The sequence below is a fragment of the Schistocerca gregaria genome, chromosome 9, assembly GCF_023897955.1.
Source record: "Schistocerca gregaria isolate iqSchGreg1 chromosome 9, iqSchGreg1.2, whole genome shotgun sequence".
Lineage (NCBI taxonomy): Eukaryota > Metazoa > Arthropoda > Insecta > Orthoptera > Acrididae > Schistocerca > Schistocerca gregaria.
In genome coordinates this window covers 142,383,726-142,527,904 of record NC_064928.1, presented here as the reverse complement: position 1 = coordinate 142,527,904, position 144,179 = coordinate 142,383,726, and the positions used below count along the sequence as shown (strand labels likewise).

Below are 144,179 nucleotides of genomic sequence, written 5' to 3'. Positions count from 1 at the left end.
TGTGTGTGTGTGTGTGTGTGAGAGAGAGAGAGAGAGAGAGAGAGAGAGAGAGAGAGAGAGAGAGAGAGAGAGAGAGAGAGAGAGAGAGAGAAGGAATGGGGGCAGAACAAACGTCACAATCATTATAAAGGGATGCTGACTCCATTTTTTCCAATCATTACGAAGGGATGCCAACTCAATATTCCAGGCAAGCAAATGGCAAATTGTGGAACTAAAAATGAAAGGCATATATTGTCATCAGGCTCCTGATGACAACATATCAGTGTGAAAGGTGTTGTTTCTTACACACTGAAACCGTCTGTGTCAAGCAGATATTTTCTCCTGCAAAGCTGCTGCAAATGCTGTGCCATCCTGTAGGTGCACTTCATCTTTGAGTATGACTCACCAAAGACAAATAAAAATAACAGTGGCTCACAATATCAGAGCTTTTACCTACTACACCTTATTTTACAGTTTTAATTTGAGAGTATATTTCATCAGTAAGAGGACCTAAGGAAACATGCCACTCATCTGGCACAGTATGCATCAGTATGTATCACCAACCACACACACTTTGCTTCAGTGAAGGAGCATAGCTGGAAGTTCCCTGGGACAAGAATTGTGACACATAAAACACCAAATTCAAAAGATCAGTTTGTAATAAGAAAGAAAAGTGACTGAATCAGTATATGAGTAATTGTTTGAGAAAGCAACCAATATTTTCCACTGAACCTAGCTGACGAGTAATTTATGTTGAGTTGATGTAGTCACTGAAAAGAACAACCAATTCAAATCATCAATGCTTATGTTCTACTTTCTGAATAAATTTGGATGAAACTGTTGTTAAAAAGAAGTACTGTGAGCAAATGATACTAACAAATATTGAGTTGCTACACTAATCTCACATTGACACAGTTTAATGCAAAGGTGTGCCACAGAGCTCTATCAGCACGAGGTGGGAGGGGGGGGGTGTAAGACATAGTTGTGCCACGTAAGTCACTATCAGTCAATGGAACACAGGTACTCTTTGTTATCAATAAAACAGGGTACTCTTTGTTATCAATAAAACAGAACATTCTGATGTTATTCAGACACCCAACAGGAGTGCAGGCAAGAGGTGGTGTTAGTGAACACAAGGCACTAACACTGATGCAAATGTGTCAAGTCACATGCTGTGCAAACTGTGTGTGAAAACTTCTATGTAACTGTATGGCACATCTGCAAAAGCATTATTCTGATGCAAGATAATAGCCAGTAGCATTTCACAGCCATTCATAACAAGAACTGAAGAGTGGGAATGGGAAAGGTCGTAAGAGCCACTAAAAAAAAAGTTTTTTCAGAACTGTTTTGTTCTCAGTACACTGTTGCTCGTCCTTAGACTTTATTCAGAAGCTTGAACATTCATTAGTAGATGGTGCATGATCTTTGTGACAAGTTGTGCTTCTTCTGGAGTTCCAAAATTTAGAAGACACGAGAAGTGGTTTTTGTTGACTACAGTTTGATTCGTTAAAAACCTAATGCTGTATTTCAACACAAATAAAATGCTGTTTTGTCAAAAACTGACATTTTTGAGACTGTTGCTGTGTATGAAATAGAAGTTGATTGTTGTAAATAAGAAAATAGCAACTAACCACTGCTAATAACAACAACAACAACAAGCAAAAAAGGACCGTTACCAGTTTTTTCAAATGTCTGTTAGCGTTTATATTAAATTTGATGTTGTTTACATTAGTTGTTGCATAAAAAAGCCAACAAAGAATGCAAACAATAACATATGTGAACAGCTGTCAGAAGATGAACCTTTCAACCCGAAGACTGTAATGGCACTATTTTTGGAAAAAAAAGGCATTATTAACAGTGGCTGGCTGCTGTTTTCTTCCCTGCAAGAATCAACTTTTATCAGCCTTCCTTAAAACCAGTCAATTTCCTGGCATGGCACTTAACACGTTCTTAATGAAGTATTAAATTTACTAATTTGTCTCACTATTTTTTGCAGTGATGCAGTGAGCAGCATAATTATGCAGTATCTGTTTACCTTCTTAATTTTTTGGATACTAATCATTTACACACAAATAGATATAACTTGTTTTTTCATTCTCCTGATAAATATCAGATTTTTTACACGGAACAGTTTTGTAACACTTTATTAAGTATCTGGGTGCCAGTAATATTCACCTTATTGTGACCATATTCAATTTTTCTCCAAACAGTGCATCCTTGTGCATGATGAAAAATGAATTACAAGATGGCCAGCATAACAGACTGTACAGTAAATTCCAACAGAATGGGTACAAAAAAAAGTGGTTTGATGCTCTAACACACATCTTCACGATTGATGCAATTATGTAAAACTGTCCAAAATGAAACTCTCCCCCCCCCCCCCAAACCCTCCCCCCGTGCACCATATTATTCCTCCCATCCAGTTAAGTACAAACAGCGTCTGTGGAAGAAAGGTAAATTAAAGTTAAGCATCACTCCGACATAAAGGCCATTTGAGATGTAAGAGTAACTCAGCGGTTAAGGTATAAGAATACTGGGGAAGAAACTATACTTAATGAAAGTTTGAAACCATAAATCAGGCCACGAAGTATGTCTGGGTAGATCAGTCAACAAGAGCATTACTCATGGAAAGCAAGGGTGTAAAAGTGATTCAGTCTAATTTCTTTTTAACCTGTCTGGAAAGTTAACGTAGGAAAGTATAGCAGGTGGACATATCACATACTGTGAAAACTCTCCCTCCCTCCCTTTCTTCCCACAGAGAGAAGCTGTAGGCAATGTGAGTAGTGAAAGGTATGTTCTGAATAATGACATGAAGTGTTCTATTAATGCGGATCTCTAATAAAACTGTCCTACAGCTAATATAAAACATTATAAATGTGTGAGGGGCATAGTCCACACCTCATAATTGCATAATGCGCAGGGAAATTTAGAATCAGCACACAACTGCATCATCTGCACCAAATTCCAAATGTATTACAATAACAATGTCACAAATGGCAAATATGGACTAGCATTCATGGTATACACCAGTTCCTGCTGCCGATTGACAATTATGGCCAATTTGTCCTTCCTGTGGACCATAAATATTCTCTAACCTTGCCAGCTAACAGTTTTGACTTCACTTTCAACGATCCATGCTACCCCTCCATTCTCTGCTTGCTTATTTTGATTCAAAGTGATGTAATGATGGACCCATGCTCCATCACAGGCGATAATGTGAGTAAGAAATGAGTCTCCCTCCTCCTGAAATCTAGCCAACAGTTGTTTCAACACCTGTAAATTGTTCAATTTCTAATGAGTTGCCAAAAGGTGAGGAACCCATCCAGCACCCATTTTCCTGAAGCCTAGCTCATCTATGATAATGGCAAATGTGCTGCCTTAACTTCTTCCAACCTTATCTGCAATCTCAGCAACCATCAAAATACCTCTCATCCTCAAGAAGCTCCTGAAACATGGTGAATGTGGCTGCTGTTGGTACTGCTGGTGGAGGAGTGTATGAATGCAGCCCTCATTCTCAATGTGCTCGTAAACCTCCACAAACTGCTCAGGCCAAGCAAATACTGAATATCCTCAAACTCTGTCTTCCTTGGTTGTTCAATCTCCTAAGGATTTCGCCTGCTTTTACACTTTCCAGAGCAAAAATCTTGACAATAATGTTTTTCACAAACAGAGACCGGTACTTCTTGCCCAAACATAGTTATGACGACTAATGACTTAAGCAAGTGGCCCTGCTCGACTGCTTCCCCCACTCTCCACGTCCCTCATTCAGCACAGAGTAGCGGGAACTCTCACATTTCAAAACTGTGCATGCTCCATTTACAATCTCTTTTACATTCGATTTTCACTCTTATTTTATTTCCATTTTGAGTTATAATAAATATGCATGCCCAGGAATTTTAAACAATCAGTTTCAAGTATTTCCTTTTCCTCACGCAGAATTGTTATTAACTACATCTTCCACTGTGCAGAATAGAATATGATGTAGTTTTCCTAGATTAAGTGACAGGCTATTTACCGAGAAGCAATCAGTGATGATTCTGAATACTTCATTTGTTGCTGATTCTGTGATTGTAGATTTTGTTTGGCTTCTTTATGATGTATATCACGATTTAGTGTTATAGGTTGTTATGTGAAACAAAGCAAGACTGGAGAGACTCAGATGTTAAAATTACCAAATTTACCCAGGATAGTGATTCAAGCTGGTACATTCACCATAATATACATAAATCACTTGGTAGACAACCTAGGTATACACATTCAAAATTGTTAACAGATCACAGTGCTCTGTACAGAAGGACTGTATCATTGGCATAGTGTTATTAAATGCAGATGTATCTGCAAATGGTCAGTACCTGGTGCCGTCTATCAATGGAACTGTAAGTTATGTGCGTTAAGAAGTTAAATATCTCAGTACTGTCTGATTACACCATAAGAGAGAAATTGATCAAACCAGTCACACAAATAAAACATTTATAAGTATTCATCTGCAGGTATTTATGGCACAGGTGACACATAGGTTACTGAAGCTTCTTAAAAAGGTTGTCAGATGTATTGCAAATCTGCCCCCAAGACAAATGTGCAGAAATAAATTCAGTGAACTTTTCATCATTACTTAACCACCCACGACATATTTCTGCAGCAAATTAACAACTGAAAAAATGCACTGTTCAGTTATATAGACACACGCAATACAAGAAACAAAGATGATTATTAGCCATGTAATAAATGCCTTGAATTAACTGAAAAGGATCCCTCAGTTGTTGAGAACATTTTAAACAATGAGCTAGCACACAGGATAAAATGTACAGAAAAGATCTTCACATTCAGAAATAAATTTATGATGTTACTTAATGTCACCTTCTATCTATAGCTCAACAGAATATCTCACAGAAGCTGGAAAGTAGAGACTATCTTCTTCATACAAGAAATTCTTAAGATGTTTGTCTATACATGAACCAGGAACCATACAAACTAAATTTACGTTCTTTTCCTTCATACAAGAATGGTCCTGTTGCCGCTTGCTCTGTTTTGTGTGTCCCAGGTAACTTGGACACACAGGACACTATAGAAGTTAAACTTTTTAATCAAAATGGATAATTCAATTAAGAAAACTAACAATTATGAGACAAGAGTTGCTATCCAGTATTTAGCTTTCAGAATTGAAACACGGTTTACTACCAACAGATACACATCAAAATAAAAGATCATATTGCTCTCTCCAACCTGAGGAAGATCGATGCACTAAGCCTACAATAACTTATCATAATGAAGGACTTTGCCGACGAGTGAACCTCCCCATCACACCCCCCTCAGATTTAGTTATAAGTTGGCACAGTGGATAGGCCTTGAAAAACTGAACACAGATCAATCGAGAAAACAAGAAGAAGTTGTGTGGAACTATGAAAAAATCCATGCGCAAGATAGGCAACAACAAGGGCAGTGTGAGCTCAGGAGCGCCGTGGTCCCGTGGTTAGTGTGAGCAGCTGCAGAACGAGAGGTCCTTGGTTCAAGTCCTCCATGGAGTGAAAAGTTTATTTTCGCAATTTTTTTAGCAGTCCGTTCGTTCATTGACGTCTCTGTTCACTGTGGTAAGTTTAGTGCCTGTGTTTTGCGACCGCACCGCAAAACTGTGCGATTAGTAAACGATTGGACGTTCCCCTCCAATGGGGACCGAAAACATTTGATCGCAAGGTCATAGGTCAACAGATTCCTCCACACGACAGGAATATGTTGTCGACCCACCTAACTTGTACACTTGGCGAATGGGTAAAAAGATTCTTCTACCTTGCCCGATTTAGGTTTTCGTGTGGATGTGATAATGACTCCCAAAGAAGTGTTTAGGTGTAGCGTCCCCATACTACGGAGCAGTTACCTCGCATCGGACGGACAGATAATAATTGTCTGAAAATAAAAAATTAAATTTTTTCACTCGAGGGAAGAACTGAACCAAGGACCTTTCGTTCCGCAGCTGCTAACGCTAACCACGGCACTCCTGAGCTCACACTGTCATGGTGTATCCTATCTTGCGGATGGACTACTCAGTAGTTATATTTTGCTTATTTTTTCATAGTCTCACACAACTTCTTCCTGTTTTCTCAATTTATCTGTGTTAAGTTTTTCAAGACCTATTCACTGTGCCAACTTATAACTAAATCTGAGGGGGGTACGATGGGGAGGTTCCCTTGTGAGAACCTAAGAAAATTCTGGTCCTACATAAAATCACTAATAAGATCGAAGGCTTCTATCCAGTCACTCATTGACCAGTCTGCTGTGGCTATAGAACACAGTAAAACAAAAGCCAGTCATAAACTGCATGTCTGAAAAATCATTCAAAGGAGGACTGAACAGACATGCTATAATCTGACCACCAGACAGACTCCAGTAAGGACGACAGAAACAGGCATCCCTGGTGTCAAGAAGCAACAGAAAGAGTTGAACATAAATAAGTTGCCAGGTCCAGACATAAGACCAATTTGTTTTCACAGATAGTTCTCTATGGCATTGGTCCCTGACTTAGCTAGCATTTACCACAAATCTGTAGCCCAGTGTAATGTCCAAGTGACTGCAAAAAAAGCACAGGTGACTCCTGCATACAAGAAAGGTAAAAGAATGGACCTGCAAAATTACAATCCAATAACCTTAACTTAGTATGCTGCAGAATTCTTGAAAACATCCTAAGTTCGAATATATTACATTTCCTTGTCACTGAAAAACTACTGCCCGCAAATCACCACGGATTTACAAAGCATTGTGTGCATGAAAATCAGATTGCTCTTTTCTCACACAATATCCTGCAAACCACGGATGAAGGGCAACAGGCAGATTCCTTATTCCTAGATTTCCAGAAAGTATTTGACACAGTGCCCCAGTACGGACAGTTAGCGAAAGTCCAAGTGTACGGACCCCAGACACGTGAGTGGATCAATGACTTTTCAAGTAACAGAGCTCAGTATGTTGCCGTTGATAGTGAGTGTTTATCAGAGACAATGGTGTAGTCAGGAGTGTCCCAGGGAATTGCTCCTGTTCTCTATAAACGATCTCATGGATAGGACACACAAAATCTGCAATTGTTTACTGATGACTCTGTAGTATAAGGGAAATTACTGCCACTGAGTGACTGTAGAAGGGTACAGGCTAACTTAGACAAAATTTGCTTTTGGGGTGATGAACTGCAGTTTGCTCCAAATGTACAAAAATGTAAGTCAATGCAGATGAATAGGAAAAACAATCCTGCAATGTTCAAATACAGTGTTAGAAGTGCACTGCTTGATAAGGTAATGTTGGTTAAATATACAGGTGTAGTGCTGCAATCAATATGAAATGGAACAAGCAGGTAAGGACGCTAGTAGGGAAGGCGAATGGTTAACTTAGGTCTATTGGGAGAGCTATACTTCGGAGCAATTCAAAAGCATGCATCTGGATTTGTTACCTGTACATTCGATCATCACATGAGTGTTGCGGAAATGCTTTGTGAACTCACATGGGAATCCCTGGAGGGAATACAATTGTTTTTGTTTTGTTTTGTTTTAGGGAGCAAAAACAACTGGGGTCTTATGCACCCATGTCAGAACCGTAGAACACGAAGACAAAAAAAGGAATTAAAAACAACTACACATTAAGTCCAATCGATGGAAGGAAGGACAGCTAAAAACAGATACTTGGAGACAGGTTCGTAAAATACGGCATAGAGAAACGGAGGTCATGAACTTAAGATTAAATGTCCTACACTATGATGGATAAAAAGTACAATGTGGTCAACAGCCTGCGTGTAATTCGCTAAAATAGTTGATAACTCAGACGGCGAACATAAATGAGAAAGTAAGTGGTTAAAAAAGGGCATTCCATAAGAAAACGGCGAACCGTCAAAGGTTGAGTGCAATGAGCACAAAGTGGTGGGGGAGCAGCACTTAACAAATGGTGATGGCTAAAAGACAATGCCCAATATGCAACCTAGCTAAAATGATCTCCTCAAGGCTAGAGAGCCGAGAGGATGTAGTCCAAGTTGGAAGGAGAGGCAGAGAGGTTAACAACACAAAGCTTGTTCCCATAAAGGGAGGACCAGTGGTGATGCCCAAGAACCACCACATGCTGACCAACGTCAACACAGAGGTCATTGGAAGGAATATAAGAACTGCAGCCTTGGCACCAATGTTAGGGCGGAGAGCTCTGCTGCATATACTGAGCAGTGTTACAGAAGCCGATAACGAAAATTGTTGGTGCGAATGGTGGAGGCACACATGACATCGCGATCATCAGTGTATACAAAAATAGTATTACGTAGTTCCGTATGAAAGTTGTGAAACTAACAATGATAGAGCAAGGCTTAGGAAGCGAATGAAGGCCAAGAAAAAACATGGACCACCGCATGAAGCAAAGGTGGTGAAGGGTTCATACCCATTGGGAAAGTGGTAGATAGCAAGATCCAAAAGCAAACTTCAGGAGGTAATATACTGGCAATCAAAGGAGTCACTGACGAAGGAGGCATGGGATGGGTAGCCATGCATGGTGGACAAATGGCTTGTGTACATGCTGAGGAGGAAATTGCAGTGGTATGACAGCAGTAGTCCAGCAGCCTCTGCAAAGAGACTCTCAACCGGGCTAGTGTAAAAGGTGCCACTGGCTAAATGGATGACAAGATGGTGGATAGTATTAGAACAGTGTATGAGGGACAGACTAGCAGATGCATAAACTAAACACCTATAGTCTAGTTTTGAATGGACAAAGGACCGGTTCAAATGGAGGATGGTCATCCGATCTGCTCCCCACGAAGTACTGCTGGCATGCAGGACACTGAGGAACACATACAGTGGGTGGCCAGGCAAGACATGTGGGAGAACAATGAAAGTTTCCTACCAAGCATGAGCCCAGGAATTTCGTAATTTCGACAAACAGAAGAGCAACAGAACCAAGATATAAAGACGGTGGAAGAAACCAATCGTGCTGTCACAAATTCATACAAACAGTGGAAAAGCGAAAGCCATTGTCGATGCTTCATGAGAAAAGATGGTTGAGGTATCACTGAGGATGCTGCTTGAGGAGACAAGTCCATGGAGAACTGCAAAAGATCCTAAAATTATCAATGAAAAGGAAGCCGGAGGTGCCCAGTGAGGGAGAGGCCATTATAGGGTTACCAGAGATAGCAAAGAGGACAATGCTCAGGATAGAACCCTAAGGAACACTGTTTTCTTGGATTAAGGTGTCCAACAAGGCAGAACCCACACATACCTTGAAAACTCGCTCTTTTAAAAATTCCTGAAGAAAACGAGGCTTGCAGCGACGGAAGCTCCACATGCAGAGTGTACGGAGGACATCAGCCTTCCAGCACGTGTCGTAGTCTTTCTCCAAATTGAAAAACATGGCCACAGTCTGGTATTTCCACAGAAAACCATTCATGACATGGGTTGACAAAGCAACAAGATGGTCAACTGCAGAACAGCGTGCTCAAAACCTGCACTGTGCAGTGGTCGGTAAATTGCAAGCCATAATATCAGCTGGGCTTGAAGCAAATATTCCATAACCTTGTTAACACAGCTGGTGAAAGAAATGGGGTGATAACTAGAAGGAAAGTGTTTGTCCTTACTGAACTTAGTAATGAGTATGACAGTTGCTTCACACCAGCATCTGGGAAATGTGCCCTCTTCCCAGATGTGTTTGTACGCATGAAGGAGGGAGTGCTTGCTCATGTGAGAAAGGTTCTGCAACATCTGAATGTGAACATTGTACGGCCCTGGGGCAGAGGATCAGAATGCAGTGAGAGCACAATCTAGCTCCCTCATAGTAAAGAGGGCATTGTAGCACTCACAATTCTGTAAGAGAAGGGTATTGTATGAGTTTCCTTCATACAATTTCGATGGAGGAAGGCAGGGCGATAGTGCGTGGAGCTCGAAATCTCTGGAAAATTGAGGCCCATGGTGTTGGAGATAGCAATAGGGTCCGCTATGACATTGTCCGCTACTGTCAGGATGGAAATTGTGAAATGGACCCAGAGAGCCATCAGAGATTGGCCCCCACAATGGAAGAGGGAGTGGAATTGTTAAAATAACTAGTAAAGGAAATCCAGCTAGCTTTTTTGCTATCCCGAATAACACGATGACACTGTGCATGCAACTGTTATAATAAATGCAGTTTGCCATAATAGAGGGAAGACGATGTTCTTTGTGTGAAACATTGCAGAGGAAATTTACAGAACAGGCAATTTCAGCTGACTGTACAATGATTCTGCTGATGAATGTACATTTTGCATAAGGACCACAATGACAAGATAAGAGAAATTAGGGCTCATACGAAGACACACATATAATCGTTTCTCCCTCACTCAATCTGCAAATAAAATAGGAAAGGAAATTACCAGTAGTGGTATAAGGTACTGTCTCCACTCCATTTGTGGATGTAATGGGGAAGAAAATTACTAGTAGTGGCGCAAGGTACCCTCCACCATACACCATATGTTGACCTGCAAAGTATGTAAGCAGATGTAGATAACCTCCAGTATTTGCGGGTATGTTATTCAATCTCTAGCTCTTAATTCAGTTTGCACTAATATCATAGAGAACATGGCCTATAACTGACAGATGTTGTTCAATGGAGGTAAGGTTTGTGGTGCCAACTGAAATATGAATAATTTGCAAAGCTAATGAACGCAGAATTCTATACTCAGCCACCATCACATGCAGTGAATACAAGATTTTATGATATGATTTACAGAGCTGGAACTGTGATGAGAAGAAATTATTGTTTTTCACTTTAGTAATCCTTCACTTGCTAACTCACAACATTGCACTCTTCCACTGGAAAACACCAAAAGTTTGAACCAAGACATTATCAATGTGGTGGACAGTGCCCTTTAATCCTTATGTAAGGTGATCATGATGTCGCACATTACAGATGTGAGCAGATTGAGGGGGGGAAAAATCAATTACACAAAATATAATCAAAATCTTTCAAACATGACAAGAAACCAACCAAACAGTCACGAGAATTAGGTTTTTTTTTTGGATGAGGTCAAATAAAATAAATGATGTTCATAATATAAATTACATTCCCCAACAAAAACGTCACAAAAATCGAGCAATCCAACATTATACAAAATCCACAGAATTGGTATCGCCAACTTCAAATAAACTAAATAGAGTAACTGAACTCTGCAATACCATGACACAAATAAATCTGCAAAATCCTGGAATCAGAAGTTTCACTCTACATATGCAGATGAAACAATGTCCACAGTACCACGAAACAACAACTCACTCTGTAACTGGTACTGGAAATTTCACTTGACCTATATAGATAGAAGTAGTCCATGAAACAACTCACTCCAAAAGCTAGTATTGAAAATTTCATTTGACCTATAAAGCCAGAATAAATTGCACAATATATGAAGGTTGATTGAAAAGTAATGCCTTAATTGGGTTTGGGTGGGGATATTTTAAAAAACCAAATGCACAAATAATCCGTAGAATGTGATCTTTAATGACCAATATTCACTTTTCCACATGATCACCAATCAATTGGATACACTTCTGCCACCAATGAACAAGTTTTCTGCAGCTGTCATGGAAGAAGGCAACACATTGTTTCCGCAACCCAAGTCTCACAGTTCTCTCGACGTCTTCGTCAGAAGCATAATGATGTTCCCAAATATCATCTTTCATTATCAGGAACAGATGGAAGTCAGATGATGCTAAATCTGGACTGTTTGGAGGATGCCTTATGGTGGTGAGATTCAGTCTCTGAAGTTCAGCTGTGGTGGCACGTGAAGTGTGTGGTCTGGCACTGTCATGTTGCAGGAAAACATTTCCCTTTTTCTTTCAGATCCTTGTTAGATGCCATTTCAGAGTTCACAGTGTTGTGATTTAACACACTGAATTTATTGTTGCGGCATGATCAAGGAAATCAACATGGATAACACCATCTGTGTCCCAGAACACCATGCCCATGTTTTTTTCCAGCTGAGGGCAGCGTCTATAATTTGTTTTTCTGGGGCGAGTCCGTGTGTCGATATTCCATAGACTAACGTTTCATCTCCAGATCATAATGGTGAACCCACATTTCGTCTCCTATCACAATTGAATGGAGAAGGCGTCACCTTCAGTCTCTTAACGTAAGAGGAGTTCCTGCCAAATTTCAAGTCAGTGTGCTTTCATTTCAGGAGTCAGCATCCAGTGTACCCATCATGCACAGATCTTCCGATAGCGAAGCAAAGTAATAATGTGACCCATACATTCTTGTGAAATGCCAATTGTGCTGAATCTATCTGTCAACATTTTGCTTATGAAACTTGGTGGTTGCTGCCACAGGCCGTCCAACTGTTTGTCACGCAGGTCAGATGTTCCCGCCTCTACACCTTTAAACTTACTCGCCCAACAACGTACAGTACTCACATCCAACTGCTTTCATTCTCCGATGAATCTCCTTTGGGGTGACACCTTCTGCTGTCAAGAATTCAATGACTGCGCATTGATTAAATCACACTGACCAACCGCCTGCACAGGGTTCCATACACTGTAACACCACAACCATTCAATGCTAAGGCTTTCTGCCAACTGGAGCTGTAGGGAAGAGGCTACGGAACAAGCCAGTACCTGTCACATACCAATACAGCCAACTGTTGAAGAGTTACAAAGATGGAGGCATTATTTTTCAGCCAGGTTTGCTAGATGATGCAAACACTGGTGAATGTCAAAACAGTTCGCTACAGTTACAGTTTGGAAATGTATCTGCTAATGTCCTAATGGCAGTTATTAAGATAATACCATGAGGAAAGCCTCTATCAGATGAAGAGCAAGCAAGTATGAAAGTGTACAAAGAAATGGATATGTCTAATCACCAGATTGCTAAGAAATTGTGGTGTTGCAGTTGTCTTATTGATAATTTTGTGAGACGGGCTGCACAATATGGTAAAAATGGCAAATATGACTGGACATAAAATTGTCAGCATCAGATATGCGTCTGGTTCTACATAAAGCTAAAGTCAATGCCTTGTGTTCCTCCCAACACATTGATGATTTGCAGTTCTCTACCAATTCCAGCTACATTAGGCAAATCCTAGCATTCAAGAAATGGCTCTATATCTTTAAAGAAAATGCATAACAAGGCAGAAGAATGTATGTCATGAATCCTAGAATGGAACAAAGCAATTTTCATTGATAAGAAGTTTGTTTTGGATGGGCCACATTGTTTCCAGTATTACTAGCATGACCTCCACAGTATTACTAGCATAACATCCACACGGAAAAACACATTTGGATGAGTAGAAATTTTAGCTGTGGCGGCATTATGATCTGGGCAGCATTTTGTGTCAAAGATACATCCAACATCATGACTACAACGCAAAATAAAGTCCGATGATTACATAGGAATGCTGAAAATTCAATTGATCCATATGAATGAGGAATCTGACAATGATAATTTACTATTCCCACACAATAATGCTGAAGTTCACAGGAGTGCCGAGACTAATTTGTGGTTCCAAGATAAAAAAAATTTCCACTCGAGCTGGCCATCGAGAACTCAGGATTTAAATCGCACAGAGAATACAATGGGAATCCTAGCACAACGTGTTTATCACAATGGACGACAGTCTGACACGGTGGCCAAACTGAAAACTGCAATTCGACTGGAGTGGACCTCAGTCTCGGAAGAAAAGATCACTGCCCTTATACAATCAATACCTAAATAGTATTTTCACAGTTACTAACAAGAACTCAGGTTCGATGAAATACCAGGTCATAGATGTGACCTATTTACTGTATGCATTATGTTATTCTGACAAGAACTCATAAGTGAACTAATATCAACTTCCACCCCTAAGGCTGTCTTCTTTCTTTAAATTGGCTAATGGTAAAATAATATTGTATTATGTTTTGCTTTGTTACTAACAATAATTAAGGTTTGATTAAATACTAGGTCACAGTAGTGATCAATTTACTGTATACATTACGGTATTCTGACAAGCATTCATAAGTGCCCCATGCACCCCTAAGATTGTCTTGTTTCTTTAAATTTGCTAATGGTATAATGAAAATGTATTTTGTTTCACTTTCTTTTAAACTGTATGGGAAAAATACAGCACTCTCAAATACATAAATAAACACACTTTTCCTACAAATAACTACCTGTCTTTTACAAATTTCCACGATTGTATGAAATAGTTTCTAGAAATAAGTTCTGTTTGAAACAGAACAACAAAATTTTCCATCCCAGAAATGAAAAAGGATGACAGTATTATATTCTTTATATTACTGGGTACAGTGTTATTATGAAAAGGGAAGTTGCGGCACATCATATAGTGGAGATGCTGAGTTGCATATAAGCACAACAAAATGACTGTTACAAATAAAGCTTTTGACCACTAGGGTGTTCGTCAAAACACACACACACACACACACACACACACACACACACACACGCACGCACGCACGACTGCAGTCTCAATCCACACACTCTGTATGTGTGTGTGTGTGTGTGTGTGTGTCATTTATTGTTCACAAAGCCCCTAATGGCCAAAAGCTGTATTTGGGACAGTCTTTTTGTTGTGCCTATATGTGACTCAGCATCTCCACTACACAGTGACTAGCAACTTTCCTTTCCATAATATTGTTACATTCCATCCTGGATTTTCCATTGTTTGATTGGGTACAGGGTTAAGAATATTTATGGCTGAACATCTCACTCGCCACACTATGGCTAACTGAAGGGCAGAGAAAATCATCTCATACTGTATTTATGACTGACTATTAACAACAAACTTCACGAGACAGTGAATGTACTGTGAAGTCACATCAGTATGTGAATCTACTCGAAGAGGTTCAAGTGTTGACACCACACGTTATCTGTATTACACATTCCTGTGGAATAAACAACTTGTTCCTCAATTATGATGCATCCCATTATAGGACACAAAACATGATGAATTGAAAACTGTTACATCTTAAAACACACTTACTTTAAACTTATTTTCCATTGCTGAACATATAACCTGCAACTGTTTTAATCACATTAAAAACAAAGGACAAATAAATGCTTAGTGGGCAGCTACCAATTAAAACGATTTCTATTTAAAAAGACATCTTTTATCAACCACTGATCACAAAGTGTCACTTCCCATAACAAGTTCACAGGCGAAAACAGTGTAGTGCGATTATTTAGTGTTTACAATGCCAAACACGGGATTTAACACATATATGCAACAAAGAATTTGGGTATTTTTTTTCCAATATGAAAATTATATCAAGTTGCTCAATAACATATCACGGGTGTGATACTGGACCTTCCAATCCCATCCCCCACCTTAAATCTTGGTCGTCGTGACAGATTGATCTGTAGTGTTGACCGCGGTTTAGTTTAGGTTCAAAGTTCATAATCTGGTTGCAAGTTACCAAAACCAACGAACGTGATTCCGAAATAAAGGCTGTCGTAACGGAGGGACATGCAGCTTCGCCTAATGCCCAAGTTCACATAATATCTAACCCACTTTTCATTTTAAAAAAAATCCACACATCACAGTAAATTCAGAAAACGGGTATCAGGTAATGGGAACGTCTCCCACAAGTATTTTGATGCATACCATGCACACACAATCGCATACAAATTACGAAAATTCAAGTAGTCCACCACGCAACTTATGCCAACAATATTTTTTTCACAATAAAAAACAAAATCTTCAAACAAATAAGGTGTTCTAAAGTCAGCTATAATCTAAACTTCACCAGGAATTACTGCATTCCGAAAATGTTTTCAGAATCATTCATAAACTACAGTTCGTAATGAATAACCGATGAAATAGATAGTAATAAAATTGAATAACAGTTTTAATACTTCTATAAAGTTAAACCGAGAAAAAGAAAGCCGACTGTCTGCTAAAGTATGGAGCGAATTATATGTTACACTGAACCAAGTAAACACAACGAATTTCAACATTGTACTTAACATGTAAAAATATCAATAAAATTGGGACATACATGGGGGAGTTAATGACAGCAGGAAACAAAAATGGTGAAAAACAATTTGAACATAGAATACATAAATACACATCAATATATGTAACCCACCATTCTCATTCAGTCGTACACAAATATTCTTACCTGTCAGTTTTTAAACTGCGGCGTTTACATATTTCCTTGCACCACCCTTGCTACGCTGTCACTCTAAAGCACTATTTATCTAACAGAAACCGCGGTCTTTAAGCAGTAAACAACTCTAATATGAAGAGCTCACTTCATATAAATATACAACAGACATATAATCCAAAAACAGGCAGCGGCATTTTGGATCACTTTAATCAAAGATCTTATGACAACAAGTACGCAAGTTTAGCGTGCACACAGATAATGATATACACTTCCGCATGCCAATTGTATGTTCAAAGTGTAGGGCTATCGCAAGTAGTATAAATACAACAATCAATTTTTTGCCAAATAAATATTCCATATTACATTTAACTGTAAAACACAGAGCAGGATCAGGTCAGGTGGTTACGACGGTGTCGTGTATAGAAGTTGTAGTCAATCGCACCGTAAGTCAAGATTATTTAGTATCAGTGAAATGCATATTACGCAATAAAATCGCGTCAAGAGACATCCGTATACGCTCAGCTATGTATGAATGATATCATCCTCATTGATTCGTTAAAACAAATCGACAAAATATCTCGTGTGAGTGTGGACGAGATGCAACAGTTGTTTTGCCACGACTGAAAGGTGAAATTGTTAAAAACCATTCAGAAGCGAAGATCGTATAAAATATATTTCTTATTCAAGGCATCCGGTTTCAATAGTCTTAGCTGTAATCTTCAGGTCTTAGACTTTTTTTTGTAAAAAATGTGTTCGTTTTACGCTGAGCCTCATTCCCAAGATGTCAAGTGGATAAAACTCTGACATTTAACATGAGGCTCAGTGTAAAATGAACATGTTTTAACACAAAAAATTTTAAGACCTGAAAACGACAGCTAAGACTGTTGAAATCTACTGTCCTGAATAGAAAAAATATTTTTTGTGCGATATTGGATTTGAATGGTTTTAACAAAACAGATCGCTTTTCAATACTCTCAGAATGAGGAAATTCAGACGAAACGCTCAATACCACCCATGAACTTAAAGTCCTGGAAGAATTTCAAGAAGACTTGAAAACATCAAAAGAATACGTCATGCTGCAGGGATGTATGGTAAAATACTTGTAAACCACTTCACCGAGATCGAACATCTAAACCTGCTTCAGAAGCACTCGAGGTTTCTTCATATAATAGAGCCCGAAATTTATTTTTAGTCGACGAATCTAAAGCTATAGAGACTTAAAAATCAAATAACACACACCAATCTGGATAACTAATAACAAAACGCTCAAAGCCCCAGCTAGGTCACAGTTAGTAGAACTCTACTTTCGAAAAGAAAGCTGTACAACAGTTTAACAACGACACTCAAACGAGAAAAAGAAACTTGGAAATGGATTGCAAAAATTCTCGAAACGACTGTAAAAACAAAAATCGTGAGTTAAAAATCAATGTCTCACTATTCTCAGAAGCGCAAATGATGTGTACAAAACGGAACTCAAAATTGTCACCACAGCTCTGAGAGATTATGTAAAATATATGGTCAAAAGGCGATTGCGATAGGTATACCACACAGGCATGACCTTATGGAATCTTCTGTTATAAACAAAGAGATCCAAAAGGCCAACATGACTTAAAGACGCTTCTGCCAGTCGATTCAAAATGCTTCTTTCGTCAGCATAGATGAACTGGAAAGAAAATACTTTATGGCACAGGGCATTATCTGAATAAAAGGGACAAATCACTACTCAGTCATAGAATTACCATGATTCTGGGAAGTCTTCATCATAGAAATGAGAACTGTGACACTGTTGCACTGTCATCAGAACAAAAGGCATGAAATAGCATGCACAACTAAGGCCATCATAGGCCTGCAAATTCCTTCTTTACCAGCTAGTCCAGCAGACGAGGATACTTTCACTGGATTCCCATCTGCACTCACAGCAACAACAAAGGCAAGAGAATACACTGAAACACCACCAACAGGAGAAGAGAATACAACTGTAAGTTTGTCTGCACTCATAGCAACAACAACAACAACAGCATTAGAAGATGTAGAAAAACCACATAAAGAAGAAGAGGAAACAACTGAAAATGAAATGTGTAGTATAACAAGAACCATAATAAGAAGAACTAAATTTTTAACAGTTTTTCATCAAATTATACAATCCATAAAGAATAAAGTTCAGCAACAAGAATTAGAACTGCAAATACTAGGTAGTACCATTGTATGTACTGTTGAAGATTGGTGTTAGGAAAATGAAATTGTATGTTTTGCATTCACATCACATGACCTGGCCTGTTCCTATAGGAGAATTTCCATGGAATGTGGGGATTCATGCATTAAAGGGGAAAAAGGTATTACATTTAAAATCAGAAAAAAACTTATAGCATTAAGTAAAGACAAATATTTTCAATTATCAGCGGTTGAAATAACAGAAAACAACACGTCGAAAAAATTAATTGTATTTTGTTTGTGAAGGACACCTAGCGGTAATCTGTACATTTCTTTCCTTAAAACTCAATCAGATCTTGGACAAAGTATCTAGTCCAAAAATGAACACTCTCATATGTGGGGATTTAAATACCGACACAATGAAATCAGATGAAGTTAGCAATACATACTTCAATATTATCTGTAGCTATGGTATGGTGTCACTCATAGACTGTCCAGCTAGAGTGGTCAAACAATCTTCCTCAATAATAGATAATGTGACAACAGACATAGAAATAAAGCACTGCAAGTTACTTGTTCAAAGTCTAGGCCTATCAGATCAACTCTGTCAGATATTAAAAGCAAGGAGTTATGTAGAAAAGTCTGCTATATTGAACACATACAGAAAGGTCTTCTCAAAAGCAAACGTATGTCAATTCTCATTCCAGCTATGACATGAAGAACATGCAGAATCAAATGCAAACAAAGTGTTTAATAGGTTTGTGAGAATATTTACACTAAAATTTGAGGAAGAATTTCTAAAATCATTGCATTTCATTGGTATACAACTGACCAGAATATCAAAAAATCCTCTGAAACTTTAAGGTCTATCACATTCATCAAAAATTGCCAGACTGATCCAGTTTTTTCAGAATTTTGTAAAATTTACAGAAGAACTTATAGAAAGGTATTACTAGCTGCAATGAAATAAAATAAAAAATAAGCTTTCAAACAGTAAAACATAACTGAATGCAGATAACAAAGGCAATGCAATCTACAACATAATCAAATAGGAGACAGCAAATGTTGGACAAAAACATCTGGAAACTGATATTAACAACAAAGATGTTCAACTCAAAGACACTAAAAAATTTAATGACTATATACATAAGTGGCATTGCTAAGAAACTGGAAGAAAAATTTCCAGAAACCTACATTCTATACCGCTAGAACCAGCACCCAACCGTGCTCTTTCCAACATTAGAGAAAGAGATGGGAGAGGTTATACACCGGTTAAACAATTAAAAAACCACAGGGTTATAAGGTATCCTAGTCAGCGTCCTTAAGAAATGTATAAACAACATAAAAACCTCATTAACAATAACGATTAATGAATCTTTCCTGAATATCCGAAACACCAATACTAAAAAATGGCGATGGAGAAAATGTATAAGACCACAGACCAATTTCTTTATTATCTGAATCTACATAGATACTCTGCAAGCCACCATACGAATGACGGAGTGTAGACTGTCAGTTGAAATCAACAGAACACAAAAATTTTGGCACAGAATATATCCTTAGTGTGTTATGCCTTGCAAATCCTTTCATGCCTCAAAGTAGCTTTCAATCTGCACTTATGGGATAATGTTTTGTGGAACATAGAGATAGTTTGAAGCCATAGAAAAGAGCTGTCTAAATAGTAACAAATAGTAGTGACATGGCACACTGTACAGAATTATTGAAAAAGCTAGAAATTCTGATAGTTCCTTGTGACTACGCCTATCACAACCTAATCTACATATATAAGAAAAAAATCCTCATATATACCTCATAAACATCACAATATATAACCATGGAACCACTATCGTGCGATTCCAAAACATTGTCATGAAAAATAGAGTAATGTAGTATCTAAATAAATACGACCTTACCTGATATGAACAATACTGTTTTAGGCCCACAAGAAGGACTCGGTCAGACATAGAACAGTTTCCTCAAGTTGTACTCACAGCCCTAGACAAGGGCAGGAATGCAACAGGCATTTTTTTGGATCTATCACAGGCATTCGACACTGTTGACCACAGAATTTTACTACACAGACTAGAAAATTAGGAATAAGAGGTATGGCACAGAATTGGTTTAAGTCAACATGGAAAACCAGATGCAAATTGCTGAAAGCTCCCATATTTCTAAAATACTAGTAGTAAAACACGTATCAGATCCGAAACATATAATATAGGCGTCCCCCAGGAAAGTATATTGAGCCTAATGGTGGTGGTGGTTAGTGTTTAACGTCCTGTCGACAACGAGGTCATTAGAGACGGAGCACAAGCTCGGGTTAGGGAAGGATTGGGAAGGAAATCGGCCGTGCCCTTTCAAAGGAACCATCCTGGCATTTTCCTGAAACGATTTAGGGAAATCACGGAAAACCTAAATCAGGATGGCCGGAGACGGGATTGAACCGTCGTCCTCCCGAATGCGAGTCCAGGAAGAAACTTCTGAGAATATACATTTGGAGTATGATACCGAACTATGGACGTGATGCTACAGAAATATATTGAAAATTAGCTGGACTATTAGAATAAGGAGGTACTCTGCCGACTAGGCAAGGAAAGGAACACATGGAAAAGATGGCAAGAAGATAGGACAGGATGACAGTACACGTGTTAAGACAGCAGGGAATCATTTTCATGGTATTAGAGGGAGCTGTTGAGTGTAATCATGAAGGGGAGGACAGAGATTGGAACAGAGAATGTAGGCTGCAGTGCTAATCTGAGATGAGACGTTTGACAGAGGAGAGGAATTCGTGGCTCATTGCAACGAACCAGTTAGAAGACTAAAAAAAAGTCAAGGAAACACATCTTCAGCGAACTGATGATTCAGGAAAGGAAGAAGATGAATGGAACATATTAAGCATAGTCCCTTAGGAAGACCACAATGACTGTACATGAAATTCTTCTTTTGTATTTTACCAGTTCTGGCGCACACAAGCGCACTTACAGTCATTTCCGGAATCTTAGAAAGTCATTATCAGATGATTTCAATATTCAGTTTATTTATTGCAGATCCGGCGTATTTTGTTAACGTGTGATTCACTTGGATACATAGAGCGTCCCTCATAAAAGATTTTTTCCGGTATTTCAACATATATTTGTAATTTTGTTTTTGCAATATTTAGCTGGAGTCAACTCAAACAAATGTTGTTCATTATAACTACCTGTGGCGCCTAATGACGACAGAAACGAACAAAATTATTTTTAAAGCGCAATATTCGATATCGTGCTCCTAAATTAGACTAGTGCCATATTTGTTTTATCGCTATGCATTTACAGGTACAGTAAGAGACAAAGAATAGCAAGTTCTCCAGCAGCGAGTGAACATCGCTGCTATATAGTAGTAGCAGTCACTAAGGGTCAGGGCACGCCGGTCGCTAGTGGAGTACTTGTTATTCCTTGTGTTTTAGCGCCCGTGTTAACACAAATTGAAAAACATATATCAACCAGACTAATTTGACATCTCTCTGTCTAATGGACATGTAAAATTCTTCTTTGAAAGTAATTTTGTTTGTTTTTCGTCGGTACTGGGAATGGCATAAAAATGCAGTGAGCACTATTTCTCTGAATTGCCTCAAGCTATGCATTGTTAAAAATAAATTCTAAATAATTGCCACAAAGCAAGAGAAAATCCGCCTGACGACTCTTAGGGGAGACACCTGGGAGAACAAGTCGAAAAATGTATTTTCCAAAGATTGCTTCAAACATTGTTATAAGGTGCATAGAATAAAAAAATATAAAATAAAGAGCTGTTCTGTCAACAACAGCACAGTAAAGAGGATAATTAACACTCTGAACGTAACATTGTGAATGCAACATGACCTAATAAGAAAATTAACAGATGGTTAAAGGAAAACAGAGAAAATAAAGAGCAAGCAGTAAGATTAAAAACTGAACTGATAGCTAATAACCCTAGACAATGTTATTTTAAATAGCTGTGTAGGTTGCTGTCAAAGTGGTTGACATCATGCTGTCCCCCCTTAAATTTCCACATCAGGAAACAAAGTTCATGAGCATTTTGTTTCTGTAGGTTCGACTAGATTAAAGATAAATTATTTCTGTTAGTTTAGGTATTCATCTAAAATATGTACAGGTTTTTTCTGTAAGGAACTAGTTTAAAAAACGGTTTAAATTTTGACAGTTTAATGACCACAGATTTAATTTGAAGAGACAAGCACTGAACACTTTATTACACTTCATTCTGCACAATTGTAAGGTTCTTTATTTTGAATTGTGGGCCCATCTTTGTTCTGGTCGTGTGACTGAAAATTAAATGATTGATTTGCACAGAGTGTAATTCTTGCAAATAAAGCACATTTGCTATGCACATGACACTAATTACTCCCTTTCGAATGGTGAAAATTTTGCTCACCAGAGGGTGGTTCATGCTACAATTGTTTGATCACATAGAAATGAATGAACTGTGTTTTTCCACATTTACAAAGAGCCATTTTAATCAAACATCTTTATAACTTCATCAGCTTCGGTATTTTCAGTTGCCTCTAAATTATTGTTGACTATTATGCTGACTACTATGGTTGTGCCATCAGCAGAAAGTAGAAAAATAGTCTCAAAACTAGTACACAGTGGCACATCGTTAGTGTAAATAAGGAACAAAACGGGACCAAGAACAGATTGCTGTAGGACTCCACACCATGAATGAAAGCGATGTTTCGTTTGTAATATTCAACAAAACCTCCAGCTTTCAGTCATTCAGATATGATTTAGTCCACATCCTTCCTGGCCCACTTAACTAGTTAATCTCCTCCTTTCTTAAAAGATCACAAAAAAGGAAAATATAGTAAAAAATAGTTTAAACTGAATAAGACATATATGCTATTGAAGGAATAACATGAAACACATTTTTGTAATATAGTTTATTTTCTGAAAAATGAAAGTATATCTCTATGTTGGTAAAATTACATTATATACATTATTATGTACTCCTTTCCTACTCCCAGCAGATTTATAGGAAAAGCAACCTTTATCAATGAGGAATATATTTTACAAAAAGCGTGCTTGTGTGGTTGCAATTTACATTACTAGAATGTCAGAGGAATATTTCAAGTGCTTCTAGTAAAAGACATTAATATCACAGAGAACATAAATATTTATGCTTTACATAATGTAGCTTTCATAATTTTGTGAGCTCAGAAAAGTCATATTTTCACAAGTATTAATTACAGTATTATAGAGCATTTTGTCCTGTATTTATACATTCCATATAGTTAAATATTTACAGACTTATTTTATGATTTGTATTTTTTTAAATGTAATTTGAATTCCATACTTTGTAAGCACATATCTAGATTTCCACAACAGAGAGAACGATAAATTTCCATACAGCTGCACTTCATTTCCATTTTATTTAATAACTTTTACCACAATGTTCTATGTAACTTAAGTACTGACCATGTCGTTGGAGTCTTTCAAGGTTGCAGATTTGAATACAATCTAACTGTAGTGTAGAAGAATAGACTTTCATTAGTTGGTCCAAGTTGCTATACTGTTTGTAAACAAACATGAGTATAAAGTATTTGAACTGTCATAGGAAATTTAGTTCTGAAACGTATTTTAACTGTTATGATAGATGACTTCATTTCAGAGGGGGGGGGGGTGTAAAGACATATAAAATTGAATAAGCGAGACTCTTCAATTGTATTATAGTGTCTGTGCATGAAACATAATAAGAACTGGACAGGAGGGAAAAATAGTGGCCTTTAAAGTGGAGCTAGAGGGTATTAGAAAGGAACTAGAAAGGTTCACTTGAGAGCAGGGTAAATAGAGGTCGGAAGTGACAGCAGGATAATTTTGTCAGCTGTCTATACCCTGCTACCTCACTCAGGAAATGTTTCCAGTAGATGTACATGTACCCAATAGGTTTCACTAGGAAGCCAACAGTTTTAAGAAAATAACAAAGAAAAGGAAATTCCTGCTGGTAGGTAGTAGACATTGAAGGTTAGTGGGTCAGTTGTTGTAGATGAAAAAAAAGGAACCCTCAGCTGTTAAAAATATCTTCAGCAATAAACAACACGAATTTTGAGCTTGTTCATGTTCTTAGGTGTTATGTTTGTCTATTGTTGAATAGCTATGTGAACTGAGTCAACACTGCATCACATATTAGGCGAATAATATTAATGACCTTCGGGTTTGTATAAATGAACTGCAGTCAACAATTTTCCAGCAAATCTCCAGCAGAGCTGATTGGAACTTCCATATGTGGTCTCCTTTGTAGATGAAACACACTTTGGCTGGCCGTGGTGGCTGAGTGGTTACAGGCACTTCAGTCCGGAACCGCGCGACTGCTACGGCCACAGGTTCGAATCCTGCCTTGGGCATGGATGTGTGTGATGTTCTTAGGTTAGTTAGGTTTAAGTAGTTCTAAGTTCTAGGGGACTGATGACCTCAGATGTTAAGTCCCATAGTGTTCAGAGCCTAGTATTATCCGAATAAACCTTTCCTACCATAATCCTCACATGCTCGTCCGTTTCAAATTGCTTTGCAACACTACGCCCATATATTTAATTAACATAACTGTGTCAAACAAGAAACGACTATTGCTGTAATCGTACATTATGGGTTTGTTTTTTCCTACTCATCTGCATTAACTTAAATTTTTCTACATTTAGCGCTAGCTGCAATTCATCAAACAAACTAGAACTTTTCTCTAAGCCATCTTGCATCCTCCTACAGTCACTCAACTTCGACACCTTACTCCACACTACAGCATTATCAGCAAACAACTGCATATTGCTGCCCACCCTGTCTGCCAAATCATTTATGTATACAGAGCATAATAATGGCCCTATCACTTCCCTTGTCTCTGATGAACAACTGCCGTCGAGGACCAAATACTGGGTCACTGGGTCCTATAACTTAAGAAGATTTCAAGCCACTCACATATCTGGGAACCTATTCCATATGCTCATATCTTTTTTCACCGTCTGAAGTGGAGCACCGTGTCAGATGCTTTCTGGAAATCTAGAAATATGGAATCTGCCTGTTGCCCTTATCTAGAGTTCGTAGTACATTATGTGAGAAAAGGAGACGCTGAGTTTCTCACGAGCAATGCTTTCTAAAACCATGCTGTTCCATGGACATAAGCTTCTTGGTCTCAAGCAAATTTAATATATTAGAACTGAGAATATGTTCAACAATTGCATAGCAAACCAATGATAGGGATATTGGTCTGTAATATTGTGGGTCCGTTCTTCTGCCCTTCTTATACACAGGGATCATCTGCACTTGTTTGCAGTCGCTTGGTATTTTGAGTTGGGCGTGAGATTCGCGACAAATGGAAGCTAAGTAAGAGATCAGTACCGTATAGTTCGAAAACCCGAATTCATATTACATCTGGACCTGATGTCATTTGGTTTCAACTCCTTCTACGTCAGGGATGCTTGTTATTATGTCGTCCATATGGCAGTCTCTTCGGTCGTATCCTACAACCTCTCTATATTCTAAAACATTCAAAGAGAATATATGGAATAATCATAAGGGAAATTTGTATAATCTATAAAATGTACACTATATTTAAATATGACTTAAAATCTTTAATATTTAAACATCAATTTCTAACTTAATTTATTTTTAATATACTTTATTTTATATAATATTTTTGAACCTATTTTATATTTTTGTATACTATATGCTGTAAATATGATCAAATGCACTTCTGCAAGAAATATTTAAATAATAAATAAATGAATGTACTTGTACAGCAAAAGGCTGAAAAGGGCAATGCAAGCCCTCAAGCAGCCCGTCCACCCCCCTCAGGGGTGGGAATCAAATGGAAAAAAAAGATGGTCAAACGACCATATGTTTCTACCATTCTCCTGCATGAAGATTTCTTGAACGTGAAATTTAAACGTCGGCTTTTGTTTTGCTATCTTCAACTGCCACACCAGACTAGTGAACACGTGGCTGGATGGAAGCCTTATCTCTGGTTCTATGCCAGACCTTTTGCTGAGGTATGGAGGTTGTAGTAAGTGTATGTTTTGCGCATAGATCTTTTTACAGTCGCATGGGTCTCTATTAACCTTTGCTTGTCGTCATTTCCGCGTTCTCTTTTGAGCCGAGTGTGCAATAGGCTCTGCTCCCTCAGTAGTTTTCGAATTCCGTAATTTACTGGGAAGATTCTAGGAAAAAGTGGTACATCTCTAAAAGAAACCGCATATAGGACGTTAGTGCGACCTATTCTTGCCCACTGTTCGGGTGTTTGGGAACCGTACCAGGTCGGATTAATGGGAGACACCGAAGAAAATCAGAGGTGGGGTGCTATGTTTGCTACTGACAGGTTCATACAACAAACAAGTGCTTCAGGAATTCAAGTAGGGAATCCATGGAGGGAAGGCGACATTCTTTTCGAGAAAAACTATCCAGAAAATTTAGAGAACCGGCATTTGAAGCTGACTGCAAAACGATTCCGTTGTCTCCAACATACATTGTGTGTACAGACCACGAAGAAAAGATATGATAAATAAATTCTCATTTGGAGGCATACAAATAATTGTTTTTGTCTCGTTTTGTATGCGAGTGAGACAAGAAAGGAATGACTATTAGTGGTATGGGGTAGCTTCCACCACATGCCATAAGGTTTAACTCACACCCCTGCGACCTGGGCTTTTTCCATTCCAGCATTTCTGTTACCAGTCACGTAGCCACACGACCCTGACTATAAAAAGACAGTCGTTCCTGCTTCTTAAGGTCTCTGCTGATGTCAAGTTACACTTCCAGACACACACACACACACACACACACACACACACACGGTGCAATGTTACATCCATTAATACCTCACAGAACTCATTCACGACAGCTGGACCAGTGATTTAGAAATATTGAATATGGGTGGATCTAACTTAGCATCCAGTTACGTTTAGAAGGGATAATATTGAGTTATCCAATGAACTACTTATTGTGTTCTACTCTACACTTCCATGGATACTTTAGAAGTCACTGCTTTATGCATATAGAAGACCAGTTTGTGCCAATGCTGCAGAATTTCTGGTCTAGACTATTTGAGCATTGAGCAAGGGAGAATGATTGGCTATGTGCCTTTGTACACATCTTTATGTTATTACTTTACTCCCATGATTTTTCACACAGGATGTATAACGAAGGTGGCATAATGGTCCCATACCCTTCTTCAGATACATGTTCTCTAAACACACACAACATATTTTGGGAGAACTGCTTTATCTTTCTTCCAAGGATTCCTATTTAAATTCTATGAACATTTCTGTTATTTTTATATGGTCTGCACTAGCAGCACATGTCTGCAGCACTTTCCAATAATTGCCCCAATCCTATGTCTGTTATTTGGTTTTTCTAAGGCTGATACTTCATCATCCTATCAACCATACAGTGTGTTCCAGATATTCACTACTCATCTTGTGTTGTAACTATCAGAGACTCTCCCTACGGTAACATTTACATGTTACCAGTTATCTCTGATTTGCCTGGAGGTAGGTCTCTGATCTTAGTACATGGAATTTCGGAGTGCCTGCAGATTCTTGTAATCTGCATAGTCCACCATATTGTAATAAGGCAAAAATGTTTCCATCCAGTCTATAAGAGATAAAGAATTCTTTACTTATTTATAGCTTTGACTTTTTTTTCAATATGTGATGTAATAGGCTGAGGTGTGTGCAGAACTGAAAAGTATTTCTTTTATCCATTCTCATGATATTTCGTCACAGCCATCTTTTAGTTACACAAAACTTCCAGAAAAGACTTTGTGAGACTTTGATCTGCACTCAATGTTTCTCTTCTTCAGAAATGCTTTTCTTACCATTGCCAGTCTACATATTATATATCCTCCCTACTTCGACCATCGTCAGTTATATTGCTGCCCAAATAGCAAAACTTATTTACTGCTTTAAGTATCTCATTTTTTAATCTAATCTAATCTGATTTGATATGTCTACATTCCCGTACCCTTGTTTTGCTTGTGTTGACATTCATTTTATATCCTCCTTTCAAAATACTGTCCATTTCATTTAACTGCTCTTGTAAGTCTGTTGCAGTCTCTGACAGAATTACAATGTCACTGACAAACCACGAAGTTTTTATTTCTTCTCCATGTGCTTTAATTTTATTCCTAATTTTTGCTGTGTTTCCTTTGCTGCTTGATCAGTATACAGATTGAATAATATCAGGGATAGGCTACAACTCTCTCCTTTCTCAACTAATGCTTCCTGTTCAGCTCATAGGCTCTTATAATTGGCATCTGGTTTCTGTACAAATTGCATCTAGCCCTTTGCTCCCTGTATTTTACCGCTGCCACGTTTAGAATATGAAACTAGTATTTCAGTCAACAGTGTCAAAAGTTTTCTCTAAGTCTGCAAATGTTATAAATGTAGGTTTCCGTGTCCTTAATCTATCCACTATGAAAATTCGTTGGCCCAGTATTGGCTTTCATGTTCCTACATTTCCCTGGAATCCAAACTCATCTTCCCTGAGGTCCGTTTCTACCTGTTTTTCCATCATTCTGTAAATAATTCATGTTAGTATTTACAAGTGTGATTTATTAAACTGATTGTTCGATAATTTTCACACATGTCAGCACCTGCTTTCTTTGAAACTGAAACTGTTAAATTCTTCTTGAAGTCTGTGGGTATTTCGCCTATCTGGTACATCTTGGTCACTAAATGGAAGTGTTCTGTCATGGCTGGCTCTCCCAAAGCTAGCAGTAGTTCTAACCTCCCATCTCACCTTCATCAATGTCCTCTTCCATTTCCATAATATTATTGTCAAGTACATCTCCATTGTAGAGGCCTTCTATACACTCTTTCCACTTTTCTACTTTCCCTTCTCTGCGTAGGACTCGTTTTCTATCAGAGCTCTTGATGTACTTACAGGTCTCTTTCATTTCCCTGTCTTTCTATTCATTACTGAGTGTACTGTTCCATTATTCCTATTTGATTTTGTTTTTATAACTCTGTATTCACGTGATCAAAAGTCCTGTTCCTCTTGCCACCAAACTTCACTAATTCCCACTATATCTAACTTTAACCTATCCATCTTTCTTTTTAAATTTTCAAACCTACGTGCTCGATTAAGGGATCTGACAGTCCATACTCTGATCTGTAGAACGTGAGTTTTGTTTTTCCTAATAACGACGTCCTACTGAGTAGTCCTCGCCCAGAGATCCAAATTGGGGGGGGGGGGGGGACTATTTTATCTCCGGAATATTTCACCCAGGAAAACGTCATCATTTAATCAGCAATGTATCCTTCTGCTATCAGGGGTATAGTTAATGTTCGACCTCGCACAGAGATTATCCTTGCTTGACAGGTCCTACACTCCTTCAAGCTACTCTCTGTAGTAATGGTTTAACAGATTCGTGTGGCCCAGCGAGTTACTGCTGGGGTATTAATAATTTCTAGCAGATGAGTTTAACCAATCGATAAAAATCTGAACACAATGGATAACACAATATTTTTAGAACCACTACAGAAGGCACCTATGAAGGGCTTAACAGGCAGCATTGAGCTTTTATTTACTTTCATGACCCAGCATTCGACTGTAGCAGTGACTTTCACCTATTCTTTATTATGAAGGGAGGAAATAGTCAGTTGACGGTATAGATTAATCGATATTTATTCTCTAGCGATGGCATTTCAATAACTAGCCATGTATCTGTTGGAATAAACATAATCACAACTTGTCTCCTAGTTAACATGATTTGTTTTCGCCACACAATTATGAAAAAGGAGAGGGGAATGCAGACATGGCTTCAATGGAATTTTATGCAATTATACCTAAACCCATGATTATTATATTTAATGGTTATAGGTCATGCAGAACAAGTTCAGCAAAAACATTACAAGTGACTTCGGTCAGGGTGGAAGAGTATCTGCCTAAATGTTTCAATTTTGATTAAAACATGAGCTGAAGAGGGGGTAGCAAGTGGTGCACTTGACTGTGACTGCAATGTTGCGTTGCGTTCAGAAACAGCGCCACATTACTGAGCTGTGGGAAAGAACATTTTCTATCAGATGGCGGGAAAATTTTGCAAGTTTTTATTCAATCATTGGGCATTAAAATATGATCTTTCCTAGATACAAGAGTTGAACCGTATATTTTATGTAATGTGCTACATTGTCAGGAAACCAAATAGATATGGGGGGAACACGAAACATTAACTAATTATCATATTAATGCTATTCCACGCATGTGGTCAAGTTGTGGTAGGCAACAGAAATGCAAAACATACTGACATACAAGATTATTCCTTCCCTATTTTACACTCATCCACCACTGTTGGTTTTTCATTCATCTACTACACATTTTCAGACCGAAACTGCACTTTAGCAATGTAGTGGTTGCTCCAACCTACCACGTGGTGGGAAATCAAGTACACAAAGAAAACATTCGAAAAATAAAAAAGGTCCTCCAAAATATTTCTGTTAAAGAAAGACCACATTAAAACACATTAAATGAGTTAACTTCCGTTAAGTACACAGCAATAACACGACTATGCGCTTAAGGCCCATGGTGCTTGGTCTGACCAAGACACAAACGCAAGAATACCAGGTCACAAGTTTTTTAAAACCTAGTGTTGGACTGGGGCAGGTTACAGAGGATTTAGGTTCACTATGTAGAGGCTTTACTAAGGAAGATACTGTGGTTATTGTGGGTGGGCCGGGCAACAGTATTGACAGAGATCTGGGGTACAGCATAGAGTGTGACCTGGCAAAGATTGCATCAACATTAAGTCATTCCAGTGATGGGTTGGTGTCGGTTCTGGAGCGCCACGACCGACCTCATTTGAGCTCTTCTGTCAGGAGAGTTAATTTGGAGCTGGAACGGCTACTTGGATCTGGTGTAGGGACACACATTGGTGTGGTTCCTGTTGATTCACTCTGTAGGTGGGACTATACTAGACAAGGCCTACACCTCAACAAGAAAGTGAAGGGTAAACCGGCTGGGCTGATAGCAGGATATTTAAAGTGGGAGGAACTACATCTCATGATGGAATCTCTCTTTCAGTGTAAGATCAGTGTCCAGTGGGAAACTCAGCCAGACAAGTACTAAAGAATCTCAAAAAAGTTCAGGATACTCATAAAAGTAAAGTGAAAAATAATGTTAGTGTATTTCATCAAAATATTGGGGGATTGAAGAATAAAATTGATGAGCTTCTGCTTTGTTTAGAAGATATAGAAACTGAGTATGTAATAGATGTACTATGCCTGTCTGAGCATCACATTGTCACTGATGTGCAAAAGGTTAGCACCAATGGCTACAAATTAGCTGCACATGTAAGTAGAGATAATATGATGAGAGGAGGAGTTGCCATATATGTCTAAAGCTTCCACAGTGTAAAAAATTTAGAAACTAAAAAAATTTTGTGTAGAGCAACACATGGAAGCCACTGAACTAAAACTAAATGATGGCACTTTCATAATTGTAACAGTGTATAGGTCCCCCTCAGGGAATTTCATGGTATTTCTAGAACACTTGGATGCTTTGTTGTGCTATCTGTCAGACAGGGGGAAGCAAATTATCATTTGTGGGGTTTCAATGTCGGTTCCCTGAAAGAGTGTAATAGGAAGAATAACCTTGTAGTATTACTCAGCTCTTTCAATTTGAGCTCCGTCATTGATTTTCCTACTCGGATAACAAAGAACAGCAGGACATTGATAGATAACTTTTTTATAGGCCAAGATAAGTTTAAGGACATAAATGCTTATCCTGTTGAGAATGGTCTTTCAGATCATGGTGGACAGCTAGTTACAGTACATGACATAGCTCCATGCAGTATATCAAATCAGAATTTCAAAGCAGTGCGTTCAATTAACAATATAAATATTGCAAACCTTAGGGAAAGTCTACAGCAACTAGACTGGGATGAAGTGTATAAAGAACCAGATGCAAACTTGAAATATAACTTATTTCACGATACATTTTTTAAGGGTATTTGAAAATTGTTTTTCCAAGAAAACATTATTCCAAGAAAACACATAGAAACCTTGGCTAACTAAAGGAATGAGAATATCTAGCAACCGTAAAAGAGAACTGAATCTAACAGCAAGAGGGAGTACTGACCCCGAAATTGTTCAATCTTATAAAAACTATTGTGCGGAACTAAGAAAAGTCATTAAAAAGTCCAGAAGCATATGTATCATGTCTGAGACCAGTAACTCTGATAATAAAATTAAAGCAATTTTGAATATTATTGAAAGAGAAACAGGGAAACCAAGAGCACAGGAAGACTTTAGTGCCATAAAACTGAATGACAAGTATACTAACAAACAATCAGAAATTGAAAATATTTTCAATAATCACTTTTTAAATGTTGTGGAGAAAATAGGATCTAGATCTTCACTAGAAGAGGCAAGGCTACTAATAGAAGAGGCCATACCTATGCAGTTTGAAACAACTGTATTTCCACCAATCTCTCCCTGTGGAATCAGTAAAATAATAAACTCACTGAAAAGTAATAGCTCTTACTGAATTGATGGCATTTCCATCAAGGTACTTAAAGCTTGTTCCCCAAAGATAAGTAGGCTTCTCAGCAAAGTATGTAATAGCTCTTTGGAGTTGGGTGTTTTCCCCAATAGACTGAAATATGCCATTGTAAAACCATTGCATAAAAAGGGGGATATGTCGGATGTCAACAACTACCGCCCAATCTTTCTTCTGACAGCTCTATCAAAAATTTTTGAGAAAGTAATGTATTCAAGAGTAGCCTAACATGTTTGTAAAAATAAAGTACTAACAAAATGTCAGTTTGGTTTTCAAAAAGGCTTTTAAATAGAAAATGCTATATACACTTTCACTGATCAAATATTAAATGCTCTGAATAACCGGACATCACCTATTGGTATTTTTGTGATCTCTCAAAGGCCTTTGATTGTGTAAATCATGGAATGTCTTTAGATAAGCTAAATCATTATAGTTTGAGGGGGGCAGTGCACAAACGGTTTAATTCATACTTAACTGGAAGAATGCAGAAAGTTGAAATATGTGATTCATGTAATGTTAAAACAAGAGCTGATTCCTCAAACTGGGGGGCTATCAGGTACGGGGTCCCACAGGGTTCGGTCTTATTTCCTTTACTGTTCTTGATATACATTAATGACTTACCATTCCACATTGATGAAGATGCAAAGTTAGTTCTTTTTGCTGATGATACAAGTATAGTAATAACATCCAAAAACCAAGAACTAAGTGATGTAATTGTAAATGATGTTTTTCACAAAATTATTAAGTGGTTCTCAGCAAACAGATGCTCTTTAAATTTTGATAAAACACAGTATATACAGTTCCGTACAGTAAATGGCACAACTCCAGTAATAAATATAGACTTCGAACAGAAGTCTGTAGCCACAGTAGAATTTTCAAAATTTTTAGGTGTGTCCATTGATGAGAGATTAAACTGGAAGCAACACATTGATGGTCTGCAGAAACGCCTGAGTTCAGCTACGTATGCTATTAGTGTTATTGCAAATTTTAGTGATAAGAATCTCAGTAAATTAGCTTGCTATGCCTATTTTCATTCACTGCTTTCGTGTGGCATCATATTCTGGGGTAATTCATCGTTGAGTAAAAAAGTATTCATTGCCCAAAAACGTGTAATCAGAATAATTACTGGTGCCCACCCACGGTCATCCTGCAGACACCTATTTAAGGATCTAGGGATCCTCACAGTATCCTCACAGTATATATATTCACTTATGAAATTTGTTGTTAATAATCCAACCCAGTTCAAAAGAGATAGCAGTGTGCATAGCTATAACACCAGGAGAAAGGATGATCAGGGTTAAATCAGACTTTGGCAAAGAAAGGGGTAAATTATGGTGCCACAAAAGTCTTTGGTCACCTACCAAACAGCATCCAAAGCCTGACAGATAGCAAACCAACATTTAAAAATAAATTAAAAGAATTTCTAGATGACAACTCCTTCTACTCATCTTGTACAGACAACTTTTATTAACCTGACACGTTCTACATCATTACGAAGTGTTGTATTAATGATCTATGGAACAAGTATTAGTCTAATCTAATCTAATCTAGTTCTTACCGAAATTTGACTAAATTACAAGAATAAACTGCCTTATGGAGGTTTAGTGATAATCTCACACCTGATTTCAACATCTGGACCTTATTAATGAGCAGATTTGTAACATTGTAATTCCTTTGTTAACATTGCCAAAATAGAGAGCTCCGTCTCCACGACTGTCCAGCACCGCTACCCGGGAACAAGTGGACCTGCAGCCACATCGCCTAACATTTGCTCGTTAAAAAGGTGATGGAGGGTGTGGTTTGCCAACCTAACAGAGCCAATACTCGTACCTTCACGACTTCTCTGACTTGACTTGCTCACCTTCTTTGCCGAACTTGTTCGCGTTTAGGGTGTTGGTACTATCCTACCACAGAACCACTCTACTCATGCAGTGCTACGACCTCTGACCAAAGCTTTCTGCTACTTCACAAAATTTCTCATTCATACCGTCCAGATCACATAAGGGGAAGGATGAAGGGGAACGTGGCACCCTCGAAATAAAATCAATCAGTAAATGAATAAACATCGTTTGGTCCATTCTCTCCTGCTCGTTAACCACTGATTTATTTCTGCAAATTTAAATTACTCTCCCTGTAATTCACCTGTTCAGGAATTTATTGAGCAAAATATGGAACAGAACAACAAGTTCAAACGATACAGTCAAACTGCATGCCCTCGGGAAAAATAACAGCTGTAATTTTCCCTTGCTTTCAGCCGTTTGCAGTACCAGCACAGCACAGCACAGCATTGCTGTTTTGGTTGATGTTACACGGCCAGTTTAGTCAATCATCCAGATTGTTGCCACTGCAACTACTGAGAAGGCTGCTGCTCCTCTTCAGGAACCACACATTTGTCTGGACTCTCAACAGGTAACCCTTTGTTGAGGTTGCACCTACTGTACACTGAGGCATGCAAGCCTCCCCATCAATGGCAAGGTCCATGGCTCATCTACTAGCTGATGTACCTGTATGTAATGATACCTTGTGTTTCGACTGTTCATAAAATCCTGCTCTGTTAATAAATTTTATGGCATTTAGGCTATCTATTTGCAAAATAGGAACTGAGGAGACATCAACAGCTGTAATTTCTTTCAGAAGTTGATCTAACCACAGAAGTGATTTACAATCTTCACTTGCAGTCACAACGAGGTCTGTTCAAAAAAATTCGGAATTCTGTCCACAAAATTGTTCTACCCTTACCTTATTTATTGTGCATGGTCTCCTTCGAAATACTCTCCTTCACAACAGAATCATCGTTGCCAACGCCGTTTCCACTTCTGGAAGCAGACTTGGTACGTCTCTTGCTAGATCGCGGGAAACGCCGTCTGAGGATTTTCTTTTATCTCGTCTATCGTTGCAAATCTTCGTCCTTTCAACGGGGTTTTCAACTTTGGAAATAAAAAAAAGTCAGCAAGAGCCAAGTCTGGGGAGTACGGAGGATGAGGTGCAGTGTTTTCATTTTTAGTGCAACAGTCACCCACCAATAGGTATGTATTTGCGGGTGCATTATCGTGGTGCAAGAGCTATGAATTATCTCGCCGTTTCGTTCTGACATTTTCCCGCAGGCCTCGTAACACGTCCCAATATTACCATACATTAACAGTTTGCCCTTGTGGCACAATTTGTTAATGAGTTAATGCTTCAAAGCCAAAGAAAAATTGATCATGGCTTTGAAATTTGACCCGACCTTTTTTTTGGTCTTGGAGAACCTTTCCCAATCCATTGTGAAGATTGAACATTAGTCTCAACATCACAATCATAGACCTACGTCTCATCATCAGTTATGATTCTCTTTAGGGACATCTTGTTCTCATTTTCGCAATCCAAAAGCTCTTCACAGATTGCGAGGCGAAGGTCTTTCTGGTCTTGAACCATGAGCTGTGGAACTAACCAGACTACTACAAGATGCATTCCAAGATGCAGTGTCAGGATTTCGTGTCATGATCCAACTGATTCCTCTGCAATTTCTTGGACAGTCAGTGTTCGATTGGCACGCATAATTTCGTTGACGTTCCTGACATGATCGTCGTCGCTAGACGCCTAATGGCGTCCTGAACGAGGGTCATCTTTAACTTCCATCTGGCCATTTTTAAACCTTGTAAACCAAACGTAAAACCGAGTATTACTTAAGCACTAATCGCCATAAGCCTCCTGCAGCATTTTGCGTATCTATGTAAAGGTTTTCGTGAGTCTCGCGCAAAATGTAATGTAGACGCCATGATCCTCTAAAGCTTCCATGTCGAAATTCGCTCACTGTGCGATACAACGTTTACTCAATCCACGAGTGAACAATAACTAACAGACATACAACAATGAAACTTCCGGAAGTTACACATTGAATACGGGCCTGTGTAGGCATCCGAACTGCATTTCGCTCCAACACACAATTGGCTCGAAGTTACGAATGTTTCGGAAATTTTGGAACAGGCCTTGTATTCTACCTCCTCAGAAGAAAGAGCAATACACTAACTTACCACACTTTTCCACAAAATTTGCGTCCATGCTACTTGAGTAGGGGCCACTTGTTGGTCGTCTTGTTCTGTCCTCACCATAATCAGTGTCACTATAAGCTTCAACATTACGATTTTCTTCTTCGCACCGTTAATGTCATCTGTAGTTGTTGGGTTTAACATACCTGAATGTTCTTTGAGCAATGAAAAGTGTGTCTGTGTTCGTTACGCTCAATCCTCAATTTAAACAACGTTTTTGTATTTTTTTCCATGTCTTTTGTTCAGAAGGTAAATCGTGGAATGTACTAGAGTTGAAGTTGTGGTGCTCGAAATTTTAAAGCCGTTACGATATACATAAAATTGCTCTTCAGTGTGGCATTTGTATATTAAGTAGTAATGAAACAAATATCTTAAACTGTAGCTGAATGCGGCATTTGCAAATTAAGTAAAATGATCGGGAATGCCAGTTGGGATATTGAATATTTATTTCTTGAAGCAACAGATTACATTTATATATAAGGAAAGAAAATAATAATTGGCCCGACATCAATCACGAAAACATCAGGGTCGTTACCTGTGTGTTAAAAATGTGGTTGCTATGCCACAAACAGAAGTGGCTGACAAACTTAGACGGCAGATGAAGTGCATTTTTACAAGGTGGTGATCTTGATAATACTGGCACAGACGAAGACGCACTGCACGCAGCTTGAGGAGGATTAGTTGTAGCATGTAGCTGGCAGGTGGGAAAAAAGTGATCGTCTGCAGAGCTGTGTACCCCATATTGGTGAAGTGATGGAATGCATTCAGCAACCTAGTATCATCTCTCGCTCAGCAACAGGAGGTCTTCCCCTTTCTCTTTGCACAACAAGTATCTCAAAGACGACCCCTTGGCGTCCTCCAGAGCTGTGTCCCTGGACATGTCCATACATTAACAGGTGGTTCATATTCTTCTTCACTCAATTAAATCATTGTTTATCATCTTTGTGAAATGTTTTGTACACCCACAGTTCGCATGGCTCAACGACTACATGCACACTCCACTGTGTGTGGAATTCTTGTACTGGGCAAGCTCCATGGGGCTACTTAAGAACAGGTATCTTGTGTCCTTTCCATTTGTCACCATCTCATCCTCCTTTGCTATAGTCTTACAATTTCGTACGTTTTTATCCATACATCTCTTAGCAGGAGAGAAGTTGCAGCTGCTAAAAGGCATTTCAAGCAAGCATTCTTTTCCTTAGCAAATTTTTCGGAAATAAATTAAAACCATAGAAAGAATATACACATACTCAGTTGAACATCAAGAATAAGTCCTATTTCCATGACCCTAATTCTACGTGAAGTTTACATCTGACTCAAAGTACGAGGGTATGTCAATTATTATCTGCAATTTAGTTATATTTTTGTTTATTTTGGTAGTACTGTCGTTGCCAACGGTCTTGCAGCAGTGGTAACACCGGTACCCGTCAGATTACCTAAGTTAAGCCTGTCGGGCTGGTCTAGCACTTGGATGGGTGACCATCCAGTCTGCACAGCGCTGTTGGCAGGTGGGGTGCACTCAGCCCTTGTGAGGCAAACTGAAGAGCTACTTGGTTGAGAAGTAGTGGCTCCGGTCTCAGAAACTGACATATGGCTGGGAGTGCAGTGCGCTGACCACATGCCCCTTCATATTTGCATCCAGTGACACCTGTGGGCTGAGGATGAAACGGAGGCCGGTCGGTACCTTTGGGCCTACATGGCCTGTTCTGGAGGAATTTAGTTTGTAGTACTGTCGTTTTATGTTGATGACGCATGCTTTGTTTATTTGTTGTTATATCTTCGCAATTTTCAAGCTGCTAGGATAGTTTCGTTATCAAGTGGCTCTGAGCACTATGGGACTTAAATACTGAGGTAATCAGTGCACTAGAACTTAGAACTACTTAAACCTAACTAACCTAAGGACATCACACACATCCATGTCCAAGGCAGGATTCGAACCTGCGACCATAGCGGTCGCGCGATTCCAGGCTGTAGCGCCTAGAACCTCTCGGCCACTCTTTGCGGCAGTCTCGTTATCGTTGCCATGCTATTAATCATGGCTGCTCCGCTGTCTATTTGCACCAAAGAAGAGCAACGTTCAGTGAGCTGTTTCTTGTGGTCGGAAGGCGTATCAGGGGCCGAAATTCATCGAACGCTTTCGGTACAGTATGGGAATAGGGTTTTGGCACAACGGAGTACCTATGAATGGATTGAAAGATTCCAAAATGATCGCACAAGTGTTACACATGATGAAGGAGCCGGACGACCGTTTACCGCCACAAATGAAGAAACCATTGAGCGTTCACGTGAAATGATTCTCTTAGACAGTCGATTAACAACTGACGAAGAGGCACATCATTAACTACTGGCGAAGTGGCACATCGTCTGCAAATTAGTCACGGTTCTGCCTACAAAATCATCCACAACAGGCTTAGGTTTCATCAAGTTTGAGCAAGATGGATCCCAAAACAACTCACACAGTTGCATAAATAAACGCCCAAGGGCATATGCAAAAAACGTTTGGATCGATATGGTAACGAAGGGGACAACTTATTAGACAGAATCATTACTGATGACGAAATATGGATTCATCATTACGAGCCAGAGAGTAAACGGCAGAGTATGGAATGTAAACATCCACATTCGCTGTGCAAGAAAAACTTCAAGACATAATCGTCCGCTGGAAAACTGATGCTTACGGTTTTTTGGGATGCACAAGGTCCAGTACTGGAACATTATGGGGAAAGGGGCACAACAACAAACAGTGTACATTACAGTGAGATGCTTACTGTCAGGCTAAAGCCTGCAATTCGAAGCAAACGCCGAGGATTGCTGTCAAAAAGTGTGTTACTGCACGACAATGACTGTCCGCATACTGCTGCCCACACTGCTGAAACGATCCAGAAACTCAAATTTGAAGTACTGGATGATCCTCCAATAGTCCCGATATTGCCCCTTCTGACTATCATTTGTTTGGTGCACTCAAACAGGCTTTAAGGGGCCGTCGATTTGCCTAGGACGAAACAGCGAAAGAAGCGGTGTACGAGGTTCGACAATAAACTAATGAGACTGGTGTGAAAAAAATGTTGCTTACCCTTTAGTCAAGTTCAGTGGTGTCTCCTTCAACGTAGTTCCCTTCTGACTGCACACACTTTTTCCAGCACTTCTGCCACTGATGGTAGCATTTCTGGAACTCATCTTCTGTAATATCCTCCAAGATCCTCGTCACAGCTTTTTGGACATGTTGTGTTGTTTGAAAATGGTGTCCCTTGACCGCCGTTTTGACTCTAGGAAACAGAGAAAAGTCGCATGGAGCGATATCTGGTGAATAAGGTGGCTGTGGTAGTACTGAAATTTGTTTTGAGGTTAAAAATTGCTGTACTAAGAGAGCAGTATGGGATGGCGCATTATCGTGATGCAGAATCCAATCATAAGCAATGTTGGCACGGACTTGAAGAACTCTTTTACGAAGTCTTTCTAAAATATATTTGTAGTAATATTGGCTAGTTGTTTGCCCAGGAGCCACCCAATCTCTATGACCAATTCCCTTGGAATCAAGAAGCACACAACCATGCATTTCACTTTTGGCTTTGACATGCGAGGTTTTTTGGTCTGGGTGATCCCTTTGAGCACCATTGCAAACTTTATCGTTTTGTCTCTGGATCGCACTGCAAAAAACCAACTTTAATCACCAGTGGTAACACGGCTCAACAATTCTCGATTGACTTCCGTTTGCTCTACCACATTTTTCTGTATTTCTCGCTGATGTGGTGTGAGATTTTTAGGGACCATTTTTGCACAAAGCTTTCTCATACAAAGATCTTCAGTTATTATTAGAAGAACCATTTTTCAATTGATATTCAATTCTTCTGCAATCATTTACACGGATAATCTTCCATCAGATCATATGAGTTCACGCACCCTGGCCACGTTGACATCCGTCTGTGAGGTTGATGATCGTCCATTGAGGTTTTCATCTTCAACATTCGTTCTGCCTTCACTAAACACTTTATGCCAACGAAAAACTTGAGCTCTTGGCATATCGTCCTCTCCTAAAGCCTTCTGAAGATTGCTGAAAGTTGTCTTTGCGTTTTCACCCAATTCAACGCAAAAAGAAACGGCATACCATTGCGCATTATTATGTGGTTCCATTTCCGTGACGAGAGACACAACTCACGACTGACAGTTGCATCGATGTGCTGCTTGGACTAGAAGCAGCTTATAGACCGAGGTCGAAGATATTGTGCCTACATGAGCCTGCAGAGTTGCCACATCTTGCAAAGAAAATCAATCTCATTACTTTATTGTTGCATCTCGTATGTGCTCGCAGCTCAATCGAGAACCTTCTTTTATGGGAGTGTCAGGAAACTTGCACAATGATGAACCAAGTGCATTGAAACGCATGGAGATGATGTTCTTGTAAGTTTCCTATTTGATTACAATAAAATTTTATAACTACTTATAATAATTGACTTACCCTTGTATTATGCATGTGTCCTTGCGAAATTTCATCTCAGGTACTTATATGTAGATAAGGAACCGAAACATATCCATACACACTGCAAATGAAGAAATTCATTCATGTAAAGACACGTTAAGGAAAATAAATATAATAATGCGCATGCCACGTTAGATGATGGATATTCTGCTACTGGGAAGCTTCTCTAACCAGCATCTGATACGAGGGAACATATTACAACTTTACCTAATTTTGCTCGCAGCTTAAGTAACTGGACTGTGCACAGCTCCAAAAAGAACAGCTCGGCACTTTCCAAGTGATGAGGCATGCACATCTGCTTTCATGCTTAAATGCTAACTCACTTAAAATAATAACGCGATGACCTTGCAGTGGCAAGAACAGCAAATTAATAAAATAAACAGAAATATTATATCAAAGATAAATGAATAATTCAGAAGGCTCTATTCCAACATCTGTAACTGATGTAGATTTGTTGCATAATGCTCATTCAAGAATGTAAATCTTGAACAATTAGTATGTGGTCCTGCAATAATCAGTTACTGTACAGACAGAAAGTTAACCCTATAAAATGCAATGAAATTGCGTTAAGTGCTTTATAAGAACGGTAGCAGAATCTAGAAACTAAATAGCCATTCAAATCACCTGAAAATCTAATTCCAATTCATGATCACAATACACGAATTATTCGCCAGCTCAAATAATTCACAGCTCAATATTACAATTAACTCAATAACTCAGGAAGATAAGGAGTAGAAATACATATTCTGTCTATTCTCACGTCTGGAATGCAAGCAGAAAAGTTCTTCACATTCAGATTTTGAAAAAGTCCAAATCCCTTTAAAAGTTAAAATATTGCAACAGGCATTCACTGTCCACAGTCAATCAACGGCATGACTGAATAATACATGTTACCACAGAGAGGTGTGTTTTCCACCATCTCCAACGTAGAAGTGCCCTGAATTGTTCCTTTGAGTGTGTAACTCAAAAAGTGTCTGTTTCCGCTTGATTCCAGTAGTGTTTAATCTCTTCTAACTTTCACTGGCAGAAGGGCATCCCGACCAAAGCATATTGTTCATATGTTCTACAGACATGATTTGACCACAATGTGACCACTTTATATACACTCCTGGAAATTGAAATAAGAACACCGTGAATTCATTGTCCCAGGAAGGGGAAACTTTATTGACACATTCCTGGGGTCAGATACATCACATGATCACACTGACAGAACCACAGGCACATAGACACAGGCAACAGAGCATGCACAATGTCGGCACTAGTACAGTGTATATCCACCTTTCGCAGCAATGCAGGCTGCTATTCTCCCATGGAGACGATCGTAGAGATGCTGGATGTAGTCCTGTGGAACGGCTTGCCATGCCATTTCCACCTGGCGCCTCAATGGGACCAGCGTTCGTGCTGGACGTGCAGACCGCGTGAGACGACGCTTCATCCAGTCCCAAACATGCTCAATGGGGGACAGATCCGGAGATCTTGCTGGCCAGGGTAGTTGACTTACACCTTCTAGAGCACGTTGGGTGGCACGGGATACATGCGGACGTACATTGTCCTGTTGGAACAGCAAGTTCCCTTGCCGGTCTAGGAATGGTAGAACGATGGGTTCGATGACGGTTTGGATGTACCGTGCACTATTCAGTGTCCCCTCGACGATCACCAGAGGTGTACGGCCAGTGTAGGAGATCGCTCCCCACACCATGATGCCGGGTGTTGGCCCTGTGTTCCTCGGTCGTATGCAGTCCTGATTGTGGCGCTCACCTGCACGGCGCCAAACACGCATACGACCATCATTGGCACCAAGGTAGAAGCGACTCTCATCGCTGAAGACGACACGTCTCCATTCGTCCCTCCATTCACGCCTGTCGCGACACCACTGGAGGCGGGCTGCACGATGTTGGGGCGTGAGCGGAAGACGGCCTAACGGTGTGCGGGACCGTAGCCCAGCTTCATGGAGACGGTTGCGAATGGTCCTCGCCGATACCCCAGGAGCAACAGTGTCCCTAATTTGCTGGGAAGTGGCGTTGCGGTCCCCTACGGCACTGCGTAGGATCCTACGGCCTTGGCGTGCATCCGTGCGTCGCTGCGGTCCGGTCCCAGGTCGACGGGCACGTGCACCTTCCGCCGACCACTGGCGACAACATCGATGTACTGTGGAGACCTCACGCCCCACGTGTTGAGCAATTCGGCGGTACGTCCACCCAGCCTCCCGCATGCCCACTATACGCCCTCGCTCAAAGTCCGTCAACTGCACATACGGTTCACGTCCACGCTGTCGCGGCATGCTACCAGTGTTAAAGACTGCGATGGAGCTCCGTATGCCACGGCAAACTGGCTGACACTGACGGCGGCGGTGCACAAATGGTGCGCAGCTAGCGCCATTCGACGGCCAACACCGAGGTTCCTGGTGTGTCCGCTGTGCCGTGCGTGTGATCATTGCTTGTACAGCCCTCTCGCAGTGTCCGGAGCAAGTATGGTGGGTCTGACACACCGGTGTCAATGTGTTCTTTTTTCCATTTCCAGGAGTGTGTTAAACAAATATATTACAACAATATTTAAATAAAGAATTGTTATAAACATTCAGTCACACTCAGATCATCCTCAATAAATATAAATAAAGGGTTGTTCATAAATAAATAAACTACCATTCTTTCGCCAGTGCACTCACATTAAAAGACAACAAAATGTTCTTAAATATTATTTAAACAATTCTTTATGTTTGCTTGGCAGAAGCAACACAGGGGATTGACCACTTCTTAAATTACCATCGTTTTTAGTATCGACTGTAATTATATTTAAATAAATTTATAGGTAAAAATAAAAACTTATTATTTAGTTACACGAGTATGAGAAGACATGAGGTATTCATGCTGCCTTCAGTTGCTGTGTTTCTGAGGAGGGTACGCTGTTCTGACAAACATATGCATAATGAAAAAGATACAAAATGTAATAAATCAATAAATAAATTAGATACAGATACATATCTTTCTAGGGATGATAGCTATAGTGGAATGCTGTTAACTGAGATATCATTTGCGGAAATTGCAGAAACATTTTAAAATTGTTAATTCCAAGATTCATTATGAAAATGTTTAATTACTGTAAAATATTAACTTCTGTACTTTTTGAGTTTTGAAATTATTGATTCATTGGATGTGCCTCATTTTGCTGAGCTCGCTGATGCATTCAGATTTGCTTTATTATTGAACTGTGATTTATTACAGAATTTCTAAGAATTGTAAGTAGTTATGTTTCAGGCTGTCTTACACTACGCCATTTCTATGCTTTGCCTGTCCTCCTCCTAAATGAACAGCTCTCATCCACATGTTCTGGGGTTTAACCATTTCTGACTATGACAACACCTTTGCACAGGGGATGGTAGTAGTAGTGTTTGCCTCAGCTGGTATGACCACAGTGCGCTCTTGATCAGCTGGTTAGCGTTCAGCCACACAGACAAATATTCCTTAAATCCTACGAATTCGAGGTGGCCAAATAACTCGTCTATATATTTCTGTCACTATACATAGAAATTCAGTCATTGTTAACACTTGTTGCTAAGCACAAGAATAGTCACCATGTATGTAAAAAAAGCTCCTTTTGCATTCAATGTCCTTTGCATTGTATTTTAACTTTTAATCTTTGTTGTTCATACTGTCTGTCACAATGACTTGGGCTTTATACTAATAGTAAATGTCCTGCACTCTCCTTTTATGCAGCAATCTTCGACCTATGAACCTCATTGTTCCACCACTTTCATACACCACTCATACAACACTCCTACCATGAACTTACAAATTATCATCAACTACATTGCTGCCTTATTACTACATGAAATTAAATTTCATTTCATAGATATGCTATCACATTTCTTCAGTTGCATATTAAAACTTCTCTCACTCCTTCTAACCATAGCTAAAAATCTTTGAGCTTATGAACCTTCTGCCTTGTACCATATACCTTCATTAAATATTGACAATGATGACGCCCTTTGAAAGCTATATTCCTCTTACATTGCTTATTTCACCAACACTCCACGAAAAAATTTATAACAATAGACCACTTCCATATTTACTGATAGATTATGTCAAATCTGGTACTATTTTTCCTTGTCTATCATTCCTACATTCTATCACATGTGTTCTAATGCTACACAACTCTTTCACATTTCTCTCATTTGGAAATAGACTATAGATATTATTATCTTAATAAATTATCATGCCATTTACTTATCACACACCAACACTAAAAGTCACCATACATAACTTAAATTAATTATAACAAACCCTGCTCGATCACATATATTTGCTGCTGTCCTGTCTGAATAAGTATTTGCTCTTAAATTTATTCCCGTCTTGTTGCTTGAATTGATCCTCAGTTTGAAGTCCAGTCAACAAATTCATGTCATAACTTTTTCTCTTGCATTTTTCACACTTCTCAAAACCTTCAGTGAGCGCAAAACTATTAAAAAACTCTACAACATCACACCCCCGTCTGACTCTGTTTTCCAGTTCATTCTTAACAAATTTCCCTATCCAGTGGTTAATGTCTTATTCATGCTCTCTCTATCTGACTTTATACTTGATGTCAAATCGCTCCTTCTTGTGTTCAGAAATTTTATCTGCTTTGACACAAGGCAATTTGAATCTAACGTTGTGTTTCCTGAGGTGAGTGCGTCCCTACCGTTAACATCTTTTCCCTGACCTCGTATTTCTCACATCCATTGCATCACTTAAAAATCCAAAATCTATGAGCAGTACTTCTCTGACCCTGCATCAAAATAATGCTTTTGGTAATTGTGTCGAAACCCTTTGACACTATGATCTCACCCTCTCCCAATCGAGGTGTCTGACTTCTAAAAATTCCTGGCAAGCCAACACTGATGCATACTGTAGCAGAGTTGCTTCTCTCTCTTTCTACAGCTTCTCACTGCTGCACAACTGCTTCCTGCAGTGACAGAGCAGTCTCCTGATGGAACGTAACATCAACATAATTACAGGCCTCTTCAAATACAGCTACACTATAAGTGATAACTTCACATATGTTGCTCATTATGTGCTCATCTGCATCTTATCTCAATACTATTCACATGTTTTCTCATTGTTGCTCATTCTTTGCATCACTAGTTACACATGAGGAACAGTGGTGCACATCATCTGTGACAGTATTTTCTTCCACAAATTTGCGATTAGATTCTTTCCACATTGGTCTGAAGTCATTAGACAAAGCTTTCCAAGCCTCTGTAAGTTCTGAATTTATGTGCTCTATTAGTTGTGCCTGTGTGCAGTGTACGTTGTCCTTTAACACTGAATACAACAGCATTAACATTTCGTTTGCTAATAGATTTTTCGACTCTCTTGTGTCCTCGCTATTACCTCCTTTCTCTCACTATGATCTATTTCAGTTGTGTCAGAACTCTCCATAGTACGATTAGTTTCCAATCTTGTTCCTCTGAACTCTTCTTTGTTTACCACTGCCTTCATAAAATCAACTAAATTCATTCATCACTTTCACTGCTTTGTCATATTAAATAACATACTTAACACTAATATCACCAAAAACAGGGCAACAATAAGATCAACACAATGTAGGTAGGAAATGCTGAGACAACATAAATGACACAGAGAATGGGACACAAAAACTCACAATTTAAATAGTACTTGAAATGATAACGACATTCACATAACATACAGCACACACTAATCACTAATGCGTACTGCTGGTATGTCTATTGCTAGCTGTTTGTGATGCCATTCTACAACTTTAAACGTAATACTAAACAAAGATTTCTTTAATTTAGAAAAGCAGTGCCTCAAAGCAGCAAGATATGGGAATTTGAACAAAATTATGAAAAAATGGGCAGTTAATGACAAAACTTTCCCCTTGTTGGAAGCCAATTTATGTAGTGGTCGAAGTTATAGTGCCATTACAATATACCAAAAATTACATTTTGCAACGTTATTTTTTCATTTTTTAGTGTAAATCTCCAACTATCATTGCATGATATAATTCCATTCTGTCATCATGCTACAACAAACAGTAAAAGCACATACAATAGAAGATACTGAGAGGTTTAAGAACAATGATTTTCTAACTTGTAAGAAAGAAAGTACATCCTTGACTTTTTGGTAAAAATGTTTCCTGTCTTTTTTGCTGTATCCTATTGATTCATTGGAAGTCCCAGATTAAACGTGAGCTGTATTTAACATTCTCTTAAATGAATTGTGTGGAATCCGCCAACATGATGACACGGCATATAAGCATTGTATGTGGCATTGCGGCTCAGTCACAACGGCGTCACAAGTGGGTGCCACACATGCACTCAGTATTTTGCTATGTTAGTTATGTTTCCCACATAGTGGTCTTCTCACGTGTGCATCAAAGGAACAAGGAACAACTTGATTGGTTGACAGTGGACGACGCTTGCTGACATAACAAGGCGTCGCTAGCTTTTGGCGGTATGTCTCTCAGTTTGAGTAGGATTTTTCATAATGTTCCTCAAGGGATTGCGTGCAGTGATTGGTACATTTGTAATTGTCACTAAGACTCACAACCGCCCATTGTTGGCAACTGTGTGTCTTTTTGGGGTTGGTGCATTCTAATGTTTTCGGAAACACAGAAAAACTGTTTTTTACAGAAACTCTATTGCGGACTGTCAGAGGGAGAAGACGTGAAGCAGAGACCGGAGACCACTAGGATTAAGAGTATTCACGGTCTTGCTGGCCAGCACAAAGTTTTTTGTAAATGCTAGTTGGGATTGCTGGTCAACTTAACTTGGGTTCAATATCATATCTTATCAGGATATTGCCCCCGGCAGTAATCAACATCTCTGACTGCAATCTGCAGCGCAGCTCATCGCTGACAGCTGACTCTGCATGAATCATCACGTTTGGTAAAATATTTAACAGCTGCAACAAAGTAGGGACTCAGTTAATTTGACACCCCTAGAGTCATGCCAGCCCCCACACTGCCCACAGCAGATTTGCATTTGAAATTTTACAGTTGAGTCGTGTTACTCGATCACTGTACCACAAGTTAGGGATGAATAACCTGTTAGGATAATCATCCAACTCAAAGTTGAGGAAAGGGAACTACAGTCATTTGTTGCCAACTAATTATAATGGAAATATGCAGTAGTTGTCATCTATTGGAATACTCATGTATTGTCATAATACTGAAGACTGGATTCATTTGTGTCTTAAATCATCTTATTGTGATGCTTATCTCATTGTCATTTCAGTAATTTATAAAACCACATTAGGATATCCTGTACTTTACCACATTTTGGGAGAGATTATACAATATAGCATATTGTAAATTAGTTAAAGGGGTCAACCCATGAATTGTTATTAAAGACAGGGCCAAACAGACTCTTATGCATTCTGCCATGCTTGAATATGATAGGAGGGGTGACAATTCCTGGGGGTGGTGTGTATATTCACAACACTGAGATACAGGTTTTATTCAAATCAGGGGAGTAGTTTCATTTTGCCATGAGCCAACCTTTCATAATGTGGTGACCATACCATTGATAACAACTTTTATAAAGACGCCAAGAAACAGTAGTAATTAATTGAAATATAATTTTTTCCCTTTTATTAATTCTGCAATGGAATAGCCTGCAAGCGCGAATTTCTTAATAGATGTGTTTCTTTCATTCTGATTTAACTAATTCTTTTATCTATTTATTAGTTTGTGTACTGTAGATGTAACTGTGTTGTGGTTTCTGCACCACATCCCATCTTGTGGCTGATGGCTGTGGTTGGGTTCATTTGTGCAGATATTGTGCTGTGTTAGTTTTGTTTGTGGTATGAAACGTAGTTTTCGGATTATTTCTTTGGTGTCATGTGCAAATTTTATGTGAATGCTAACCAGTAAGGCTAAATTAGCAAAAATCGAGAGTTGATTAATATACAATAAGACAGAGGAGAATGCACATGACAGGGACGAAAATTTATCTGGGTTTGAGATGACACACTAAGCCACAGAGCAGAAAGCAGCGAGTGCAAACGAGAGCAGGACTGTAGGAAATGTGCATGAGCCTTTGAAAGAAATTAACGACCTGACTGGGGAAGAACAAGTGGTTGCTTTAACAGACGAGTTGACGCTATCATCCATTTGCAGAATGAGAATCCCATGTTGTCGCCTGTAAGATCGACAAAGCGAAAGAATTGTAAAGGACGTGAGAACAAGGAGCGAAACAAGATTTAAAGAATTAGCACAGAACACGGTCAAGTTCCACGTTTGCGCAACAGAAGTAGGCAAGATTGACATAAAATCTAACCAGACTGCATGAAGGGTGAAGACGGAGATCGGATTTACCAGAATAGAAGCGACAGGAGCTAAGAAATTAGCTAACTAACAAATAATTGTGCCAGACTAGCTAGCCAAACTGCAAATGCTAACTATATGATGTTGTCATCACTTCCAATACGGGGTCTCAGTGCAGTTTCTAGATCCCAACAAAGGATCGAACAGCTGGAGAACCGCGTAGGCACACATTGATCAGCAATTGTGAAAAGGTACACGAAATCACGACTCTGGTGGCAACCTCGGCGCACGCGTCGCTAAAGGGGTGCAGCACACAGGCCACTTACCATGGAACGGAGAGTAAAGTTCCACACAATAGCATACCGATGAGGAGATGCAATGCGGAGTGCGATTACCGCGAAAGTGTAGGACAGATTCGTATTAATATAAGACACGTACTTTCTGAACATAGAGAGCAGCCTAGTGTCTGAGTCCAGAATAACTACAAGCACGAATGCGGAATCGGCATTCGATTACAATCAGTTTCTGTTGGTGCTGAAAATTCAAAATTACAGGGACAGTTCCAGCCCTCTCCGCCCAAAGATATGGCTGTCCCAATACAGTAATATGTTGCTCATGTCATAACCATTAGAGGCAAAATTAGTACTCATCTGCAGTCACTTAGAAGGGCCGGAAGCAGAGAAAATGCGCGGAATAGCGACCACTTGCCGTACATACCAAGAATTTAAGGACCCCTTTCTGGGAATCTATTGGTCCTGAGAAATTCGGGAGAGGATGACGCGAAAAATCATTTTGTGGCGGGTTTGGAGTCGTGTGGTTATAAGATTCCATCGAAAATGTTGTAGGGCTTGCTGAAGAAAACTCAACTCCTGTACACACCCTGCAGTAAGAGCGAAATAATTAAATTCTATTTTTCTAAAACGCCAGGGACTACTTGCAGGCTCTGGTGGGTGAATGAAAAGACAGCGTCTAAACATTTAAAAGCTTCTTATCCCAACTTCAGCTATTATTTGAATCAAAGAACGCGATAGGAAGAAGCAGGAGCCAGAATGCGAACTGCCAAAAGCAACACAGAAATAATGAGAGCAGGAACGAGTAGGAAGTACCGTACAGAAGGCTAGAGACTAGAAGACCCAACTCTGACCGGCAGGGAAATTGGAATCAATTCAGTGGCGGCTATAACGAACAGCAATAGGATCGCAACGAGCGCGAGAGCGACAGAAACTACCAAGGAGACGAGAGAGTGAAGGTTCATGGGCCAGATCTGACCCATGAACGATACATTCAAAGTCTTTCAAGGGATTGATACCAAGCACGCATGGGAAGGCCTCAGACGAATTTCGCAACAAATATTGGAGTGAGGAGCTTTCAAATGTTGGATCATGAGCATGTGTCACAAGTCTTAGCCAGACCTTGCAATCTGAGCAGTTCTCTTAGGTTGTTCGCAGATGATGCTGTAATTTACCGTCTAGTAAGGTCATCCGAAGACCAGTATCAGCTGCAAAGCGATTTAGAAAAGATTGCTGTATGGTGTGTCAGGTGGCAGTTGACGCTAAATAACGAAAAGTGTGAGATGATCCACATGAGTTCCAAAAGAACTCCGTTGGAATTCGATTACTCGATAAATAGTACAATTCTCAAGGCTGTCAATTCAACTAAGTACCTGGGTGTTAAAATTACAAACAACTTCAATTGGAAGGACCACATAGATAATATTGTCGGGAAGGCGAGCCAAAGGTTGCGTTTCATTGGCAGGACACTTAGAAGATGCAACAAGTCCACTAAAGAGACAGCTTACACTACACTCGTTCGTCCTCTGTTAGAATATTGCTGCGCGGTGTGGGATCCTTACCAGGTGGGATTGACGGAGGACATCGAGAGGGTGCAAAGAAGGGCAGCTCGTTTTGTATTATCGCGTTATAGGGGAGAGAGTGTGGCAGATATGATACACGAGTTGGGACGGAAGTCATTACAGCATAGACGTTTTTCGTCGCGGCGAGACCTTTTTACGAAATTTCAGTCACCAACTTTCTCTTCCGAATGCGAAAATATTTTGTTGAGCCCAACCTACATAGGTAGGAATGATCATCAAAATAAAATAAGAGAATTCAGAGCTCGAACAGAAAGGTTTAGGTGTTCGTTTTTCCCGCTCGCTGTTCGGGAGTGGAATAGTAGAGAGATAGTATGATTGTGGTTCGATGAACCCTCTGCCAAGCACTTAAATGTGAATTGCAGAGTAGTCATGTAGATGTAGATGTAGAAAAGACGGGAAAAGTCACAAAAAAGGATGCACCCCATGATCACTACCACTATAGGACGTGAGGCTGATAGCCATGTGACTTGAGACCATGAGACTTGAACTGAATTAACACGACGTGACGGACAGCATGAACTGGCGAATAGATCAATTTGCTGTGTTAACAGATGGGGACAACATCTCACTCAGCAACGACAATGGTAAAACCTGACCTTGCTGTCCCATTCTATTCTGTTCCATTCCATTTCATCGGTAGCTCGTGTGAATGCCAACATCTGAATATATTGTGGAAAGTTTTGATATTCCGTTTCGTTCTGCCGAATGTACTTTTATGTAATTTCCAGAAGACATTGCATATCGAAGCCGCGGCCTGCCTCTAACCAATGTACACCGAACGCCCAATTCTCTAGACAGCAAATATGGAAAACATTCCGCAATGCATTTCAAATGACGGCATCCATACTCGCCATCCACAATGTAACATCACGTCACAGCGCCCTCAAGCTTCCCAGGGAAGAAAATTTTTGTGGCTGACGTCATCGTCTGTTTTGACCACATGACCCCCAAGCTCACTTCCCCTTGATACACAGCGTGCGCTCATCCTCCATAGTTCATTTCTTATTCGTTATTTGTTATAAACAATTTCGTTTCGTTATTCTTTTGGTAACATGACGAAAGATTAATTGAAACTGTGAAGCAGCAGCCTGAACTGAACAACATAAGCGATAGGAAGTACTCAAACACTTGTCAGGAAAGAAGCATTGTGGAACAAATAAAGTGTATGAGAGGTCTTTTCCTTAACATCGTAAATCTTCATCAGGTTACCTTATATTAGAAAAGTGGGTGCTCTCAGCGAATGTGATATGCTTTATAAATTACAGATTGTAGCAATCAGTCGTCCTTCTTTTGCAGGTGTTATTTGGCAAATCCAGATTTTGGCTAGTGCCTAGCCATTATCAATGCACTATTTTGTAGTCTCGATGCATGTCATTTCCCTGTGTTGTGTGACATGCATCGAGACTAGAAAATAGTGCATTGATAATGGCTAGGCATTAGCCGAAATCTGGATTTGCCACATAATACCTGCAAAAGGAGGACGACTGATTGCTGTGCTCTATAACTTATAAATCTTAAACCTTCTCACAAATGTGTTGTAATTATCACTTGTGAATATGGATTTTCAAAAGTACTTTGAAGTTATTTGCTCTCAACTTTATTGACAAAGTGGTTTTTTGTACATATCAGTTTAAATATTTTAAAATGAATGTGGCTGCAGCCTGAAGTGAAAAGAGTGCTGTGGCTAGAATTAGATGGATTAGCAAGTGGAGTTTATTTGTATGTTGTCAGGCATTTGTAATGTTTGATAAAGAAATGGACTGAAAAGGTCAGATATTGCACGAGTCGCAAAATTCTCTTTCTGTGCATTATACATCACATAACACATTAGACTGGTTTGTTTGATTATGTATTTGTGGCAGGCTTATTTATGATATAGTAGCTCTGTGGACTGCATGTCAAACCGTTTTGCAGGCACCGGTTATCAGTATTTAAGTGATTTCAGTAGCTAACCACAGTACAAACAAGGACTTGGAACTATTAAAAGCCAGATGCAAAATATAAAGGAAACCAATAAATCTTGAAGGTAAATGTATTGAGGGAGAAGTGACTGTCGCACAAAAATATGCACTGGATTCAGAGCTGAACTTAACACTAAACAAATCAATAGTTCATGGGGTGTGCTGGTAACACTGTGATCCTTTTAGTAATTCTAAGAATTTGTTCTTTGACATTGCTAGATATTTATAAAACTCAGATTCCTCTTCCTCACACTGTTTTGTAGTGTGTGTGAAGTTCCGCTTCTGTACGATGTAGTGACATACTTTTTCATACCAACACTGCTTTTTGTGTTGTTTCGCAATTATGTCTTCCTTGTCTGCTACAGAAATATCCCTTTAAGCTGCAAACCACATGACAGTTGAGAATCATCTTGCAAAGAAAGTAACTCCCACAAGAAACCAGTTGAAGACAACTATGAGCTGCATTGGTCTGAAGTGATGGACAGTGTGAATACAGCATGGTGTGTTAGTGTCATAAAATGATGGTGCTGTGACAAGCTCTTTGAATTGGCCCTGTTTACTGAAGGTTCATTCAAGCAGCTGCCACAGCTCTACTTTCAAGTGCTAAAAAGCATGCATTACTGCAGGGTGTTGGGCCCAAAGGTAATTAATTGTGATTGATTGAGTATACAATGTTGTTGTTGTTGTTGTTGTCTTCAGTCCTGAGACTGGTTTGATCCAGCTCTCCATGATATGGAGCTGTGCAAGCTTCTTCATCTCCCAGTACCTACTGCAACCTACATCCTTCTGAATCTGCTTGGTGTATTCATCTCTTGGTCTCCCTCTACGATTTTTACTCTCCACACTACCCCTCCAATGCTAAATTTGTGATCCCTTGATGCCTCAGAACATGTCCTACTAACCGATCCCTTCTTCTAGTCAAGTTGTGCCACAAACTTCTCTTCTCCCCAATCCTATTCAATACCTCCTCATTAGTTACGTGATCTATCCACCTTCTTCAGCATTCTTCTGTAGCACCACATTTTGAAAGTTTCTATTCTCTACTTGTTCAAACTAGTTATCGTCCATGTTTCACTTCCATACATGGCTGCACTCCAAACAAATACTTTCAGAAACAACTTCCTGATACATAAATCTATATTCAATGTTAACAAATTTCTCTTCTCCAGAAACGCTTCCCTGGCCATTGCCAGTCTACATTTTATATCCTCTCTACTTCGACCATCATCAGTTATTTTACTTCCTAAATAGCAAAACTCCTTTACTACTTTAAGTGTCTCATTTCCTAACCTAATTCCCTCAGCATCACCCGATTTAATTTGACTACATTCCATTATCCTCGTTTTGCTTTTGTTGATGTTCATCTTATATCCTCCTTTCAAGACACTGTCCATTCCGTTCAACTGCTCTTCCAAGTCCTTTGCTGTCTCTGACAGAATTACAATGTCATCGGCGAACCTCAAAGTTTTTACTTCTTCTCCATGAATTTTAATACCTACTCCAAATTTTTCTTTTGTTTCCTTTACTGCTTGCTCAATATACAGATTGAATAACATCGGGGAGAGGCTACAACCCTGTCTCACTCCTTTCCCAACAACAGCTTCCCTTTCATGCCCCTCGACTCTTATAACTGCCATCTGGTTTCTGTACAAACTGTAAATAGCCTTTCGCTCCCTGTATTTTACCCCTGCCACTTTCAGAATTTGAAAGAGAGTATTCCAGTCAACATTGTAAAAAGCTTTCTCTAAGTCTACAAATGCTAGAAATGTAGGTTTGGCTTTTCTTAATTTTTCTTCTAAGATAAGTCGTAAGGTCAGTATTGCCTCACGTGTTCCAACATTTCTACGGAATCCAAACTGATTCTCCCCGAGGTCCGCATCTACCAGTTTTTCCATTGGTCTGTAAAGAATTCGCGTTAGTATTTTGCAGCTGTGACTTATTATACTGATAGTTCGGTAATTTTCACATCTGTCAGCACCTGCTTTCTTTGGGATTGGAATTACTATATTCTTCTTGAAGTCTGAGGGTATTTCGCCTGTCTCATACATCTTGCTTACCAGCTGGGAGAGTTTTGTCATGACTGGCTGTCCCAAGGCCATCAGTAGTTCTAATGGAATGTTGTCTACTCCGGGCGCCTTGTTTCGACTCAGGTCTTTCAGTGCTCTGTCAAACTCTTCACGCAGTATCTTATCTCCCATTTCGTCTTCATCTACATCCTCTTCCATTTCCATAATATTGTCCTCAAGTACATCGCCCTTGTATAAACGTTGTATATACTCCTTTCACCTTTTTGCCTTCCCTTCTTTGCTTAAAACTGGGTTTTCATCTGAGCTCTTGATATTCATTCATGTGGTTCTGTTTTCTCGAAAGGTCTTTTTAATTTTCCTGTAGGCAGTATCTATCTTACCCCTGGTGAGATAAGCCTGTAAATCCTTACATTTGCCCTCTAGCCATCCCTGCTTAGCCATTTTGCACTTCCTGTCGATCTCAGTTTTGAGACGTTTGTATTCCTTTTTGCCTGCTTCATTTACTGCATTTTTATATTTTCTCCTTTCATCAATTAAATTCAATATTTCTTCTCTTACTCAAGGATTTCTAGCAGCCCTCGTCTTTTTACCTACTTTATCCTCTGCTGCCTTCACTGCTTCATCCTTCAGAGCTACCCATTCTTCTTCTACTGTGTTTCTTTCCTCTATTCCTGTCAATTGTTCCTTTATACTCTCCTTGAAACTCAGTACAATCTCTGGTTCTTTCAGCTTATCCAGATCCCATGTCCTTAAATTCCCACCTTTTTGCAGTTTCTTCAGTTTTAACCTACAGGTCATAACCAATAGATTGTGGTCAGAATTCACATCTGCCCCTGGAAATGTCCTACAGTTTAAAACCTGATTCCTAAATCTCTGACTTACCATTGTATAATGTATCTGATACCTTTTAGTATCTCCAGGATTTTTCCATATAAACAACCTTCTTTTATGATTCTTGAACCAAGTGTTAGCTATGATTAAGTTATGCTCTGTGCAAAATTCTACGAGACGGCTTCCTCTTTCATTTCTTAGCCCCAATCCATAATCACCTACTATGTTTCCTTGTCTACCTTTTCCTACTAACGAATTCCAGTCACCCATGACTATTAAATTTTCGTCTCCCTTCACTACCTGAATAATTTCTTTTATCTCATCATACATTTCATCAATTTTTTCATCATCTGCAGAGCTAGTTGGCATATAAACTTGTACTACTGTAGTAGGCATGGGCTTTGTGTCTATCTTGGCCACAATAATGTGTACACTATGCTGTTTGTAGTAGCTTACCCGCACTCCTATTTTTTATTCATTATTAAACCTACTCCTGCATTACCCCTATTTGATTTTGTATTTATAACCCTGTACTCACCTGACGAAAAGTCTTGTTCCTCCTGCCACCGAACTTCACTAATTCCCACTATATCTAACTTTAACCTATCCATTTCCCTTTTTAAATTTTCTAACCTACCTGCCCGATTAAGGGATCTGACATTCCACTCTCCGATCCGTAGAACGCCAGTTTTCTTTCTCCTGATAACAACATCCTCCTGAGTAGTCCCTGCCCGGAGATCCGAATGGGGGACTATTTTACCTCCGGAATATTTTACCAAAGAGGACGCCATCATCATTTAATCATACAGTAAAGCTGCATGTCCTCGGGAAAAATTACGGCTGTAGTTTCCCCTTGCTTTCAGCCATTCGCAGTACCAGCACAGCAAGGCCGTTTTGGTTAATGTTGCAAGGCCAGATCAGTCAATCATCCAGACTGTTGCCCCTGCAACTACTGAAAAGGCTGCTGCCCCTATTCAGGAACCACACGTTTGTCTGGCCTCTCAACAGGTACCCCTCCGTTGTGGTTGCACCTACGGTACGGCCATCTGTATCACTGAGGCACGCAAGCCTCCCCACCAACGGCAAGGTCCATGGTTCATGGGGGGGAGTATACAATATGAGGTCAAATTTATTGATGAAATTACGCAATTGTGACCCCCAACCATGAATAGCATAATTAGTATAATGCAGTGACTCCTAGTTAATAGAAGAATGACTGACTGGATAAAGCTACTAAAAACTAAATAGCTGCAGCAAAATCTTATTAAAAACAGTTTCCAACCCATAACTTCCATAATATAGTTTTTGATAATGAAAGACTTAACAGGGTGTTATTAAGACAAGAAGCTGTAAAAACAAAAAATAGAAAATCCAAAATTGTTACTTTTAATGCGAACATTTTTAGGTTAGGCTTTACCGTGACTGTTATTGACATTAAATGAAACAATAAGTTTACTGTTACCAGTCACTGTTTATTTGTTTCCACGACGCGTTTCAAAGGTTTAAACCTCCATCATCAGTTGGATATACATCAGTTAATATGGCATTTGTGTGTTTGTGTTGTGTTACGATTTCTTTGGAGGAAGTTGTGACACTGTCTAGTGGAGAAAACAAAACAGTATTTCAGAACTTGGTCTGTTTTGACAAAAATTGAACTTGTATCTAGCAGTAAACATAAATTAAGTAAGATAAAGTACCTCCAGTGGTCACAGGATCCTTTCACAGTCGTAACACATCACATGAACACTATCATATTGTATAAACAAATATGGCGCCATATTTGTTTATACAATATGATAGTGTTCATGTGATGTGTTACGACTGTGAAAGGGTCCTGTGACCACTGGAGGTACTTTATCTTACTTAATTTATGTTTACTGCTAGATACAAGTTCAATTTTTGTCAAAACAGACCAAGTTCTGAAATACTGTTTTGTTTTCTCCACTAGACAGTGTCACAACTTCCTCCAAAGAAATCGTAACACAACACAAACACACAAATGCCATATTAACTGATGTATATCCACCTGATGATGGAGGTTTAAACCTTTGAAACGCGTTGTGGAAACAAATAAACAGTGACTGGTAACAGTAAACTTATTGTTTCATTTAATTGTTACTTTTCTAAAACCTTAACACAATTGTTTTGATTTCTCCTCTTTAGTGTGCAAACCATTCATCATGGGACATGCTGGTCTTTTGGTACAATTTGGAACTCAGTAGATGAACACCTTTCACAGCCTATTTACAGAAATCTATAATAAAAACAAAATAATGCTTCCCTTTTATTGCAGCATGCATCAACTGCTCCCACTATCCCATCCAATAATTCAGCATTATAGAACATATACATGGCATGTTTTCCTTTTATAGAAGCAACATTGCATGGAGTTCATTGGGCCTCATATACTTAGTATCTCATCACTGATTTGTATATGTTACACACTGTAAACAACAATGTTTCACCAACTTAACAAATAATATGCAAGCACATGTAACAATGTTGGTAGTGTTAGACTGCTACAGAAACAATTAGAGAAACCGCAGTCTGCTACTCTGGCGCCTTACAGGGATGCCTTTAGTGTTCCTTTTAAAATACCACTGACACATTCTGAACTATTGACCCCCATTAAATTCAGCACTTTGTCTCTGTGCCACAGATAGTACTCAGTATTTCATAAGATACAGACTGTAACAAACAGAGGTGAAGTGTTCGAAGAGGCTTCTTCAGTAAACTCTCAGCAGAGGCACAGTAGAATCATACCTTACTTCAAATGGTGGTTCTATACTGCTTACACCACCACAAATCCAGTTATCACATTTTCCAACCAAGAACTGATACTTTAGCAGTAACATTGCTTGCTCAGGGCACCTGGTACACCACTTGTTCCCAGCCATTTCTCTTGGCCCACCAGTCATGCCTCACCAGCCTTGCTTCCGGCTTGCCCCATTCCAGTTAATAAATATTTCACTTGTGGCTGACCACTGCAGCAGAGAACCTCCAGCGCTTCCCAGTCCAAAGAGAGGCCATTGCCTCTTGATGTGACTTTCGCTAATTGCTCCACATGGTGCACTGTGAATGTGCACCTATATAGGATGACATAGAAACCCGTGTTTGGTGTTTGCTCTGCTTAAACTCTTGGCAAAGTGTTGACGCCGGAATACACTCTCATCATGAACAGAACCTATGAAACTGACAATTAAGTCCAGAATCCGTTGGTTGTGACGACAACCTACTTATAATTGCATGGAAAAACAGTTTTTCGGATTAAGATATGACTGGGGATCTTTTGGAGAACAGTCTCTTCTAATAGAGTCCTGTGGATTGCCCCAATCACACCAGGCATACTATTTCCCCGGACATTGGTCTCAATTTGTGTCCTTTCCTTGGCAGAAGGCCATTTTATAGCGCCTGCTCCTCAACTTCTCTTTCTATGACATGGTGCAAATAGCCAATAAAGATGTTAAATGTGCTTATCACGTCTCAAAAACTTACCACTTCATGACTGGAAAACTTCAAAAATGAAGAGAATGTGCTGTATTGGAAGGAGGTTCTCGTTTCCTCCTGCCTGATGACGTCTAAAGTTACTGAATTTTTCACTAAACTCCTCTGTCATATGCCGCCACACCCGAAAATATGCCATTAATTCAGTGTCCCCTATACTGCAGCACCTCATTCTTGAAATAATATTCGGTTTTTTTTTGTCTTTTGGTACGATGTAACACTTCCAACTCCTAGTGATGTGACAGAAAATTCTATTCTGATTCGCTGGACATCTGGAATAAATGGTACTCATAAGTTTCAAGTTTCAACCAATTGCAGTTTTTTTGCACTTATACAAGTAAAATGCTTACCCAACAATTAACGATGATGTGTAGCTATGAAACAGTCAAACATGGGAACTGCAGCGGCATCCAAAACACTAAAGTACTCACCACAAACAAAACATGAATCAGATGGAGTCCACCCCCACTCTAGCTGAGACAACTCAGGGCAAGTGTGCATGTGCGGTCTGGCAGCTTCGGTGCGCCAAAAAATTTTTCCGCGTAGAGGATGGCTGCTTGATCTCACTGCGTATACAGCAAACAGCCATAATCCCAAGTACCCAGAAGCGGGAGAAGGCTCTGAGTATGTGTTATTTCAGCTCTGCACATGCACAAGAGCTCGCTGGCAGCTGCTTGAACGAAGACAAATGAAGAATATTGTGTAACAAAGTTATTTATAAAGGAAACTAGTAATTTCACGTACTGCACTTGTCAAGCAAACCTTAAGCGTGAACACTTTCATAAGTGGTGTAGGGAGATGGAAGCAACCCTCTTTCTCCACAGTGGGGATACACTCTTGATAATTATGTCTCTCAAAAATATTGGCAGAGTCTCACACGCAACAATTTTGCCAGAAATTGTAAAAGAGAGATACTGATGTGGGTAAATATATAGTTCCTCTCGGTCTCTTGCTCTGCCCTCACTCTTATGATTTCAAAGGTTTGCTCTGTCCCTCTTTATACTATGTGTGCATCGATGGAGTGTCAGAAGAGACAAATTCTTTTTTCAGAGTTTTCTAAGACTTCCAGCTGCCAGGTATATGTATGTATGTATTAAACTGGGGACCAGAAACGATGGAGAAGCTTCATTCCACCATAGCCCTCAGTGGTGCACAACCCCACAACAGATCACAGCAGTCTACCCAGCCCACCAGGGTTAGTGTGCGGTTCGGCCCCTTAGTGGACACCCCCCCCCCCCCCCCCTCCCATCCCTGGCGAAGTCTCATATCAGACGAATGTAACCCCAAATCTTCACATGGTAGAATAATTATGGTGTATGCATACATGGAAACAGTGTTTGTGCAGCAATTGCTGACACTATGTATCTGAGGCGGAATAAGGGGAACCAGCCCACATTTGCCGAGGTAGATGGAAAACCGCATTAAAAACCATCAACAGATCTGTCAGTACCCGGACCTCGACAAGAATCCCCTGGCAGATTCGTGCCGGGGACTGGCACGCCTTCCCACTTTGGGAGCAGTGTGTTTGAGTGCGTGGCTAGCCAGACAGGCTGTCAGGTATAACTTTGCTTCCTTGGAAAAATGAAGTGATTCATAAGGGTCTCTGAAGTTTTGCTACCCGTAGAGTGTACTCGAAGTGTAAAGCAACACCTAGATTCCCCTTCAGTACCTCCGAAACCCATACATGTCCTATTTCCTTTTTTTAAAAAAATACGTCCTCTCCTGTACTTTCCATTGGCAATATGTGCCTCATCAACTTCTACAACCTTGTTCTCACCACTGATAGGGATACTTTCATTCGTGACAATAGCGTAGCTCACCTCACGACAAAAACCATGGTAGTCTCCGACAGTATTCACTGACACTTCAGTTTCTGACGCAGTGGCTTGTAACGTGTTTTCTTTTATCTAGCATGGTACTGTAATAATACTCTTGTTGCTGGTCAGCTTCAAAATATCAAACGAAGTGTTTTCGTGATGGAAGTCCTTCATTTGCGTTTTGTGCAGTATATCTGAAAAAGGAAGTTTACATCGGTGGCCTTCTTAGAGAGTGTCACACACGTCTCCCCCACAACATTTGTCGCAAAACAAGTGTCAGCCCTACACAACCACTAAATTAACTCCACCAAGTGAGGCTATTCGAACTCGGCACTTCATCGGACTCAGTCATCTACTATAAAAAAAAAACTTTATATCACGTTCCGTTGTCAACGAACAAAACAATATCCAAATTTCCCGCCGCGAGTGTAACGCGTTTTAGAAACTCATGTACATACGGACTTCCAATAAATTGGCGCCGGTAATAAGTGAATGCGACATTGAAGTGTGGGTGTTACCAACGTTTGAGTAATTCGACACAACACGAAAGCACATTACCAACATTATGGACATCGTTTGATGTATTTAGAGTAGGCCATAGTAAAATTGTATTTTAGAGATTAATCTCACAACTAATAGAACCAACACAGGATTTCACACCTTACTACGAATATAATCGTGAGCAGTCAGCGCAGTGAAGCCGAAGGTGCACGTGTGTTGTTATCGGTTTTTGTTTGTGCACGTAAAAACTCGTGTTAATTGTTTGTATATAGTTGTGTGCGTGTTTTAAATAACTGGAAGGGTTCTGTTTTAACTGTTCATCTGCCCAACGGTGACACGTATCACGAGATTTTAAAGGTAAAGTAGATTGCACTTCTGGATTGGAAATTTTTGCCGGTCCGAATTGCATAGTACAACTGCTGGTACACGTACGTGGATTCACACAGTCAATATATACATGTGACAATAGTAAACAGCTGTTGTGTACAGTTGTCAGAGCACTCCGAAAGCAATTGATAGGGAAATGAAATACGAATAAAACTGTGTGCTATTGGAATCAGCAATATGCAGCCGAGACCAAAGACTCGTTTCTTTTCTCCCCACAGTCTGTCGTTAAGTAGGCACAAAACAGCAAGTGTCACGCGGTCATTGAGATGTAAATTTGTACTGGAAACTCTGTAGGCTTACCCTCAACACCCACTATTCTTACACGAGTTTTCATTGAAACATTTATGTAACGCTATAAATACTATAACCAATTTCCGAATTCTGTATTCATAACGCGTTCATTAATTTGTCTGCACGCCTGCACACATTTCCTACTCGGTGCCTCACTTTTATCTCCTGAGTTGGGAGAAACATTTATGTCCAGTTATTAATCTAAATCATGCCTTTTGTAGACGTTCAACATCCCCAGTTAATCCTATATTGTATGAGTGCCACACATATGAGCAATACTCTAGGATAGTTCACATGAGTGTTTTGCAAATAATATTGTTTTTGTACTGCATTTCACAATATCCTACCAATTAACTGGACGTAGCCACCTGTTGCGTTATGGCTAGCCTAAATATTATTGGTCTGATAATCCTAATTAAAAGAAGTCAAGGAACAAAATACTTAATCCTGCATGTATCTCATAAGATGACTATGAAAAACTTTTACCTAATACATTTGTTATTGGCAGCTTCATTCTTTTTGTGTACAACTTGGAAATTGAGGAAGTTAGATGTAGCACTACACAATGTTTTGCTGGTGGCTGTTGTGTAGAAGGCCTATTAAGTAATTCATTCATTGCAATCCATTTATTGATTTATTCATTCATTCATTCATTCACTCACATACTGTTTTCCATAAGTCTCATCATGAAGGAGAGCCTGCACGGATGTGGAACAAGTCAGTTTATACATTAAGAGGACTTCTGTAAAGCATTTTGAACAAAGGATGATTAATACAAAGTGTGGTAATTTCGTCTAGATTACTTCATATACATATACATATATATATATAGAAACTTCCACATGGGAAAAATATATTAAAAACAAAGATTCCAAGACTTACCAAGTGGGAATGCGCCGGCAGACAGGCACATGAACAAAACACACACACACACACACACACACACACACACAGAATTACTAGCTTTCGCAACCGATGGTTGCTTCTTCAGGAAGGAGAGGGAAAGACCCAATCCCGGGAGCGGAAAGACTTCCCTTAGGGGAAAAAAAGGACAGGTGTACACTCGCGCGCACACACACACACAGTGTCCTTTTTTTCCCCTAAGGGAAGTCTTTCCGCTCCCGGGATTGGAATGACTCCTTACCCTCTCGCTTAAAACCCACATCCTTTCGTCTTTCCCTCTCCTTCCTGAAGAAGCAACCATCGGTTGCGAAAGCTAGTAATTCTGTGTGTGTGTTTGCGAAAGCTAGTAATTCTGTGTGTGTGTTTGTGTGTTTTATATATATAATCAGGAGGAAAAAAAACTACTTTGAAGAAAGTATCTTACTCAGCTGCTATTTTTATGTAATGCCTCAAACAAAACATTTATGTACAGTTACACATACTGTTGTCATTTGTTTATATACTGGAAAAATTAGGGTCTGTCTAACAGAAATATCAGAGGATTTCTGAAAATGGCACTTACTTAGCAATAGATCACAAGCACAAACATTAAAGCATCAAGTATCTCCCTATTTCATTACCCCTATCATGAGACTGTACGGTCTTGATTCCTTTTGTGAGATGTCTGCCTACCACTTATTCCTTGGAGGTAATGTAGTGAACATCAGTATGTTCTTCATTGGAAAGTTGTTCTATGAAGTTGATTTAGTATCCACATGCTGATATACTGCTTCTGTTGTAGATGATGCAGCACATGGCAGCCTGTTTGTATCCCAAGAATTGTTTACTGGCCATTTTTTTTTGTTTTTTGTTTTTTGTTTTGGTGTAAGGAACCTGCCCATAAAGTTTGTTAGCGTTATTTGGGATACCATGTGTAATAAGGGATTGTTCAGTCAATTGTATTGCAAAGTCTTATCTGTTATGTCACATGTCTGTTATTGTATTGTAAACATCACCTCATTGTTTAAAGTTTTTATGTTGTTATTTTGCAGGTAACTGCCAAAATGGATGAAATACTACAAGACAGCCGATTTGCCCATATTGTGAAGGATCCTCGATTCAGGAGAATACCGAAACATGAGAGAAAAGTGAAAATTGACAAAAGATTTCAGTCCATGTTCAAAGACAAAAGGTTCAAAGTGAAGTACACAATTGATAAAAGAGGCCGCCCAACGAACACGTCATCAGCAGAAGATCTGAAACGTTACTATGATATCTCGTCCAGTGATGAAGTGTCTGACTCGGAAAGTGATGAGCAAATTGTTAAGTCTAAAGAAAAATTGAAGAAAACCAAACAGAAGAAAAAGAGGAGTGAAGGAACTGGTATTAAAGAAAAAGCTGCACTACGTAAATCTACGTACGATGAATCGGATAGCAGCCCAGAACTGCAAGGAGAAAATGAGGACGTTAGTAGTGTGGATGGGAATGACGAACTGAGTGCAGCTGTAAATCTTTCAGACAAGATTAAAGATAAACTCCACGATATGACCGTTGACTATGCTCGTGGTGAAGGTGTTCTGCTATCTGATAGCTCTTCAGATGATGATTCTGAAAGTGAAGGTATGAGTAAGGAACTTTCTTATTTTGTGGAAATGTTTTAAAAACTACAATAAAACTTTGATTTGTAAGTTTTAGGTCAAGTAAAAGAGAATATGAATTGAGAGATTGGGATCGTGCTACGTGTAGAACAAGAATATTTGATGTAACTGCCTCTTTTGTTACATGTTTTTCCTATTGGTTTTTCCTGTTAGATACCTTGCTTATAGAATTTTGTAATTTGGACCAGCCCAAATGAATCCAAATTCCTCTTTTTGGAATTACACTGCTTTTGTTGGTAAAGAAGGTCCATAGAAAGCATGCTTCATTTCCAAAAAAAAAGTGGAAAAAGTTGCTTACAGCCTAACAGGGAGCGAAGGTGGGCTGGAGGAAGGTGCTAAAGACTCTGTATGCTACCAGCAGTACTTTTTACAAGCAGTGTTTCTTACCATGCCTTGTAGTGTCACATGAATGACAGGAAGCTTGATTGCTGTGCTCGGTGAACTGGACTGCTGCGATAGGTGTGCAGCTGACATTTATGCCCACTGCTATGCTGTATTTTTGGATCTGATGAAACAGTCATAGTCTCATCCACTGATCTTCAGAGTCAGAGACCTTGCCGGAATGTCATTGTGTTCGACCAGTTTGATAAGTATTTAACGATGGAGTATTTCTTCTCAAAATTATTAATTTGTAGTGCTCATAATGACTCGGGCATTTCATCGTAATTTTCTGCTGTCAACTTGGTTGTCGGTGACAACAATGATGATCGTTGAAAATTTTGTGTTTTGAAATACCAATGTCTTTTTAACTTTCTTGTAACATAACTCTACTTGTCTAAAATTTATCGATATTCAGTGGCAATTTACTGTGGCTGTCACATTCATCAGAATGCAATGTTCCCTGTAGAAATGTATATGTTTGTTCAGATTGAAAGTTGTTGTTACCTTCATAACTTTTGACTGTGACACCTTTAATTAAAATTTCTTCATGAACTGTGTACTTTGCCTAACTCTGCAGTTAATCTTGTATTGAAATCTTTAAGTATTGAACTATTTCCAACTTTCTACATGCGCCACCCCGCTTGGTCATTGGCTTTGTAGACATTGGATAACAAATCACTTTACCAAATTGATATATTACACCACACTCTTTAAGACACTCAGGTGGGCGATGTGTCAGTTTCACGTAGCTGATGGGACGATAGTTTTAGGGTGAAATTATGCTGCAACCTTGCTTCCTGTGGCTTACTGGTGTGGCTTGGTGCTGATGCAGTAAGTCCACTGAGTTTTACTGCTACATATAACCTGCACCACCACTGCACACCCCACTGTACCCTGTGATTATTGCCAGGCAAGGACATTGAGCTGGTTTGGGTTTGGAGCTGCAAGCATCACTGCCCATCCTGGAACTTGTGCTATGATTGCCTGCATCGAGGTCACTAGCAGCAGCGTTGTTTAGCGAGCGGTTTTTTGTTTCTTCAGTTTTTATACATCTACATCTCCACCTACGTGCATGCTGTACAAACCACTGCCAAGTGCATGACAGAGGGTACTTCTCATTGTACCACATATTAAGATTTGTTCCTGTTCCACTTGTGTACAGAGTGCAGGCAAAATTACTGCTTTAATACCTCTCTGCAAGTTGTAATTAGTTTAATCTTGTCTTTGTGCTCCCTGCAAGAGCGGCATGTGGGGGGCTGTGGTATATTTCTCACTTCATATTGCTACTTGCTACAGGGTGACCTGAAAGTCTATTAACATTTTAAACTTGTTCTAATTCATGGAACATTGTAGGTGGATTGGTAAAGACTGACACACATGCCTAAAATGACATGGAAACCAAAAATGAGTGCAAAAACTGGCCAACAGATGGCACTAGATGACAACACGTCAACGACACTGCATGAGAACTGAGTATAAAATGATCTGTAGTGAGAGAGGGAGTCAGATCATCCCTAGCCCTGTTGATTAACACCTTCTGGAAGAAAAGACTTTTGTGCAGGATGGCGCTCCACACGGTATTGCTATATGTATGGAAGATCTCTCGCGCACATCATTTAGTGAAGATCGCATGCTAAACTGCTACTTCCGTCACGCTCATCCTTCCGGGTCCCTCTGCATGGTTATTGGTTGCGAGGTTACTCGAAGTCCAAATCTTTCCCAATTGTCGGACTCCATTAGGGGTGCAGAAAGACGACTACCGATGGGAATTTCTCACTGTATCGATTGATATGCTGTAATGCTATTCACAATATTGTCCCTCGAAGTGTTGAACATTTGTTATAAAGAACAGTGTCTTTGATAACAATCAGTTGTTTTCTAATTGTTGCTCTTGTATCATATGAAACAGTGGAAAATTTGTTGCAGCATTTTTAACTATCTGAAAAAGAACTCTTATAATTTTCAAGCTGTTGTTAGTGTATGTGAAAGAATCTGATGTATGACCAATTTACATTCAAATGGTGCATCCATACCTCCTCTTTTTTTCATTGTCAATAAGCACATTTTTGTCACATACGTACCATTACTAGTGTCTTCATACTATGCAAAGCATGTCGTTTTTGCTTTACACATCACAAGTAATCCACTCGACTAATGACGTGATCTAGAGCAGGGTAAAGGGTCCTGGCAAGCGACGAGATCCTTGTGTGGCTAGTGATGTGCCAGTTGTGAGGCTGCACCTGAACTGTAGCCTTAGGAAAGGTGATGACACAAAAGACATTGGGAGTAGTGCAGTAAAAACCCTTTTTCAGCTAATTTATTTTTTACCAAATCTCTTTGTGTGAATACCAGGATTTTTGTAAAATATGCTAGCAGATGTAAACCACATGCTGGACCCAGACTCTAACCTGGAACCTTTGCCTTCCTCAGGCAATGGTCTTACTGACTGAGATATCCATGCATGACTCGTGCCCCTCCCTCACAGCTTCAAATCTGCTAGTACCTCTTTCCTACTTTATGAACTTCACAGAAATACCTTGTGGGACCAGTACTTCTAGCAGAGAGAATATTGCAGAGAAATGGCCAAGCCATGGCCTAGGGGATTGTTTCTGGAATGAATTTTCAGACTGCAGCGGGATGTGCAGCAATTTGACACTTCATGTCAAATTAAAACTGTGTGCCAGACTGGGACATGAACCTCAGACTTTTCAAGTGCTCTACTGACTGAACTATCCAAATGTGACTCATGGTCCACCCTTACAGGTTTACTTCCAGCAGTATCTCATCTCCTACATTCTAAACTTCTCAGAAGTTCTCCTGCATCCCTAGTGGGATTAATACTCCTGGAAGAAAGAATACTGTGGATAGCTGGCAACACCTGTGATGGGCAAGGTTCTGGGTTTGAGTCCTGGGTGGATGCACCATTTTAATCTGCCAGAAAGTTTCACACACACACACACACACACACACACACACACACGCAACTGCATGGGGAAGATTCATTCTGAAAACAACTCTCTGTGCTGTGGTTCAGTTATTTTCGAGCCAAATCTTTTTACTCAGAAGTGGTGAAAGGTATGCAGAGGAAATTCTACAGATTTTGGAAACATTTATCGGTGGCAGCACAATTGTCGCACAGTCTTCTTTAATTATTGGTTTTCTGAATTCAGCCAATTGGGCTTAGCAAGATACACTTTGCCTTTCTTCCGAGGATCCCCATTTAAGTTCCCTGAACAGTTGTGTTACATTTTCATGTGGACTATGCCAACTTGTTATAATACTAGCAGTGTACTAGAATTTGTTGGATGTCTGTTGTCAGTATTCTTGATTAATACACTGGAACAAGAAACCAGAATTAGTCACGCTAACATCTTGTTGCAATTTCCTTTACAGATGCACTGGCCCTTTACAAGACCCTTCCAACAAATCTAAGGCTTCATTTCATATAACTGCTTAATCACTGTCATCAGTTTTCCACTCCAGTTGCCCAGATGTGGTTTACAAACACTCTCCACTTGTTTGTGTCCATGTAGCATTCTTCTGTCAGGACTGTATCCCATCTGACTGCTTTTGTTCCCACGTCCTCCTTCACTTTGTCCAGCCGTCTCTTCCTTGTCTTTTTGGTAGTCTTCTATCAATAACTTCTGTGCAGAGTCATTGTTCTGCTACCCTTCCCTTATCCATTTGTTTGATGCACCCAAACCATTTCTAGCAGACCCTTGTTACAATTTCTTTCAACAATGTGCACACTCCAGCTTTTTTCCTAATTTTTTCAATTTTTACCTCATGCTTCCAGGTTTTTTTGGTTATTATTTGCAGTACCTTATTTCTTTGGCTCATAGTCTGTTGTCAACCTATCTGATTGTTGTGCAATTTTCTAGGCTGTAAGTTGTTATGGGGATAAAGTATGACAGGAGTGTCTATTCTGATCTTAAGGGGACTTGTTAATTCCGGAGTAGTGTCTAAACTTGATGGTAGAAATGAGATAACTTTTCAGTTTGGTTGTTGATCTTGTGTTCTATCTATCTCATGCTGTATCCTGTTACTGCGTGAAATGTTGCACCTGAGATGTTTTTACTGATCTACAGTTTCCAGCTGTGTGTCTTCCGGCCTTATTTTCCCTTTCTCTTTCTGCATATTGACTGTCAGTGCAACCACTTTTTAGTGTTACCAGTAAATATTGTATAACATTGTGATCTGGTTGAGGCACTAGCAGGTGTGAAAATTGAGGGCAGATTACAGTTCTTGCCCAGCTAGCTCAGTCACTGGAGTGCTCCACTAAAAGAAACAAAGGTCGCACGTTTGATTCCTGGTCTAGCACATAGTTTTAACGTGCTGGGAAGTTTCCAAATAGAGAGCACACCCCACTACAGAGTAAAAGATTTGTTCTCTAGTCCATGATCTTATATTTGACATCAATGTCTACATCTACATACATACTCCACAATCCACCATATGGTGCGCGGTGGAGGGTACCTCACACCACTACTAGCATCTTCTCTCCCTGTTCCACTCCCAAACAGAACGAGGGAAAAATAACTGCCTATATGCCTCTGTACGAGCCTTAATCTCTTTTCTCTTATCTTTGTGGTCTTTCTGTGAAATATAAATTAGCGGCAGTAAAATTGTCCTGCAGTCAGCCTCAAATGCTGGTTCTCTAAATTTCCTCAGTAGCAATTCACGAAAAGAACGCCTCCTTTCCAGAGACTCCCACCTGAGTTCCTGAAGCATTTCCGTAACACTCGCGTGATGATCAAACCTACCAGTAACAAATCTAACAACCCACCTCTGAATTGCTTCTATGTCCTCCCTCAATCCAACCTGATAGGGAACCCAAAGGCTTGAGCAGTGCTCAAGAATAGGTCATATTAGTGTTTTATAAGTGGTCTCCTTTACAGATGAACCACATCTTCCAAAAATTCTACCACTGAACAGAAGACGACTATCTGCCTTCCCCACAACTGCCATTACATGCTTGTCCCACTTCATTTCGCTCGACAATGTTACGCCCAAATATTTAATCGATGTGACTGTGTCAACGGCTACACTACTAATGGAGTATTCAGACATTACAGGATTCTTTTTCCTATTCATCTGCATTAATTTACATTTATCTATATTAAGAGTTAGCTGCCATTCTTTACACCAATCACCAATCCTGTCCAAGTCATCTTGTATCCTCCTACAGTCACTCAACAACGACACCTTCCCGTACACCACAGCATCATCAGCAAACAGCCGCACATTGCTATCCACCCTATCCAAAAGATCATTTATGTAGATAGAAAACAACAGCGGACCTTCCACACTTCCCGGGGGCACTCCAGATGATACCCTCACCTCCGATGAACACTCACCATCAAGGACAACATACTGAGTTGTATTACTTAAGAAGTCTTTGAGCCACTCACATATTTGGGAACCAATCCCACATGCTCGTACCTTAGTTAGGAGTCTGCAGTGGGGCACCAAGTCAAACGCTTTCCGGAAGTCAAGCAATGTTGTTGCTGATTGCTACCCCCATCCATCTGCAGCTAAGCAACTCTCTGTGATTGATGAAATTAACGTTGACTAGATACTAAACACTAACCTTCTTTTCTTTGTCTTTTGTCAACGATAGTTTTAAGTATGGACTTTGTGAGCAGTTTGCAACATCTAAACAGTTCATAAAGTGAAGGGAAACTTAGCCCATTGCTGTCACGATTTATCCATAGACTTACAAAAGTAATGAGACAGCTCACTGGCACTATTGCAGCTCTCTCATACTGAACAGGGAAAGAGCTGCCATTTCTCAGGCAGCACTGTGTTTGCACTTTGTGAATTATGCCAAATGTCTGATAAAACATTGCATACACAATGTCTTAAGAGATGCATATTACGTTCTCTATATCCCTGTTAGAAATGAGTATGACAGTGGAATGCCTGGTTCAAGTTATATTTGAGATTTAAATTATTCAAATCCAAGCAGATTTGTGGAAAAATACTGTAAAGTTGTGGAAATGAAGGTAGATAAAATTGTGCCATACAAAAATAAGTTTTAAACTGAAAGTAAACCCACAAGACGGGCACAGGAGATCTGTAAGGAAATATTAAAGAGTCAAAAGTAAAAACTTAGCGATTGATAAAATAATCTCACTACTTGCCACTTCTCAAGTTTCATGTCATTACCTTGAATGGATAACATACCATATTTTTGTTCCTACTTGTCAGAAAGGAACGCTACATTATTGAATAGATATCTGAACATTCCCATTTTGTTGTGTAGATCTAATACAGCAAACTAGGAAGCTGTAATCATTGAGAACAAGTTTAAGACAGACTTGATTAGTCTTATAATAATAATAATAATAATAATTTTACTATCAAAGGAATCCAAATTGGCATTAGAAAAGATAATAAATTCACTGTTAATTGTTAAGCTTTTGAAGCCACTAACGCCATAGAGAAGTGACACGAAATTGCACAAAGAACTGGCCTGCAAATCTCGTATGAGAAAACCCAGTACATAGAAAGAGTGCCACAAGACAAATTGCCTATTGTGACAACCCATGGGAAAATTGTACAAGTACCACATTTTAAGTACCTGGGAGTAATCATCCAGCCATGAGGTATCAACCTAAAGGCCAATGAGGAAAGAATAAAAAAAAAACTACAGAAAGCATATAAACTCACGTGGAACTATTATAACAAAAAGTCCATATCCATTAATGCAAAATTGAGTCACAACAACACTGTCATACTTCCAGAGGCAGCGTATGCATCTGAAACAATGCAAATAGGTGCTCAAACTAAAATCAAAGAAATAGAGAAACAAGAAAGGAAAATTCTCAGGAAAATTTTTGGCCCAATACAAGAGCAAGGAATCTGGAAGAAGAGACCAACATCAGAATTATATAAATACACAGACAAGATTACAGATACAATAAGGAAAAGAAGAATGCAGTTCTACAGACATATCCACAGGACAAATGAAAACAGAATTTCAAAGCAAAGTCTTAAAGTCATCAACTCAGGCAGGCACAAAACAAAATGGATAAAAGAAGTTGAAGAGGACCTCAGACAAACACACACAACAGTAAACGATGCAGAAAATAGAGCTGAATTCAGGAACATCATCAAAAAACATAAATTTGACACCACAACACAGAAGAGACCAGGATGCAAATGGATAGCGGAGCGAAAGAAACAACACAGTAAACACATGATGAAAATTTGGGCTCAGAAAAAAACATAAACAATCATCATAAAGGAACTCAATTTCAAAACACTCTCTTTAAATGGTAATAATCGAAAATAATAATAATAATAATAATAATAACAATATAATAATTTTGCTATCAATAATCATTCTTCTATAATAATCTGAGATTTGAAACAGATTGTAATGTACGTTATCTTACAAAGCTTATCGTTCTACAGCTGTTAATCCCGGGGTGTGTGTGTGTGTGGGGGGGGGGGGGAGGGGGGGGTGCTAGGTAGAGAGACTAAGAGTGAAGAGCAGAACTACGTCTTTTCTTTTGGTCTTAGTTTTAAAGGCAATCGACGACACACTTACGTTTAAGTGTTAACATTTACTAACTTTGAATGTTGGGATAACTGTCCCATCTCTTATTTTATTTGGTAAACTATACATTCAAGCAGTAAAAACTTTAAAAAGCACCGAAATAATTTTTTTGTGAATGCTCAGATTTTGGGCATTTGAAAATGCTTTGGAAAAATTCCTGGACAAATGCCCATTTTTAAATGTCCTGTCCGCCGGGCATTTGCCTGGTCCACGTCACTAGGTGTGTCCATCCTTCACCTTTGGCAGTTTGAACTCTACTGGAGACTCTTTCAACAAGATGTTCTGTTCAGTTCAGATTGGCACTATGTGCAGACCAGTTCATTTGAGGAATGTTATTGTCCACGAACCATTGCCTCACAGATGCTGCTTTAAAGAGGGTGCAATGTCACACCAATACAGTCAATCACTGTCTACAAACTGTTCCTCTATTGTTCAAAGTATACAGTGCTGTAAAGTGTGTTTGTATCCTTCAGCATTTAGTGTTTTCAAGTGCACTAGGGAAACCACACTCTGTGAGCAACATTCGTATACGTTACACCACTTTCCCAGTTCTTCACTGTTGAGAATGCATGTGTTGGTGGGTAACTTTCTCCGGGCATTCACCAAACTCAAACCCCTCCGTCGGACTGCTGCAGGGTATAGTGTGATTCGTCACTCGCATCAGTTTCCAGTCATCCACTGTCCAGAGGCATCACTCTCTTCACCACTTCAAGTGTTGTTTTGTTTCAACTACCAAACTGTGTTGTTTATGAGGAGCTTTTCGACCTCTGTACTCCATTCTTTTTAACTTCCTACTCATAGTCATTATGCTAACTGGACTCCTGGTAGCACTTTGGAAGTCACAAGTGATTCCTTCTGTTGATTTACTGAGTTTTTGTACAAACACCCTGTGGAATGATAGACAGTCTCTGTCCGTCCATGCATGACGTCTGCCTCATCTCAGTTTAGCCGTGGCGATTGCTTTGCATTTTTACTTCAACTCGCATCACTAAAAGTTGTATGGGCAGCTTTAGAAGGGTTAAAATATCCCTGATGGATTTGTTACTCAGGTGACGTGTAATGACTAGTTTGTGTTCGAAATCGCTTAGCCACTTCTCTGCAGACAACAGTCTGCTCCCCACTTCCTTTTATACCAATAGATCCATTTCTTGTGACGTCTAGTGGTCCATTCCACATTTGGTCAGACAGTGTAATTTATTGATACTTGAGATCATAATTCTGTACTCATTGGTTTGTATCAAATTTTCCCTTGTTGTCTATGATCATTGCCAAACTCCTGAACCTAGCTTCGCTCTGACAGGTGCTTCCGATGACTCGGAAGATGTGGAACACGACTGGGGAGAGCTGGATAAGGATGCGGACACGACCCAAGAGGCGACTCGGAGGATAGCGATCTGCAACATGGACTGGGACAGGGTGCGTGCTCAGGACCTGCTGGTGCTGTTGTCATCGTTCCTCCCAAAAACTGGTGGCGCAGTCGAAAAAGTTACGGTGCGTACTCGTGTTTATTAGATGATGGAGCTACGGTGCAGTGCCACATTTTGGAGGTGTGCATCTAGTTTGCACATCAGTGGACTTGTGCACTACTTTAGGCCACTGCCAGATGTTTAGTTTTTTTCTGGTATGTTTTTATATTTTACGTGACATAGTCACATGTGCATTTCACAATATCTTAAACAGTTTCAACCACCTGTTGGTCGTCTTCAGAATGTAAAGAGCAGACAAGGAATCGTTACAGAATCAATAAAATCTGCCGAGTAAAAATATACATGAAGGTTTAAAAAAGTATATAATTTATTGTACTCTTCTTGAGCTTGCAGCAGGTCTTCAAGTCAAGTTGATTCAATATTTTGACAGTCCTTCTGTCTGTCATCTTCAGGAGGCTGCTACTGTTGCTGAGTGCTGAGTCTCATTGAACTGGTGCTATGCTGGAGCTAGAGGTTGGTCCTAATGGGCATAGAAATATTGTCAGTCAGGGAGAAAAAATTACAGGCACTTAAACTTGGTACTGGAAACAGAATTACAGACAGAAGTTTTATTAGCCAGGCTGAAGGCTGCCAAAGGTTGGTGGGAGGAATTCTCGATCAAAAGTGGCAGTCATTAAGCTAATCATTTTGCAGGATTCAAACCCTAGGGTGCAGTTCACCCAATTATTTTTCTTAGAACATTTGAGGATTCATTGGCTGTCTCATGGATTCATAAAATAGCATAAAGTTTGTAATATGAAACATAAAACATGAAGCAGCCAAATGGGGTATTACATGTGAAAGGTTTTCTGAGTTGAGAGGACTTTAACAGACAGTTTGTAGAGAATTACTGCTCAGCATGAGCAGCAAAAATTAATCCATGAACAGCTTGCCCTTACAGAATATCTGGAGTGGGCACATGAAATATTTTGAGAGCCACCTTACCTAATGGAAGTTTTAGATGAACCTATTAGTGCAGGATGTCTCATGATGGTAGTATTAGCCAAATGCTCTCATATGCCAGGGAGACAATGATCAGAAAAGAATGGAGTAAAGTAAATTATGTCTTAAACTACTTGGAGCAATTAGACGTACTAAACACTACAAAAGATGAACGTTCTAGATCTAACAGAGAAATTATAAAAACACAATTGGTGAAATAGGAAAGGAAGATCTAAGGAATAGTCATTACTAATGAGTAAAACATAAACATACTAACAATGACAAGAGCAGAAATAGTGAGAGACCGCGTAAAATACAGGGAAACCACTTTTCAGGAAACAATGGCTATCCTCTATGAATCATTGTAATTGAAAATGCACAGTGCTCCTGACTACAGGTCAACAGTCAGTATAACAAGAAAGTGTAAATGAACTTTTTCTGTACGTTTATAGTTCCCTTAATGACTGCTAATTTTAGGTAGGGAAGAGTTATTTTATATTTTTGTAAATCTTTTACTGGTTACCTGATTTGGGGATAAAGTCGTGACTAATTTTGCTTGTGGAGAGAGGGGTAATAAATGTATAGGATTGGAATAGATGTTTGAGTTAGGAGGAGTATCTTGGTAGGTCTCAAAGGACCAGAGAGTAGCTGTGGATGAAACATTTTGAGAAGATAGCACTTCAGAACTGCTGCTGCTCTTGTCCAACACTGTGTTACTTGTATAGTTCGACAATAAATCGTGGCAGTATATGATATTATCACAGTCACTGAAAAATATGATGAGGACCATTGTTGTTTGATAATGAAAAGATTGACGTCATGAGGGAAGGGGACATTTACTGTTTACAATAGATAGATTATTATAGTTCATGGATTGCTCTGAGTGAATGATTTAAGTAAAGTATATGTATTTTACTGTCAACCTGTAGTTGTGTAAATGGTATAAATAGTTAATGGGGTTACCGGGTATAAACACATATGCCGCACAGGTTGTAGTATGATTGTCCACTGCATCCACATGTACATCTTCATCTACACTGTGCAAACTGCTGTGGAGTGCAATCACAGAGGGTATATCTGATTGTACCAGTTATTAGGCTTTGATCTCATTAATGAATTACCACTGGAATTTAATTTGAGAGGAGCATTTATTTTATTCGCAAGAATAATTTGAAGAATTATATAATTAGAAAGTACATCAAAATATCTACAAGACAGTATAGAAAGAATAATATTATACAATATTAGGAAGCAATGATGATACGGGCATGTTCTTAGAATAGATAGAACAACAGTGACAAAGTCTGGTTTTAATTTGACAGTAAATGGTAGATAGCTAGTAGGTTGACGTAGGATATGGGAAGGGAGGTTGACATCCTGCACAAAAATCTCAAGATCTTTGGCCTGCACTTCATGTTCTGGGGATACTAAAAATCAGGAATAGCTCTTCTCATTTCTAGCAATGGCCCTTCTGCTTTTTCTACTCGGCCAGATAATTTCCCACTTTGTGTGTGTAGATCTTTGTCTTGCATCAATGCAGAATTAGCATGGTTAGGAATGGATTTGGCATAGTTACTGTAATGGGTGGCCAGATGCCCACCTGCCACCAACATGTTACTCTCGGGATAAATATGTGTAACCCAATTGTCTATGTGCATTGTTATTCATGCGAAGATGAGTGATAGTTTGCAAATCATGGAACTGATGCGGGACTTGAGTAGTAGCTTGTTAGTCACCTACTCGGATATGGGAAACTGCATAAAATCCACATTCAGACTGGACGGCACACTGGCCCTCGTCATTAATCTGCCAGTTGGATTCGATCCAAATTCGACACACATCCCCATAGTGGAAGCGGCGCTTCAACGTACACAGCTATCCGGTCTAGTCCAACTCCCTTTACTGCGTGTGGCAAAAAATCGTCAATGGTTTCTTTTTTTATTATTATTATTATTACTACTTTGTTATACAGCTCACCTTGCAGCTTAAGGGATTCAAGCACTTTTTCTTCTTACCTATTTCATGTTTTAGGGTGGAAAGGATTCCTTCTGTTTATAGTTTAAGTATGACCTCTCCTATAGATGCAGTGATTTCTCCTAGCTACATCTGTGTTAATGTAATTCTTGTCTTAGATTTTTACTTTTATCATAAATTTCTTCTGAAAGTTGGACTTTAAAATTAGATAAATCTTCTGTTATTTTTTCTCTCTCTTATAATTGGTCGTTTTCCTCTAGATACTCATGAATCTGATTTAGAAGTTGGACACTTTATCCTGGCGTTTGCTAAGATTCCATTTTTGTATAATAGTTGTAGTTACTTTTATATATTGATCAATATTATTATTAATTTTCTGTTCGTCTTATACTGGTCACTGCACTCAAAATTACAGTTCCCCTGTTTACTTCCACATTCTCTGATAATAAATATCACTATTAAAAAATTATTTTTCGGTGCTTTGTCGAAAAAGACCACTGGATTTTTCAACTCGATGTCGCCTCGATGTTGGTAGCAGTAGCAGATATGATCTCATTGCAGTTGCTCTAATGTTACTGTTATGAAGAACTTTCATTGTGTGCTGCTGGTGAAGGTTGTTGGAGATTTGAATTTGCCTGTTCTTCATTCAGTTTCTTCTATGGTTGCATGGAAGACCCTCTTCTGAGTAGGCAAACTCTGCACCTGTGCAGTACGAAGAACGGCCATGAATGTGAAAGGTTCTCAGCATCCACAGAGAAAAATAGCATAATTCAGTCTTACTCCATTAAGTTACTATATTTCTTCCTTATTCTTCTTCTGTTCTCATCTTTTTGGCGTCCTGCCATGTTTTGACACATTGCACTGTTCCAATACAAGATTTGACTAAGGTTCCTTTCATCACATTGTATTGGAGGCTCATACTTTATATCTTGTATGGCCATGGAGAAACACACAAAAATGACAGAAACTCTCATATTTCTCTCTTTTAAACAATTTAATTTGAGTTGTAGGATTTTGGTTTATTTTTATTTTGTTGCAGGTTCTACCACTGTTTTAGGTGAGAAGAGAGAAAATGTTAATAAATTAAATTCTTCTAGCTCGTGATTTTTCACATATATTCCGTTTCCTGTCAGTTCAGTGGAGAACCTCATCATTCCTTACTTTGTAAGTCCACTCAGTTTTCAACATTCTTCTGTAATACCACCTCTCATATGCTTTGATTCTCTTCTGTTCCAGTTTTCCCACAGTCTATGACTCACTACCACACAGTGCTGTGCTCCCAATATACATTGTCAGAAATTTCTTTTTCAAATTGTGGCCTGTGTTTGATACTAGCATACTTCTCTTGGCCAGGAATGCCACTTTTTGCCAGTGCTGGTCTGCTCCATCTGTCATGCATTATTTTGTTCTCTAGGTAGCAGAATTTCTTAACCTCATCTACTTCCTGAGCTCATATCATGATATGAAGTTTGTTGCTGTTGTCATTTCCACTACTTATCATTACTTTTGTTTTTCTTTGGTTTATTCTCAACCTGTTTTCTGTACTTATCAGACTGTTCATTCCATTTAGCAGATCCTGTAATCTTCTAAAGATAGAATAAAATAGTAGAAGCAAATCTTATCATCGATATACTTTGACTTCGAATATTAATCCCACCCTTGAACCTTTCTTTTATTTCCATTAGTGCCTTTTCGATATACAGATTGAACAATAGGGGCAAAAAGACTACATTCTTATCTTTCACCCTTTTTTAATCTGAGCATTTCATTCTTGGTCTTCCACAATCGCTTACCCGTATTTCTCTCACAATTTTCAAACATCTTGCACCATTTGACATTGTTAAACACCTTTTCCAGGTTGACAAATCATTTGAACGTGTCTTGATTTTTCTTTAGCCTTGCTTCCATTATCAACTGTGATATCTAAACAGCCCCTCTGCTGGCTATACCTTTCCTATAGCCAAACTGATGAGTATCTAACACTTTTTTTTTCTTTTCCATTGTTCTCGTACACTACTGTTTGGAAAAAGTGGAACACCAAGACTGAGATATATTATCACTGATATTTATTCCACAGATTAGGGACATGAAACTACACGAATGATTAACATACAGACTGGTACGTGCAATGTGACTGTGGAAATCCAGTATGGAGTAGTGCCACCACATGCTACAATCAGAGCTGCTAGATGTCGTGGCATGAAATGGCAGTAGCTGTTCAGATGCAGGAGACGAGATCGCATGCTTCATTGCTAGAGAGTTCTGGTAAATGAAAGCCGACACATTACCAGTCCAACTTGCAGAGGATGGCTTTGAATTGTTGACACAGATGTGTCCACATCTGTTGCAGTGCTCCAGTGTTGCGTCAGCCCTGTGACCGATGGTGTTCTGTCCATTATGCCCAAGTGGACAAAATGGCAGTTGTCTTGTGCTGTGGTCACATTGTGTTGTCCAGTACCCAGTCGGCACTGTGTACAGTCCTCTTCTCTCCATTGGTTCTGCATACACCTCACTTTTGAAGTAGTGTGTCCCGTACAAACCACAGTGTCACGAAACGGCAGAACACTAGAAGACCAATCACTCCGCCCCATTCAAATGCACTCACATGCCTATATTCCACCCTGTGATGTTGGTAAGGAATAGTTCTACTTGTTCACACACTTCTGCTTCATATGTCGGCTCCACACGCATTGAGCATTGCTGTCCCGTCAAACAAAAGAGGGTGCTGTTGGGTGTACCTGCATGCCACCTCTAAATCTCTTATTAGCGGCCTGCTCTTCTAATGTCCTGTTATTGTGGTGTGTTGCAGATCATTGCTTCTGAATGTTTTATTTTTCAGAATCAGTTGTGTACAATATAATTCTTCTTATATTTTCTGGAAGTTATTTTGATGCATTTTTTAATTATATAATTTTTCAAACATTGAATGATAATTGATCTTTTATCTTGACGTCATAAACCCTAAGATTGTTTTTATTGCAATAGATAATAGTAGTAGCAATGTGCAATGTCATGTCATGTCTGCTACCTGTAGTCTCTGCAAGAACATAATATTGTGGAATTCAAACATGTAATGATGTTTCATTACATATATTCTTGACATATTCCTTATATTAATGTGCAAGAAGGTTCTTGACGATTTAGTCAGAATCTTGCCGTGGGGTGTGGCCGCCGGCAAAGATGGAATGACCTGTACTGCTGTATCAACAGAAATGCAATGTCACATACTCGTACACCCAGCCTCTAACAGTAAACAACACAAAGTATTTTACTAGTTTCATATATTCATATGCATTTAATAAGATGTGTTAAAATAAAGTTGTAAATGCTCACCAGATGTTGCTCAGGAGGGAAGACATTGATGTTACAGGGAATATTCTGTTACGCTACCCTACCCCTGTTCTGTCCCTCCCCTCTACCCCCCCCCCCCCCCACTCCCCCCTACCCCTCCCCCCCCCACACACACACAGAGAGAGAGAGAGAGAGAGAGAGAGAGAGAGAACACAGCACATTTTCTCAGCCCTGGTATCTGGTACAGTACTCTGTGGTACTTACTGATGGTGTAATTGAATGATTTTGACACATTTCACTAATTTACCTACATTGCATTTCATTTTGTTAAGGACTGGCCACCAGTCTACACCAAGTGTTGATGGTCTGAAGATGTTTTGAACTGTGCAACAATTTTCTGCTGAAATGATTTCTACAGGATGCCCCAGGAGGAATGGTCAGTATTCAGAGATATCACAGGAACAATCATTCGAGTCAGAAAAATGTAGTGAACATGGGCTGTAAAACACATATGTTAAGAACTATGAGCACCTCTTTCTCAATTCAGTGAAGAAAAAAAAAAAAATCTCCTCTGCTATTTCCATTATTCTCGGAGGAGGTAGTATGGACCAATCAAGAACAAATTGTCTAGTTATTGTAAGAGCTTTGAGCAGTTCTTCTGTAGAAGAGATGTGTTTTTCACAGTGTTGTTGTTGTTGTCTTCAGTCCTGAGACTGGTTTGATGCAGCTCTCCATGCTACTCTATCCTGTGCAAGCTGCTTCATCTCCCAGTACCTACTGCAACGTACATCCTTCTGAATCTGCTTAGTGTACTCATCTCTCGGTCTCCCTCTACGATTTTTACCCTCCACGCTGCCCTCCAATGCTAAATTTGTGATCCCTTGATGCCTCAAAACATGTCCTACCAACCGATCCCTTCTTCTAGTCAAGTTGTGCCACAAACTTCTCTTCTCCCCAATCCTATTCAATACCTCCTCATTAGTTACGTGATCTATCCACCTTCTTCAGCATTCTTCTGTAGCACCACATTTCGAAAGCTTCTATTCTCTTCTTGTCCAAACTAGTTATCGTCCATGTTTCACTTCCATACATGGCTACACTCCAAACAAATACTTTCAGCAACGACTTCCTGATACATAAATCTATATTCGATGTTAACAAATTTCTCTTCTTCAGAAACGCTTTCCTTGCCATTGCCAGTCTACATTTTATATCCTCTCTACTTCGGCCATCATCAGTTATTTTACTTCCTAAATAGCAAAACTCCTTTACTACTTTAAGTGTCTCATTTCCTAATCTAATTCCCTCAGCATCACCCGATTTAATTTGACTACATTCCATTATCCTCGTTTTGCTTTTGTTAATGTTCATCTTATATCCTCCTTTCAAGACACTGTCCATTCCGTTCAACTGCTCTTCGAAGTCCTTTGCCGTCTCTGACAGAATTACAATGTCATCGGCGAACCTCAAAGTTTTTACTTCGTTTCCATGAATTTTAATACCTACTCCAAATTTTTCTTTTGTTTCCGTTACTGCTTGCTCAATATACAGGTTGAATAACATCGGGGAGAGGCTACAACCCTGTCTCACTCCTTTCCCAACCACTGCTTCCCTTTCATGCCACTCGACTCTTATGACTGCCATCTGGTTTCTGTACAAATTATAAATAGCCTTTCGCTCCCTGTATTTTACCCCTGCCACCTTTAGAATTTGAAAAAGAGTATTCCAGTCAACATTGTCAAAAGCTTTCTCTAAGTCTACAAATGCTAGAAACGTAGGTTTGCCTTTTCTTAATCTTTCTTCTAAGATAAGTCGTAAGGTCAGTATTGCCTCACGTGTTCCAACATTTCGACGGAATCCAAACTGATTCTCCCCGAGGTCTGCATCTACCAGTTTTTCCATTCGTCTGTAAAGAATTCGTGTTAGTATTTTGCAGCCGTGGCTTATTAAACTGATAGTTCGGTAAATTTCACATCTGTCAGCACCTGCTTTCTTTGGGATTGGAATTATTATATTCTTCTTGAAGTCTGAGGGTATTTCGCCTGTCTCATACATCTTGCTCACCAGCTGGTAGAGTTTTGTCAGGACTAGTTGTCCCAAGGCCGTCAGTAGTTCTAATGGAATGTTGTCTACTCCGGGGGCCTTGTTTCGACTCAGGTCTTTCAGTGCTCTGTCAAACTCTTCACGCAGTATCGTATCTCCCATTTTGTCTTCATCTACATCCTCTTCTATTTCCATAATATTGTCCTCAAGTACATCGCACTTGTATAAACCTTCTATATACTCCTTCCACCTTTCTGCCTTCCCTTCTTTGCTTAGAACTGGGCTGCCATCTGAGCTCTTGATATTCATACACGTGGTTCTCTTCTCTCCAAAGGTCTCTTTAATTTTCCTGTAGGCAGTATCTATCTTACCCCTAGTGAGATAAGCTTCTACATCCTTACATTTGTCCTCTAGCCATCCCTGTTTAGCCATTTTGCACTTCCTGTCGATCTCATTTTTGAGACGTTTGTATTCCTTTTTGCCTGCTTCATTTACTGCATTTTTATATTTTCTCCTTTCATCAATTAAATTCAATATTTCTTCTGTTACCCAAGGATTTCTAGCAGCCCTCGTCTTTGTACCTACTTTATCCTCTGCTGCCTTCACTACTACATCCCTCAGAGCTACCCATTCTTCTTCTACTGTATTTCTTTCCCCTATTCCTGTCAATTGTTCCCTTATGCTCTCTTTGAAACTCTGTACAACCTCTGGTTCTTTCAGTTTATCCAGGTCCCATCTCCTTAATTTCCCACATTTTTGCAGTTTCTTCAGTTTTAATCTACAGGTCATAACCAATAGATTGTGGTCAGAGTCCACATCTGCTCCTGGAAATGTCTTACAACTTAAAACCTGGTTCCTAAATCTCTGTCTTACCATTATATAATCTATCTGATACCTTTTAGTATCTCCAAGGTTCTTCCACGTATACAACCTTCTTTCATGATTCTTAAACCAAGTGTTAGCTATGATTACGTTGTGCTCTGTGCAAAATTCTACTAGGCGGCTTCCTCTTTCATTTCTTAGCCCCAATCCATATTCACCTATTATGTTTCCTTCTCTCCCTTTTCCTACACTCGAATTCCAGTCACCCATTACTATTAAATTTTCGTCTCCCTTCACTATCTGAATAATTTCTTTTATTTCATCGTACATTTCTTCAATTTCTTCATCATCTGCAGAGCTAGTTGGCATATAAACTTGTACTACTGTAGTAGGTGTGGGCTTCGTATCTATCTTGGCCATAATAATGCGTTCACTATGCTGTTTGTAGTAGCTTACCCGCATTCCTATTTTCCTATTCATTATTAAACCTACTCCTGCATTACCCCTTTTTGATTTTGTGTTTATAACCCTGTAGTCACCTGACCAGAAGTCTTGTTCCTCCTGCCACCGAACTTCACTAATTCCCACTATATCTAACTTTAACCTATCCATTTCCCTTTTTAAATTTTCTAACCTACCTGCCCGATTAAGGGATCTGACATTCCACGCTCCGATCCGTAGAACGCCAGTTTTCTTTCTCCTGATAACAACGTCCTCTTGAGTAGTCCCCGCCCGGAGATCCGAATGGGGGACTATTTTACCTCCGGAATATTTTACCCAAGAGAATGCCATCATCATTTAATCATACAGTAAAGCTGCATGTCCTCGGGAAAAATTACGGCTGTAGTTTCCCCTTGCTTTCAGCCGTTCGCAGTACCAGCACAGCAAGGCCGATGTGGTTAATGTTGCAAGGCCAGATCAGTCAATCATCCAGACTGTTGCCCCTGCAACTACTGAAAAGGCTACTGCCCCTCTTCAGGAACCACACGTTTGTCTGGCCTCTCAACAGATACCCCTCCGTTGTGGTTGCACCTACGGTACGGCCATCTGTATCGCTGAGGCACGCAAGCCTCCCCACCAATGGCAAGGTCCATGGTTCATGGGGGGAAGTTTTTTACAGTAGCAAAGACAAATAAGTGCTCATTACTCTTAAGGTATACACCTTAGAGTCCATGTTTATTAGGCTTTTTTTTTTCTTATTTTGGTCCTTACTGCCACCTCTCAGAATATGGAAAGTAAAGAGCTTGCAATAGGAGAGATTTGTCTCATATTATCAAAGATGAAGAAGTGATATGGCCGTCTAGGTATGCTTTTTAAGTCCATGTTTACTGGATTTTTTTGCTTCAAATGATTGTTCCTGTCATATCCCTAAACTTTGACCGTTCCTTCCTGAGACACCCATTGTATGTACCTCAATTGCATGCTTTAAAATTCTGAAGGTGACTTGCATAAACTACAGAAAGTGAAGGACTGTGTACAACTTGTGCAGAAACCATACTGCAGTTATAAAAGTCGAAGAATGTGAATGCCAAGCAGTAGCTGAGAAGGGAATGAGACATGCGTGTTGGCTATCCCTGACATTGTTCAGAGTGTTCACTGATCAAACAACAAAGGAAACCCAGGAGAAATCTGGGGAGGGAAAAGAAATAAAAACTTTATGAGTTGCCAGTGACCTTGTTATTCTCTCAGAGACAGTAGAGGAATTGGAAGATCAGTTGAATGGAATGGATTAGAAATAGCAGATGTATTTTACTATTTGGGCAGCAAAATAACTGATGATGGCTGAAGTAAAAAGGATATAAGGTACAGACTGGTAGCAGCATGAAATGCATTTTTGGATAGATCTTAGGAAATCTTTTCTGTTGTGTAGCCCTGTAAGGATGTGAAACCTGGAGGATAAACAGTACGGAAAAGAGGACAGTAGCAGCTTCTGAAATGTGATGCTACAGAAGAATGCTGAACATCAGACGGGTAGTCCAAATAACTGATAAAGAGGTACTGAGTCGAATTGAGGGTAACACAAATTTAAGGGAAGGATAGGAAACATCCTGTTGATCAAGGAATTAGCAATTTGATAATGGGTGGAGAAATGGGAGGTTAAATATTGCACAGAGGGACCTAACACTATAGCAGGCTCAAGTGGATGTAGACTTCAGTAGTTATATAGTGATAAAGAACTCTCACAGTTTACTGTTGTGGAGAGCTGCTGCAAACCACTCATTGCACTGAAGACCACAACAACAAAAACATAAACAACTAGATTGCACCCAGTACTTATACTTACTTCACAGTGTTACAGTTTTCAGAGTCAGCTGTGTAAATTGTGTAATTCCTAATATAAACCGGTTTCTGTCTGCATTGGCCTTACGTTACAGAGGTGTACATATAAGCACAGTTGTCTTTTGTTGTACTCCCATCAGTTACAGGACATTTGCATTGCGTCTACATGAAAATTATTAACAAAAAAATATTTTAATATATTTTTCTGTTAAATTGCAGATTTACCCTTCAGAATTTGGCCTACAGCGTATGAAGGAAGAAGAAGTGAAAGGACCTTTAGAACTCTGTGAAAACAAGAAAGCAAATAGTGATGAAGAAGAAAGCACACTTGAAGATAAGGATGAGGATGAAGTAAGTAAGACTTATAAGATGATGCACATTAGTTCATGCCATATTTTCTCATGTTGGTTGAAACACTCAACCATGCGAGGAAAAATTTTTAGTGAACTTCGATGTGGTAGCTATTAGCTGGTGTATCCCACTGATTAAGTTATTAAACTAATTAAAAGCTAAGTTCAGTGACTGAACTAAAGTTGTTGCTGCATGTTAACTACCACATACATTTTATTTAATATCCAGTTTTATAAAGGGCCTGATAGTGTGTTCACAGGAAGTCAATTGTCCCTCATTGTTGCTAATCTTTATATGGACAGGGTGGGGACATGTTTGGAAAATTGGGAATCCTCAGGGAATGTATGGGACACTTCAGGGAGTTGTGGGAGGCTTTGGTTAAAGTTGGACTGTTTGTTCACGAAAAAAATTTACTTAACAACAATTATGAGAAAGCTAGATAGCTACTCACTGTGAAGACAATATGTTGGGTTGCAGACAGTCACAATGAAAATATTGTTACATACTAAGCTTTCGGCAAAAGCCTTCTTCAAAGAAGAAAGAAAACACACACACACACACACACACACACACACACACACACACACACACACACACACACACACACACACACAAAAGCAGAGCCCCTGACCCTCTCTCTCTCCCTCTACCCCTTCCCCCTCCACGCCCTCCTCCCTCCCTCCTTCCCCCCCCCCCCCCCCCCCACACACACACGGCTGCTATCTCCGCCCACTCTGGCCAGACTGCAACTGTCGTGCTGAACGAAAGCAGCATTCTGGAGTGAGGCAGGGAAGAGGAAGGAATAGCAGAGTACAAGGTAGGGTTGTGTGGAAGAGTGCTATAAAGCGAAGTGAGCAGTGTCTGGAAGGTGTAAGGACAAGGCTGCCAAACGTCACATCGGACGGCTGTGGAGGAGGGGAGAGTGGAGTGTGGGAGAGTGGAAAAGGAGAGGAGAAAAGACTGGTGAATGTGTTGGCAAAGAGCAGTACATAATGAGAGTGTGGGAGTGTGAGTTGGGATGTGATTATAGGGCAGAGGTGGCAGAAACTCTTGTATGAGGACATTAGGTTATTGTATGTTGAGACGCATAATTTCAGGAGAGAAGCACATGTTATAAGGATAACTCCCATTTGCATAATTCAGGAAAGTAGGTTGTGGAGGGGAGGATCCAGATGGCTCAGGTTGTGAAGCAGCTATTAAATCAAGCATGCTACATTCAGCTGCATGTTGTGTCATAGGGTGGTGTAGTTTGCTTTTGGTCACAGTTTGGTGGTGGCCATTTATCCTTTTAGAAAGCTGATCGACAGTCATACAAATACTAAAGAACTGTGCAATGATTGCAGCAGAGCACATATATGACATGACTGCTTCCATAGGTGGCCTGACCTCTGATGGGTAGGATAAACCTATGACAAGACAGGAATAGAAAGTACTAGGTGGGCGGATTGGGCAGATTTTCCACCTGGATCTTTCACAGGGATATGGTCCTTTCGACAAGGGGTTGGAAGTGGCATAGGAATGGACTAGATCACATTACAACTCTCCACTTTAGGAGGGTTGGGAGGGATTGTGGGAAGGATGTTCCCCATTTCAGGACATGATGGTAGCCCTGACGAAGGTGTGGTTCAGTTGTTCCAATCCAGGATGGTACTGGATGATGGAGGAGTGCTGCTGTGTAGCTGCTTCTTGGTGGTAGTGATGGTGGTGGGAGGATTTGAGGGTATGTGGGGTTATGACATAGGAAATCTTTGCAGATGGTTGAAGGCTGTCTGTTAAGGCCTTGATGAGACCTTCAACATATTGGGCAAGAGAGTTCTTGTCACTGTAGATGAACCATTCCCACATAGCCAGCTTGTATGGGAGGGACTTTTTGATGTGGAAGGGGTGGGAGCTGTCAAAATGCAGTACTGTTTGTGGTCGGTGGTTTTAATGTGGACAGTGGTGTGGATAGAGCCAACAGAGAGAGGTGGTCAACATCCAGGTAGGTGGCATACTTCATTGAGGAGGATGAGCTGAAGTGAATGAGAGAGAAGGTGTTCAGGTTGTGAAGGAATGAGGAGTACAGATCACAGAGATATCATCATAGAACATGAACTAGGTCAGGTTTAGGATTTTGAGAGACTAGGAACATTTCCTCTAGGTGGCCCGTAAACAGGTTGGCATAGGAGGGTGCCATGTCAATGCCCATGGCAGTGCCATGGAATTGTTTGCATACAAAACCCCCAAGCCCTTGGTCTGGTTCATGGTCATTACTGATATCTTTGTGATCTGGACTTGGGGCGAAGACACCCTATCCTCATCTCTTCACAACCTCAACACCTCTCCCATCCGCTTCACCTGGTCCTCCTTCACCGAGCATGCAACTTCCTGGATGTTGGCCTCCTCCTCCCCGTGGCTCCACCAACACTGCTATCCACATTAAACTCACCAATCACCAACAGTATCTGCATTTTGATAGCTCCCATTCCTTCCACACACAAAAAAAAAACTCTTCTGTACAACCTGGTCACCCAGCATGGTGTATCTACAATGCCAAGAACTCCCTTGCCTAGTATGCTTAAAGGCTCACTGAGGCCTCCACAGACAACTACTGTCTCGCAGACCTTGTCCACAAAAAGATTTCCTGTGCCATTATGCTCCTACGTCCCCAATCCTCCCACCTCCCAACACATTCTCCACTCCTGAAATTATCCCAACCGCAACCTACGATAACCTAATGTTCCTACACTCCACCCAACAGTTTCCGCCCCCTCTCCTATCACCAACTCCCTGATCACATCCCCTCATCCTCACTGTGCGCCACTCTTTGCCATTGCATTGCCCAGTCTTTCCCCCTCTCTGCTCCTCTTTTTTTCTGCTCCTCTTTTTTTCTGCTCCTCTTTTTTTCTGCTCCTCTTTTTTTCTTCTGCTCCTCTTTTTTTCTTCTGCTCCTCTTTTTTTCTTCTGCTCCTCTTTTTTTCTTCTGCTCCTCTTTTTTCCTTCTGCTCCTCTTTTTTCCTTCTGCTCCTCTTTTTTCCTTCTGCTCCTCTTTTTTCCTTCTGCTCCTCTTTTTTCCTTCTGCTCCTCTTTTTTCCTTCTGCTCCTCTTTTTTTCTTCTGCTCCTCTTTTTTTCTTCTGCTCCTCTTTTTTTCTTCTGCTCCTCTCCTCTCCTTTCCTGCTCCTCACTCGTGCTCCCCCCTCCCCTCCCACGCCCTCCCCCCCCCCCCCCCCCTTCCACTGCCTCTACGCTAAACCTGGCACCCTTTTAGTGCCATCTTCTAATCCCTGAACACTCCGCCAGACGGCACTCTTCTCTCCCTCCAACCATACCATTCCCTGCGGGTTTGGGGGCCAGAATAGTCCCAAGGTATTCCTGCCTAGGGTTTGACCTCCACACCTTCAAAGTTTTTCCGAAGTGCCCTATATGGTGCCCTACATGGTGCATCGTATGTCATCATGTGTTTAAACCTTCTTCACCTCTTACTATTATGGCTCTGCAACTCCACCCACAATCCAGCTATTTGGGCGAGGACACCTTATGAAGTACATTATCCACTTCTGTTGTCTGCTGTACTCTTTTGCCTCCATAATAATAATGGCGTGTGACGAGGGCCTCCCATCGGGTACACCGCTCGCCTGGTGCAAGTCTTTCGATTGGACGCCACTTTGGCGACTTGCGTGTCGATGGGGATGAAATGATGATGATTAGGACAACACAAACACCCAGTCCCTGAACGGAGAAAATCTTCCACCCAGCCGGGAATCGAACCCGGACCCTTAGGATTGACAGTCTGTCGTGCTGACCACTCAGCTACCGTTTTGCCCCCATGACAATATTGGATATCTTTGCACCCAATATCCAGCTCAGTAGCCAGTCCGTCGTGGAGGGGTCATCATGTACCCTCTTCGTCGTAGCCCCCTAAACACACAGGGATCTCACTGCTGATGCCTGAACTGCAAACTCCCTATGTATACCAAGGAGCAGGTGCCCATCTTCCTGGGGCATCAGGACTCCCGATAGTAGCCATCGCACCAGGTGGCCTTTGCTGTGTCTGGGTGGCATCCGTGGGGACAATCCTTGATCTGAGTGGGTGGCATCAGGGCAGATGACCCACAGTGAAGTGTATGAAGTGAAGTTATCTGATGTTCTTGGTTGACTGGTCCCAGCAGTCTCTTAAGTGTGGAAAAGGCCAGTTTAATGCTGACAGATATAACCCCGAATCATTCTATTCCGTGGCTACCCCGTGGGAGGAACACAGGGGTAAGGGTCAAGGTGAGATGTATTTGGCCAAATATTTAGGTTGCATCAGGTCTGATCAGGAATCCTTTCTACCTAACAAAGACTCTGTTTTTTGTCAAGAACTTAGGGGAAAAGTTCAGAGAAGTGGCGGGACTATCGAAAATGAGAAATGGGTCGGTATTGGTACAAACAGCATCCCCTGTCCAGTTGCATGCATTGTTCACCTGCGACAAGCTGCGTGATGTTCCGGTCTCCATCACCCCCCATAAGAGCTTAAATATGGTCCAGGGGATTTTATTCCATGGAGATCCCTTCCTGCAGTCCAATGACGAGTTGCACGCCAACCTACAGCAATGAGGTGTCCACTTCATCAGGCATGTGTATACGGAACCTAAGGACAACAGGTTTGCTACTGGTGCCTCTATCATGGCCTTCAAGGGTGATATGTCGCCTGAAAAGGTCAAGTTGATGGTCTACCAGAGTGACATTAAACCCTATTTTCCTCCCCCAATGCGGCGCTTCAAATGTTGGAATTTGGGCACATGTCCTCTCGATGTAACACAAACACCAAAGGTAGGGAGTGTGGACGTCCATCATGTACAAATGTCCCTTGTGCCCCTCCTCCCATTTGTGTCAACTGTGGAGAGCATCATTCCCTCTCTTTACCAGACTGCACCATTTATCAGAAAGAGAGTAAGATAATGGAATATAAGACACTGGATAAGCTGGCCTATACAGAAGCGAGGAAAATAGTACATCCATTTTAATACTGTAGACATAACGTCATCCTGTGTTGCAGTTACAACGTCATCATCCTTTATCAAAACAGCATCCCCATCAGTTCTGCCTCATACTGTGGGCCTTCAGGGCCACCATACTACGTCTGTCCCCTTCATTGGGCTTCCTGATCATCATCAGTTCTTGAGACAAACTCAGAGATGCCCTCCCAACCCATGAAACGGAAAGAAAAGCGAGAGGACTGAAAGAAGAAACCTAGCAAGAAGAAAGAGATACTGGTAGCTCACACATTGCTGTTTCTGGCCGGCTCCAATTCTTAGGATGAGGTGGAGATCCAACTATCCCGCGAGGACCTAGATTTCCCTAGAGCCTCCGAACCAGTGGACACTGAAACCACTAGTGCTCAACAGGTGGCAGTAGTCTGGTCCATTTACTCTCCAAAACAACCAACCAACACACCCACCCACCTGCCCACCCTCCCACACCCTGCTATTCCTCTCTTGTTTTCTGCCCCACTCCGGATTTCTCCTTTCGTTCAGTGCAAGAGTTGCAGTCTGGCCAGATCGGCCAGTGTGTGAATGTGCGTGTGTGTTTACCTTTCTTTTCTGAAGAAGGCTTTGGTAAAAATGTTAGTGTGTAACAGTCTTTTTGTTGTGCCTGTCTGCAACTCAGTGTGTTATCTTTACAGTGAATAACAATCTATCCTTTTCATGGTTGTTAATATTCCAACCAGGACTTTCCATTGTTTAAAAATTTACTTTGTCTTTTTGTTACAAATACATTCAAGATTGTGCTTCACAAATGATCAGTTGTGGACTTGAGTAATGTAAGAAGAAGAAGTGCATTAAATTACAATGAAGGCTTTCATGACCAGTTGCTTTAATTGCTGGTGACATTTCTGGATAGTATGGTCATTCTCCATGAAAATTCGTTGTTCCTAAACCAGAGGTGCATTGGACATCAGTTGGCAGAGTCAGTGGTCCCAGGACCACCTCTGAAGAGAGAGATGATTACTGTGGAAAGGGGGCTTGGTAATTTATACATGATCGGCAGAGATAATTGGTGTCAAAGGTAAAAATTATCTATTGATTCTATAGAGACACTGTCTCTATATCACCAACTTTCATAGCTTCTTCTTTTCTGTTAAAATTGCCCCTATGTTTATGTATTTTGGTGGCTTTTCTATATAGCTGTGGATAGTAGTATTTCACTGTAGATCAAATATTTATTTTTGGTGAACTTCACTTCCTGGTTTCCTGACTGAGGAGCATGCTCTGCTTCAGCCAGTTTGTCTGCTTTTCGTAACCAGGAAAGACTAGTATCGCACTTTTAGTTTCATTATAGACATTACCACACGTACGCAGAACCTTGTTTACCTCAAATTCATGTAGAGGAAGGCATTTATTCTGTACTGACCTACACCTGGTACAAAGTGCACTAAATTATTGTAATGTTTTTTGCTCAACTATGTTTACATTATCATGTTCATTGACCCCAGGAATCTTCATTATTGTCAGTGGGTTTTTGACTCAAGGTCAGTTTCCCAGTGCATGATTGTGAGAGTGACAGAGTGTGATGTGTGTATGAGACCTGTGAGTTCACCTTTCTCACAAAAGCATGTTTTAATTAAAATATGTAAATATGGATCCTTATTTGAAGACACATGTTTTGGTAAGTTGGTTTTGAGAATTTTTATTTTGGTTCTGTATTATAAATTGTAGTAGAAACCAGTATTTTGCTGACCTCACAGTGTTGGATGCTGTGACATGCCTACTATTCTATTTTGACTTTAGACTGTATGAGTTTTCTCAGAGTAAATGAAGTTTTTAGAGTAAAATATATTAAATTTTTGTATTAGAAATTATTGCAATTACACCTCACAATATTTTCGACTTAACAACAAAAATCACCAGCTTCCTACATATTTTATTTTCAGTCCTAGTTGAACTTGGAATAATCACTAATAAATGACAGTGCACCTGAAAAAACTTCACATGCAGCCTTGAAAACCATGGAAGTAAATCTTGCTCCAACACACGACAAAAAACATTCAGAAAAATTGGGAATTTGAACCTGGAAATCTGAGGGAAATCATTTGAAGAGAGAAAGTCGCCAACCTGATGGAAGAGTTTGAGCAACGAGCTGTTGAGTACACAGTTTTAAAATATTGTAGCTGTATCTGATCTAACTGCAGTGGAAATTAGCGTGTCTTTCTCAAACTCCTGTGCTCCATCCACCCAAATATTCACTTTGTGACAGAGGCAAAGAAGGGTGATTGCCTCCCTTTCCTTGATGCAGTAATCATGGTATGTGGTTTATAGGAAGCCTCAATTTAGACCGCTGTGCTGATAAATGCACTACTGACCTGTTGTAAGTATTGTAAATGAGGAGAGTTTGAAAGCATCATGGAGATCAGTCATGAGTAAAGCAGGTGGTAGACTTCAGTTTATTGTTAGAATACTGGGTAAGTGCAGTCAGTCTACAGAAGAGATTGCTTACAAACCACTTGTGCGATCAGTTCTAGAATATGACTTGGACCTGTGCCAGAGAGGACTAACAAGGGATATTGAACATATACAGAGAAGGGGAGCATGAATGGCCACAGGTTTGTTTAATCCATGGTAGAGTGCTACAGAGGTAGTGAAGGAACTGAAGTGACAGACTCTTTAAGACAGCACTGTTCATAAAGATGCATAAGTGTTGGAAATGATTTTACACGATACTGAAATTCTGTTTTGCAAATATGGTACAAAACAGTAGCACATTTTAGCAAGCATTGTACCACTGGTACGGCTTGAATGACACAGAAGGAATATAAAAACATTTTGGCAACAACTGGGTTTTCGTAAAACTTACTACCCGTATATTAGGTCAGAATTGTACTTTGGCATAACTTCAACTAATCCTTTTTATAAATAACACATAGAGTACTTGCGAAACAAGGCTAACTGAAAAAGTGTGAAATTTAATATTGCACAAAAATTTTTAATGTAGTTAAACAAAGTAATTTTTTTTACTTCTATAAATTAGGATACTTGCAAATACTGTACCACTTAGAAAAGGATCCTGCCTTCATAAATGACTAAGGATAAAATATGGGTGGTCAACACAAAGTTTAAAGAACACAAACTTATTATTGAATAAGAAACCATGTAACTGGTCCATGTAATTATACAGTACGACTAAGCAGCTGATTATTTGAGACATAGGTAGTGGTTGAGGCAGCTCAAAAAGCCAGCTAATTTTTGTAGTGCATAGCTAAGTACCAATGTCTGACATGAATAATGAGCCCAAATTCTTCCACGTTGGAGGCTATATTAAATAATCTTGCTTCACTCACTACACAAGATGTTGTTGAAAACTTTGCATGCTAGTGACCAACTACCTCTTGCCACAAAGGGGCTTTGCAGTTCAACTGCCAAATCCACCTTTTTTTATTCCCACAATGCGAATTTTGTAGTGGAGGGACTTCCTTCCGTGTTTTGTACGATTATAATCCTATTTACCATATGCACAAACAGGTGCTACGTGTATAGCTTTAACGTTTCAGTGCTTTTGCAGAACGTTGCTTTTAAAGTGACATACATAGAGTAATTCTATTGACTTAAATTATTCGCAAAACATTTACATAGATGTTAAATCAAAGAACATGGTTATACAGATATCTCATTAAGTAAAAGCAGACAAAAAAGTTATTGAGATACGTATAGGTGATATCTATTTTAATGTTAATATCTTTGTCAGCAGTTCTTGGCAGTGGGCTAATAACCCAAAACAAATATCATTAAAATATATGATTAATGAAATGAGTGGCAGAAAAAGGATATTTTTTCCCTCTTAGCTTTTAACATTTGCACACTATACGTGGCGGATGTAATACTTTTGAAGAAGTAAATTATTATATTGCTCATTCCTATTGTTACAGACAGAGGAGGGCAGACGTTACCACATGGAGAAGCTACGGCGTTATCAGTTGAACAGGCTGAAGTACTTCTATGCCGTTGCCGAGTGCGACAGTGTAGCTACTGCTGAACACGTTTACAATGAGTGTGATGGCCTGGAATATGAGAGCTCTGCCACTAAGCTTGACCTCCGGTTTGTACCTGATGACATGACATTTGACCAGGTATCTGTGTTCCCTTATACCATTTGTAATAGCCTCTACTTTTAGGACCCCTCTCTCTCTCTCTCTCTCTCTCCCCCTCTCTCATTCATTCATATGTACTTATATTAGAGACCAGATCAAATAATTGTAAGCCATTTTTGAAAGACTTACTTGCAGCTCAAAAGCATTTCATTCTCTCACCAGCCACATAATTTTTCTCCTCTGTTTAGCCACCATTCTGTTTCAGCTTACCCTGGAAGTCTTTAAAGTTGTTATACTTCCTTGAACCATTAACTGGAGACCTTAGGTCTGTCGTCCAGTACTTTAAAAATCTACCTCATTGTTAGTGTCACATCCATCCTGAACCTATCTGCTAAGATAATTTGTAGCATCAGTATTGCCTCGCGTGTTCCTATGTTTCTCCAGAACCCAAACTGATATCCCTTGAGGTAGGCTTTTACCAGTCTTTCCATTCTTCTGTAAATAATTCTTGTCAGTATTTTGGAAAATTTGAGTAGACCAATATAATACGGATGTTTTGTGGTGCTTATATTTACAGCAGATTCCAGCAGATAATATGCTAAATGCAAAGACCCGTATTGTTTTTAGGACACTGTAGTTCCATCTCCATTACCACATAGAGCTAGTACTAGGGGTCAGAAACTGTATGAAGCTTTGGGTTAGATGTGATAATGAGAAATTTAGAAGTTTAACAGATTTTTCAGTGCATAATTCATTTATTGTTTATTTAGACTTTGAAAAGATAAGACAACTTGCAAAGGTACATTTGAAGCTGTGTCTTATAATAGAAATGCAGAACGCTGGAGGGAATAGACCGTGGTGTTGGACCTTGTTTTCAAGGTTAGCTTACATTGAAAAATTTAAACATGATAAATGTCTGCACTTAACAGTGCATGAAAATTTCATTAATTTTCAGCAAATAATTTCTGTAGTAGGCAATTTATATATAAATCGGTGGCACATTTCTGTATCTGTTGGCACGTAGACTAGCCATAGTAGGGTAGGTGTGAGAATGGAAACTACAGTAGTGAAGCCACGCAGCAAAACACTGACCTCTTTGCTTGCTGTATTGTGGAAAATGTTAGGTAGGTTGATACATATGTCAAGTATTTGGTGTATTCATGTTACAAGAAATACTCCTGTATAGTTTGTTCGCAATGTCCTGAACGAGAACTCCCTAGTTTCGAATTGGCTGAAGCCCGTGGAAGTAAGATTACTTCAGGCAATGTGTGTTTTCTGTCTACCTGCTGCCAATGTTGGTGATCTAACAACACAGTAACTGTGTGTATTGTAGCGTTTAGGAAGTGATAGTTGTGCAGTGCTGTGCCAAACCAGTAAGCACAGTAGTAACAGAATCACCAATCTTTCTGCAGCTGTCCACGTGTTGGGCTTTGGTAGGCAGATATTGCTTTTTGCCTTTGGATATTTGATCTGACTACATAATACAGTCACATTAATGTGACCACCACCAATGTTTAATGTCAACATGCAGTAACCACTCACAGGCAGCAGGCAACAGCCCTAGCAGTGGAGGGTATATGAAGCGTGTCGGAACAGTCGTTGCGATGTGGAAACGGATCGATTTATTTGATGTCCAAAAAGGGTACGATCATTTGCTATTAGGCCAAGGGCAGAAGCTAAGTTTGAAAAATGTTCATGTGCCACCGTGATTAAAATATACCGTTTGCGGCAAAATGGCGATATCCAAAACTGGCACCGAGGTAACTGTGGTACACATCAGGCGCTAGCTGTCGGGTGCGATGTGTACGGGTGAATAGAAATGCAAATGTTGAGCAAGTGACCACCCAGATCAATCAAGGGTCTAGCAACAGTGCTTCCTCAACTACCATTCACCAAACATTGTTGCATAGGGGCCTCCGCAGAAGCCACCCGACTTGTACGCCCGTGCTGACTGCTGTTCATTGGCAACAGAGGCTGGAATTTACACGTTGGTATGAACAGGACGCCCACTGATTGGCAGCATGTGACCTTTTCAGATGAATCTTGTTTATCTCCATCAGACAGATGGCTGCTGGCACGAATAGTGCGAAATGTTTGAAAGCAAACACCCTGCAACAATTATTGGAAGCGTTCAAGCTGGAGGAGAGAGTGCTACGGTCTAGGGAATATTTTTGTGGCATTCCTTGGGTGACGTAGTCATTCTGGCAGTGGATGAACACAAGTAAGCATTATCCTTGGAGACTGTGACCTCTCCTACTAGCAGTTTGTGTTTCCTGAACATGATGACATGTACCAGCAGAACAGTGCAACCTTTCACATAGCTTGCGGTGTACGTATGTGGTTGGAAAAGCACCAGGATGAGCTTACCGTACTTTCCTGGCCACCAAATTCTCCAAATTTATACCCAGTAGAGAATCTGTGGAGCAACCTAGATAGGGCTGTTGTTCCGTGGATCATTAACAGCCATGACACTGGAATTGGCACAGCTCCACATCCCTGCTGGTACCTTCCGTGACCTCACAGACTCTTTTTTCCTGCACTTCTTGTTGTGGTCTGCATTGAAAAAGGTGGTTATTCAAGTTTTTGACAGCTGGTCCCATTAATGTGACTGGACAATGTATAACATCGTAATCTTTATTAGTGGCCTTTCCAGTTGAAAATTGTACTGTAAAATTTAAATTTAGAAGCTTTGTTGTCTTGCATTAATGTTTGAGCAGAGACTAATCCTATGGTGGTTTCTCAGGAGCCACGAGACAGCTGTGACAGTTTACCAGAACCTGGGAAGTATGCACCCAAGCTGTTTACTAACACAGCTTTGCAACAGGCCAAAGTTGAACTCACATGGGATGAAACAGACCCTCAGCGAGTTGATATCACACGGAAACTGCAAACGGTAAAAAATATAGATGAGATCGACGATGCTGACCTGCGTGCATACCTTGCATCGTCAGGATCAGATGAGGAGGAACAAGATGACCAACATAACGCGGAAGAGGATGAATTGTGTGAGTAGTGCAGTTTTTAGGTCTTCTGTATGGACAAAGTAAAATGAGGTGTAATATATTAATCAGTGATGAGGTCATTAATGAATATACATTCTTAAAAGACAAGGAACACACAGAAACCTTAAGTGTGGGTACACTGTATTAATAATAATCTATCACTTTACTGCTTAATGCTATTCACAATTCTGGTGTTTACACTTAACCAAGTAAATTATAATGAAAGTTAGTAGTTTGGAAAAGACCGCTGCCTCTTCAGTTATAATATATAGCTGCTATTAGTAGCTTAATGATCTATTTTTTACATGGCTATTTTTCAAAGAAAATATTTTCATGTCTCTAAATAATGAATCCTGTTTATAGTACATTATTATTTATCATGTACACTATCTAATCAAAAGTATGCGGACACCCCCAGAAAACATATGTTATTCATATTAGGTGCATTGTGCTGCCAGGTACTCCATATCAGCGATTTCAGTAGTCATGACATATCATGAGAGAGCAGAATGGGGCACTCAGCAGAACTCACAGACTTTAAATGTGGTCAGCTGATTGGGTGTCACTTGTCACACACATCTGTACATGAGATTTCCTCACTCCTAAACATTCATAGGTCCACTGTTTCCGATGTGATAGTGAAGTGGAAATGTGAAGGGAAATGTACAGCACAAAAGTGTATAGGATGACCTCGTCTCTTGACTGAAAGAGACCACCAACAGTTGAAGAGGGTCATATGTGTAATAGGCAGACATTTATCCAGACCATCACACAGGAATTCCAAACTGCATCAGGATTCACTGCAAGTACTATGACAGTTAGGCGGGAGGTGAGAAAACTTGGATGTCGTGGTCATGTGGCTGCTCATAAGCCACACATCATGCCAGTAAATGCCAAATGTGCCTTGCTTGGTGTAAGGAGAGTAAACATTGAACGATTGAGCAGTGGAAAAGCATTGTGTGGAGTTACGAATCACGGTACACAATGTGGTGATCTGATGGCAGAGTGTAGGTATGGCGAATGCCCGGTGAACTTCAACTGCCAGCGTGTGTGGTGCCAACAGTAAAATTTGGAGGTGGTGGTGTTATGGTGTGTTCATGCTTTTCATGGAGGGGCTTGCACCTCTTGTTGTTTTGTGTGGCACTATCGCAGCCCAGGCCTACATTGATGTTTTAAACACCTTCTTGCTTCCCACTGTCAAAGAGCAATTCGGGGATAGCAATTGCATCTTTCAACCCAGTTGAGCACCTGTTCATAATGCACGGCCTGTGGTGGTGTGGTTACACAACAGTAACATCCTGTAATGGACTGGCCTGCACAGAGGCATGACCTATAGAACACCTTTGGGATGTTTTGAAACACTGACTTTGTGCCAGTCCTCACAGAGTGCCATCGATACCTCTCAACAGTACAGCACTCCCTCTTACGCGTGGATCCATATGTTTGTGATGCCTATGGTGTACAGAATTCAGTACTTTATTTTTTAGCAGAGTGGATTTCTTTTAACCATACTCACCTGTTAGATCTCCATGTGGTTGCTCAAGACCCAGCTGTTGTGCACTGAATAACATATATTGCGTTGGTGTGTAAGTTCATATTGTTTTTCCTTAAGTTTAATAAAAACAACAGATACACATAACAGAGACTTTAACCACAAATAATATGGTCTCCTTCATTATTTACTAAAGCCTGCCAATGCTGGAGTAACTTTTAAATTCAGTGACTAGAAATCACATGGTTTTGAGGCGAATAATTTGTCAAGCCATGTTTGGAATGCATTTTCATCTGATAAGGAAGTTCCTTAAAGATTGTTCAACAGAGAGATGCACCCGATACATAACATTATCATTTGTGGATGCTCGCAGGTCTTTGTATGAAGAGTTGCTGCTTTGTTTGGGTTCAACCATTCCTTTCTTTTCTTTATGCTAGCATAGACACCATTTCTTATCACCAGTAATGACACAGGATAGGAATGGTTGGTGTTGTTCATGAACCAATCCATGATGAGCAAGCAGGATGCACATCAGGCCACCTGCTGATTTTTGTGACTGTGGCTTACAGCATGTTATACATATACTCCTGATTTTTGAATCTCCACTACTGCATGCAAATGGTGCGTGATAGTGGAATGAGATCTCAGTTCATCACATTTGCCAGTTCTCAGGTACACTGATGTGGATCATTATGAATTAATGTGCTTAAATGGTGTTCACTAAACCTCTAAAACCTTCCTGAATGTGGAGAGTCACTAGTGTCAAAGCAATCCTCCTCAAAGTGAGAAAGTCATTTTCTTGCCATGTATCCAGTGGCATTGCACCCATATATAGCGGAAATGCCTCTGGCTGCTGTCATCCCTTTAATGAAGTCAAACAGAATAATATGTGAGAAATGTTATGATTTCTCCACACGGCACTCCATTTTGTTGCGTCCACAGACCACTCACTATCTCCAAGTGAGAAAATGACAACATGTCAACTGAAACAGCTGTGGTGAAAGACAAATAAAAAAAATAACAGGTTGTAAGTAAACGCATAGCAACTGGAACACCAAAATGCAAAACAAAAATGCTACAAATGTATGCCCCAAAATAACATGATCGTTGTCATTGTCATCCATTACCCATGTTTTGCTTTAGTTGATGTTCATCTTATTTCAGATTGCTTTCAAAGAATTGTTGTGTCCTTTTTAAAATGTTGAAGATGATTGATTGCATTTAGCAACAAACTTGGAAGTAGCCTACAGTTATTGCCAATCGTGTGAGGCCTACGGAGATTGTGTAACCAGTGATTAAGTGGTCAGCAGATGCGTCAAAAAGCTTAATAAAAGGTAGGATGTAGTCTGTGTTGACTAACAGAGTGGTTGGTTGTTGTCCTCGGGTGGGAGCCTGTCAAATGATACTGAAGTGAAAATTGGCGACAACAGATGTGTGATGATTTTGTTATTTTCAATGGCATTTCCACAGTATTACATTAAATTGTGAAAAATCACTTGAGCTATACTATTGATATTATGGTTGTGTAAATAACAGTCCATCTGAAGCCGATTTTTATCATTAGCTACACATACTGCCATGGAGTAAATCTGCTGGAATGAGAGAATAAGAGTTGCAGAATATTTGAGGAGACCTCCACAAAATGTAAGATAATCTACATAACATAATATTCTTACTGCTTGCTCTCTTTTGCTAAATAAATAGTGTGTTTTCCTTAGATACCATATCCCACAAAACAGTTGTGTAAGTTTAAAGGGGAGTGAAGTATATGTAAAATTAGCACAAATTCTGTGCTAACATATACTTGCAACTTCTGTCAAGGTGATATACACTGTCGTCCATTAAATTGCAACACCATGAAGGCAGCATACAAGAAATATCAAACTGATGTGCTAGTGTATGTAAACAATTAATATTTTAATGCTGCCTCACAAAGTGGGTAAGAGTAGTGCCGTCCTCATTTTGAATGTGAAAGAGTTCTCACAGTAAGTTACTCATTCAGAAATGGCATTTGATCATTAGTTGTTTTTGAGGAGATTGTATTATGACTTGTGTAAGAATGCGAAACATCTGACAGCATGTGCCGGAACCTGACAGTGGGAGGATTGTGGTCTTTCGAGACTAGAGTTTATCGTTCAGCGATGTAGGTGCTCGTATCGGTCAGCTTATGACGGCACTTTCAAATATGTAGTGGCAGAGTTCAGGAGGGTTGTACTCATTGTTGTGCGGAATCTCAACGGTCCCACATGACTGGTGGCCGAGAGGAAGGACATAATATATACTCATACGTGTAGCATCTTACAGCAACATTGTGTACCTTGTTTCAGGAAATGGGCTAATTTGGAGCAAGACAAGTATCAATGCAGTCTGTGTGATGGCATCAGGAGCACCACGGTGGTGATTCTTGCACCTTCCTGTGCTGCAGCAGTGGGGAGAGTTGGGCTGACGGTTATGCGGAGGGATGACAACAGTGGACACAGGAGTGGCAGTGCATTGTCTTTTCCGAGTCCTGGTTCCATGTACGGTATGACTGTGGACATATCTGTCTGTGGAGGCTCTGAAGAGAACAGATGTTGACACACTGAACTTGTCATAATACGGATCTAGTATCTGACCCACTGGTTAGACAACTCACCTATAGTTCTCACTGCTGGTAATTTGGGCAGCAGCTATTACATTTCTGATGTATTAAAGGTCTGGATGAGCTAAGTGTAGACATGGTGAGAGCAGCAGGAGAGGTGGGGATACAATGGCTATCAAGTAATGAAAATTGTGTGGAGACAGATGATGATCCCAGAATACTGGAAGAAGGGAATAATTGTCCCGATCTTTAAGAAGGGAAATAGAAAAGAGTGCAAGAACTATCGCGGGATAATATTGATGAGTCATTGTGTAAAGATTTTTGAGAATATTTTGGGAGCACAAATTTGGGAAAAATTAGAAGGAAGAATGAGAGAAGGGCAACATGGCTTCAGAACAGGAAGGTCCATGGTGGATCTAATTTTTGTTGTACGGCAACTGCAGGAACAGCACTATGAATATGGAACAGATCTACTAATGACCTTCCTGGACATTGAAAAAGCGTATTATAGTGTACGTAGAAGCAAAGTGTGGAAAGCCCTGAAGAAGAGAGGAGTAGCAAAACAGATTATTTGGAGGATAAGGGAAATGTACCATAGGAGTGTGAGCTGTGTGAAAGTAGGAGGAGAGAGATCAGCTTGGATTGAACAGAAGAATGGCTTGAGGCAGGGAAGTGCATTTTCACCATTACTCTTCATTGTAGTGATGGTGGTGTAATGAGTGCAAGTAATTGGTGAAAGGAAGATGAAAGCTATGGTGTTTGCAGATGATCTGATGATTTGGGGGAATAAGGAGGTGGAAGTACAAGAGCAGTTGAATGTATGGGGAAGAAATGTATTATAAGTAAGAGTGAGATGATTATCACAACAAGAAAGAAGAAGATAGGAACAACTGGAATGACAGTTGGTGGGGAATGATTGAGGAGAGCGGAGAGTTTCAAGTACTTAAGAAGATGGAAAAAAATGACAAGGAAGTAAAAGAGGGGCAGAAAAGCAGAAGCATTTCAGAAGCCTGATATGGAGCAAGGGTGTACCCCAAATCAGTAAAAAGGTTATACACCAGTCATACTTTGTCCCGATCCTGACATATGCATCCGAAACCTTGGTTATGAAAGGAAGAGAGAAAAGCAAAGTGCAATCTAGTGAGATGAAATTCTTGAGGAACAGTATTGGAGTGACAAAGATAGACAGGTTAAGAAATGAGAGGATCGGAGAGTTAATGAAGGTGGAAACATTACAAGAGGAGATAGAGAAATCAAGGCTGAGATGGTATGGACATGTTAAGGGAATGGAGGAGAAGAGGATACACAGGAGGATACATGAGATGAAACTGGAAGGAAAGAGACCAAGAGGAAGACCGAGAGATAGATGGCCGAAAGGAGTAGAGGAATGCGTCCAGAAGAAAGGAGAAGACTGGACCGAGGTGAGGACGGAGAGATGTTGGCGAGACAGAAGATGATGGGAGAGGCCTATGTTCCATACAGACCTGGCCAGAGGCTGGAAACTGTCCATGATGATGATGATGATGATGATGATGATGATGATGATGACCTTCAATACAGAGGATGTTCAACAGTTGCCCTGACCAGGATGTTCTCCAGATCTCTCAGACAGGGTAAACATCTTGTCGTGAGTTGCTGAGAGATTGTCATGCCACCACCGACTAGACACTATGACTGGCATGGTATGACATATTCATCTCATCCCAGCTAAGTTTGACTGCATGCCCAGCTGCGTTAGGGCCCTTTTTGGTGCCAGAAATGGCAGCTGTGTGTGTTAAATTTCACACTGTGTATGTGCCCAAATATCCTACAAATATCATGTGTTCCTTCTACTATACTGTATACAAGTGCTATCGAGATTTCATTTGTAGTATTTCCAGGTGTTGCAGTTTTAATGACAAGAAATGTGGTTGTCTTTAAGTATTCATCTTTGGAACCACTGTAGTTCCTCTCATTTTAAATAATGTATCTCTCTTTCTCATAGCATCAGAAGGAGAAGAACAGTCGAAGAGCGGTGATATGTTGTCACGGTACAAACTGCTGGTGGAGGAGGCCGAGCGTCAGGAACAGGCCAAGAAAAAGAGGGCGGAGGATGTCCAGATGGAAGTGACGTGGGGGCTTGGCCTGAAGGAGAAGACGGAGAAGCTGGTGAAAGAACGGCTCAAGTCGGGTGGCAGCCATGCCACGCCTTTCGAGGAGATGCTCGCCAAGAAGCGCGAGAAGAGGAGGCAGCGCAGGGAGGAGAGAAAGAAATTGAAGCTGCAGAGCCATCAGGTCTGCCCTCAGCCTGCATCTGTGTTTATATTCATTCCGTTTTTGTCAGCCATTCATTACAGCTTTGCGCTAATTATGGGATAACAAGAACACGTAAATAGAAGTAAATACATACGAGGGTCGTTCAATAATTAAAGAGACAAATTGGTCTGGAGAAAAAACGTTTATTTTTACAAAACAATACTTTTTCTTCTTGTCAACATGATCCCCTTGAACATTTACGCACTTGTTCCAACAAGCTACAAGCTTTTTTTTATTCTGGCTGCAAAGAAGTCTTTATCTCGATGTTTGAACCAATTTCTCACAAACATGTCACATCTTTATTGTCCTGAAGCCACTTCCCATTAATGCCTCCTTCACTGCACCAGACAAATGGAAATCACTAGGTGCTAGATTAGGACTGTAAGGGGGATGGGGCAGTACTTTCCAGCCCATTTTGTTGTTAGTTTCACGGGTTAGTTGCGCAATATGAGGACGTGTGTTGTCTTGTTGGAGAGTCACACCTCTCCTCTGAGATCCACAATGTCTCTCTCTCGTGGCTGGCTTCACCTTGTCTAAAAGCAAATCAGAGTAGTATTGGGTGTTCATTGTACGCTGCTTTTCAAGATAATCGCAAAAAACTGGACCTTCAACACTCCAAAACACTGTCAACATGACTTTTCCTGTGGGTTTGGAATTTTTTCTTGACAGTTGAGTTGGTGTGCTTCCACTGAATGCTTTGTCTTTTTGATTCTGGCTCATAATAGTGAACCCAAGTTTCATGACAAGTTAAAATTTTGTTGAGGAAGTGCTCACCTTCTCTTCCAAAATGTTCCTTTAGCTCTGTGCACACTCTCAACCTTGTTTCCTTATGTAGCCGCATCAACTTCGTTGGGACCCACCTTGCATATGTTTTGTGGTACTTCAGTTTGTTACAGATAATGTTATGAACTGTACCAGTACTAAGTTGAACCTTATCAACTGTAATTTCCGCTGTCATGCGGCAGTCAGCACGAATAATGTCACCAATTTGACTTTCAAGTGAGGTAGTTGAAACTGCAATTGCTCAGCCAGAACGGTATTTGTCAGCCACTGAGTCGCTTCAATTTCTGAACTGCTCTACCCGCTTGTAAAAATTTGAACAATTCATACAACCTTCAAAATGAACTTTAGCCATTCTGCAGTATATATTCATTGATTTCCCGCCTTCAGCAAGTAAGAAATGAGTAACAGAACGTTGTTTTACTAATGTGGACATTTCAAGCGGACTCGCCATCTTGAAATGTATTTTTGAGCTTGTAAACCAAACAATGTTGATACATCAGCCCCTCAGGGCTCATCCCAGCGATGCCAACTTAAAGCCATAAAAGTAGCAAATTTGCCATACTAACAGTTTTTTTTCCTCAGACTAATTCGTCTCTTTTAATTATTGAATGACCCTCTTATTATCCTTAGAAAATATGCAGACCGGAGAAGAAATTAGATGCCCCAGGGACATCATGCTAAAGCTGTTTAACATTGCCTCAATCTTGATAATGGTCTCAGCTCAGATAGAAAGAGAGACTATAAGTTCCTTCAGCCTTTCTGTGCACACGTGAAAACACTCAGTATTAGATCCTCTAGAGCAGAGGTTCCCAACCGTTGATAGCCCATTACCCCTGAGTGCAATTAGACATTAGCTAGTATTCCCGCCATCCCACCCCCTGCCATTTGTCCCCCCCCCACCTCCCACATTATCAGCAATTTTAGCACCTAACTGTAGAATGAAAGACTTCTTGGAACACTTACATTTTGAAAATGGTGAAAGATGAATGATATTTAGTGTGTGTGTGTGTGTGTGTGTGTGTGTGTGTGTGTGTGTGTGTGTGTGTGTGTGTTAGAATGAATGAGAAAGCAATTCAAGGTGCATTGCAGGTGCTACCTAAACTCCTTCTCAGATAAAAAAAGCTAGTTATCCAACTATTCACTAGTCCTTTCTTGACCTGCACACTGCAGACCGATTTCAAATCAACGAAGTTAAAATGTGTGCACTATCCCTACTGTTCATAAATCACTTGATTGCTGCACTCCTTACTTCTGAACTGGCTGAAATTGGAAGACTGCAGACTGTTAATGCTTTATGACTGACTGCAGCCACTAGTGATAATAGTAATAATAATAATAATAATAATACAAGTGATTTTTGAACATTAGGGATGTGTACACATTTTAACTTCATCGATTTGAAATCGGTCTGCAGTGTGCAGGTCAAGCAATAATAATATTATAGCAAGCATATTATTAAATATCCCAACACCACAACAGATATACGTAGACTTTGCAAACAACAAATAGAAACAGTTGAGCACATCACAAGCGGATGTACAATACTAGCAAATACAGAATACCCCAGAAGACATGACAATGTAGCAAAAATAATACATCAAAAAAAACTTGCCATACAACATAAACTAATAAAACAACACGTTCCCACATACAAGTATGCACCACAAAATGTACTGGAGAATGATGAATACAAATTATACTGGAAAAGAAACATTATAGCAGATAAAACAACACCACATAACAAACCTGACATCATACCAATAAAAAGAAGAAATTAACACAACTAATCGAAATATACATACCTGATACAACAAATATACAGAAGAAAACAGGAGAAAAAATTGAAAAATACATCCAACTGGCTGAGGAAGTCAAGGACATGTAGCATCAGGATAAAGTTGACATTATACCAATTATACTATCAACTACAGGAGTCATACCACACAATATCCACCAGTACATCAATGCAATACAGCTACATCCAAACTTATATGTACAACTACAGAAATCTGTAGTTATTGATACATGTTCAATTACCCAAAAGTTCCTAAATGCAATGTAACATATACCGTACAGTTAAAAGGAAGTCACACTTGATCAAGGTCTGCGTCGCTTTCCATTTTTAACCAGACCTAAGGTCTGAGAAAGGAAAGAAGATAATAATACTGTATACAGTGCAATAGTTGCCTTTATGTAGCTACTACTGCTTCATGCTGACAATTAATTCATTTATCTGTTTCAAAATGAGTAATGAGTTACTGCAGGTACTATCTACAACTCGGAGAAGACACTTTCTTGAGATATTTAGTGTTTGTTACGTAATGTGTAGAACACACAATGTTCACTACATAATGCTACTAAATGAGAAAAAGTAATTATTGATAACTTATATAATCAGTATTATAGTCATAGAAAATTATGACAATAGTAATAATCTTTTGGAAATAATTTAGTTTCACGACTGATTTTGCCCCTCTTAGGGGGTAATTACTGCCAGGTTGGGAACCACATCTCTAGAGCTACCAAATTGCAAAGATACTGAGTATTACATTCAACCCATAGTTCCAAATAGCCTCAGACAATTTTGATGGGATTGCAACTGGATGATTTAGCTAACCAGTCGAGATGCCATAAGGTCACTGGATGCTCGTCATCTGGGAATGTCTGCTGGCATCTCTGTGAACACAACTTTCGTCACCTGCGAAGATGGGAATGTTCACATCATATTTGTGGTGAAGATGTAGAGGCAAGATCAACACTTGATCACTGCTAATATTTAATTAATCATCCTTGTTCATGTCCACAGTAATCTAAATGAGTGGGCCCAAGTCGTGATACAAAAATTACTCCCAAGACAACACAGCACCCTCCTACAAACTGTGGGGTAAAAGTGCCTCACACTGTTTGAGAATAGAGAAAAGTTATGACTTTATCAGACCACAATACACACCTGGAGTCAGCTACTGTTGTCTGGCTGACTGAAGACATGAAGCTTAATGTGTCACTCTTAGAAATCACCTTTTTCAAGGTACATGACTCCAAATGTCCGTTACATGCAGTTCTCCTTGTATTGTTCATTCAGAAACAGCACAAGATGGATCTGCAATTGCTGTTGAGTTTGTAAGAGATTGTCATTGACAAGGCCTGATTCGTCTCTGTTTCCTGTCAGTTAGGCTCTTTTTATGGCCACTGTTCATCGTGCTTTACAGCTGTGAGTGGTACACCATGCCTTGAAGGATACGTTGGATGATCCACGCTAATGCACTAGCAAATCAGGCAACTTCATTTGCCCATCTGTGATAGCTCCAGTCTGTCACATCAGCACACCTTAGAGCAATGATTCTGTACTGCCAACTGTCAATAAGCACCACTTCACAGCCAACACACCATTGTTGTAGGGCCATGTAACCAACTGGTACCATTTCTGCACTGACTACACCGATCCGAAGATACCAGTGTGCTCTTTTGAGGAGGTGACTAATACAGTAGTTTGTGAGTGAGCTTATCAGACATGAGAGATTTGATCAGGTACGTTGCTCGTACACCAGATTTGGTTTAAATGGATGATGATGGCTGTTGAGAGATATATACCAAATAAATTCATAAACGATGGTACTGATTCCCCCATGGTACACAAAACAGGTCAGAACACTATTGTGGTTGCAAAAAAGAAAAGAAAGGAGATAGGAATAATCTGCTGAATTAAAGACCTATGTCACTAACGTTAATTTTCCATAGGATTTTGGAACATGCAGTGAATTGCTTCAACGAAAGCAGTTTACTACGGATAGCTAACGTGGATTCACAAAATATTTTTCTTATGAAGCACAACTAGATCTTTATTCACCTGAAGTAATAAGTGCTATCAGCATGCCTCACATGTGGATTTCATATTTTTATATTTCCAGAAGGCTTAGCCACTTCTAATGAAAATGCGTTCCTATGCTGTATCATCTCAGTTGCATGACTGGATTTGCAATTTCCTGTCAAAAAGGTCACAATTCATAGTAACTGATGGAAAATTGAGTAAAACAGAAATTATGTCTGGTGTTCCCCAAGGGAGTGATATAGGCACTATGGTGTTCCTGATCTATAAACATGATTTGAGACAATCTGAGCAACCCTCTTAGATTGATTGGAGATGATGCTGTCATTTACTCTTTCATAAAGTCATCAGATGATCAAAACCAATTCAAAAATGATTTCGATGAGGTATATGTGCATGCAAAAAATGGAAAATGACTCTAAATAATGAAAAGTGTGAAGACATCCGCATGGGTAGTAAAAAAAAGAAATCTGCTAAATTTTGGTTACATGATTAATCATACAAATTCAACTAAATCGTTTGCAAATACAATTATGTACAATTTAAATTGGAATGATTACATAGATAATGTGTGGAAGGCAAACAAAAAACTATGATTGATTGACAGAACACTTAGAAAATGCAGCAGGTCTACTAAAGAGATTGGCTACACTACACTTGTCCGCCCTCTTCTGGAGTATCGCTGTGTGAGGTGGCATCTGCATCATATAGGATTGACAGAGGACATTGAAAAATTCAAAGAAGGGCAGCTTATTTTGTATTATTGAGAAATAGGGGAGTGTGTGTCACGGATATGATAAGTGAATTTGGGTGGCAATCATTAAAAGAAAGGACTTTTTTGTTGCAGCAGGATCTTCTCATGAGATATCAATCACCTACTTTCTCCAAAGAGAGCAAAAGTATTTTGTTGGTGCCCAAATAAATTGGGGGAAATGATCACCATAATAAAATAACAGAAATCAGAGCTCACACAGAAAGATTTAAGTGTTTGTTTCTCCTCACACTTATTGAGAGTGGTTCAGTAGAGAAATAGCTTGAAGGTGATGAACCCTCTGCCAGGCACTTAAATGTCAGCTGCAGACTAGCCATGTAGGTGTAGATGTACATCTTTGTGTCCATCCAAAAAGTTAAGTTTAAATGACCTTCATAGTGATTTTACAGTTTCAAATACCAATATCCAAAATTAATATTTTTCGCTCCTTGATCATCACCTTACTATTTCACTTGAGGACACTGAATTTTAGCTTAGGTACTAATGTAGTGACATCCCCAAAATGCCTATCCTGAATTATCATCACCTCACTGCATGATATTCCATTTCTGGTTTAAAATCTAACTCAGAAATTTTGGCAAATTAAAAGAAAATAGTCCGTGAAGTTATCAAAACCTAAAAAGAAACACACCTCTAAAATGACTGAGAGTGTTTTATACTGTTGAGGCAAAGGTAAAGCTCTCACCAGTCAGCAGATTGGTTTGAACAGCACAGTGCACAATCCTGTTGGAAGTGGTACTCTCTTGACTTCTGATCTTTGGATTAACGGTCCAAGTTAAAGGGGGACCTTCAGTTTAACATTCGCTATATAATCTGCAACTGAATTCCTTGTCACTGCTGTCCAAGAACTGTCAGTGCAAGTAAAAAATATAAGTTCAGCCAAAAAGAATAGCACATAAATTATAAAAAAGTAACAATATTTTTGAATCTTATTGTGTAGTATGTTCCACTGTGTTTTGCTGTTTGACTGCTAAAGGGGATTCAACCATTCATTTGATATTTCAGTCTTTGACTTGTCTTTCTGCTCACTGCAATCACCTTTGAGACTTGTGATACATTTTTCTTAAAGTTATAAAGAAATATGACGATATATTTACACATGCTTAGCAAAAGATGATACACATTCTATCTTTTAAGCCTGCATTTCGCTTGGTATCTATGGAATTATGGTGCTCTCTTTTGTGAAAATAAACCATTTGTATTACCAGAAGTACAGTGCAGAGGGTGTAGTTTCTGTGCTTGAATAAGTAATATAGTAATGATATAAAGACAATGGGCAGAAATTCGGTATTCATCAGTAGTGAGATGAACTGCATGAATCGTAGTAATTCTAAATTAATGCTTTTTATGTTTTCTACATTTCAGGAGGAAAATGGAGAAGCTGTACCTTTCAGTGATGATGAAATTCCCTCAGATATAGACATGAGTGATCCGTATTTTAAGGAGGAACTGAAGGATACAGTGCCAAAGGAAAATAAGAAAAAGAAAAGGAAACGGCAAGATGTTGGTGATGATAATGATGATGATGATGATGATGAAGAAAAACGAAGAAAGGTAATTATATCATATTCACATCTTGTGTTACTTGTTAAATTTTTCAGTATTTAGTCCTTTCCCTGAGGCACTGTCTGTATGGAGCAGAAGTAAGGAGGAAAAGCAGTGCTTTGAGAAGAATATTTTGAGTGAATGGGTTTCTGCCAGTGTATCATTGTCTTCTAGAAAGTAGGGTGTTCCTTTGACTCTTGATTTTATTAGTTTACTGCACTGGACTACGCAGTGGTTTGAGGAAACAAAAAAAATTAGAATATACACTGCCAGAAAAAAAATTACCCCTTTTGGAAGTTTCCGATTCACTCAAGATTTATTGTTGCAACAGTGCATATGGAGTATATCAAATAATTACATTTAAAGATCAGTAGTAAAAGTGGTTCAGAGGTGCCAAGTATCAGCCCATGCTAAAACACCCATATTAGTGCATGGTGTAGCCTCCACAGGCTCTGACTTTGGCATCCAGTCAGTTGTACATATGGCATATACGGTCCTGGAATACATTATGCCATGACTGCTTGACCTGTCGGTTTGTTAAAGAGATTTGACTTATATTAATCTTTTCTGCTGAGACAGTCAATTTATTTGAAACGTGTTTAATTTCACACTCTTGGCTGGTTTCAATTGTTCGCTGCATTTCAAGTGCATTTATGGCGTTATACCATAATAAAGAACCAAATGTGAGATAATACAGCACTGGTACTCCAAGAAAATTTACATCCGAATATGGACATACAAATGTGCACTTTAAGCCGAATTATGCATTTTAGTGTGGTTCACGAAATTCCGATGCTCTGATGTCTTGTTTCTTTTATGACATAATATAAGATCTTTTAATGTTTTACACATACGAACATATGGGCTACCTGCATCATCGTAGCTGCGCAAGCGCGGTGACACCTGTTAACTGAAGCTATCTTGCAACTGCTGAAATGAACCTATTTCTAACAGGTTGCGGTAAAATATTGTGAATGGTGGTTTGAAAAGTGTTACATTTAAAGCAAATTTCCTTTGCACAAGACGAACTGTGTGTGAGAATGTACGATGAATTTCTTAAATCACAAAGTGTTTGACTATCATTCAGAAATCAACTTAAATATCTTCAACATTTTGCGGCCCTGTCAGCAACTGTATAAATATTAATTTTAATTTTAATAATGAACAGCCTCAGTTGCACCGTTTACCTAGAATTACTGTATTAGTTGTTAGAAACCTAGGTAAATTCTAGGTAAACAGTACATCTGAGGATGTTCATTATTAAAATTAAACTTAATAAAAACCAACTCTTTGAGGCTGACGATTTAGAAGAATTTCGAGCCCAGATCAGACATTTACGTCATTATTAAAAATTTTACTGGCACATTTGTGTGATGTATCTTAATTTAAACCATGAACTTTTCTTATTTGTGTGTTCGCACTACTTAAGAGTGATCTTGCTATTGGCTGACTACATCACGTGTCCTATGCTGTCATCAGTGGGAGAGATCAAGTGACATGAGCTATGACTGGCTTACAAAAGTGCATAGCAATCTCTTGATTTCAATGCTTTGGAAAGTGACATGCGGTGTTTGGTGTAATTCAAATTTATACCTTTACAGTACGAAAATATGCAGCATACATACAAATTAAGATTGTGGAAAAGGACAAATATCTAGCTGAATTGTAACCTGGAACTAGCATGATAAAGTGTCAGTAGAAAGCAGAACAACTAAATAGAAACAGGCACAACATAGCACCTGGCCAGCATACAAGAAGAAATCTCTGACAGTGAGTGCCAACTTCAAACAGTACTTCTCCATTGTTAAACATTAAGTAAAATACATGAACAAAATGCTATGAATCAACAACAGATAAACTAATGAAGGCAAACAACCAATCTTCGTGAGGAAGAGGGGGGGGGGGGGGGGGGCAGTAAATCGATGGACAATAGCAGTTGCTGCCTAATGGAGGAAAGTGTGTCAGTAACAGATATGAAGACTAGGCTAGTGAAACAACTATTAAACTACTTTTGGAAAACTATAACCAAGAATAACTGGTTCAAAGAGGTCCAGGATGATTTAAAAGGGATAAGTATAACAATTCAGGAAATTGACAACAGGGAAGAAAAGACAAGTCTGTGGAATGGAGACATGAGAATTAAATCATTTAAATGAAAACAATACGCCATAACTGACAAAGAAAGGGCAGCTCGGCCATGAAGAATGAAAAAGTTTTGGGAGGAAAATAGGAAGCTGAAAAGCCAAATATCTACTTTGGGGACTTAGAGTATATTATTGCTCCATGTTCTCAGATGTGATCATTAGCTAGAAGAGAAAAATGGAAATATTTCAACACATTGCACTATTTATCATGTAACTAACTGTGACAGTTGTTAGTGTTAGGAGCTACAAAAATGTTCACTTTTGCAATGCCAGTGATACAAACTCTGCTCACATTATCATTGGGAAATGTTTATGCCCACCTGTAACAACAACCAAATTTCCTAAAAATGCAATAAACTGAAAACCTCATATAAAAAGATTGTGAAATGATGTAAAGGACAATGATAAGAGCTTGAAGATGGAATCTCTCTCTCTCTCTCTCTCTCTCTCTCTCTCTCTCTCTCTCTCTCTGTGTGTGTGTGTGTGTGTGTGTGTGTGTGTGTGTGTGTGTGTGTGTGTGTGTGTGTGTGTTGGGAGGTTGGTTAGTGATGCACATACGCGGTGCTTGTGAAAAATATGTAACGACAAGTATAAGTTTCTCATTAATGTCTCCTAACCATAATTATATTGTCTAGGCTGAATTGGAGCTTCTAATGCTGGAAGATGGTGGTCAGGAGAGCAAGAAACATTTCAGTTTAAAATCTATTCAAGAAGCGGAATCTGGCAGCAAAAAGAAGAGAAAGAAGAAGAAACTAGGAAAGAAAGCCAAGAAAGAGGAACAACTTGCCAATACAGAGGATGATTTCCAGGTAAATTTGTATTAAACACAATTTTGCATGTAACTTTTCAGCAAGCTAATCAGTTGACAACTGCCAACACTTGAGTAGGTGGTGGAGTTGAAAATTTGGAATTTAAGGTTTCAGAGAACAATTAATGGAGTTAATAAACCAATTATTGTAATTTACAAATAAAAATAATCAATTTTTAAAAATACACGTAAATGAATAGATAAATAATTGAATAGATACAAAATCTACTCGCCAAGTGGCGGCAGAACACACATAGAAAAGGTATTAGAGTTGCAAGCTTTTGGAGGCAGAGGTGCCCTCTCCTGCAGAAGGGTTGGAGGGGCAGGAAGAGGAGTAGAATTTTGAAAAGTCACCCAGAACCCTGGGTCAGGGGAGAATTACCGAACACGACAAGGGGAGGAAGACTGCTTGTTGGGGCTGGACCAGGTGAGATTTGAAAACCTGAGTGCTTAGTGGTGGAAGAGTGGACAGTATGGGAGACAGATAATATTGCTAAATAGTCGATTTAATAAGAGCATAAAGCTAAGTGCATTGTATGTGTTAGAGGTGGGAGAAGGACAGCGAAAAATAGACAGGTCAGAAAATAAAATATGTAGAAAACTAAAAGGGAGTGAGGAAATGAATAGTACTGTGAAGAAATGCTGAGACTGAAGAAATTAATGTAAATTAAGGCCAGATGGGTGGCAAGTACCGAGTACGTGTGGTAGTGCCAGTTCCCACCTGCGGTGTTCTGACAAACTGGTGTCTGGGCGAAGAATCCAATGCCACACAGGCACTGAGTCACGACGTGTCATTTTGTTGAGCATGCTCTGGAACAGGATATTAGGTGTTACCAGTATGTAACCTCTGCCTATGCCTATTCATCCTAACTGATAACTTAGTGATAGTCATGCCCATATAAAAGGCCGAACAACTTTTACACGACAGATGGTAATGACATTTGTCGTTTCACATGTGTCCCTTCCTCTGATAGCATATGTTTTGCCAGCTACAGCTCTTGTATAGGTTATGGTAGGAGGGTGAATAGGGCAAGTCTTGCAGTGGGGATGGTCATAGGGGTAGGAGACATAGTGTAGGGAGACAGGTACAGAAGGAGCATAGGATCTGAAAAGGATATTTGAGAGGGCGATTAGAAGCTATTCTAGGCATGGAGGGCAAAATCTTGGACAGAGTGGACCTCACCTGTATGAGGGGGAATGCCTGACATGGAAAGGGCGATATGTATCAAAATGTAAGTACTATTGTTTGTTCATAGGTTTAATATGAACCTTTGGTCAGGACGAGATCAATATCAAGGAAAGGCATTGGATTTGGTATAGGACCATGTGAAATTTAATTGTGGAAATATATGTAGAAATTCCAGGAATCTCAACAGGTCAGCCTCACCAAGAGTCCATATGGCTAAGATGTCTTCAATGTATCTAAAGCAAACAGGGGCCGAAGACTTGTGTATCGCAGGGAAGCCCCCTCCAAGTGACCCGTGGTAAGGTTGGCATAGGAAGAAGCCATCCTGGTTCCCATGGCTTTACCCCTGATCTGTTTGTATGTCTGCCCCTCTTAGCTGAAGTACTTGTTGATAGGTATAAAGTTGATTAAGGTCAGGATTGATGTCATAGGTTTGGGAGCTGAGAAAATGCTCAGCAGCAGACAGACAATGTATATGGGATTGGGGGGGGGGGGGGGGTATTCACTCTCCTGCCACCACCTATACCAGCACTATAAATGACAAAATTGTAACTATCAAATGGAGAGCCACCTGTGAAATGACACACGTCTTATACCATCTCTAATGTAAACATTATTTGGCCTTTTACATCATCATCACTACCACCATGTTATCAGGATGTGAATGGGCATAGGCAGAGGGTGTATACTGGCATCACCCAATATCCTGTTGCAGAGAAATCCATTGGTGGGAACTGGCACTACAACATGTCCTTGATTCTCACCACCCACGTGTCCTTAATTTACATTAATTTCTTCAGTTTCAGCATTTCATCACAGGAACCATTCCTTTCTTTGCTCCCTTTTCTATATTCTTCATTTTCTGACCTGTCTATTTTTCGGCGTCCCTGTCCCAGCTTTATCACATACAATGCACTTAGCTTTTTGCTCTTATTAACTCGTGCATGAAGTTTTAGCAGTAATCTCTGTCTTGCATATTATCATATCTTCCACCTTTAAGCTCTCTGGTTTTCAGATCTTGTCTGATGCAGTCATCAGCAGTCTGTCTTTCCTTCTCATCCTGTCTGGTAAAGTCTCCCCTGGCCCGTTGTTCTGGGAAACTTTTCGAACTCTACCCCTTTTCCTAAACCTCGCCTGTCCTTTTTCCTTCACCCCTCTTCCTTCCTCTTCAACACTTCTTCCAGAAGAGGGAGCCACTGGCTTTGCAAGCTGTAATACCTTTTATATGTGTATTCTCCTGCCACTGCTTGGTGGGGAGTAGATTTTGTATCTATTCAATTACAATTACTGTAACTGTATTTTTTAGGCTTTGTCAGGTTGTAGCACATTGATTGTATTTCCTAGCTGTCAGACTGTCAAACCCCAGTTAATGCTCTTAATAGCTTCCTTCTTGAAATATTTGGACAATTACAATTGAGTTTTTAAGTTTCTGTTGACTGTATTTACAGTAAAGCGCTAAGCCACATTATGTAAGTTATTAGACCAGCACATTTTCTCTCTTTTGGCTCCCTAGTTCGGAACTGACAGAAATCTGGAAACTGCACACACTGCATATCAGCTATTGTGCAGTATTGTTTAAATTTCTACAAGCTAAAATTGTGTGGCGATCGAGATACAAACCCAGAACCTCACTTTCCTACAGAGGTAAGGTTACTGACCCTCACATCTTCATTTCTGCTAGTATCTCATCTCCTACTTTCCGAGCTTCACAGAAGTCTTCCTGGATAAGGATACTGCAGAGAAATGTCAAAAGGCTGACGTACGGGCGGTCTCAAGCTGGCCTGTTACGTGAATGACTGTACTCCACAGGCACTGCACTTAGGGCAGGGGCAGCCAAACAGCTCACACGTGTGCGGGACGTATGCAATATGGCCGTCTGGTGGGTAGCCTATACTACCTGCTCCTGCTCACATGTGCAGCTAGGGGTGGACAAGGGCACAGGTGCAGGTGCCCTCATTCCAGGGGCTACATTGGAATAGCCTGTTCTGAGGGGATTCTCTACAGAAGTACTAGTATTGCCAAATATGCCAGAGAGCTTCTGTTAAGTTTGGAAAGTGACAGTGGCTACATGGCAGAACTTAAACTGCGAGGTTGGCTTGTGGGTCATACCTAGATTGCTCTGTCGGTGAGAGCTTCATTTGCAGAAGTGAGGTTCTGTGTTAGAGTTCCAATTCGGCGCACAGTTTCAGCCTGTTGGACAGATACTGAGTCTTTCTACATCTACATCTACATCTACATCCATATTCATACTCCGCAAGCCACCTTACGGTGTGTGGTGGAGGGTACCTTGAGTACCTCTATCGGTTCTCCCTTCTATTCCAGTCTCGTATTGTTTGTGGAAAGAAGGATTGTCAGTACGCCTCTGTGTGGGCTCTAATCTCTCTGATTTTATCCTCATGGTCACTTCGCGAGATGTACGTGGGAGGAAGCAATATACTGCTTGGCTCCTCGGTGCAGGTATGTTCTCGAAACTTCAACAAAAGCCCTTACCGAGCAACTGAGTGTGTCTCCTGCAGAGTCTTCCACTGGAGTTTATCTATCATCTCCGTAACGCTTTCGCGATTACTAAATGATCCTATAACGAAGCGCGCTGCTCTCCGTTGGATCTTCTCTATCTCTTCTATTAACCCTATCTGGTACAGATCCCACACCGCTGAGCAGCACTCAAGCAGTGGGCGAACAAGCGTACTGTAACATACTTCCTTTGTTTTTGTATTGCACTTCCTTAGGATTCTTCCAGCGAATCTAAATCTGGCATCTGCTTTACCGACAATCAACTTTATATGATCATTCCATTTATATCACTCCTAATGCGTACTCCCAGATAATTTATGGAATTAACTGCTTCTAGTTGCTGACATGCTATATTTTAGCTAAATGATATGGGATCTTTCTTTCTATGTATTCACATCACATTACACTTGTCTACATTTAGATTCAATTGCCATCCCCTGCACCATGCGTCAATTTGCTGCAGATCCTCCTGCATTTCAGTACAATTTTCCATTGTTACAACCTCTAGATATACCACAGCATCATCCACAAAGAGCCTCAGTGAACTTCCGATGTCACCCACAAGGTCATTTATGTATATTGTGAATAGCAACGGTCCTACGACACTCCCCTGCTGCACACCTGAAATCACTCTTACTTCGGAAGACTTCTCTAAATTGAGAATGAGATGCTGCGTTCTGTTATCTAGGAACTCTTCAAGCCAATCACACAATTGGTCTGATAGCCCATATGCTCTTACTTAGTTTATTTCTTTTATTCTTTTGTTCTGTATATGAATTGTACTAGAAGACACAGTTTCACATACAGTTACATGAAACACTTAAACATTTGAAGAGTGAAAATGGAAAACATTCTATGTGGCAAATCAGATATTTGTCAGGAGAAAATATATATATATATATATATATATATTAAAAATAAAGATTCCAAGACTTACCAAGCGGGAAAGCGCCGGCAGACAGGCACATGAACAAAACACACAAACACACACACAGAATTACAAGCTTTCGCAACTGGCAGTTGCTTCGTCAGGAAGGAAGGACGAAGCAACTGCCAGTTGCGAAAGCTTGTAATTCTGTGTGTGTGTTTGTGTGTTTTGTTCATGTGCCTGTCTGCCGGCGCTTTCCCGCTTGGTAAGTCTTGGAATCTTTATTTTTAATATATTTTTCCCATGTGGAAGTTTCTTTCTGTTTTATATATATATATATATATATATATATATATATATATATATAAAGTCTGCTTGTGTCTGTGTATGTGCGGATGGATATATGTGTGTGTGTGTGTGTGCGAGTGTACACCTGTCCTTTTTTTCCCCTAAGGGAAGTCTTTCCGCTCCCGGGATTGGAATGACTCCTTACCCTCTCCCTTAAAACCCACATCCTTTCATTTTTCCCTCTCCTTCCCTCTTTCCTGACGAAGCAACTGCCAGTTGCGAAAGCTCGTAATTCTGTGTGTGTGTTTGTGTGTTTTGTTCATGTGCCTGTCTGCCGGCGCTTTCCCGCTTGGTAAGTCTTGGAATCTTTGTTTTTAATATATTTTTCCCATGTGGAATTTTCTTTCTGTTATATATATATATATATATAGGCACATGAACAAAACACACAAACACACACACAGAATTACGAGCTTTCGCAACTGGCAGTTGCTTCGTCAGGAAAGAGGGAAGGAGAGGGAAAAATGAAAGGGTGTGGGTTTTAAGGGAGAGGGTAAGGAGTCATTCCAATCCCGGGAGCGGAAAGACTTCCCTTAGGGGAAAAAAAGGACAGGTGTACACTCGCACACACACACATATCCATCTGCACATACACAGACACAAGCAGACATACATACATATATATATATATATATATATATATATATATATATATATATATATATATATATATATATATATATATATATATATATATATATAATCTGTTTGAACATAATTTTTTTTGTGCCTAAAAAACTAAGAAGGTATTCTGATACTACAGAATTGTGCTGCTTACTGCATCACCGCAAAAAATAAATACTATATTAAAAACATTCTAAGTGCCATTCAGGAAACAGATGGTTCTACATTGTCGATAAGAAATTTTTTACAAATTGATTCTTGTAAAGGAGAAAACAGCAACCAGCAACTGTTAATAATGCTATTTGAGTTCCCAAAGCATCTCCGTAACACTTATGTGTTGTTTGAATCTACTGGTAACAAATCTAGCAGGCCACCTCTGCATTGCTTCGATGTCGCTCTTCAGTTTGACCTGGTACAGATCCCAAACACTCGAGCAGTACTCAAGAATATCCTGCACTAGCATCCTATATGCGGTCTCTTTCCTAAAATTCTGCCAGTAAACGAAAGTCAACCATTAGCCTTCCCTACCACAGTTCTCACATTCCTGTTCCACCTCATATCGCTTTGTAACATTATGCCCAGGTATTTAAATGGTTTAACTGTGTCAGGCAGGACACTAATAATACTATATCTGAACATTACAGGTTTGATCTTCCTACTCATCCACATTAACTTAAATTTTTCCATATTTAGAGCTAGCTGCCATTCATCACACCAACTGGAAATTTTGTCTCGGTCGTCTTGTATCTTCCTACTGTCACTCAACTTTGAACCTTAATGTACACCGTAGTATCATCAGCAAACAACTGCAGTTTGTTATGCCTGTCTGAAACTGTAATGGGGAAACTTCTCGGACAGAAATGTTTCCATAACAACAAACATTATTTAAAAAAAATATGAAACAGAAAATTCCTTTCATAAAGTTTTATATAGAATAGTTTGTTACTACAGATGTAGCTGCCTTAATTTTAATATCGCACGGGAAGCTCTAACAGCTATTAGGAACTGGAGATAAGCTCTCCCCCCTTCCCTCCTCCAAATATCATTTCTCAGTTGGTATGTTTATTTTCCAGGTGAATGTAAATGATGAGAGGTTTTCTGCTCTGTTTTCATCCCACCACTACAACATCGACCCAACAGATCCTCATTACAAACAAACAAAAGGCATGGAAGCTCTGCGAAAAGCAAAACTGGAAAGGAGGCATCAAGCGGATGATGAGGTAAGTAATTTGTTTTCTGATATCATAGTACTAGTGCTTATATTGGCAAACAGTATAGTGCTATAAACAAAAAAGAGCTAGATAAGTACACCCCTCAGGTTTGGCTCCGGATAACATTGTGTAAAAGTGAAATCAGAGATTAATAAGGCCGAGAGAGCAAAGAAACAATAATACTTACTGAAGTAAAATGTCACATGCAAGTAAAATGAACTTCAGATTATATGTTACCCTGCAAAGCAAAATGAAGGCAATCCCATGGTGGCAGTATTGTCGTATTCATACCAGAGAAACAGGAAGAGCAAGTATTTAAAAGCATATACTTTTTACAGGTGGATTCTATTACATGCTGTGTATCTATACTTCGGTGCCCTGCATAGCGCAACAATTAAACAGTGTCCACCACTTGTATTTGACATTACTCCATGCACACTATCACAGTGGTAACATTTCTTCACAGTGTAGAGCCCGTGCAGCATACTGTGACCGGTAGATGTGTAGTCGGCAGGGCACGTGTGGGGAGAGCGTTAGTGGTGGGGGTTATGGGCAGGTGTTGTAGGGGAAATGCAAAGTGCTGGAGGGAAAGTGCCCCTCTAAACTGAAACTGAAGCCTACCCTCACATTTTTTTGTAAATATTAAGTGGTGCCACTGCGCCCACACTCACTTGCATGGTGACCATTCAAAAGATCTGTCACCTGTGCTTTGATTAATATCTAAAAAGAATTTCACCGAAATGGCAGTGATTTAATTTCGTTTTGCATGTTAACCATTTGTAACTTTCAGAAAAGCATCATGAGTGGTGAATTTAGAGCAATACCTACAATTTCTCTTGTTGCCATATTAAAACTTTTTTTTTTTTTGCCAAAACAAATTGGAGTTTACATAGTGTTGCCTCTCTGATATGTTGTACAGGTGCAATTGCGAGGGAATTTGTGACAGTGTTTTATTACATTTATTAAATGAGGAACTGAGGGAACCAGCACATCCTCGGCACAAAATAAACCTGCAATGACTTCACTTGTGTGTTCCAAAACCCATAGCATTTCTTGTTTCACCAGCTATTAATGGCCCCTAAAAATTATGTTTTTTCGTCGACTAATATGGTAGATAATGAAATTTTGTATAATAACCATATGTAAAATACTCTAGTCTTTGTGTGCTATCATTTGACATTTATACATTGCAACATATTGTGTAGCCCCTTTTCATTGCAACCTTTTTTGTAATTTTTGCAGTGTGTTACTTCTGTGTAGGTGTCACAATAACTATGACCATTAATGAAATGATGGGCAAATAGGCATGAACCTGACATATAAAGCTATGAGTAATGCAAAAATGAGTTCTTTACTGAATAGTTTGTGTAAAATCATTTGAGAAAGATTGCATGGTGTGCACTTCGATTCTGTCATTGTCAACAGGCCAAAAGGTGGCAAACACTGTCAGACTCCCCTTTCAAACAAACAAATGAACTCACCCAGCACTTTGGCCAAAAATTGGTCATTGCGCATTCCCTACCTCGTCCTGCACAAACCCCATGTTTCAGCTGAGCAAACCACTATCTGCTTTATGTGTGAAATTCAATTTTTTTATAGTCTTTTTTTTAAAGTGTCATCTCATTCACAGGTGATGACTCTTTTATTAACACTGTTTCTACAATATCCCACTGACAGGATAGTTTTCCTCAGCTTTTCTGTTACCCATAAAATCCAGCTTTGTGTGCGAAAAGTTGTGATGTGTCAAGGCTGGTATTCCTTTGTATTGTTCATTCTTTTTGCTGTTGCAGTCTTCAGTCCGAAAACTGGTTCGATGCAGCTCTGCACACTAATGTATCCTGCACCAGCCTCTTCATCTCTGCATAATTACTGCAGCCCACATCCCTTTGAACCTACTTACTCCATTCATTCTTCGGTTTGTTTGAGGACTTCGTCACCAGGTGTTCAATGTACCCATCTAATCTTCAGCTTTCTTCTTTAACACCACATTTCAAATGCTTCTCATTTGAACTGATTAATGCCCACTTTTCTGTTCCACACAAGACTACACTCCAGGCAGACACGTTCAGAAAAAATTTCTAACACATAAAGTATATTAAATCTTAATTAATTCCTTTTCTAATATCACATAAATTGATGCCTATCAACACATTTGTTCATATTGTTAATGGGGTATTTATAGTGTGCACTTTGGGATAGATACTCAAATCCTATCCCACTTCACACAGTACCCCTCCTTCCATAATATGCTGCTGTTGACTTAATAATCTTTAACATTTTGCTACTATGTTCTGTCACCACTGTCACTTCTCTCTCCTCCTTTCTGTCAATAAACTGAATTATGTTGATAATGAGCTGGCATGGCCACCTGTGTTGTCATTTTTTTGCTATCACTTTACTAGGTTGCACTGTGAGGCAAAAATGCCCATTACTTAAATGGGAGCATAGCTGTCCCTAGTCAGGTGACCAGCTTAGGTCCCGTTATGATTGGGTCTACGGTTAACTTTGTCAAGTAATACGCTAAAGTGCACAAATAGCATATATTCTTTAATCTAGAAGTAACATTACAAGTGTGAGCAGATGAACACTAGTTATAATTTGTTGTGACTGTTTCTACCTATTGATGTATTGCTTGACTTGTTTCACAACCTTAAATGCTCTCTGTCACCAATGGGTTCATGGAATACAATGGGTGAACAAATGAGCTGTGTGGGGAAAGTCCTTACATTCTGCAGTGCTTGCATTGTGTGCCAACACTGTGCATGAAGCTTTGCAGTTCCTCACACTGTGGTCATATTGCCTGGGGAGTATCCATTCATCACTGGCTACTACCCACTTCTTCCACTGGTTCCACCAACAAACATCACTGTTGTAACAGCAGGCATCGTATGAGCAAGAATGTCCTTGTGTGGTAATTTGACCGCAGCATAAGATGGGCATAGAAGTCAGCTCATCAAATCATTGCACTCTTTGTGAACTCGCTCACATGCTACTATTGTGCGCTTTGTTACTGAGGAGGCACACTGGCACTCGCTTTTTATATTTTCAATTTGTTTGACAGCTCCTCACTGAGACGGCACTGGAGACCCTATCTCAGTGATATGTCTCTACATTCTCAAAATCTCTGAAAATATTTCTTAACCTTAAACCTGTTGAGTGCATAGACATTGCTATTAACTAAACATTCCTTCAGCCAGTTCTGCTCCTGGAAACGTGTGTGCACAGCATCCCAATATAATCCTGTTGCACTGAGCACTGTGCCTTACTTATGTTTATGTGCTTCTTGTATGCTCACATATAAGACTGTGTTCTATAGTTATGAGACTGTACTATTCTGTACTAAATTTAGTTTTATTGTGGACCTCTTCATGTGGAAGCAGAATAAAACTGGGTTATTGTTACTTCTGGTATTGCCTCTGTACAGCATTACAACAGTTAATCATTGCTTTTGCTTTCTTGTGGTGATATTTCCATAGAAACTTCCATCCCCTAAGACACTCTTCTTTATATCTAACCAAGAAGTGAAATATCAATGTAGATAGTGTTTGCTTTACATTTTTTTTAACAGAAAGAAATATCTGTGTAAAAATTTTCATCCCCTATTTCACTCCCTCAGGGGATGAATTTCCAAAAGAAGTGAAACATGTCTCTTTTTATCTCTAACAGAGAAGCCAAATGCAAATTTTCATCCCCCTTTCATTCCTTTAGGGGGTTGAACTTGCAAAAACATTAAAACAAGTATTTTTTATTTGTAACCAAAAAGTCAGATACCAATTTCCAGAGATGTATCTTAAATAATGCTTTAGTAGACCTTTAATAATTTATATTCAAAAAACTTTTTGGCCACTATTTTACCTCCTTAGTGGTTGAATTTACAAAAAAGCTGAAATATAAATATATATTTTATTTCTGACTTGGAAATCAAATACCAGTTTTTGTAGTTCGCCTCAATAGCGACATATTTTCAAAAAGTGTTTTGTCCCCTATTTTACCCCTGTAGGAGTGAAATTGTTTCCCAGTACAAAATTAAACTATGTTAAATATACTACAAAAAAGATACTATTCATTTTTTTTCTCTAGGTGTAATAGTTTCTGCAAAGCAGGGGATGAAAAAATTATAGATTATTAAAAATATTGTTTTAACAGTGTGAAGTTAATGCTTATCTTTAAAGAAAGTGGGTTAAAAACAATTGTTCAATGTGTGTACCATGTCGAAGTGTGGTAGATTCATATTAAGGGATGAATTGTTTTCTGGGGATGAAACAGGACGGAGAGTAAAAGCACGAGGGAAGGTAGTTCACTGGATTGCGGTCATACAGTTCTGCCCTTCATAGGTCTGGAAACTGAAGATTGAGCAGGTGATTGCACACACTATCTACCCCACTACAGCACAGGAAGCAGCTACAGGGTGTTTCATAAAGTTTACTGACACTATGCAGTGCATCTCATGAATCAGTGATGGTGCAGCGAAGAGGCATGCCTGAGAGGTGTTTATTTTAAACAAAGTGCATTAACACTACATGGGATACAGATATGACTTACTAATAATGCTAATGCGAGAGATGCTTTTGGGCAGAACCTGTGTAAATCTCTGCACACTGTTCTACTTTGCTAGTGGGGAAACAGATTCTTAGTCATCCTATTTGGCAGCTGTAGTGTTCTTCCAGTAAAGGTGACTTCTGCCATTACAAGCACTGCTCGCTTCTTATTTTGCATACTGACTGTAGCTTCTCAGCATTTTCTGTCCATTTGTCTTATGCGAGTGGACAAAATAACATCTCAGGGCTAGTGTTTATACAGTGGAGCTATTTTCACTTTATTAAATGAGTACTTACTTGCAGTTGTTAAGTGAGCTTATGTAAAAATGCTCAACAACTGGAGTTGTCAACCATGCTGAAAAGCCTGTACCAAATGTGAAATGCTATCAGTATGTATTTAACAATGTCAGTTTTATTGTCCCCACTATCACTGGCTGGAATACTTTTTACTGCGTGAGGGATTTCAGATGCATCACCCCAGTTCCATGTCTTCTAACATCTGAAGAGATTAAAAGTTTGCCTCTGCAAGAGACATTGGTCACCCAACTATTATGGAACTTCATATATTTCAGCATAAATCAAGAAATGCGTTACAGCAAATTACTGTTCTACACTTGAACATGATCAGTCCCATTCCATCAGACATATTCACACCCATTCCGCAGATGTGTGCTCAGTGTCACCACTCAGTGCAGCCCACTCTAAAAGTGCAAGCAGTTCCTGAATGGAACAGATTTATTCAGTCCATCATCAGTAACACAATTAATGGTGTGGAACGGCATTAACTTTCTGGTCGCTCGTTAATTCTCCACCGAGTGACAGCACAATTACAAAGCTTTGCAATATAATGTCAAAAACATCTGCAAGCTACCACATTTGCCAGTCCATTCCCTTTTGCACAAACACTAGTAAGGTCACTGGCAACATCACATATATTTAACACTTCACAGCCGTTGTTTTCAAGAACATATTTTACTTAACAACTGCAACTACTGCTAATAAGTACTAGCTTAATAAAATGAAAATAACATCGCTGTATAAACAAGTACTCGGTGAAGTTCCAAGGTGGTATAGTTTTTCTAATAATTTCCGGGTATGCAGCCGGATCCCGTCGACATTCTGCCACGATATTTCGGCCCAGAGACGTCCGGCCATCATCAGGTGAGTACACAACTACTGAAGAGCCCAGGTGCAGTTGCGGTATTTATACCGATTCTCGCGCACGTGTTGACATGCACGGCATAGCCGAGTTGTACGTGCTGCCCTCGGTGGTGAAAGTAAAAGATCATCTAGTCATTGAGTATCGAATGACGCTGCCTATTCCGCTGTGAATGTATAATTTTAATAACAGGATTCCAAGTTTTATCCAGTTGAAAGCCGTTGTCACGATTCATAAGATTATCGGCAAGACGTATTTCCACTGATTCCTTGATTACGGAATCCCAAAATCCGGAAACCGGAGCTAAAATTTTTGTTCCATTGTATTCCATTGAATGTCCCAATGAAATACAGTGCTCTGCTACTGCCGATTTTGACGGTTGCCGCAGACGGGTGTATCTTTCATGTTCTGTACATCGTTCATGGACAGTTCTTGTCGTCTGGCCAATATATGCAGAGCCACATTCACAGGGAATTTTGTAGACGCCTGCTTTCTTCAGTTGTAAATCGTCTTTAACGGATCCAACCAGGGCCCGGTTCTTTGCTGGTGGACGGAAGATAACCTTGATTTTATTCTTCTTCAGTAGTCGGCCTATTTTCGACGACACATTCCCGGCGTATGGAAGAAACGCAGTTGATTTAAAGTCGTCATCAGCGTCCTGAGTGCGCTGCTTCTTGTTATGACAGTTGCGCATGGCCTTTCTTATTTGGCGTGAAGTGTAGCCATTCTCTTTAAAAACCTTCTCCAAGTGTTCTAATTCTGCGTGGAGGTTTTCATCGTCCGATATTACATGCGCTCGATGTATTAAGGTACTGAGAACACCGGCTGTTTGTGCTGGGTGGTGGCAGCTTGATGCCTGGAGATACAGATCTGTGTGAGTCGGTTTCCTGTACACAGAATGTCCTAATGACCCATCATTTTTACGGCATACTAGCACGTCTAGAAATGGTAAAGTGCCATCTTTTTCAATCTCCATCGTGAATTTGATGTTCTCATGTAAAGAGTTTAAATGATGAAGGAATTTCTCCAGTTCCTGTCTGCCATGAGGCCATACAACAAAAGTATCATCTACGTACCGCCAGAAGACCGTAGGCTTTAAGACAGCAGACTCAAGTGCTTTCTCCTCAAAGTCCTCCATAAACGATTAGCTACCACAGGGGACAAAGGGCTCCCCATGGCGACGCCGTCTGTTTGTTCAAAGAATTCGTCATTGAATAGAAAGTACGTTGAGGAGAGTATATGTTCAAACAAGGCCGTCATTTCTGCACTGAATAAGTTACCAATAAGATGTAACGATTCCATTAAAGGCACTTTGGTAAACAGTGAGACCACATCAAAGCTGACTAATAAATCCGAGCTGCTAAGCTTAACTTCCTTCAAGCGACTGACAAAATCCTCGGAATTACGTATATGGTGGCAACACTTACCCACATACGGCTTTAGTAGTGAGGCCAGATATTTTGCTGTAGAATAGGTGGCAGCACCAATATTACTCACTATTAATCGTAGTGGGGCACCATCCTTGTGTATCTTGGGAAGACCGTAGAGTCTTGGTGGTACTGCATTGTGTGGTCTCAATCTCTTGATAATTTGTTCAGGTAGAGAACAGTCCTTCAAAAGGGTAGCAGTTTTCCTTGAAATTCGGCTTGTTGGGTCCTTTTCAATTCTGCGGTACGTGGAATCATTTAGCTGACAATATATCTTCTCGTTGTAGGCTTCCCTTGTCAGAAGAACTGTGGCGTTACCCTTATCCGCAGGCAGTTTGTCTGTAAACTGAAAACGGAGCAGCACTCATGGTATAAAAAGTTTCCTTTTCTGGACGAACACTATGACTGTCCTACAGGATGACTAAGAATCAGTTTCCTCTTTCCCAGAGTAGAGCAGTGTGCAAGGATTTATGTAGATCCTGTTCATATGCGTTGCTCGCATTAATATTTTAGCAGGTCATATCTGTTTCCGTGTAATGTTAATGCACTTTATTTTCCACAAACAACCCCTGGGCACGTCTTCATATAGGGTGCTGCTGAGGGCGGTATAACTTAGTGAACCACCCTGTTGTTGCTTTTTGTGGTGTGGTAGCACAGACAGAATTTCCAGTCATCTGCTCGACTTCAGATTGCAGACCTATAAAGGAGGGAATTACATGACCACAATCCGGCAACCTACCCTTGCCTCTCATCCACTCCCGCGCATCTCCACCCTCTTACACCTCGAGAAAACAATTTATCCCTCAACACAGCTCTATTGCGCTTAGCCGTGGTACATACATTTAATGTCTGTTCACAATCCACTTTTAACAGTAAACATTAATTTCGAACCATTAAAGTGCTGTTTTTAATAATCTTTGATTTTTTCCATTCCTCACAACGTGCAAACTATTAGTCCTATAGAAAATATGAATACTAGTCTTCATTGTAGTAAATTCAGTGTATTTTAATTTTGTGCTCTGAAACATTGTTGCTAGAAGCTGTGGTTTTCAAGAATAAAAAAAAAAAAAAATGATTTTAAATATGTTGTTTATTGCAGTGGGTCAGTGTGCACATACTATTTGTTCACTGTGTCTGTCAGTCAAACTGACTTCGTAATTTTTTAATAACAACACATGTCCAAGAATATTAACAACTCTGATGCTACATGTTGACCTGTTCAGTCTTTCAATGTTCTTAGTGGCTAACTAGTCTTCACACTGGCTAGATTATCCAGCTAAGGCCATAAATTTAAGAGAGTTTTGTGAACTGTTCCACCCATACTGATCGGGTCATATCGCAGTCGCCTCTTCTTAAGAAATACTTTATCGTAACAGGCTCTTGTTTAATATGACTAGTGGGCAGTAATTGCATAACTATTGTAGATAAATGTGCTCATAATCTCAAGCAGTAGTGTATTTTCCGCAGCTCAGCATATAGTTGTTATATTCCATTGCTAAAACAACCAGTGATATTAGCATGCACAACCAATCAGTGATGGGTGCAAGTAGTAACTAAGATCTCTGAGCTAACATTACATCAACGTCAGAAAATTACAACTTTTCCATTTTGAAAACTAGATAACTTAAAGAGCATGTAATAGCCTTACAAGATTGATTGTTAATTTTAATACTGCCTCCAAAACCCAAAGTAACTTTTTTGTAAAGCCCCCGTAGGCAAGTTTGTAAACCCCCATCGCTACGCTGCGGAGGCAGAGTTGCCACGGTTGCAGTAGGCTGAGTTTGAGAGGTCGTGAAACGGCTTCTGGTGCAGGACACTGCTAAGATGATTTCTCCCTGCCACTATTAGGCAGCTGTGCCCCAGCGTCAGGTAACAGGATAGGAGAACAAAGGTTGTATAATACTCCGACAAATTAGTTACAAAGTAACACAAATGAGTTAAAAAGGTTTACTTATCTTTGTGGTTTGTTGAATGATTAAGTCTGCAACACTGCATATAACATAATATATAAAAAAAATGGCCACAATGGATAGGGGCTAACAATTGTAGATAAACTTCACATTACCAATCAAATACAATTTATAACAAATGTCTGTCCACTTCTAAGAGTTCGCTGAGCAATGTTCCCCGTCTGATTCAGGCCTGTACAACTGTCTGTAACCGAGTGGGCGAGAGCTGCTCTTCTATCTTCTGAGTAGGCTTCCGTCTGTCGTCGTCCGATCGTCGGCGAATTGTACTTGGCCGGCAATCAAGTGAGGTGAAGTCGATATCTTCATCCGCAGTACTGCCTGTAGCGCTGGCGGAACTCGCACAAGGGGCGAGTCTCTGAGGCACTAGCGCCAGCTGGCATCTTTCGTTCCTGTGGTGCTTTTGTCCCGGCTGTGTCTCGTTCAGACGACACGGCCCACTTTACCGAAAATTGTCAGTCTTGAACATATAATCCACTTCACTTTTTCTCAACTTCACTAAATGAGTGATTCAACTGCTATGTAACATGATCTGGATAAAATTTAACATGATAAGCATCTAGCACAAACACTCTTGCAGAATAACTTCTCAGTACAGGTTTTAAATATTCGTTAATTGCCAGTGAAGAAAACCAGGCAACAACTTTTTTGTACATGAATTAAGATCATACAAACCTTTTCACATTCTTTTCCTTCTCCAACAGAATGTATTTTTAATGTTAATGCATAGTACTGCCCCCATTGGTGAGGATAGGATTCCCAAGCCCAGCTGCTGCACATGTGGAGAGGTACATCATCTAGTGATGTTACATGTTCGACATTCGTCATCCAAATTTGGTGTGTTTCCCAACATTTGCAGCCACACGTGTCTTCTGTTCATTTACTTGTCTCAGTTTGTGTGGTGATTCTACAGGTGAAAATAAACTGAAAATGTCCTACGAATATGTGTCCGATTTTCAGTCATTACAGACTGGAGCTGGTTGAAGACTACACAATACTTGGATGATTATGAAGACAAATGTGAATGTTAGTTACCAAAATGCTGCATTAGTGCTGTAGTGGATAGCATAGTGGTGAGACAAATGATTGAGCCATTCTACATGACACGTTCAAAACATTCTACAATCTCGCACGGCACTCGACAGTATATCAGAAGGTATGTCGTGTTCCCCATCGAATGTCGTCTCAGCAGGTTTTAATTTGGGCAACGGCGTCATTGGTGATGCGAGCGACAAGTTTACATGCGTATCCACCTGTGTAGCTTGCACGTTCCCCTTCGAGCAGCCCCAGGACCGTGTTCCAGATTAACACAGTGTTCAAAAAACCCAGGGAAATACTCTGTCACAGGGGGTTCACTGATCAGGGAAGCGTCTCTGGTATTCTGTCATAGCTGCACGGGCACTGCCATTACAGTGCCAGTACATGAGCAACGTGTCCGCATATTCTATATGGGTGAACATAGCAGCATGCCAAATTTTGGCATACTACAGATGTGTTCACAATTAGGTGATGGCTTGCTGTACTCTCGGCTCACTTACTTTGACAGCACCAAGTTAGTGTACAAAATGGACATTTATGGATATGTGCTGTACGATATTTTAAACTTTTAATATGTGCCACACTGTAACATACTGTTGAAATTAACTGCAGAACAATAACTGTTTAGCAGCTTTGTGGTTAATTACATACACAGCCTGACAAAAAGTGAAGCACCCAGTAGACACTTCCGATGTCAGTGTAAGTTCCTACACATACATACTGTCAAGGGTGTGTAAATGATTTGCAGGTACAATTCTCTGGGACAGGTAGGAAAGTCATCATGGAGCATTAGTGTTGGTTGTGTTTAGTGTTGTTATCAGACTCAGTACAGTACGTAAGAGGTGTAAACGGTGTCAGATACCAAGTGATATCTGCAAAAGATGATGAAGAGTCGCGTACTCGTGTGAGACAGTACATTGCTCCCTGACAAGAGTCTGAAAAGGGGGGGTCGTAGTGGATCTCCACTTTGCCGGCTGGTCGAATCTTGCAATATTCACATTTGTAGGACATTTGGATGCGACAGTGGCCCAATATTGGACTGCACGGGTAAGTTAGGGCAGGCGAGGTTCCGGTCGAGCCCATTTGTCCATCCCGGGGTAGGAGTGCCACACTGTAGACCGAGTGCTATCTGAGAATGAGTAGAGCATTCCATGCAACGAGCTGTGTCAACCTGCACCACTGGTCAGTCTGGTAGCAGCCGGACTAAGGAGTTACTACCCCGCACGCAGGCTGCTGTCAACACCACAGCACAAAGGGCCACGTTTGGATGGTGCCTTAACGGGGAAGAGTGGATTGCAGACAAATGGCAGTGCACTGCATTCGAGGATGAACCACCATTCTGGGCTACACCTCATGACAATCGTTGCTGATCTGGGGAGAGATTCCGTTCTTCCAGTATTTTGGAAAGGCACAGTGATGCTGAACCTGGTGTCTTGCTGAGAGGAAGCCGTGAGGTACGATTTCAGGTCGGGGCTGGTAGTGACCGAGGGAACTCGAGACAGCACAACAGTACATTACAGACATCGTCTGGCTTTATGTGCTACCTCCCGTCTGACAGTATTGTGCTGCCATTTTCCACAGGACCGTCATGCTGCCACTTTCTGCAGGATGGTTCTCGTCCGTGGGTTGCACGTGTCTCTACGAACTTTCTGTGTGATGTGAAGGTACTCCTGTGGCCACTGAGTGCCCCAGATATGTCCATGACAGGTCACGTGTGGGACCAGCTCGGGTGCCAATTCTGTCCCAGCAATACTATCTGAGGTATTGAGGACCAGTTATGACAGTTGCGGGCCAGCTTACGTCAGGAGAGGATACCACAGCTTTAGGACACCTTTTGCAACTGAATCAATGCGTTCATCTAGACCAGAATGGGTGCAAAATTATATTAGTAAGAGGGCTCATATTGCCAAGGTCTGGAGAGGACTCAATTATTTAATTACTGAAATAATATCACATACCATCTGAATCCATGGAGAAGAAATAAAAACTTTGAGGTTCGCCGATGACATTGTAATTCTGTCAGAGACAGCAAAGGACTTGGAAGAGCAGTTGAACGGAATGGACAGTGTCTTGAAAGGAGGGTATAAGATGAACATCAACAAAAGCAAAACAAGGATAATGGAATGTAGTCGAATTAAGTCGGGTGATGCTGAGGGAATTAGTTTAGGAAATGAGACACTTAAAGTAGTAAAGGAGTTTTGCTATTTGGGGAGCAGAATAACTGATGATGGTTGAAGTAGAGAGGATATAAAATGTAGACTGGCAATGGCAAGGAAAGCGTTTCTGAAGAAGAGAAATTTGTTAGCATCGGGTATAGATTTCTGTGTCAGGAAGTAGTTTCTGAAAGTATTTGTATTGAAGTGGAACATGGACGATAAATAGTTTGAACAAGAAGAGAATAGAAGCGTTCAAAATGTGATGCTACAGAAGAATGCTGCAGATTAGATGGGTAGATCACATAACTAATGAGGAGGTATCCAATAGAATTAGAGAGAAGGGAAATTTGTGGCACAACTTGACTAGAAGAACGGATCGGTGGTAGGACATATTCTGAGGCATCAAGGGATCGCCAATTTAGTACTGGAGGGCAGTGTGGAGGGTAAAAATCGTAGAGGGAGACCAAGAGATGAATACACTAAGCAGATTCAGAAGGATGTAGGATGCGGTAGGTACAGGGAGATGAAGATGCTTGCACAGGATAGAGTAGCATGGAGAGTTGCATCAAACCAGTCTCAGGACTGAAGACAACAACAACAACCATCTCAATCCTTGAAGTTCAGTATTGTTTTGTCTACCTCTTCTGGGTGATCTACTTTTTTTTGGGGCAGTGTATAAAAATACCCAGCATTATTCATTTTTATTAAAAATTGCTCTTCTGAAGTAATTTTTTTTCACAATCTCTAAAATTAAAATTATAGCCTATGAGACTTGTGGATTACATATAATGATGAAAGTAGAAAATTGATATCAGTTTGAGAGTCCTCCCATGTACAGACTGAACACTTGTTGATGTTTGTACTGTATTATCTTGTTGATGTTTGTGCTGTATTATCAAGGTGGCCAGTATTACCTTCTTAGGAATATATTCTTCTATTCTGAATGTCCAACTTAATTACTTTTTTTGTACACCTAATTGTGTGCGATACGTAGCATGTTTAATGAGCACATGTTGATTTTCAGGAGGAGGTGAAGTTACGTCAAAGTAATACCGATCAGAAGGACACGACGTTATCACAGCTTGTCAAATCTGTCAAGATGAAGACACGTGGTCTTGTGAAATGACCCCACCGAGAAGTTATCAAAAATTGTATTTATTTATCACCGAATATTCCTTGTAATAAAACTGTTTAATATAATTTGTTTTTATTTATATTGTACTGATGTAATAATTTTTTATGCTGCTTGTTATTCAGTGTCCTCATAAAGTATACATTCCACTGAGTGTAAGTGTGTCAGGAGCATAATGTAATCAGTTAAAAACGATTATATGATTTGAAATTCCTAACTTGTAACTTGTAACTCCCCCCATGAACCATGGACCTTGCCGTTGGTGGGGAGGCTTGCGTGCCTCAGCAATACAGATGGTCGTACCGTAGGTGCAACCACAACGGAGGGGTATCTGTTGAGAGGCCACACAAACGTGTGGTTCCTGAAGAGGGGCAGCAGCCTTTTCAGTAGTTGCAGGGGCAACAGTCTGGATGATTGACTGATCTGGCCTTGCAACATTAACCAAAACGGCCTTGCTGTGCTGGTACTGCGAACGGCTGAAAGCAAGGGGAAACTACAGCCGTAATTTTTCCCGAGGACATGCAGCTTTACTGTATGATTAAATGATGATGGCATCCTCTTGGGTAAAATATTCCGGAGGTAAAATATTCCCCCTTTCGGATCTCCGGGCGGGGACTTCTCAGGAGGATGTCGTTATCAGGAGAAAGAAAACTGGCGTTCTATGGATCGGAGCGTGGAATGTCAGATCCCTTAATCAGGCAGGTAGGTTAGAAAATTTAAAAAGGGAAATGGATAGGTTAAAGTTAGATATAGTGGGAATTAGTGAAGTTCGGTGGCAGGAGGAACAAGACTTCTGGTCAGGTGACTACAGGGTTATAAACACAAAATCAAATAGGGGTAATGCAGGAGTAGGTTTAATAATGAATAGGAAAATAGGAATGCGGGTAAGCTACTACAAACAGCATAGTGAACGCATTATTATGGCCAAGATAGATACGAAGCCCACACCTACTACAGTAGTACAAGTTTATATGCCAACTAGCTCTGCAGATGATGAAGAAATTGAAGAAATGTACGATGAAATAAAAGAAATTATTCAGATAGTGAAGGGAGACGAAAATTTAATAGTAATGGGTGACTGGAATTCGAGTGTAGGAAAAGGGAGAGAAGGAAACATAGTAGGTGAATATGGATTGGGGCTAAGAAATGAAAGAGGAAGCCGCCTAGTAGAATTTTGCACAGAGCACAACTTAATCATAGCTAACACTTGGTTTAAGAATCATGAAAGAAGGTTGTATACGTGGAAGAACCCTGGAGATACTAAAAGGTATCAGATAGATTATATAATGGTAAGACAGAGATTTAGGAACCAGGTTTTAAGTTGTAAGACATTTCCAGGGGCAGATGTGGACTCTGACCACAATCTATTGGTTATGACCTGTAGATTAAAACTGAAGAAACTGCAAAAATGTGGGAAATTAAGGAGATGGGACCTGGATAAACTGAAAGAACCAGAGGTTGTACAGAGTTTCAAAGAGAGCATAAGGGAACAATTGACAGGAATAGGGGAAAGAAATACAGTAGAAGAAGAATGGGTAGCTCTGAGGGATGTAGTAGTGAAGGCAGCAGAGGATAAAGTAGGTACAAAGACGAGGGCTGCTAGAAATCCTTGGGTAACAGAAGAAATATTGAATTTAATTGATGAAAGGAGAAAATATAAAAATGCAGTAAATGAAGCAGGCAAAAAGGAATACAAACGTCTCAAAAATGAGATCGACAGGAAGTGCAAAGTGGCTAAATAGGGATGGCTAGAGGACAAATGTAAGGATGTAGAAGCTTATCTCACTAGGGGTAAGATAGATACTGCCTACAGGAAAATTAAAGAGACCTTTGGAGAGAAGAGAACCACGTGTATGAATATCAAGAGCTCAGATGGCAGCCCAGTTCTAAGCAAAGAAGGGAAGGCAGAAAGGTGGAAGGAGTATATAGAAGGTTTATACAAGGGCGATGTACTTGAGGACAATATTATGGAAATAGAAGAGGATGTAGATGAAGACAAAATGGGAGATACGATACTGCGTGAAGAGTTTGACAGAGCACTGAAAGACCTGAGTCGAAACAAGGCCCCCGGAGTAGACAACATTCCATTAGAACTACTGACGGCCTTGGGAGAGCCAGTCATGACAAAACTCTACCACCTGTTGAGCAAGATGTATGAGACAGGCAAAATACCCTCAGACTTCAAGAAGAATATAATAATTCCAATCCCAAAGAAAGCAGGTGCTGACAGATGTAAAAATTACCGAACTATCAGTTTAATAAGTCACAGCTGCAAAATACTAACGCGAATTCTTTACAGACGAATGGAAAAACTGGTAGATGCAGACCTCGGGGAGGATCAGTTTGGATTCTGTCGAAATGTTGGAACACGTGAGGCAATACTGACCTTACGACTTATCTTAGAAGAAAGATTAAGAAAAGGCAAACCTACGTTTCTAGCATTTGTAGACTTAGAGAAAGCTTTTGACAATGTTGACTGGAATACTCTCTTTCAAATTCTAAAGGTGGCAGGGGTAAAATACAGGGAGCGAAAGGCTATTTATAATTTGTACAGAAACCAGATGGCAGTAATAAGAGTCGAGGGGCATGAAAGGGAAGCAGTGGTTGGGAAAGGAGTGAGACAGGGTTGTAGCCTCTCCCCGATGTTATTCAATCTGTATATTGAGCAAGCAGTAAAGGAGACAAAAGAAAAATTTGGAGTAGGTATTAAAATTCATGGAGACGAAGTAAAAACTTTGAGGTTCGCCGATGACATTGTAATTCTGTCAGAGACGGCAAAGGACTTGGAAGAGCAGTTGAACGGAATGGACAGTGTCTTGAAAGGAGGATATAAGATGAACATTAACAAAAGCAAAACGAGGATAATGGAATGTAGTCAAATTAAATCGGGTGATGCTGAGGGAATTAGATTAGGAAATGAGACACTTAAAGTAGTAAAGGAGTTTCGCTATTTAGGGAGCAAAATAACTGATGATGGTCGAAGTAGAGAGGATATAAAATGTAGACAGGCAATGGCAAGGAAAGCGTTTCTGAAGAAGAGAAATTTGTTAACATCGAATATAGATTTATGTATCAGGAAGTCGTTTCTGAAAGTATTTGTTTGGAGTGTAGCCATGTATGGAAGTGAAACATGGACGATAACTAGTTTGGACAAGAAGAGAATAGAAGCTTTCGAAATGTGGTGCTACAGAAGAATACTGAAGATAAGGTGGATAGATCACGTAACTAATGAGGAGATATTGAATAGGATTGGGGAGAAGAGAAGTTTGTGGCACAACTTGACTAGAAGAAGGGATCGGTTGGTAGGACATGTTTTGAGGCATCAAGGGATCACAAATTTAGCATTGGAGGGCAGCGTGGAGGGTAAAAATCGTAGAGGGAGACCGAGAGATGAGTACACTAAGCAGATTCAGAAGGATGTAGGTTGCAGTAGGTACTGGGAGATGAAGCAGCTTGCACAGGATAGAGTAGTATGGAGAGCTGCATCAAACCAGTCTCAGGACTGAAGACAACAACAACAACAACAACAACAACAACAACAACTTGTAACTTTATCAAGATTATTCAAAATTTTCTCAACTTGATAAACATGCCGTTTATTTTTAAACTGGCTAGTAGTGGCTCTCACGTCGTAAGAGGTAAGAGTTTTATTGCCCTGAAGGTGGGTATGAATGCTACAGTGATTTCTGGTCGTGGTCCTGTTGGATGTGGTGTGCTATTGCCTCCCTCCTTCATACGGACGGAGCGAGCCAGTTGCGTGGGGACCTACAGGTTAATATCGGCTCTTAACCACACTGCAATTCAGAGGTTTTCACATTGCCCGCAGGTGTAAGAAATGGTAAGTGACAGAATCCTGCGGCTGAATGATGGTTGACCCCATGACGTATAGCTCCATACTGTGGCACCTCACCATTGAGATGCAGAGAGATGCTTTTCGAGCTATGTTGAGCACTGAATAGCCTTCTTCAAATAATACAAACCTTTTGTACCACAAATTTTGTGAAACAACAGTATTAGGTATAGGACAGATTGCTGATCACTGTAAAGATGACGAGTTGAGTTGCAGACAAACACAACAAACGGACTGTTACAATTATAAATTCCCAGGTGGAGATGCCAATGGTGGCGGCTGAGTGTCTGATGTTTGCATGCTTGTATGAATGTATGTATGTTTTAATATTGTGAAAAGGAAATTTGCTATTCACCATATAATGAAGATGTTGTGTCGCAGATGGGCACAACGAAAAGATTGTCACAATATAGCTTTTGGTCAGAAAGGCCTTCATCAGAAGTAACACACACACACACACACACACAGGCTGAGGCAGCTAAGTCATAACACTCCTTGAATCTATCCGTTTGGACAGTGCTTTGCAGGGACGAGGGCTACTTGAGTACATCACATTTCATGTTTGTACTATTCTTTATTACAGAGATATGAGGCCATCTTTGGCTTTTTTAAAATGGAACCTATGTTCAATTTTTGCATAACGTGAAGGGCTTAAAAAGACTGTGTCAAATATGTGTATATCACAATATTTAGGCGAATAGTTTTTGAGACACAGATTTGTTCCAGTATTGTATTCATCCTTTGAAGCAGTGTTGTCCAATACGACCTTTCCTTTTGACCACTGAGGAACTTAATAGGGAAGGCGTTGTTTTCCTGCTTCTTGATAATGCCACAAGGTGATGCGCAAGGTAGCTGGAGAGAAGGATATAAATGTGCTGCTGGGATAATGAGTTTCTTGGAGCAGACATGTACACCAATGAAGAAAAGTTAGATATGCTTCTAATGTATGGTGAAAGCAGAACAACTGCTGTTAGAGCAGTAAAGCTATATGGAGAGCTGATCATGAGCATCCTACACGTATTTGCAAGATACTGCTGGAATCGGGATCATGGAACACCATATAGAGGACAAGGCAGACAACTGCAACAGGTGAGGTACATGAAGAGGGCGTTCTAGCATTGGCACATAATGACCCTACTGTTTTGTTGTGACTTATCGCCTCGGAACGTGTTCTACGCATATTGCACCAGCATAGATTTCACCCGTTTCACCTCTCATTGCATCAAGCACTCTCCGGTGTGGATTTCGAACGGTGTCAGGAATTTTGCCACTTTGCTCTGCAGCACCTATAAGATGATCCAATGTTTTTTAAACGAGTGCTTTTCTTACTGATGAAGCGACTTTCACCAACCATGGTAATGTGAATTTGTATAATATGCATTACTGGTCAATAGAGAACCCTCATTGGCTTCGACAGGTACAGCATCAGCAACCGTGGAGTGTTAACGTGTGGTGCGGCATCGTCGGAAATGTCATTGTGGGCCCGTACGTCATTCCAGGTATAGTAAATGGCAATAACTATCCACAGTTCCTCTGAAACGTTGTGCCCATTTTGCTGGAAGAGGTACCACCAACTGCACGTCAGTGCATATGGTTCCAAAATGACAGCTGTCCTGTTCACTCTTCCCGTGTGGCTAAAGAGCTGTTAAATAAAAAGCTCCTAGATTGTTGGATAGGACGACATGCTGAAGTGAAGTGGCCAGCCCGGTCTCCTGATTTGATCCCTCTTGAAATTTTTGTTGTTGTTGTGGGGGCTATCAAACATAAAGTGTACACTCAAATACCAACTACGCCAGACGATACGAAGCAACGTATCATTGTAGCATGTGCTGATATCTCATGTGACACCCTCCCAGCCATTCACAAATCATTCGAACGGCGACTACAAATTTGCATTGCAGCAGAGGGGAAGCATTTTGAGCACATGCTTCAGTAAAGTTTTGTATCATGTCGGTATGTATTTTGCATCTTTGTGTGTATTTGCTTTGTATTGTGATCAATAGTAAATATTTTCAAATAAAAAACAAATACGTATGAAATAATTATGACCAATAAGGGCCTCCACATTTAAATTTGTATTTCTGTTTCTTAAAATGAATTAACATCTTGTAATTTTTAATACTGTATGTTGTCTACTATTTTGGTATCACAGTTGTCAAATAACTGAATAATATTTGTGCGATGTCATCAGTTAATTTTTGCACAAAATATCGCAGTATGTATTACTGTTATGGACAAATGGGCGTGTTTGTGTAAGGACAGACTCGCGACGTTTAGCATGTACTCTACATAACAGGAAAGGTCGCATTGGACGACGTTGCTTCGAAGGACGAACATGATGTGAGAACATATCTGTGTCTCAAAAACTATTTACCTAAATATTACGATATACACATATTTGAAATCATCTTTTTAAGCCCATCATGTTACACTAAATTTAATATAGGGTTCCAACAAAAAAAAAAGGTGGCCTCATATCTCTCTAATAAAAAATAGCATAAACATGAAATGTAATGTATTCAAGTAGCCCCTGTCCCTGGAATTCGCTGTCCAAACGGCATCCTTTCCTTTTCACAATATTGTTACATTCCATCCTGGATTTTCCATTGTTTGATTTTTGTGTGTGTGTGTTTCTTTGCCGAGGAAGGCTTTGGCCAAAGCCAGACCTGTAACAGTCTTTTCATTGTACCTGTCCGCAACTCTGTGGGTCATCTTTATTGTGAGTAACAATCTATCCTATTCCTAATATTGTTGTTGTTCCAGTCTGGAGTTTCCATTGTTTAAATTTTGTGCAACCTATTGTGGCAACTTTCAGGAATATTATAACAATCTGAAAATTGTGTTTGTATATTTCAAAATAATTGCCTGAACAACACGTCATCTGAAGAAAAGAACAGAGTGATGTATTTGCAGTGCATCAGCATTATGCAGGAGCACAACATATTTTATATTTTTCAGCAATTTGTGGGATCTCTTTCATCTGTGTTAGTATTTACTTGTGTGTTTTCTTGTCTCTTAATTAAGACTTTATGTGTAAAAATTGTTGCTTGCTTGTTTCCAATTGAACCCATAAATAATTTTGTGTGTGTGTGTGTGTGTGTGTGTGTGTGTGTGTGTGTGTGAGAGAGAGAGAGAGAGAGAGACTACTACTACTACTACGTATACACCGTTTGATCAAAAGTTTCCAGACACATCAGTGGACATTAATGTGGGGTGTCTGCATCCTGTACCTGTATGATAGCTTGAGCTCTGCTAAGGACACTTTCAGTGATGTGTCAATGTCTATGGAGAAATAGCAGTCCATTCGTCCTCAGCATCTGAAATCAGAGAAGGCACTGATGTTGGATGCTGGAATTTGGAGTGATGTTGAAATTCTAGCTCCTCCTTGATTCAGGTCAGGTTTCTGCGCAGAGCAGCCCATTTGTCTATGGAGCACTGCCATATGGGTGCTGCCTTATGACAGGCTGCACTTCAATGCCAAGAAAAACAATCATCTCCTCTGAAATTTTTCTCTACTGTTTGCACTACACGATGCTGAAATGTGTTCATACCATTCTGCATTTAATGTTTTCTTAAGCACAGTAAGGAAACCACACCCTAGCCACGAAAAACACCTCCATCCTGTAACACTATTAGCTCTGTACTCTCGTGTTGCCACTACATGTGGAGACTGCCACAGGCATAGTGTGATTTGTCACTCCAAATCACTGATTTCCAATCCCACTGTTCAGTGGCATCGTGTTTACACCACCTCAGTGGTCACTTAGCATTGACTGCAGAAATGTGTAGCTTATGAAGAGGTGATTGAGCACTGTATTCCATTCTTTTTAACTCATGAAAAAGCACAGTTGTGCTAGCTGGACTATTCAAAGCATTTTTTTAACTCACGAGTTATTCCTTGCTCTGGTTTTGTGTGATTTGCTTTAAAACTACTCTTCATAATGCTTAATGGTTCCTGTCTGTCAGTACACGAGTGCTGCTTGGTATTGGTTTAGCTGCGAGTTTTCGTTCATAATTATTAACAAGCCTTAGAAGCGTTGCAGTGTCCCCGATGGATTTGTTGCTCAGGGGGCATCCAGCTACTGGTCCACATTCAAAAGTTACTGAACTCTCCTGACTGACCCATTCTACTTTTCCTGACAACACTGTCCTTCCCTTTAATGTTGGTGGGCCCATCTCTTGCTTCAGCTAGTGATAAATTCTGCATTACATTGAGATGCCCAACATCCTGTGAATTTCCCTTCCTGTTTGATTTCCTGAATAGTGGGCCACAAAAATTTCATATGTATGTTTTCACTTTGCATCATCATTAGAGGAAATGATGGAAAATGACATTCCTATTCAAATGCTATATGATTATCACAAATTGCTCAACTTCGCACACTTGTTGCTCCTAATCATGCTTGCTTGTCCATTGTCAAAATTTTATGAATTGTAAAATTACTCCCTGCCCTTACTAGCAGCTCATGATTCAGCTACATCACTGGCAAAACATTGATAATCAAAGGGAAGGAGGTCCACTTTGCAGAAAAGTTGATGTTACAAACAATAAAGCACAAATCTCACATGTCAGTTTTCATCCTAAGCACTGAGAGAAATACTTAAAATTCTGACAACTCTCTGAAAGCATCATTTATTATTTGTACTCTTTAAAGGCCATGTTGGTGTACATCTTATAAGCTGTACCTACCATTCTTACAACTGACCTTGCTTTGGCAGTATGTTCATTGTAAACCAAAACATAGAGAAAAGAATAGTGTGTATTAATGAAACTCATATAGCGTTAAGGATTATATAAAGTTGTTTGATTTCTTTTAGAGCATAATGGAAGAATGATGATACACCAAGCATATCATTCTCTAATTGAAAGAAATATATAAAAATGCAACACAAAGATCAAAATGTGTTCAGAAATATCTGGTTAAATTCAAGTAAATCAAGGGGTTAGACAAGGACAATATACATGTTGATGACCTCTTGAAAAAATGTAAATTTTTGGTTCATCCTGATTTAAAAATACTATATGAGATGCAAATAAACACTGATCAGTTAATTATATGATGGTTATGAAGATAAACTGCAAACTGCTATTTACAGTATGAATCTATTACACCAAAAATAAAATATGATCTCTATTGATAACAGAAAAGTAATGGCATTTAGAGGAGTTGAAAATATAAAATAAAAAATTGTCATTTATGACAAGACGAGAGAACAAGTAAAATGTTAGGGAGGAGTGTGCAGGAGTTGAACAGGCCACGGTGCTGTAGAGATTCAAGCAGACATTGGAATTGCATTCTGTTTTGGAGTCAGTGTGAGGTGGTTTGAAGATCCACGATGTCGGAGATTTTCTGAGAGATCTTTCCAGTTAATTTGCCATTGTGATTAATATGTCACTTTTACATAATTTCAGTTGTGCAATCTAAATGTTCATATAGTTATTTTTCAATCATTCTGCATACAGAATTTGATGTGAATTATAATATAAAGTAGTATTAATGCAAGTAATGACACAGACACTCACTAGTTGTTCGTCTTTTGAAACTGGA

General features: G+C 39.9%; 2 protein-coding genes across 8 annotated transcripts in view; one reads left to right on the top strand and one right to left on the bottom strand.

Annotated features, from left to right (window-relative positions):
* LOC126291589 (microtubule-associated protein futsch-like) overlaps nt 1–16,283 on the bottom strand; it is a 263,380-nt gene extending 247,097 nt beyond the window's left edge. For 4 of the 6 annotated variants that reach the window (XM_049985124.1, XM_049985125.1, XM_049985123.1 and 1 more), the window contains exon 1: nt 16,062–16,241. The gene's annotated coding sequence lies outside the window, so the exon portion shown is untranslated. Of the gene's footprint in view, nt 1–16,061 lie in introns of all 6 variants that reach the window. The other 2 variants (XM_049985126.1, XM_049985122.1) reach the window with 2 other exon arrangements.
* Nucleotides 16,284–61,953: 45,670 nt separating this feature from the next.
* Nucleotides 61,954–134,848, top strand: LOC126291907 (ESF1 homolog). 2 transcript variants are annotated; one of them, XM_049985639.1, is made up of 11 exons: nt 61,954–62,345; nt 64,601–65,168; nt 74,452–74,642; nt 86,189–86,320; nt 95,203–95,403; nt 98,108–98,369; nt 104,424–104,713; nt 111,481–111,669; nt 114,440–114,613; nt 121,226–121,372; nt 134,673–134,848. In XM_049985639.1, exons 2-11 carry the CDS (start codon nt 64,613–64,615, stop codon nt 134,772–134,774), a joined length of 2,244 nt encoding a protein of 747 aa, XP_049841596.1. In that variant the 5' UTR covers nt 61,954–62,345; nt 64,601–64,612; the 3' UTR covers nt 134,775–134,848. The 2 variants fall into 2 exon arrangements, with proteins under 2 accessions (XP_049841596.1, XP_049841595.1); XM_049985638.1 differs by having other exon boundaries at nt 62,015–62,193.
* The last annotated feature ends 9,331 nt before the right edge of the window (nt 134,849–144,179 follow it).

Bases quoted from the DNA above. Each gene is read 5' to 3' on its own strand.
- LOC126291907 (XM_049985639.1), top strand. From the start codon at position 64,613: ATGGATGAAATACTACAAGACAGCCGATTTGCCCATATTGTGAAGGAT. The intron at 65,169-74,451 runs GTATGAGTAAGG...TCGCTCTGACAG, and splicing joins TGATGATTCTGAAAGTGAAG to GTGCTTCCGATGACTCGGAA. The intron at 98,370-104,423 runs GTGAGTAGTGCA...TCTTTCTCATAG, and splicing joins CGCGGAAGAGGATGAATTGT to CATCAGAAGGAGAAGAACAG.